Raw genomic sequence first — 143,211 nt, 5'->3', positions numbered from 1 at the left:
TGGTGCATAAACAAAAAACACTAAAAGGAGTCGGACATCGCTGGTGCATAAACAAAAAACACTAAAAGGAGTCGGACATCGCTGGTGCATAAACAATAAATGCTAAAAGTATCGAGACAACGCTTCAGGATTAAAACTAAATCTAAAACAATCTTGCTGAGTAAAAATAAAACATCAAAAGAATTGAGACAACACAGCTCGGGACACTGGAAACAATACAATTGCGACAACACGGCTGCAAATTAAACTATTTAAAATTCAATCGACGTTTCTGTCACCTTCTAATTTTTAAGACATGAAAAAACGGATGGGGACACAATATAACTGGTTGTGCTGTAGTATAAACGGGTCGAAACATCGGTTTTAAATTTTAACACACAGGGCAAAAGGTAAGTATCAGTCCCAGACAGAGCAGCTCGCAGTGAGACTGCTTCTTCCATGATTCTCTTTGTGGTTCTGTTTCTGTTTTGAGGACTTTGAGATCTATCTGTCACTTGAGTTTTCTGTTTCGCTCTTTGTGTTTTCCTCTCTACTCTCCCATGTTCCAGGGTGTCATAGTGGGGCTTCGCCACACGGTGATCTCTAATATTGTAAATTGTTCTCACCTGTTCCTCCACTAATCCAGTCTCCCAGTTTTAATCGTTCAGGTTTTAGCCGCTCATCGCTGGATTCTTTCGTCGCTGTCCACGTGGTTCCCGTCCTCCTGGTTTCCTTCTTGTTTTTCATTCTGCTGGTAAGTTTTCGCATTCTACATTCACATGACACTTGCTTGCCTCTGGCTGGTGTTCGGGACCATCAGCTTTGCTAAATGAAAATATTAATAGAAATTCACAATTGGTAATTTGGAAAGCGAGTCTTTTCATAACAGCCGGGCCCTGATGACAGAAGGACGATCAGGAATAGAGCAGAGGACCTACTGATGTAAAGGTTACATTCAGTTTTATAAATGGTGAGGACATGATTATGACTTGATCAGAAAGTCTGAATCAGTCATCTGTTATTTAGAATTATTTAGAAATTAAGGAATGTGTGTCTGATCATGTGTTGGTTTACTTGCATGACTCAAACAAGACAACAGCCCTGGACCAATCAGGGGAGAGAAGACACAGAGGATAGAGGAGACGAAGAAAATCCTGCTGGAAACCCAGAGAAGTTGTTTCCTGGTGGAACAGGAGGACAGGACACAGAATAAAGAGACACAGATAATGTGAAGTAAGTCCTTCAATAACAAATCAAGCTTTGCCATAGAAGATTATGTTGAAAATTCACCTGTTCACGGGTCAGACGTTGAATTTTAAGGAATTTTAGAAACAGTAAATGGACTGAACTTATATAACGCTTTTCCAATCATTTTGACCACTCAGAACGATTTACACTAGAGTCACATTTACCTATTTACACTCATTAACGCACACACATTTATATACCGATCGGTAGGCACTTTGGTAGGTTAAGTGCCTTGCCTGGGGCACATCAACATGTGGCAGGAGGAAGCTGGAATCAAACCTAAAACCTTTCGAACGCAACACAACTACACTACCCACTGAACCCTCAAAGAAAACCCAGAGCTGATTTCTGATCTCAGATTTAAACTTTGCAGATAAATAATGTCTCTGATCATCCCAGGTTGGATCTCCTGAACCTGTAAACCTCCACCTTCAACACCACCAGTCAAGTGAAGGAAGATAAGAGAACCCAGTTGACAAAAAAAGTAAGAACATTTGTATCTTTCAATATAGTTAAACATTTCAAATATAGCTGCAGAGAGTTGAGCTGAAAGTTAGAAGCTGTTTTTATCTGCTGTCTATGTATATTTTCCTCTTTAACTCTGTTGTCTTTTCTCTTTTTTCTTGGTCAACTCATGTCACATGACTTGAGTTGACCAGCAATTAAGGCAGAAGACCTGCTGTATCTGCTGATTGACTGGTTGTAACAGGTTGTGGAGAAGGTGAGGACATGATGATGACTTGATCAGAAGGTCTGATTCAATCATCTGTTTAGATAGAAATTAAGAAATGTTTATCTGATCACGTGTTGGTTCACTAGCATGACTGAAACAAGACAGCAGCGCTGGACCAATCAGGAGAGAGAAGACAGAAGATCCTGCTGACAATCCAGAGATTTAATGAAGAAGAGTTTCCTGATACAACAGAGGGACATCTGAGGACGGGATGCAGAATAAAGAAACACTGATCATGTGAAGTAGGTCCTTCAATAACAAACCAAGCATTGCCATAGAATCTTATGCTGGTGAATTTACCTGTTCATGGGTCAGATGTTGAATATTAAAGAATTTTAGAAACATCATAGAAAACCCAGAGCTGACTTTTGACCTCTGGTTCAGATTCTGCAGATCAATAATGTGTCTGATCATCCCAGGTTGGATCTCCCGTGCCTGTAAACCTCCACCTTCAACACCATCAGTTAGGTGGAGGAAGATAAGAGAACCCAGTTGACAAAAAAAGTAAGAATATTTATATCTTTCTACGTAACTAAACATTTCAGATATTGCTGCAGAGAGTTGAGCTTTAAAAACGGTTTCTATCTGCTCTCTTTGTCAAAAATTTTTTTAACTCTGTTGTATTTTCTCTTTATTTCAATTCTACATCAACTCATGTCACATGACTTGAGTTGACCAGCAATTAAAGCAGAAGACCTGCTCCACCTGCTAATCTACTGGTTGTAAAAGATTGTGGAAACGGTGAGGACATGATAGAGAGACTCTATAGGCACCCTTCTGTCAAAATTTAATCGGAGTTTGATGGATGAGTAATTAAAGACCCTAATTAATTGATTGCTATTAATACCCCCCCCCCCCCCCCCCCCCCCCCCCCCTTCCCACCCATCCCCCACTCCATCTGTTACGCCATCTGTTATTCCCGCTATGTGTTTTAAAAATAGTACAAGTATGAAAAAACATTGAGTTTTAAGAATAATACAATTAAAGTATGAAAAAACAATAAGTGTTAGATAATCTAGAATAATATACAATATAGTATATTTAAATAGAATGTTGTAGTTACCTCCGGTTTTTCTCACTAAGCCATTTGGTGTTTGTGCGTGTGTGTCCGGCTCTCTCGTGCTGGGGGATTCTCTTGACCTGAGGGTCATCACAGATGGCCTGCAAGGAAACTCTATATCTCCAGAAAACAGATTTTCAAACCGTCATCGATTATCAGCTCGGAATCTGCGCGGGAAAAGGGTTCCTGCCAGCTGTCCGGCTCTCTCGTGCTGACTATGAGTTTGTGACATAATACCGGACAGGCCTCACCTGTCATCTGTGTGAGACGTTGTTGTAGTTACCTCTGGTTTTAAACAGAAGTGTGAGGTGGGTTAAAAGCCCCTCAGGATGATGACCTCTGATCACCATACTGGTTGACTATCAGCTATCAGCTCTCAGGATCTGCAGCACTCCATCTGTGTGCCAGTGGCACATGTGACCACTTGTGAGCAAATTAAAAAACACAGTACAATTAGAGCACAAAAAATAATAAGTGATCATCAGTATCAAGATTAATACATAGATTGTCACCTTTCCTAGATAAGTTTAGATTTATCCATGCCATCTATGTATGTGTGTATGCGTGCGAGGTGTGTGTCGGCGTGTGGGGGTGTGTGCGTCCAGGCGCAATAATAAACACATACCTCTAAAGAAAACCTACAGTTTAACTGTTTTACTATATTATTTAGGGTAGCACGACTAGTCAGTGCTGACTATGAGTTTGTGATTTCCTTCATCGCTTAAATTTTAAACTCTTATAGATTTTCTTTTTCTGTAACACTTGCTAGTGTGAAACATTTCAGTAAATGTTCCTCATTTGTACACGTACTTCTGAAGAATATGTGACAGACAGTAAACAGGCCTACTCAAATTTAACTTATATCTTTCCGCAGTTAAAGAATTTGTCCAGACTTTTCCAGAATTTGGTCCGGCATCATTGTGAATGATTTTGTTCAATCTTTTTCTTGCTGTTGAATCAACACTGATCTTCCTACTGCTTCATGTTTTCTCCAAAATAGTAAATCTTGGTTTAAATACATTTAAACTCATAGATTTTTTTTCTGTAACAGTTGCTAGTGTAATACATGTCAGGAAATGTTCCTCATCTGTAAATTTATTTATGAAGAATATCTGACAGGGACTAAACAGGCCTCGGTGAGGCTGCTCATACGTATCTTTCAGCTTTCCCTCCACCCATTATCTTACACACTTTAGTGTGTTCACTAACAAAATATAGTACACCTCTAATTTTTTTTAAATTTTTCATTATTAAAACTTTTAAATGATCAATGTGAACCATCAGTCTGTATTAAAATAGTTAATATAATTCATATTATTTATTTAGATTTGATGTTTTAATGTGTGCCCTTGGATTTATATTGATTTATTGAATGTGTAAATATTTATCATATAGTTTTTTTCTTTTGGTGTTTGTTGCACAAATTCAAATATATGCTGGCTATCAGCCAAAAATTCAATCAGTGAATTTGTGTTTTTTCTTAAATACTCCCTCTCACCGAGACTTACTTACATCTTCTGACAACTAGCCCCACTTATAATAGCATTGACTAAGTTTGCTATTGGTACACTTTACCTAAAAATTAAAATTAAACATACTCACTACACAACCATGCTCCAAGAGTTGCTCACAAAATGGTGAATTGTTTTGTTACCTTAAAAATGATCTGCAGCTTTTGTTCCTTGATGCTGTCTGTTCACTAACAGACCGTACATCTCTTGTGATCGATAAGCTTATAAATGATCAATGCGAAACATCAGTATGCGCTAAAGAAGATCATATCAGTCAGATTAAGTAGAATATCATTAAACTCAAAGCAATCAAAATTATATTTCTCTGAAAGGTCTTTTTTTTTCAGAGAGTTTAGACTGTATGAAAGGAATCAGTGAAATATACTATGAAATATTTTATCTGCTGCATTCCGATAATAAAACTTCAATTGTGAATTGAATGATTACGTTGCATCTAGATACAAAAGAATCAACCGATAATTAGTAATCATACTGACTAACAAGATCTGATCAAACAAGAAACTTGACGACCTCAAGGGATTTCTCACATTGGAGAACGAACCGTCTGACTTTCTTTAGCCACTAAATTTAACCTTACCACAGTTTTGCCTGGGAGCAAACAGGTACTGAGTTTGAAGCGGATCAGACGCTTTCAGCCATCTGCTAAAGCTAGACTCCGGCCTTCCTCACTGTAAAATAAAACATTAGACTTAAACAAAACGTTCAAGCGAACATCACTTAATTATCATCGACTTGTTGTTTGTACTCATCTTAAACAAGTGGCAGGAACGTTTGGATATAAAAAAAAAGCTTTATAAGTTAATCTATTTAAATTGAGTCCATGCAACAAGTAAAATAAAATAAAAAGGGAACTATTTGAAAGTAATGAGGATTTAGGGTGATAAAAGTTGAACATTTTAACATGCCCAGACACTACACCATTTCTGCTCAAGCAAACCAAAAGGTTTTGAACAGAACAACCATGTCAAATAATGATAACATGTATCTTTAATCTATGTAGCAAATATATTGCTGCTGCTGCTGTAAGCAGAAAATAAAAAGTTTTATGGAGAATAATATTTTGGATGAGTTTAAGAATATTGTCTGCCAAAATCACACGGTGTAACTACACTTGTCTTTTATATGTAGCAGTAATTGAATCTTTTTGAGGCAATTGGTTTGCATAAATTAAAGTAAATACGGCCTATTTTCCTGCTCCACATACTTAGTTAGCAATTTGCCAGTTAGCTTCCCAGTCTGAACTTCTGGGCAATGTCTTGATTCAGTCAAATTTTCTATCTTGTATCTCCTGAACTCTGATATTTTGCTTGCTGGTCTTCATCGTGCTCTGATTGGAGTATCGGGTTTCTCTTACTTTAACCCGCCCAACTTGCACCTGATTGGCATGTTAGCCTTTTGATTCCCTCCCAGTGAGGCGGTGCTTCACAAAGCAAACTGTTTGTCAAACTGTTGATCTGCCTCATGGCTGTTTTAGAAGATATGGTGACTGAGGTTTAGACAGTACTAGCCAGCTCATGCAGCTTGTTTTTACTAGATGGCTGTCCTAAAAGTACATATCTTTAAAATATGAATAAATACGTACAATTCCATAATTATTCGATCCAACGGTTATAGAAGTTTTGTAATAATGCAATTCAGGTATTTTACATTTTCTGGACTAAAGGAGGATTTCAGTTCAACACCTGTGGTTTCTTAATGTAAGTGTTTCTGCTACTGGATAAGAAACAGGGTTAAAAGAGGATTTAGAAAGCAAAATACAAAGATGACAGTTGTTTTTACCGAGAGCAAGGCTGTGACTAGTTATCAGGACAGCATGAGACCTGTAAAACTGTTGGGCATCTGTTCCAACAATTTATTAATCTTTAGGAAATATTTTTTGGACACAGCCATCCGCAGGAGCAAGATGAAGCAAGAACATCGCAACATCAGATGTATTTTTTCATCCTTCTATCTGTGATTTAAAACAATTTTTAATTTTTGTGTCATCTTAAAGATGGAAAGAGTCAATTATTTTTTCACCCATGGAAAAGTGTAATGTGTTTATTATGAGTAGGATTAACCAAGCTGAAGGAAAACGAAGAAAAAGGATAAATAAATATTCATCGATACAGAACCGAATCAGCAAATATGAACTTATGAAACTATTGAAACCTTCAAGAATTTTACGTTGTGTAAGATATTTAAGAAAATAATATTGAATCTGCGTTCATGAATTTCTTTATTTGGTAAAATACGTTTACCTTTTGTTTTGTTGAACACCAGACATCTCATCTCTTTTCCACAGTTTTTTTCCCACTTAGTTCCACTACTGCTGTGGATTTTATAGTCAATGTTTAAAGCCAGCACAGACTCTGAAGCGATGGAGGAAATTTACGTCAATATGGAACCTGTTGGAAAAACTGCATCTAATCACACAGGTAAGAACAAAGTTACAGAGAAATTTAGCGTGTATTGAATTCAATTTTGCTAAGGTTGAGGTTTTTGTTAAGGTTGGAGCAGCTCCAAAGAGAGGCTCTGCCTCCGTGCGGCTGTCTGTTTGGGAATCCTGAATGTCTTACTTTTGGCTGAACTCATAGCCCTCAGTGTTCACAGTGAGTCTTCTTCTCGTCATCTTAAAGATGTAAAAAGACCAGATTTTATGTTTCTGTTATATTAAAAAAAAGTCATTGTTCCCCTTCTAAAATCAAACTGATCAAATAGCAAAGGTTTAAAACAGAATAAAGCTTGGTGACTCAAAGTTTTGCAGAGAGGTGAAACATTACACATGAGTTTGATTCATTTTCAGCAATGGTTGCATTTGTAGCCATTTAGGTTAGCAGGTCTTTAATATCTTTTCTTTTTTCAAACTATTTACCCAACGATTCATTGTTCAGTGTTACCTCAGTTTAAATTCTACAGGCATAACCAAAATCATGAAACTATTTTATAAGTCTTAAGTGAAAACACGGTCTTGCCACTTCTTTTTGCAAACATGTTTGTTAATTTTTTTCTGCAGCTCATCACATGACAGCAGATTTTTCTGACATCAGCAACATTCTGACCGAGCAGAACAGCAGCAGCGAGTTTCCCTCCATGAATGCTAACTTCACTGAAATGGCTCCACGAGCTGAAGACACTTTAAGGTTGGTCAAAAACTTTAAAAAATTTGGATCTCGTTAAAAATTGAATTCTACTCTGAATTCTAGAGTATAACTATTAACTTTCCTTTTTGGTCTAAATGAATATAATGTAAATGAACAACTTTTATTTTAATTTATTAAGCGCTCTATCATTTGCGTGTGCTGAAAAACAACGATGTAAAACAAACTAAACTTTGATTTTTTTCTCCTTAAAGGGAAATTGTGTCCTACAGAACGGACAAACATCAGTTGCTCCTGTTCATCCAGGGGCTGCAGAAGAAGAGAAGAACAGATCCACTAGTGATGGATGATTAGGATCTGTGTTCACTGTGATATTATTCACCAACAATAATGTAGCTTACGGTGTTACATAAAACCCTAAAGATAAAATGTTCACTCCCAACTGTTGTGACCTGCATCTAATAACACAACTATTTTATCGCTTGTACTCTGTGTTTTTCTTTCTTGTTAAAACTCTGACATGATAAACAAATGTTTTTTTTTGTTTGTTTGTTTTTTTTTTGTATTTTTGCGGAGAATCGGTTGATGCGTTCTGATTGTGTATTAATGTGACTTTTACTACGAAACTTTATGGAGTTCCAGTTGTGTCCGGTAATATCGGATTAAGTTCTATCTTGGTAAAATTATATTTCCAATTATTTACTATCATTTGTAATAAAGTGATGCCAACACCATGGATTCAACAGTGAGCAGTTTGTTCTAGTCATCTTAAAGATGGAAAGAGTCAATGTTGTGCTGATTCTGAGTAACTGAATGACTTTTTATTCATTTCAGAGTTCAATCAGCGAGGTTATTCATTTTGTGATGGTCGTAGTCTATGAAAGAAAGAAACAAAGAAAGAAAGCAGCAAATGTACATGTTGGTTCCCCTGAAAATACGGATAAATTCAGTCATTGTAGGGTTAAAGTAATTTGAAGAGGGAGAAGCGTATAAACAAGTCAATGACGAGTCAATGACATGATGCATTCTGCATTTTTTAACTCGGTTAACTTAACGTTTTGTTTTTTTACTGACTTTAATACATTTAAATCGCTACGTTGTTTGATAAGTAGAATGGAAATGACTTTTTTGTAAACGGTCTTGTAAATTAGCGTTTTATAAATCAACTGAATTGAATTAAGAAATTTGACCATCGGATTGGATTGAAGAGAAATGATGAGCAATGTTTTATGGGTTTGGGTTTTATAAAGCAAAGATTGGTATTTTTGTAACATCAAAAGTTCATTTTTGAGGCAAACAGAAAATCCAGCTTATTATAGTTTACTGGGACTAACAACCCCCGGACAAATTTGGAAAAAAAATTCAGCTAATGTGGGTGGTGCTTTAAGGAACAATGAGACACAGCCTAGTGTGGGGATAGATGGTGAGGGGATAAGCAAGGCTGTAGTAAGCGCAGTTACCAACTTGGTACTTTGTGGTTATAGTTTTCTCTAAATTGCGCTTGAAGAAAGTATGAACATGGGCAAAACTGAGAAACTCTATCAATCAACCAACTGGATATTAAAGTATGTCACCGGAGATTTGTTCTCCTGTCCACACGATGAATCCTTGGCCCACTGCATCAGTGAAGACTGTCGCATGGGAGCAGGCATAGCGGTGATGTTCAAGAAGAAGTTTGGTCGAGTCTCAGAGTTAAAGGAGCAGAGTGAGTCAGACTAGTTACTAAAATCTTTGTTTTGGAAAAAATGTTTTATGTTTTTGCAGTTCATTCAAATGTATGATTTCAACAGCAAGTGCTAAATCATATCCTGTTTTGTATTTTTTTTTTGTATGTCCTAATAGAGAAGCTTCCGGGGCAGTGTGCTGTCCTGACATATGATCAACGTTTCATCTACTATCTGGTAAACATACCACAATTATACTGCACAGGACCAAAAGCTTTTTCATTATTTAATCTGGTAACTGTATCTTTCCTATTATGTGTCGAAGATCACAAAGAAAAAAGCCAGCCAGAAACCCACGTATGTCAACCTAAGACAGAGTCTGGAAGACATGAAATCTCACTGCTTAGAAAATGGTGTCAATAGGATATCAATACCTCGGTTTGTAGGAACTACTGTGGATAAATGACTATAATAAATACCCTTAAATCTTCTTCTTTATTGGGAATAATTAATCAATTTGCTTATCTCATATCCCCCCTCAGAATTGGCTGTGGCCTGGACCAGCTGCTGTGGTCAAAGGTGTCAAAGATCCTGGAACAGATCTTTAAAGAGACAAATATCTCCATCACAGTGTACAGCCTGCCCTGTGTTGGGTCAAAGCTTCAAATGCATGCCGTGTAGTACATTTTCATTGGGGGTTTTTTAGCTTTAAATCCTTTATAATCTCTTAAAATTTTCGATGAAATCAACACTCTTTAAACAGTTTTAAGGAAACAATAAATAAGGAAACAATAAAAACCTACCCGTAAGATGTTTAGATACAAGACTTTTAACATCCCACTGATGTAAAAATGATGTGTCTTGCCATTAAAGATACGAAACTTATTCCAAACACTGATGTTGCACTCTGTGAATATCATATTACATGATGCTACTACTAAATCATGCTACATAAAGTGATCCAACAAATCACCTGAGGCAGGTAAAATACAATAGTTATGCCTAAAATTTGTTTTTTTGTTTTTCTAAATCTATATAGTTGTTGAAAACATAGCTTTTCTTGTGAATCTGTAAATCTAAATTGTGAAAGAGTTTGCTTCCCTAGCTTTATTTTCCTGACCCAAATTCAGGAGCAAGATTGCTGTCACAAGATGTTTTTTGTCATGAGTTTTTAGTGATTCTGATGCTTGGCTTTTTTAGTATTTGTAACCTGTGAATGATGTTGTACAGAATATTAAGACTTATATCTTTGAAAATTGCTTTGTAAATAAAATTTAAGATCATGGTTTTTGACAACCTTTACCTGTTAAAACACCAGGCAACGGTATGTAGGAAAATGCCATTTGAAATTTTTATAAATTTCTTAGTTTTGCCTCAAAAATGAACTTTTGATGTTACAAAAATACCAATCTTTGCTTTATAAAACCCAAACCCATAAAACATTGCTCATCATTTCTCTTCAATCCAATCCGATGGTCAAATTTCTTAATTCAATTCAGTTGATTTATAAAACGCTAATTTACAAGACCGTTTACAAAAAAGTCATTTCCATTCTACTTATCAAACAACGTAGCGATTTAAATGTATTAAAGTCAGTAAAAAAACAAAACGTTAAGTTAACCGAGTTAAAAAATGCAGAATGCATCATGTCATTGACTCGTCATTGACTTGTTTATACGCTTCTCCCTCTTCAAATTACTTTAACCCTACAATGACTGAATTTATCCGTATTTTCAGGGGAACCAACATGTACATTTGCTGCTTTCTTTCTTTGTTTCTTTCTTTCATAGACTACGACCATCACAAAATGAATAACCTCGCTGATTGAACTCTGAAATGAATAAAAAGTCATTCAGTTAATCATTCAGTTACTCAGAATCAGCACAACATTGACTCTTTCCATCTTTAAGATGACTAGAACAAACTGCTCACTGTTGAATCCATGGTGTTGGCATCACTTTATTACAAATGATAGTAAATAATTGGAAATATAATTTTACCAAGATAGAACTTAATCCGATATTACCGGACACAACTGGAACTCCATAAAGTTTCGTAGTAAAAGTCACATTAATACACAATCAGAACGCATCAACCGATTCTCCGCAAAAATACAAAAAAAAAACAAACAAACAAAAAAAACATTTGTTTATCATGTCAGAGTTTTAACAAGAAAGAAAAACACAGAGTACAAGCGATAAAATAGTTGTGTTATTAGATGCAGGTCACAACAGTTGGGAGTGAACATTTTATCTTTAGGGTTTTATGTAACACCGTAAGCTACATTATTGTTGGTGAATAATATCACAGTGAACACAGATCCTAATCATCCATCACTAGTGGATCTGTTCTTCTCTTCTTCTGCAGCCCCTGGATGAACAGGAGCAACTGATGTTTGTCCGTTCTGTAGGACACAATTTCCCTTTAAGGAGAAAAAAATCAAAGTTTAGTTTGTTTTACATCGTTGTTTTTCAGCACACGCAAATGATAGAGCGCTTAATAAATTAAAATAAAAGTTGTTCATTTACATTATATTCATTTAGACCAAAAAGGAAAGTTAATAGTTATACTCTAGAATTCAGAGTAGAATTCAATTTTTAACGAGATCCAAATTTTTTAAAGTTTTTGACCAACCTTAAAGTGTCTTCAGCTCGTGGAGCCGTTTCAGTGAATTTAGCGTTCATGGAGGGAAACTCGCTGCTGCTGTTCTGCTCGGTCAGAATGTTGCTGATGTCAGAAAAATCTGCTGTCATGTGATGAGCTGCAGAAAAAAATTAACAAACATGTTTGCAAAAAGAAGTGGCAAGACCGTGTTTTCACTTAAGACTTATAAAATAGTTTCATGATTTTGGTTATGCCTGTAGAATTTAAACTGAGGTAACACTGAACAATGAATCGTTGGGTAAATAGTTTGAAAAAAGAAAAGATATTAAAGACCTGCTAACCTAAATGGCTACAAATGCATCCATTGCTGAAAATGAATCAAACTCATGTGTAATGTTTCACCTCTCTGCAAAACTTTGAGTCACCAAGCTTTATTCTGTTTTAAACCTTTGCTATTTGATCAGTTTGATTTTAGAAGGGGAACAATGACTTTTTTTTAATATAACAGAAACATAAAATCTGGTCTTTTTACATCTTTAAGATGACGAGAAGAAGACTCACTGTGAACACTGAGGGCTATGAGTTCAGCCAAAAGTAAGACATTCAGGATTCCCAAACAGACAGCCGCACGGAGGCAGAGCCTCTCTTTGGAGCTGCTCCAACCTTAACAAAAACCTCAACCTTAGCAAAATTGAATTCAATACACGCTAAATTTCTCTGTAACTTTGTTCTTACCTGTGTGATTAGATGCAGTTTTTCCAACAGGTTCCATATTGACGTAAATTTCCTCCATCGCTTCAGAGTCTGTGCTGGCTTTAAACATTGACTATAAAATCCACAGCAGTAGTGGAACTAAGTGGGAAAAAAACTGTGGAAAAGAGATGAGATGTCTGGTGTTCAACAAAACAAAAGGTAAACGTATTTTACCAAATAAAGAAATTCATGAACGCAGATTCAATATTATTTTCTTAAATATCTTACACAACGTAAAATTCTTGAAGGTTTCAATAGTTTCATAAGTTCATATTTGCTGATTCGGTTCTGTATCGATGAATATTTATTTATCCTTTTTCTTCGTTTTCCTTCAGCTTGGTTAATCCTACTCATAATAAACACATTACACTTTTCCATGGGTGAAAAAATAATTGACTCTTTCCATCTTTAAGATGACACAAAAATTAAAAATTGTTTTAAATCACAGATAGAAGGATGAAAAAATACATCTGATGTTGCGATGTTCTTGCTTCATCTTGCTCCTGCGGATGGCTGTGTCCAAAAAATATTTCCTAAAGATTAATAAATTGTTGGAACAGATGCCCAACAGTTTTACAGGTCTCATGCTGTCCTGATAACTAGTCACAGCCTTGCTCTCGGTAAAAACAACTGTCATCTTTGTATTTTGCTTTCTAAATCCTCTTTTAACCCTGTTTCTTATCCAGTAGCAGAAACACTTACATTAAGAAACCACAGGTGTTGAACTGAAATCCTCCTTTAGTCCAGAAAATGTAAAATACCTGAATTGCATTATTACAAAACTTCTATAACCGTTGGATCGAATAATTATGGAATTGTACGTATTTATTCATATTTTAAAGATATGTACTTTTAGGACAGCCATCTAGTAAAAACAAGCTGCATGAGCTGGCTAGTACTGTCTAAACCTCAGTCACCATATCTTCTAAAACAGCCATGAGGCAGATCAACAGTTTGACAAACAGTTTGCTTTGTGAAGCACCGCCTCACTGGGAGGGAATCAAAAGGCTAACATGCCAATCAGGTGCAAGTTGGGCGGGTTAAAGTAAGAGAAACCCGATACTCCAATCAGAGCACGATGAAGACCAGCAAGCAAAATATCAGAGTTCAGGAGATACAAGATAGAAAATTTGACTGAATCAAGACATTGCCCAGAAGTTCAGACTGGGAAGCTAACTGGCAAATTGCTAACTAAGTATGTGGAGCAGGAAAATAGGCCGTATTTACTTTAATTTATGCAAACCAATTGCCTCAAAAAGATTCAATTACTGCTACATATAAAAGACAAGTGTAGTTACACCGTGTGATTTTGGCAGACAATATTCTTAAACTCATCCAAAATATTATTCTCCATAAAACTTTTTATTTTCTGCTTACAGCAGCAGCAGCAATATATTTGCTACATAGATTAAAGATACATGTTATCATTATTTGACATGGTTGTTCTGTTCAAAACCTTTTGGTTTGCTTGAGCAGAAATGGTGTAGTGTCTGGGCATGTTAAAATGTTCAACTTTTATCACCCTAAATCCTCATTACTTTCAAATAGTTCCCTTTTTATTTTATTTTACTTGTTGCATGGACTCAATTTAAATAGATTAACTTATAAAGCTTTTTTTTTATATCCAAACGTTCCTGCCACTTGTTTAAGATGAGTACAAACAACAAGTCGATGATAATTAAGTGATGTTCGCTTGAACGTTTTGTTTAAGTCTAATGTTTTATTTTACAGTGAGGAAGGCCGGAGTCTAGCTTTAGCAGATGGCTGAAAGCGTCTGATCCGCTTCAAACTCAGTACCTGTTTGCTCCCAGGCAAAACTGTGGTAAGGTTAAATTTAGTGGCTAAAGAAAGTCAGACGGTTCGTTCTCCAATGTGAGAAATCCCTTGAGGTCGTCAAGTTTCTTGTTTGATCAGATCTTGTTAGTCAGTATGATTACTAATTATCGGTTGATTCTTTTGTATCTAGATGCAACGTAATCATTCAATTCACAATTGAAGTTTTATTATCGGAATGCAGCAGATAAAATATTTCATAGTATATTTCACTGATTCCTTTCATACAGTCTAAACTCTCTGAAAAAAAAAGACCTTTCAGAGAAATATAATTTTGATTGCTTTGAGTTTAATGATATTCTACTTAATCTGACTGATATGATCTTCTTTAGCGCATACTGATGTTTCGCATTGATCATTTATAAGCTTATCGATCACAAGAGATGTACGGTCTGTTAGTGAACAGACAGCATCAAGGAACAAAAGCTGCAGATCATTTTTAAGGTAACAAAACAATTCACCATTTTGTGAGCAACTCTTGGAGCATGGTTGTGTAGTGAGTATGTTTAATTTTAATTTTTAGGTAAAGTGTACCAATAGCAAACTTAGTCAATGCTATTATAAGTGGGGCTAGTTGTCAGAAGATGTAAGTAAGTCTCGGTGAGAGGGAGTATTTAAGAAAAAACACAAATTCACTGATTGAATTTTTGGCTGATAGCCAGCATATATTTGAATTTGTGCAACAAACACCAAAAGAAAAAAACTATATGATAAATATTTACACATTCAATAAATCAATATAAATCCAAGGGCACACATTAAAACATCAAATCTAAATAAATAATATGAATTATATTAACTATTTTAATACAGACTGATGGTTCACATTGATCATTTAAAAGTTTTAATAATGAAAAATTTAAAAAAAATTAGAGGTGTACTATATTTTGTTAGTGAACACACTAAAGTGTGTAAGATAATGGGTGGAGGGAAAGCTGAAAGATACGTATGAGCAGCCTCACCGAGGCCTGTTTAGTCCCTGTCAGATATTCTTCATAAATAAATTTACAGATGAGGAACATTTCCTGACATGTATTACACTAGCAACTGTTACAGAAAAAAAATCTATGAGTTTAAATGTATTTAAACCAAGATTTACTATTTTGGAGAAAACATGAAGCAGTAGGAAGATCAGCGCTGATTCAACAGCAAGAAAAAGATTGAACAAAATCATTCACAATGATTCCGGACCAAATTCTGGAAAAGTCTGGACAAATTCTTTAACTGCGGAAAGATATAAGTTAAATTTGAGTAGGCCTGTTTACTGTCTGTCACATATTCTTCAGAAGTACGTGTACAAATGAGGAACATTTACTGAAATGTTTCACACTAGCAAGTGTTACAGAAAAAGAAAATCTATAAGAGTTTAAAATTTAAGCGATGAAGGAAATCACAAACTCATAGTCAGCACCGACTAGTCGTGCTACCCTAAATAATATAGTAAAACAGTTAAACTGTAGGTTTTCTTTAGAGGTATGTGTTTATTATTGCGCCTGGACGCACACACCCCCACACGCCGACACACACCTCGCACGCATACACACATACACAGATGGCATGGATAAATCTAAACTTATCTAGGAAAGGTGAAAATCTATGTATTAATCTTGATACTGATGATCACTTATTGTTTTTTGTGCTCTAATTGTACTGTGTTTTTTAATTTGCTCACAAGTGGTCACATGTGCCACTGGCACACAGATGGAGTGCTGCAGATCCTGAGAGCTGATAGCTGATAGTCAACCAGTATGGTGATCAGAGGTCATCATCCTGAGGGGCTTTTAACCCACCTCACACTTCTGTTTAAAACCAGAGGTAACTACAACAACGTCTCACACAGATGACAGGTGAGGCCTGTCCGGTATTATGTCACAAACTCATAGTCAGCACGAGAGAGCCGGACAGCTGGCAGGAACCCTTTTCCCGCGCAGATTCCGAGCTGATAATCGATGACGGTTTGAAAATCTGTTTTCTGGAGATATAGAGTTTCCTTGCAGGCCATCTGTGATGACCCTCAGGTCAAGAGAATCCCCCAGCACGAGAGAGCCGGACACACACGCACAAACACCAAATGGCTTAGTGAGAAAAACCGGAGGTAACTACAACATTCTATTTAAATATACTATATTGTATATTATTCTAGATTATCTAACACTTATTGTTTTTTCATACTTTAATTGTATTATTCTTAAAACTCAATGTTTTTTCATACTTGTACTATTTTTAAAACACATAGCGGGAATAACAGATGGCGTAACAGATGGAGTGGGGGATGGGTGGGAAGGGGGGGGGGGGGGGGGGGGGGGGGGGGGGTATTAATAGCAATCAATTAATTAGGGTCTTTAATTACTCATCCATCAAACTCCGATTAAATTTTGACAGAAGGGTGCCTATAGAGTCTCTCTCATGATGATGGCTTGATCAGAAAGTCTCCTTCATTCATCTGTTATTTAGACAGAAATGAAGGAATGCGTGTCTGATCATATGATGATTCTCCAACATTACTGAGATAACACAACAGGATTGGACCAATCAGGAGAGAGGACTGAGGAGACACAGGAAATCCTGCCGAAAATCCCGAGAAGAAGTTTCCTGATGGAACAGGAGGACGCCTGAGGACAGAATAAAGAGACACAGATCATGTGAAGTAGGTCCTTCTTGGATCAGACATTGAATATAAAATAATTTTAGGAACATTATAGATAACCTGATCCCAGATTCAGATGCAACAGATCAATAATGTCCCTGATCATCCCAGGTTGGGTCTCCTCAGCCTGTAAACCTCCACCTTCAGCACCACCAGTCAGGAGGAGGAAGATAAGAGAACCCAGTTGAGAAAAAAAGTAAGAAAACTTATTTTTATCCAGCTAACAATTTTAAATATGGATGAAACAGCGGTCAAATTTCAAAACTGTTCTTTCTTCTGTCCATTCTCTCTAACCCTGTTGTCTTTTCTACATCAACTCATGTCACATGACTTGAGTTGAACAACAATTAAGGCAGAAGACTTCCTATCTTCCAATCTGCTGATTGACTGGTTGTAACAGGTTGTGGAGAAGGTGAGGACATGATGATGACTTGATCAGAAGGTTTGATTCAATCATCTGTTTAGATAGAAATTAAGAAATGTGTTTCTGATCACGTGTTGGTTCACTAGCATGACTGAAACAAGACAGCAGCGCTGGACCAATCAGGGGAGAGAAGACAGAAGATCCTGCTGACATTCCAGAGATTTAATGAAGAAGAGTTTCCTGATGCAACAGAGGGACATCTGAGGACGGGATGCAGAATAAAGAGACACTGATCATGTGAAGTAGGTCCTTCAATAACAAACCAAGCATTGCCATAGAATCTTATGCTGGTGAATTTACCTGTTCATGGGTCAGATGTTGAATATTAAAGAATTTTAGAAACATAGAAAACCCAGAGCTGACCTTTGACCCCTGGTTCAGATTCTGCAGATCAATAATGTGTCTGATCATCCCAGGTTGGATCTCCCGAGCCTGTAAACCTCCACCTTCAACACCATCAGTTAGGTGGAGGAAGATAAGAGAACCCAGTTGACAAAAAAAGTAAGAACATTTATATCTTTCTACATAACTAAACATTTCAGATATTGCTGCAGAGTGTTGAGCTGTAAAAACAGTTTCTATCTGCTGTGTTTGTAAATTTTTCTTTTTAACTCTGTTGTATTTTCTCTTTATTTCAATTCTACATCAACTCATGTCACATGACTTGAGTTGACCAGCAATTAAAGCAGAAGACCTGTTCCACCTGCTAATCTACTGGTTGTAAAAGATTGTGGAAACGGTGAGGACATGATGATGACTTGATCAGAAAGTCTCCTTCATTCATCTGTTATTTAGACAGAAATGAAGGAATGCGTGTCTGATCATATGATGATTCTCCAGCATTACTGAGATAAGACAACAGGATTGGACCAATCAGGAGTGAGGACTGAGAAGACACAGAAAATCCTGTTGAAAATCCCGAGATCCCAGGTTGGGTCTCCTCGTATTAGCATCTGACCGGGGCGACCCCAACCATCATTCCGGTGCCAAAGAAACCTCAAGTCACCTCTTTCAACGATTACCGGCCTGTGGCACTGACTCCCATCATGATGAAATGCTTTGAAAGGCTGGTAAAAGAACACATCGTCTCCAGACTCCCCTCCACATTCGACCCGTTCCAGTTTGCCTACCGCCGAAACCGCTCCACTGAGGATGCCATCTCCTCCACCCTACACCTGAGCCTGGTTCACCTGGAGGAGAAGAACACTCATGTGCGGATGTTGTTCCTGGACTTCAGCTCAGCGTTCAACACAATCATCCCACAGCATCTGGCAGGAAAACTGGGACATCTGGGCTTCAGCACCCCCCTGCGCAACTGGCTGCTAGACTTCCTCACCGACAGACCTCAGTCAGTCCGGATCGGACAACACACCTCCGATGTCATCACCCTCAGCACAGGCTCCCCTCAGGGCTGCGTCCTGAGCCCTCTGCTGCTCACTCCGATGACACACGACTGCGTCCCCAGGTTCGCCACCAACCACATCGTGAAGTTCGCGGACGACACAACGGTGGTGGGCCTCATCAGAGACGACAACGACCTGGACTACAGAGAGGAGGTGGAGCAGCTGGTGGACTGGTACAGAGACAACAGCCTGATCCTGAACGTTGACAAGACGAAGGAGATGATCGTCGACTTCAGGAAGAACCGGCCCAGCCACGCTCCACTGCTCATCAACAGCTCGGCTGTGGAGGTGGTCAGCAGCACCAAATTCCTGGGGGTGCACATCACTAACGACCTCATCTGGACTGTGAACACCACGTCTCTGGTCAAGAGGGCACAGAAACGTTTGTATTTCCTGCGGAGGATGAGAAGAGCACACCTGCCCCCGCCCATCCTCAAGACGTTCTACAGAAGCACCATAGAGAGCATTCTGACCAGCCGCCTCTCTGTGTGGTGTGGAGGCTGCAGCGCCTCCGACTGGAAGAACGTGAGAGTGGTGCGGACAGCAGAAAGGATCATCGGGGCCCCCCTTCCCTCCATTCAGGACATTTCATCCCAGCGATGCGTGTCCCGAGGCCGAAACATCGTCAGTGACCCCTCACACCCCCACCATGGACTGTTCTCCCTGCTGCCCTCTGGAAAGAGGTTCCGCAGCGTCCGGTGCAGGTCCACCAGGTTCCGAAACAGCTTTTTCCCACTTGCCATCAGACTGCTGAACTCTTAACTGGACTGCACTTAAAATCTGGTCTCCACTTTATACCTTGCACATGTACAGAGCTAAATAACTTCCTTTTTACTGTCAGTCCTGCACTTTATATTTATATTTATATTCATATTTTATACTGTATTTTATTTTATTCTGGAGTAACCTCACAACATTGAAAGCTCAAAACACTGTCCTGAGCCGTATGCAACGAAATTTCGTTCTGTATACACCCTGTGCATGCAAAATGACAATAAAGTCAGTCTAAGTCTCTAAGTCTAATCTTCATTTCTGCGGTGTCAGTAGGATGTGTGACTATACATAGACCTAACAGTCTGTTAGAGATTGGCTTTATTTACTTTGGTGACTGTTTATAGTTTTTAAATAAAACACTGAACATTTTTTGTCTGGGTCTTTGCTCATTTTTTTCCCGCTTTCTTTTGTCCGTTTAGCAAAGGAGAGACAGTTGATTATAGCATGAAGAGGGTATTTTTACATACAGCCAAGTTTAGCGTAACTTATTTCCTTTTAATAAATGGAGTAGTCTAAAAGCAGCTTTTTATATTAGCTTTACAGTGCCTGACTTAAATATTGTTTTATTTTTAAATAACACCACTGATAGCATGTGTTGAGGAATCTTTCCCTTGTTCAAGGTGTTATTCTTTTAGTACACCTACACTTGTTACAGATTCTCACTGTATACTTAGCGCTAGCACTGATAAAGCTGCGTAAAAAGCTTTAAGGAAACGATCCCACTTGATATTAAGTCTACAAATGTACATTTAAGTGAAGGAGAAAACAGTTTTCAACAAAATCAGACAGCACTTCCATCCATCCGTCCATTTTCTACCCTAGTGGGGTCGGGAGGGTTGCTGGTGTCTATCTCCTAACGTTCCGGGCGAGAGGCAGGAGTACACCCTGGACAGGTCACCACTCACCAGTGTGTCGCAGGGCAACACAGAGACAGGACAAACAACCGTACACAAACATAGAGTTTTTGGACTGTGGGAGGAAGCCGGAGTACCCGGAGAGAACAGGGAGAACATGCGAACTCCGTGCAGAGGTTTGTCAGGAATCGAACCCAGGACCTTCTTGCTGCAAGGCTACCAACTGCACCACTGTGTAGCCCCAGACAGCACCTACCTGATCTTATGTAACATTTCTCATTTGAACGAGGTCTGCACAATAAGCTGATTTACTAAAACTCATTTGGCCGATAACCGATATTTTTTTTCATATACCTACTTACTATGAATTATATGATTTTCTCTACTGTGGAATTAAGATACTGCATTATCTTTGTCCGTTTAGCCAGCTACCAAATGCAAATGCTACAAAGGAGGCTGAAAATGATGTAACACGTTCAACTTGCATTAAGTTTAATGTCAAATTTATTCAAGACATTTGCTTTCTCTAAGACAATGTCAACAGTGCAAAATGGATGTGCTGCAGGCATTATTGCCACTCGTTTGTCATATAAAAATACCTTTTATATCGGTGAGTTATTTTGACGGAATGGCCGATATCCAATATTAAATTTTCCAACTAATATCGGGCCGTGCCGATTTCAAGCAGTTAATGGTCATATTGCTGCTTATTCCTCTGATGTGATAGCTTTACTGTGATTGATCAAAGATTTGAGCTTGATTGCACCTACATTCATCAACTGATGTTCTCTAGTTTCTGTTATTTTCCTTTGAAATACCTGCAGAAAATGTCTCCGTTTTTTCTAGTCAATATTTTTATTGGGATATTTTTGTCCCAACTCAAATACTCCTAGTTGCAACTAAGAAATGTGGGGTTGGAAATGAAAACTAATTTATCATCAGCATAACAGGAAACTGTAGGGTTGTTTTTGTTTGTTTGTTTGTTAGCGATTAGCACCTTCTGTGGTTCTCTCACGCACCAGCGCGTGCGTTCGTCAACACGCGTTCGTCAGTGAGCGTCATGGAAACGACGTTAACGTCGGCAACCCTATAAATGGCCCTGACCTTCTGAATTCTTTCCCTTTGCTACGGGACTTTTGAAGGAGACGCCAGAAGGAGCATTAAACGCCTCGGACGGTTTGAAATTATCGAGAGTCTACTTTGCAAAACTCGCGGAAGAAGCACTTGCTGAAAACGCACTCGCCGAAGAATCGTGTGGTGGAAGAAGAACTGCCAAAGATGGTTCCTGGCCAGGAGCAGCGCCAGCAGGGTGACCAGCGGGAAGGTTAATATTATTCTTCCACTATTTTAAATAAACGAAAGCGAGTTATTCCTGAGATATTAGTGAATTGTTTATTTTTTGTCTCTGTGTGTGTTTTTGAAGAAAGTCTGACTGCTATACAGAAAAAAAGACAATTAGCATTCTTGCTAGCGTAGATCTTTCTTAACTAATGAGTTTTTTTTGGCTGAATTTCGCTGGAGATGTCAGGAATGTTAAACTGTGGTGTAGTGATTTAAGAAATATATGTATTTTAGTGAATGATAGTCAAATTAGTTGAATTGATGTCAAATTAGTGGAAAATTAGCTTGTTCGTGACCGTTATTTTTTGAAAATTGCTCCGATAAACATTCCGTTTCCATGGATACGCTGAATGAAATACATTAGATATATAATATTACTTAAATTGTTTGTTTTTTTTGAAAACACGTATTGCCCCCTATTATAGCTTATAATGAAATTGCTTAGTTTTGATACATTTTTAAGAAATGGACATGTTGACTTGTTTTATTTATTTCAATTTTTTTTTTTTAGCATAGCCAGGAAATCTAACCTGGATGCATGTCTGGAATGTTAACGCTAATGTTTGGGAATAAATGTAATGCTGGTTTAAAATCCCCCAGTGAAATTTCGACCCAGTTCTTGGAAAACGAGCTTTTTTGACCGTTATTTTTTGAAAAATGCCGTGATAAACACTCAGTATCCATGGATACGCTGAATGAAAATAAATACTTAATATTACTTTTTACACTTCTATTTACAAAAACATTTTTGTAAATGTATTTTCCCTATGACAGCCGATTTAATTGTTTAGTTTCATTATTTTTTCAAGATGGTGACCTGTTTTTCTTTTGTTTGTTGGTTTGTTTTTGGATAGCCAGGAACTTTACATGTTGAAATGATTTGAAAAAGCAAAATCAATGCTTTTTAGTCTGAGAGTATCATGTTTGAAGACTTTGGTGTCCAATACTTTGACATTTTGAGGATTTCTTTGAAATCTAACTTGTTCTTGACTGTTTTTTTAAAAAAATGCTGTGATAAACATATTTGGTCTCCATGGCAATGACATCAGACTTAAATAGAGGTTTATTAGGACACTCGACAAACGTTCACGTTGACGATGATAAGATAATGGATTGTAGGTGTTGTATATTAATACTAAATATTTGCATTTGTGGATTGTAACATATTTGTGAGATGAATGAATTTGCTTTGTGAGTTATATGAAAATACGAAATTTTGGAAAATGTCAGTAATGCTGACTGTAGTTGTTTTGGTTTGAAAGAAATTTTGGAACCATCAGCTTTTTGAAAAATGTGGTATATGAAGTCTCCATGGATACGTTGATTAAATAACAACACACAACATTATTCTTATAAAAATTCTTTAAAGAACAACCAATGTGTGCCTATTAATTTCACAAAGTCACAAAATAACTTAGTGTATTACTCAAGACCAGAAAAATAGAGTTTTGGTCCATTGCATTTTAGTGATGTATCATTTTCAGAAGGAATTTGAAATGTTAACAATGAATGTTAAAATTCATTAGAGAAACGATTATCTCAATTTGTTGTCTTTAATGATTGAAATGATTGATTGGTACCAAAGGTGAAGCTGCAAGTTTGTTTCTCTGAGTGATAACTGTCCATACATGTTTGATCATTGAGTTTTAGAGTACGTATGTTGTTCTTTTTTTTATGTAAAAATATGTTTTTTGCTGTTTTGCTGTGACTAAAGATGAGCTTTATTTATTCTATTTCTTAATTCATGTTCTTATTATGTAATCACATCTAGTGTAGCAATACCACTGTTAATTAAATCTGATCAAGAAAATTAAAGACATTCTCAAACCTGGGTTAATGTATTTTTGGCCTTTCAGTGTTCTCTCTAAACATTTCTTGGATTTTTGGGAAGGTCTTGATACTGAACTATAGTTTTTTGTTTTCTTTTCCATTCTGTAGCGCTCCCAACAGATGGATCCCCAATATTGGGGGGACATCCAGACAGTGGTAAGGATCTCAGTAAGGTGGTCAAATGTTTTCTTGCAGATGTCAGACGACATTTCACTCACACTTCATATTTCCCTCCCTCTCAGTCTCTGAAGACCAGGGAAGGTCAAGCTATCGTTCACCTCCAGACTCTGTGGACTGTATTACCAGCTCCAGTGAAGTCCAGGTTGGTAATGACTGCACTAGCAGTTGCAGTGGTAGCTGTACTACCAGCTCCATTCTGAGAGTGAACCCTGCTTTTGCTGCGTCACAGCTGCTTGAGGTTCGTCCTCCAAGTTTTAAATACATATGTGAAATAGGGATGGTTCAGAAGCCTCAAGAGGGCATTTCTCCCTTGACTTCACTTGAATCCACATGTGGACTTGACAAGCAGGAAGAGCCCATTTTGAGTCCAGAGGATTCCAGACCTATTGGTACCTTGCAACATCACCAGGTAGGTTTGGAAGAGGATGCGGCTCATGTGACATCTGTGACTGGCAACAACAGAAAGAGGACAAAGGGCAGGGGTGATGAAGAGGAGCCCCCTGCCAAAAGGACCAGGGAGAATCAGGCTGAAGATGTCCTCCCCTCCAAGAGAACCAGGAACAGCGGTGCTGAAGAGGAGCTCCCTGCCAAGAGGACCAGGGAAAGTGGTGATGGTGAAGAGGAGCCCTCTGCCAAAAGGACCAGGGAGAATCAAGCTGAAGATGACCTCCCCTCCAAGAGAACCAGGAACAGCATTGCTGAAGAGGAGCTCCCCGCCAAGAGGACCAGGGAAAGTGGTGATGCTGAAGAGGAGCCCTTTGCCAAAAGGACCAGGGAGAATCCAGCTGAAGATGACCTCCCCTCGAAGAGGACCAGGGACAGTAGTGCTGAAGAGGAGCTCCCCACCAAGAGGACCAGGGACAGTGGTGATGAAGAGGAGCTCCCTGCCAAGAAACCTAGGGACAGCATTGCTGAAGAGGAGCTCCCTGCCAAGAGGACCCGGGAAAGTGGTGATGGTGAAGAGGAGCCCTCTGCCAAACGGACCAGGGAGAATCAAGTTGAAGATGACCTCCCCTCCAAGAGAACCAGGGACAGGGTTGATGGTGAAGAGGAGATCCCTGCCAAGAGATCCAGAGACAGCAATGATGAAGAGGAGGACGAGCCCATTCAGTCAACCCCTGTGTTCATTGCTTACCAAAACACAGACCATGAAGATCCCATTCTGTCATCCCCTGTTCTCAGTCCCTCAGGAGGGATGGTGCATGATGATTCTTGTCTGCCATCCCCTGTCTTCAGTTCCTCATCATTGTATGGTGACTTGGATGATCCCATTTTGTCACCCTATGACTTCAGTCCTTCACCTAAAATGGAATCTGAGGATCCCAGTCTGTCATCCGTTATATTCGGTCCCACATCAATGACATACTTGGAGGATCCCATTTTGTCACCCTGTGACTTCAGTCCTTCACCTAAAATGGAATCTGAGGATCACAGTCTGACATCCATTATATTCGGTCACAATTCAACGACAAACTCGGAGGATCCCGTTTTGTCACCCTATGACTTCAGTCCTTCACCTAAAATGGAATCTGAGGATCACAGTCTGACATCCATTATATTCGGTCACAATTCAACGACAAACTCGGAGGATCCCGTTTTGTCACCAGTCTTCTGTTCTTCCCCTGTCCTTGGTCTTTGTCTCTCACCATCAACATACTCCAGAGAACCACTTTTTTCACCCTGTAACTTGACTTCCTGGATGTGGTCTAACGAGGACATAGAAGAGGACCCAATACCTTCAACATCTGACGGAATTACAGGAAGAGAGAGATCCAGACATGTTTGGTTTAGACCTCACTACAGCTTGTCTAGTGACTCTGATTAGATTGGGATCTTGAAAAACTGAATGCCTACCTGGTACCTGGTAACTAATGGAAGTCACATTAGGACATCATCACTTCTCTATTGTTTTATTAAAGCCAATGGCTTTCTACCAGGACTGAGGATGCCTTAGGTTGCGTCTTGCACCAGGGCTTTTCTTTATCCCGCTGGTAGATTTTGTATTTTAGATGTTAAGAATTCTGGCAGGACTGAGGATGCCTTAGGTAGCGTCTTGCACCGGGGCTTTTCTTTATCCCGCTGCTAGAGTTTGTATTTTGGATGTTAAGAATTCTGGCAGGACTGAGGATGCCTTAGGTAGCGTCTTGCACCGGGGCTTTTCTTTATCCCGCTGCTAGAGTTTGTATTTTAGATGTTAAGTATTCTGGCAGGACTGAGGATGCCTTAGGTAGCGTCTTGCACCGGGGCTTTTCTTTATCCCGCTGCTGGATTTTGTATTTTAGATGGTAAGGATTTTGGCTGGACAGGCAATGCAGACTTTTTTGCTGTTTAATCAAATAATGACTCAATGCTGGAGGAGACAAATGCAAAATTCTGAGGAATGAGACCATATTTTTGAACAAAAGACACTAAAAGGAGTCGGACATCGCTGGTGCATAAACAAAAAACACTAAAAGGAGTCGGGCATCGCTGGTGCATAAACAAAAAACACTAAAATGAGTCGGACATCGCTGCTGCATAAACAAAAAACACTAAAATGAGTCGGACATCGCTGGTGCATAAACAATAAATGCTAAAAGTATCGAGACAACGCTTCAGGATTAAAACTAAATCTAAAACAATCTTGCTGAGTAAAAATAAAACATCAAAAGAATTGAGACAACACAGCTCGGGACACTGGAAACAATACAATTGCGATAACACGGCTGCAAATTAAATTATTTAAAATTCAATCGACGTTTCTGTCACCTTCTAATTTTTAAGACATGAAAAAACGGATGGGGACACAATATAACTGGTTGTGCTGTAGTATAAACGGGTCGAAACATCGGTTTTAAATTTTAACACACAGGGCAAAAGGTAAGTGTCAGTCCCAGACAGAGCAGCTCGCAGTGAGACTGCTTCTTCCATGATTCTCTTTGTGATTCTGTTTCTGTTTTGAGGACTTTGAGATCTATCTGTCACTTGAGTTTTCTGTTTCGCTCTTTGTGTTTTCCTCTCTACTCTCCCATGTTCCAGGGTGTCATAGTGGGGCTTCGCCACACGGTGATCTCTAATATTGTAAATTGTTCTCACCTGTTCCTCCACTAATCCAGTCTCCCAGTTTTAATCGTTCAGGTTTTAGCCGATCATCGCTGGATTCTTTCGTCGCTGTCCACGTGGTTCCCGTCCTCCTGGTTTCCTTCTTGTTTTTCATACTGCTGGTAAGTTTTCGCATTCTACATTCACATGACACTTGCTTGCCTCTGGCTGGTGTTCGGGACCATCAGCTTTGCTAAATGAAAATATTAATAGAAATTCACAATTGGTAATTTAGAAAGCGAGTCTTTTCATAACAGCCGGGCCCTGATGACAGAAGGACGATCAGGAATAGAGCAGAGGACCTACTGATGTAAAGGTTACATTCAGTTTTATAAATGGTGAGGACATGATTATGACTTGATCAGAAAGTCTGAATCAGTCATCTGTTATTTAGAAATTATTTAGAAATTAAGGAATGTGTGTCTGATCATGTGTTGGTTTACTTGCATGACTCAAACAAGACAACAGCCCTGGACCAATCAGGGGAGAGAAGACACAGAGGACAGAGGAGACGAAGAAAATCCTGCTGGAAACCCAGAGAAGTTGTTTCCTGGTGGAACAGGAGGACAGGACACAGAATAAAGAGACACAGATAATGTGAAGTAGGTCCTTCAATAACAAATCAAGCTTTGCCATAGAAGATTATGTTGAAAATTCACCTGTTCACGGGTCAGACGTTGAATTTTAAGGAATTTTAGAAACAGTAAATGGACTGAACTTATATAACGCTTTTCCAATCATTTTGACCACTCAGAACGATTTACACTAGAGTCACATTTACCTATTTACACTCATTAACGCACACACATTTATATACCGATCGGTAGGCACTTTGGTAGGTTAAGTGCCTTGCCTGGGGCACATCAACATGTGGCAGGAGGAAGCTGGAATCCAACCTAAAACCTTTCGAACGCAACACAACTACACTACCCACGGAACCCTCAAAGAAAACCCAGAGCTGATTTCTGATCTCAGATTTAAACTTTGCAGATAAATAATGTGTCTGATCATCCCAGGTTGGATCTCCTGAGCCTGTAAACCTCCACCTTCAACACCACCAGTCAGGTGAAGGAAGATAAGAGAACCCAGTTGACAAAAAAAAGTAAGAACATTTGTATCTTTCAATATAGCTAAACATTTCAAATATAGCTGCAGAGAGTTGAGCTGAAAGTTAGAAGCTGTTTTTATCTGCTGTCTATGTATATTTTCCTCTTTAACTCTGTTGTCTTTTCTCTTTTTGATACGTCAACTCATGTCACATGACATGAGTTGAGCAGCAATTAAGGCAGAAGACCTGCTGTATCTGCTGATTGACTGGTTGTAACAGGTTGTGGAGAAGGTGAGGACATGATGATGACTTGATCAGAAGGTCTGATTCAATCATCTGTTTAGATAGATATTAAGAAATGTTTATCTGATCACGTGTTGGTTCACTAGCATGACTGAAACAAGACAGCAGCGCTGGACCAATCAGGAGAGAGAAGACAGAAGATCCTGCTGACATTCCAGAGATTTAATGAAGAAGAGTTTCCTGATGGAACAGGAGGACGCCTGAGGACAGAATAAAGAGACACAGATCATGTGAAGTAGGTCCTTCTTGGGTCAGACATTGAATATAAAATAATTTTAGAAACATTATAGAAAACATGATCCCAGATTCAGATGCAACAGATCAATAATGTCCCTGATCATCCCAGGTTGGGTCTCCTCAGCCTGTAAACCTCCACCTTCAGCACCACCAGTCAGGAGGAGGAAGATAAGAGAACCCAGTTGAGAAAAAAAGTAAGAAAACTTATTTTTATCCAGCTAACAATTTTAAATATGGATGAAACAGCGGTCAAATTTCAAAACTGTTCTTTCTTCTGTCCATTCTCTCTAACCCTGTTGTCTTTTCTACATCAACTCATGTCACATGACTTGAGTTGACCAGCAATTAAGGCAGAAGACTTCCTATCTTCCAATCTGCTGATTGACTGGTTGTAACAGGTTGTGGAGAAGGTGAGGACATGATGATGACTTGATCAGAAGGTCCGATTCAATCATCTGTTTAGATAGAAATTAAGAAATGTGTTTCTGATCACGTGTTGGTTCACTAGCATGACTGGAACAAGACAGCAGCGCTGGACCAATCAGGAGAGAGAAGACAGAAGATCCTGCTGACATTCCAGAGATTTAATGAAGAAGAGTTTCCTGATGCAACAGAGGGACATCTGAGGACGGGATGCAGAATAAAGAGACACTGATCATGTGAAGTAGGTCCTTCAATAACAAACCAAGCATTGCGATAGTCTCTTATGCTGGTGAATTTACCTGTTCATGGGTCAGATGTTGAATATTAAAGAATTTTAGAAACATTATAGAAAACCCAGAGCTGACCTTTGACCCCTGGTTCAGATTCTGCAGATCAATAATGTGTCTGATCATCCCAGGTTGGATCTCCCGAGCCTGTAAACCTCCACCTTCAACACCATCAGTTAGGTGGAGGAAGATAAGAGAACCCAGTTGACAAAAAAAGTAAGAATATTTATATCTTTCTACGTAACTAAACATTTCAGATATTGCTGCAGAGAGTTGAGCTTTAAAAACGGTTTCTATCTGCTCTCTTTGTAATAAATTTTTTAACTCTGTTGTATTTTCTCTTTATTTCAATTCTACATCAACTCATGTCACATGACTTGAGTTGACCAGCAATTAAAGCAGAAGACCTGCTCCACCTGCTAATCTACTGGTTGTAAAAGATTGTGGAAACGGTGAGGACATGATGATGACTTGATCAGAAAGTCTCCTTCATTCATCTGTTATTTAGACAGAAATGAAGGAATGCGTGTCTGATCATGTGATGATTCTCCAGCATTACTGAGATAAGACAACAGGATTGGACCAATCAGGAGAGAGGACTGAGGAGACACAGAAAATCCTGTTGAAAATCCCGAGATCCCAGGTTGGGTCTCCTCGTATTAGCATCTGACCGGGGCGACTCCAACCATCATTCCGGTGCCAAAGAAACCTCAAGTCACCTCTTTCAACGATTACCGGCCTGTGGCACTGACTCCCATCATGATGAAGTGCTTTGAAAGGCTGGTAAAAGAACACCGTGTCCAGACTCCCCTCCACTTTCGACCCGTTCCAGTTTGCCTACCGCCGAAACCGCTCCACTGAGGACGCCATCTCCTCCACCCTACACCTGAGCCTGGCTCACCTGGAGGAGAAGAACACTCATGTGCGGATGTTGTTCCTGGACTTCAGCTCAGCGTTCAACACAATCATCCCACAGCATCTGGCAGGAAAACTGGGACATCTGGGCTTCAGCACCCCCCTGCGCAACTGGCTGCTAGACTTCCTCACCGACAGACCTCAGTCAGTCCGGATCGGACAACACACCTCCGATGTCATCACCCTCAGCACAGGCTCCCCTCAGGGCTGCGTCCTGAGCCCTCTGCTGTTCACTCTGATGACACACGACTGCGTCCCCAGGTTCGCCACCAACCACATCGTGAAGTTCGCGGACGACACAACGGTGGTGGGCCTCATCAGAGACGACAACGACCTGGACTACAGAGAGGAGGTGGAGCAGCTGGTGGACTGGTGCAGAGACAACAGCCTGATCCTGAACGTTGACAAGACGAAGGAGATGATCGTCGACTTCAGGAAGAACCGGCCCAGCCACGCTCCACTGCTCATCAACAGCTCGGCTGTGGAGGTGGTCAGCAGCACCAAATTCCTGGGGGTGCACATCGCTAACGACCTCACCTGGACTGTGAACACCACGTCTCTGGTCAAGAGAGCACAGAAACGTTTGTATTTCCTGCGGAGGATGAGAAGAGCACACCTGCCCCCGCCCATCCTCAAGACGTTCTACAGAAGCACCATAGAGAGCATTCTGACCAGCTGCCTCTCTGTGTGGTGTGGAGGCTGCAGCGCCTCCGACTGGAAGAACGTGAGGAGAGTGGTGCGGACAGCAGAAAGGATCATCGGGGCCCCCCTTCCTTCCATTCAGGACATTTCATCCCAGCGATGCGTGTCCCGAGGCCGAAACATCGTCAGTGACCCCTCACACCCCCACCATGGACTGTTCTCCCTGCTGCCCTCTGGAAAGAGGTTCCGCAGCGTCCGGTGCAGGTCCACCAGGTTCCGAAACAGCTTTTTCCCACTTGCCATCAGACTGCTGAACTCTTAACTGGACTGCACTTAAAATCTGGTCTCCACTTTATACCTTGCACATGTACAGAGCTAAATAAATTCCTTTCTACTGTCAGTCCTGCACTTTATATTTGGGGCCTGCCATGCAAAGCAATGGCAGGAACCTATTGCTATTGTCGGAGAAAGTGTTTCTTTATTCTTTATTTTTCTTCCGTAACCGTTAATGCGGCTCATACCGCTGGGTGCACACCTACAAATGAGGTATCAAAACGTGCAGAAAATTCACGCCATTCCAGCTATTACTTCTGGTGGGATTTGGGCTTAACGTGGCGACATAATTCGCAAAAAACTACGAAAAAAACCCCATTATAAGTCAATGGGAAAAATCCTAGAAATACCCTATTTTTGAGGATTTTCTGTGTCGTCACAAATTCACCTAGAAATGCCATTCAAATTTCATTTTGTAGATACGTCTGTGATCTCTTCGAAAGTGAAGACGGCTCGTCGATACCAGTTACGGTTTGTCCACAATTTGCCTCTAAGCGACCCAAAGTTTCTCATTTTTCCTAAAGTTAGAGTGCGTCTCTGGCTGCTTAGAGTGAGAGATGAAGACAACTTTTTCAGCCCAAATCATTTTTGAAATCGCCATCACGCCCACAAATATCGCACGATTAGTATCACAATCGGTCCTGACATTGATACGCCTGTCTGCTCCGGTAAAATGTTTTCGAAATTTATCTAGACCGTACGGTTTTCTGTCACGGTGCTTCAGAGCAAAGTCATGCGACAGGATTTTCTGAGGCTGTCTGAGGCTCTCTCCCATGTATTTGAATAGAATTTCAGATCTGGGCACAACATTTCTTTCTCTCATCACTGTAAATGCTCTGAGTGAGGTACAGATATGAATCTCGGGACTATCGCAGAAGACACATTGCCCTCTCATACGCTCAAAACGCTTTTCGAATATGTATTACGGTTCCCGAACAAGAAGGATTTGTTTCCAATGCTTTTTTTCAGTAAACCGTGTTGGCTCAAACACACAATTGTGTGTTTGAGCATGTATGACTCACAGCTCACACCTGCTGAGACCATTATTTACCATGGCAACGGAACTCAAGAGGCTGTTGGCTGCTGATTTGGACTACAAATACGCATCGCTGTAGTTCTATCTATCCTCAGTTGAAACAGATCAGGACTGAGAACTGGCCTTTAGAACTACCTGCTGCTATGGGCTGTATATAACTGATTTAACTCAGTAACTGTTACACATGGGATTATTTTGGAACTTTAAAATTAAGCATACTGAAAATTTCAAAATAAAAGCCTTGAATATTTTACATGACGTAATTGCTGTTTTTGGCTTTATGTGACTTTTTCATCCAAAGCACTGTTACACATGGGATTAGTTTGGAACTTTAAAATTAAGCATACTGAAAATTTCAAAATAAAAGCCTTGAATATTTTTACATCAGCTACTTGTGTTTTGAGCATTATATAACTATTTTAACCCAAGGACTATTACGCATGGGATTAGTTTGGCCCTTTGAAATGAAGTTTAACAAAACTTCCAAAATAAAAGCCTTGACAACATTTTAAATCGTACTGAATGGTGCACGTCCGCCTCGCTTAACGTTCTTGTGGTTCTCCGCGTGCCACTGATTACGTTGCGGCGTTCTTTAGCGTCGACGCCAATTTGTGGCGTGACGACGCCGGGCCCAAGCCCGACGGGCGCGCCTTGGCAGGCCCCGGCTAAATTTCTTCAGAAATTTTGTTTTTCTAGTTTATATTTATATTCATATTTTATACTGTATTTTATTTTATTCTGGAGTAACCTCACAACATTGAAAGCTCAAAACACTGTCCTGAGCCGTATGCAACGAAATTTCGTTCTGTATACACCCTGTGCATGCAAAATGACAATAAAGTCAGTCTAAGTCTCTAAGTCTAATCTTCATTTCTGCGGTGTCAGTAGGATGTGTGACTATACATAGACCTAACAGTCTGTTAGAGATTGGCTTTATTTACTTTGGTGACTGTTTATAGTTTTTAAATAAAACACTGAACATTTTTTGTCTGGGTCTTTGCTCATTTTTTTCCCGCTTTCTTTTGTCCGTTTAGCAAAGGAGAGACAGTTGATTATAGCATGAAGAGGGTATTTTTACATACAGCCAAGTTTAGCGTAACTTATTTCCTTTTAATAAATGGAGTAGTCTAAAAGCAGCTTTTTATATTAGCTTTACAGTGCCTGACTTAAATATTGTTTTATTTTTAAATAACACCACTGATAGCATGTGTTGAGGAATCTTTCCCTTGTTGGGGCCTGCCATGCAAAGCAATGGCAGGAACCTATTGCTATTCTCCCAATTCTTTATTTTTCATCCGTAACCGTTAATGCGGCTCGTACCGCTGCGTGCACACCTACAAATGAGGTATCAAAACGTGCAGAAAATTCACGCCATTGGAGCTATTACTTTTGGTGGGATTCGGGGTTAACATGGCGACATAATTCGCAAAAAACTACGAAAAAAACCCCATTATAAGTCAATGGGAAAAATCCTAGAAATACCCTATTTTTGAGGATTTTCTGTGTCGTCACAAATTCATGTAGAAATGCCATTCAAATTTCATTTTGTAGATACGTCTGTGATCTCTTCGAAAGTGAAGACGGCTCGTCGATACCAATTACGGTTTGTCCACAATTTGTCTCTAAGCGACCCAAAGTTTCTCATTTTTCCTAAAATTAGAGTGCGTCTCTCACTGATTAGAGTGAGAAATCAAGAGAACTTTTTCACCCCAAAATAATTTTGAAATCACCATCACGCCCACAAATATCGCACGATTGGTATCAAAATCGGTCCTGACATTGATACGCATGTCTGCTCCGGTAAAATGTTTTCGAAATTTATCTAGATCGTACGGTTTTCTGTCACGGTGCTTCAGAGCAAAGTCATGCGACAGGATTTTCTAGGCTGTCTCAGGCTCTGTCACTAACAGTTCACACCTTGGTGAGAAACTTATTTAACATAGCAACGGAACTCAAGAGGCTATTGGCTGCTGATTAGGACTACAAATACGCATCACTGTAGTTCTATCTATAGTGGAACCCTCAGTTGAAACAGATCAGGACTGAACTGGCCTTTAGAACTACTTGCTGCTATGGGCTGTATATAACTGATTTAACTCAGTAACTGTTACACATGGGATTAGTTTGGAACTTTAAAATTAAGCATAATAATAATTTCAAAATAAAAGCCTTGAATATTTTTACATGACGTAATTGCTCTTTTTGGCTTTATTTGACTTTTTCATCCAAAGCACTGTTACACATGGTATTAGTTCGGCCCTTTGAAATGAAGCATACTGAAAATTTCAAAATAAAAGCCTTGAATATTTTTACATGACGTAATTGCTCTTTTTGGCTTTATTTGACTTTTTCATCCAAAGCACTGTTACACATGGTATTAGTTTGGCCCTTTGAAATGAAGCTTAACAAAAATTTCAAAATAAAAGCCTTGAATATTTTTACATGACGTAATTGCTCTTTTTGGCTTTATTTGACTTTTTCATCCAAAGCACTGTTACACATGGTATTAGTTTGGAACTTTGAAATGAAGCATACTGAAAATTTCAAAATAAAAGCCTTGAGAATTTTTACATGAGATTATTGCTGTTTTGAGCATTATATAACTGATTTTATACAATGACTGTTATTCATGGGATTAGTTTGGCCCTTTGAAATGAAGTTTAACAAAAATTCCAAAATAAAAGCCTTTAATATTTTTACATCAACTACTTGCGTTTTCAGCATTATATAACTGATTTAACCCAATGACTATTACACATGGGATTAGTTTGGCCCTTTGAAATGAAGCTTAACAAAACTTCCAAAATAAAAGCCTTGAGAAAATTTTAAATCTTACTGAATGGTGCACGTCCACCTTACTTAACGTTCTTGTGATTCTCCACATGCTATTGATTACGTTGCAGCGTTCTTTAGCATCGATGCTAATTTGTAGCGTGACAACGCCGGGCCCAAACCGACGGGCACGCCTTGGCAGGCCCCGGCTAAATTTCTTCCGAAATTTTCTAGTTCAAGGTGTTATTCTTTTAGTACACCTACACTTGTTACAGATTCTCACTGTATACTTAGCGCTAGCACTGATAAAGCTGCGTAAAAAGCTTTAAGGAAACGATCCCACTTGATATTAAGTCTACAAATGTACATTTAAGTGAAGGAGAAAAAAGTTTTCAACAAAATCCGACAGCACTTCCATCCATCCGTCCATTTTCTACCCTAGTGGGGTCGGGAAGGTTGCTGGTGTCTATCTCCTAACGTTCCGGGCGAGAGGCGGGGATACACCCTGGACAGGTCACCACTCACCAGTGTGTCGCAGGGCAACACAGAGACAGGACACACAACCTTACACAAACAGAGTTTTTGGACTGTGGGAGGAAGCCGGAGTACCCGGAGAGAACTCCGTGCAGAGGTTTGTCAGGAATCGAACCCAGGACCTTCTTGCTGCAAGAGAACGATGCTACCAACTGTACCTACCTGGCCTTATGTAACATTTCTCATTTGAACGAGTTCTGCACGATATGCTGATTTACTAAAACTCATTTGGCCAATAACTGATACCAATACTTTTGTTCATATACCTACTTACTATGAATTATATGACTTTCTCTACTGTGGAATTAAGATACTGCATTATCTTTGTCCGTTTAGCCAGCTACCAAATGCAAATGCTACAAAGGAGGCTGAAAATGATGTAACACGTTCAACTTGCATTAAGTTTAATGTCAAATTTATTCAAGACATTTGCTTTCTCTAAGACAATGTCAACAGTGCAAAATGGATGTGCTGCAGGCATTATTGCCACTCGTTGATCATATAAAAATACCTTTTATATCGGTGAGTTATTTTGACGGAATGGCCGATATCCAATATTAAATTTTCCAGCTAATATCGGCCCGTGCCAATAATATTTTGCATCCTTAATTTGAACATTAGGGGTGCTAAGAAGACTCTTACTATTCATTAACAAAGAATAAAAATGGCACCTTTCCATATGTTCATTCGAATAATATGCCACTACAAAAAAAAAATAGATTTATTGCTACTTATTCCAGTACATTGTCCTCCATGTGTTGGTGATGAAGAGCATGGTGTCACGGAGTGCGGGTGTGAGGTGGTGAGGCAGACGCTGTAGACCCAGATGAGATGAATAATGGAAATTTAATGATGAAAATAGGCTCAAATAAATACCAAAAGTCCAAAAACCTGGCAGCACAGTTGAGCAGAAGGCTAGGGCTCAGCACTGGTAGCAACAGGCTACACGAATGGACAAGATCACATTGACTACGACAAGGAACACAGGTGGAGTTAAATACACATCACAGAACGAGACACACCTGGGAACAATCAAAGGGAAGACAGGACAACGAAGAGACTCAAGGACAAGGAAAACTCTAAATAAACACAGAAAAACACAGATCCTGACACATGGGCACAAAGACATGTCAGTGCTTGTTGGTTGTTGATGCTTTTCGCACCTGGAAATATTTACTACAAGTGTTTATTTTTTCTTCTGCAAGAATAGAAAACATGGAGCAGCTCTCACTTAGAGACATTTAAATCATAGGCCATGTAATAAACCTTATAATTTGATACAACACCTGACTCATGCCTCTGAAGTCTCTTTCCTCTTAGCTAAATCTCTCAACATGGAGTTCTTGCTGATCTGGAAATCTGCTCCCTTGGGCCTGATAATCTTGGCAGAGAATTTTAGCTCTGACTACATAGAGAAGGTAATGATTTCAAGCAGTTAATGGTCATATTGCTGCTTATTCCTCTGATGTGATAGCTTTACTGTGATTGATCAAAGATTTGAGCTTGATTGCACCTACATTCATCAACTGATGTTCTCTAGTTTCTGTTATTTTCCTTTGAAATACCTGAAGAAATTGTCTCCGTTTTTTCTAGTCAATATTTTTATTGGGATATTTTTGTCCCAACTCAAATACTCCTAGTTGCAACTAAGAAATGTGGGGTTGGAAATGAAAACTAATTTATCATCAGCATAACAGGAAACTGTAGGGTTGTTTTTGTTTGTTTGTTTGTTAGCGATTAGCACCTTCTGTGGTTCTCTCACGCACCAGCGCGTGCGTTCGTCAACGTGCGTTCGTCAGTGAGCGTCATGGAAACGACGTTAACGTCGGCAACCCTATAAATGGCCCTGACCTTCTGAATTCTTTCCCTTTGCTACGGGACTTTTGAAGGAGACGCCAGAAGGAGCATTAAACGCCTCGGACGGTTTGAAACTATCGAGAGTCTACTTTGCAAAACTCGCGGAAGAAGCACTTGCTGAAAACGCACTCGCCGAAGAATCGTGTGGTGGAAGAAGAACTGCCAAAGATGGTTCCTGGCCAGGAGCAGCGCCAGCAGGGTGACCAGCGGGAAGGTTAATATTATTCTTCCACTATTTTAAATAAACGAAAGCGAGTTATTCCTGAGATATTAGTGAATTGTTTATTTTGTGTCTCTGTGTGTGTTTTTGAAGAAAGTCTGACTGCTATACAGAAAAAAAGACAATTAGCATTCTTGCTAGCGTAGATCTTTCTTAACTAATGAGTTTTTTTTTGGCTGAATTTCGCTGGAGATGTCAGGAATGTTAAACTGTGGTGTAGTGATTTAAGAAATATATGTATTTTAGTGAATGATAGTCAAATTAGTTGAATTGATGTCAAATTAGTGGAAAATTAGCTTGTTCGTGACCGTTATTTTTTGAAAATTGCTACGATAAACATTCCGTTTCCATGGATACGCTGAATGAAATACATTAGATATATAATATTACTTAAATTGTTTTTTTTGTTGTTTTTTTTAAAAACACGTATTCCCCGCTATTATGGCTTATAATGAAATTGCTTAGTTTTGATATATTTTTAAGAAATGGACATGTTGACTTGTTTTATTTATTTGAAAAAATTTTTTTTAGCATAGCCAGGAAATCTAACATGGATGCATGTCTGGAATGTTAACGCTAATGTTTGGGAATAAATGTAATGCTGGTTTAAAATCCCCCAGTGAAATTTCGACCCAGTTCTTGGAAAACAAGCTTTTTTGACCGTTATTTTTTGAAAAATGCCGTGATAAACACTCAGTATCCATGGATACGCTGAATGAAAATAAATACTTAATATTACTTTTTACACTTCTATTTACAAAAACATTTTTGTAAATGTATTTTCCCTATGACAGCCGATTTAATTGTTTAGTTTCATTATTTTTTCAAGATGGTGACCTGTTTTTCTTTTGTTTGTTGGTTTGTTTTTGGATAGCCAGGAACTTTACATGTTGAAATGATTTGAAAAAGCAAAATCAATGCTTTTTAGTCTGAGAGTATCATGTTTGAAGACTTTGGTGTCCAATACTTTGACATTTTGATGATTTCTTTGAAATCTAACTTGTTCTTGACTGTTTTTAAAAAAAATGCTGTGATAAACATATTTGGTCTCCATGGCAATGACATCAGACTTAAATAGAAGTTTATTAGGACACTCGACAAACGTTCACGTTGACGATGATAAGATAATGGATTGTAGGTGTTGTATATTAATACTAAATATTTGCATTTGTGGATTGTAACATATTTGTGAGATGAATGAATTTGCTTTGTGAGTTATATGAAAATACGAAATTTTGGAAAATGTCAGTAATGCTGACTGTAGTTGTTTTGGTTTGAAAGAAATTTTGGAACCATCAGCTTTTTGAAAAATGTGGTATATGAAATCTCCATGGATACGTTGATTAAATAACAACACACAACATTATTCTTATAAAAATTCTTTAAAGAACAACCAATGTGTGCCTATTAATTTCACAAAGTCACAAAATAACTTAGTGTATTACTCAAGACCAGAAAAATAGAGTTTTGGTCCATTGCATTTTAGTGATGTATCATTTTCAGAAGGAATTTGAAATGTTAACAATGAATGTTAAAATTCATTAGAGAAACGATTATCTCAATTTGTTGTCTTTAATGATTGAAATGATTGATTGGTACCAAAGGTGAAGCTGCAAGTTTGTTTCTCTGAGTGATAACTGTCCATACATGTTTGATCATTGAGTTTTGGAATACGTATGTTGTTCTTTTTTTATCTAAAAATATGTTTTTTGCTGTTTTGCTGTGACTAAAGATGAGCTTTATTTATTCTATTTCTTAATTCATGTTCTTATTATGTAATCACATCTAGTGTAGCAATACCACTGTTAATTAAATCTGATCAAGAAAATTAAAGACATTCTCAAACCTGGGTTAATGTATTTTTGGCCTTTCAGTGTTCTCTCTAAACATTTCTTGGATTTTTGGGAAGGTCTTGATACTGAACTATAGTTTTTTGTTTTCTTTTCCATTCTGTAGCGCTCCCAACAGATGGATCCCCAATATTGGGGGGACATCCAGACAGTGGTAAGGATCTCAGTAAGGTGGTCAAATGTTTTCTTGCAGATGTCAGACGACATTTCACTCACACTTCATATTTCCCTCCCTCTCAGTCTCTGAAGACCAGGGAAGGTCAAGCTATCGTTCACCTCCAGACTCTGTGGACTGTATTACCAGCTCCAGTGAAGTCCAGGTTGGTAATGACTGCACTAGCAGTTGCAGTGGTAGCTGTACTACCAGCTCCATTCTGAGAGTGAACCCTGCTTTTGCTGCGTCACAGCTGCTTGAGGTTCGTCCTCCAAGTTTTAAATACATATGTGAAATAGGGATGGTTCAGAAGCCTCAAGAGGGCATTTCTCCCTTGACTTCACTTGAATCCACATGTGGACTTGACAAGCAGGAAGAGCCCATTTTGAGTCCAGAGGATTCCAGACCTATTGGTACCTTGCAACATCACCAGGTAGGTTTGGAAGAGGATGCGGCTCATGTGACATCTGTGACTGGCAACAACAGAAAGAGGACAAAGGGCAGGGGTGATGAAGAGGAGCCCCCTGCCAAAAGGACCAGGGAGAATCAGGCTGAAGATGTCCTCCCCTCCAAGAGAACCAGGAACAGCGGTGCTGAAGAGGAGCTCCCCGCCAAGAGGACCAGGGAAAGTGGTGATGGTGAAGAGGAGCCCTCTGCCAAAAGGACCAGGGAGAATCAAGCTGAAGATGGCCTCCCCTCCAAGAGAACCAGGGAAAGTGGTGATGGTGAAGAGGAGCCCTCTGCCAAAAGGACCAGGGACAGTAGTGCTGAAGAGGAGCTCCCTGCCAAGAAACCTAGGGACAGCATTGCTGAAGAGGAGCTCCTTGCCAAGAGGACCCGGGAAAGTGGTGATGGTGAAGAGGAGCCCTCTGCCAAACGTACCAGGGAGAATCAAGTTGAAGATGACCTCCCCTCCAAGAGAACCAGGGACAGGGTTGATGGTGAAGAGGAGATCCCTGCCAAGAGATCCAGAGACAGCAATGATGAAGAGGAGGACGAGCCCATTCAGTCAACCCCTGTGTTCATTGCTTACCAAAACACAGACCATGAAGATCCCATTCTGTCATCCCCTGTTCTCAGTTCCTCAGGAGGGATGGTGCATGATGATTCTTGTCTGCCATCCCCTGTCTTCAGTTCCTCATCATTGTATGGTGACTTGGATGATCCCATTTTGTCACCCTATGACTTCAGTCCTTCACCTAAAATGGAATCTGAGGATCCCAGTCTGTCATCCGTTATATTCGGTCCCACATCAATGACATACTTGGAGGATCCCATTTTGTCACCCTGTGACTTCAGTCCTTCACCTAAAATGGAATCTGAGGATCACAGTCTGACATCCATTATATTCGGTCACAATTCAACGACAAACTCGGAGGATCCCGTTTTGTCACCCTATGACTTCAGTCCTTCACCTAAAATGGAATCTGAGGATCACAGTCTGACATCCATTATATTCGGTCACAATTCAACGACAAACTCGGAGGATCCCGTTTTGTCACCAGTCTTCTGTTCTTCCCCTGTCCTTGGTCTTTGTCTCTCACCATCAACATACTCCAGAGAACCACTTTTTTCACCCTGTAACTTGACTTCCTGGATGTGGTCTAACGAGGACATAGAAGAGGACCCAATACCTTCAACATCTGACGGAATTACAGGAAGAGAGAGATCCAGACATGTTTGGTTTAGACCTCACTACAACTTGTCTAGTGACTCTGATTAGATTGGGATCTTGAAAAACTGAATACCTACCTGGTACCTGGTAACTAATGGAAGTCACATTAGGACATCATCACTTCTCTATTGTTTTATTAAAGCCAATGGCTTTCTACCAGGACTGAGGATGTCTTAGGTTGCGTCTTGCACCAGGGCTTTTCTTTATCCCGCTGGTAGATTTTGTATTTTAGATGTTAAGAATTCTGGCAGGACTGAGGATGCCTTAGGTAGCGTCTTGCACCGGGGCTTTTCTTTATCCCGCTGCTAGAGTTTGTATTTTGGATGTTAAGAATTCTGGCAGGACTGAGGATGCCTTAGGTAGCGTCTTGCACCGGGGCTTTTCTTTATCCCGCTGCTGGATTTTGTATTTTAGATGGTAAGGATTTTGGCTGGACAGTCAATGCAGACTTTTTTGCTGTTTAATCAAATAATGACTCAATGCTGGAGGAGACAAATGCAAAATTCTGAGGAATGAGACCATATTTCTGAACAAAAAACACTAAAAGGAGTCGGGCATCGCTGGTGCATAAACAAAAAACACTAAAAGGAGTCGGACATCGCTGCTGCATAAACAAAAAACACTAAAAGGAGTCGGACATCGCTGCTGCATAAACAAAAAACACTAAAAGGAGTCGGACATCGCTGGTGCATAAACAAAAAACACTAAAAGGAGTCGGACATCGCTGGTGCATAAACAATAAATGCTAAAAGTATCGAGACAACGCTTCAGGATTAAAACTAAATCTAAAACAATCTTGCTGAGTAAAAATTAAACATCAAAAGAATTGAGACAACACAGCTCGGGACACTGGAAACAATACAATTGCGACAACACGGCTGCAAATTAAACTATTTAAAATTCAATCGACGTTTCTGTCACCTTCTAATTTTTAAGACATGAAAAAACGGATGGGGACACAATATAACTGGTTGTGCTGTAGTATAAACGGGTCGAAACATCGGTTTTAAATTTTAACACACAGGGCAAAAGGTAAGTGTCAGTCCCAGACAGAGCAGCTCGCAGTGAGACTGCTTCTTCCATGATTCTCTTTGTGGTTCTGTTTCTGTTTTGAGGACTTTGAGATCTATCTGTCACTTGAGTTTTCTGTTTCGCTCTTTGTGTTTTCCTCTCTACTCTCCCATGTTCCAGGGTGTCATAGTGGGGCTTCGCCACACGGTGATCTCTAATATTGTAAATTGTTCTCACCTGTTCCTCCACTAATCCAGTCTCCCAGTTTTAATCGTTCAGGTTTTAGCCGATCATCGCTGGATTCTTTCGTCGCTGTCCACGTGGTTCCCGTCCTCCTGGTTTCCTTCTTGTTTTTCATACTGCTGGTAAGTTTTCGCATTCTACATTCACATGACACTTGCTTGCCTCTGACTGGTGTTCGGGACCATCAGCTTTGCTAAATGAAAATATTAATAGAAATTCACAATTGGTAATTTAGAAAGCGAGTCTTTTCATAACAGCCGGGCCCTGATGACAGAAGGAGGATCAGGAATAGAGCAGAGGACCTACTGATGTAAAGGTTACATTCAGTTTTATAAATGGTGAGGACATGATTATGACTTGATCAGAAAGTCTGAATCAGTCATCTGTTATTTAGAAATTATTTAGAAATTAAGGAATGTGTGTCTGATCATGTGTTGGTTCACTTGCATGACTCAAACAAGACAACAGCCCTGGACCAATCAGGGGAGAGAAGACACAGAGGACAGAGGAGACGAAGAAAATCCTGCTGGAAACCCAGAGAAGTTGTTTCCTGGTGGAACAGGAGGACAGGACACAGAATAAAGAGACACAGATAATGTGAAGTAGGTCCTTTAATAACAAATCAAGCTTTGCCATAGAAGATTATGTTGAAAATTCACCTGTTCACGGGTCAGACGTTGAATTTTAAGGAATTTTAGAAACAGTAAATGGACTGAACTTATATAACGCTTTTCCAATCATTTTGACCACTCAGAACGATTTACACTAGAGTCACATTTACCTATTTACACTCATTAACGCACACACATTTATACACCGATCGGTAGGCACTTTGGTAGGTTAAGTGCCTTGCCTGGGGCACATCAACATGTGGCAGGAGGAAGCTGGAATCAAACCTAAAACCTTTTGAACGCAACACAACTACACTACCCACGGAACCCTCAAAGAAAACCCAGAGCTGATTTCTGATCTCAGATTTAAACTTTGCAGATAAATAATGTCTCTGATCATCCCAGGTTGGATCTCCTGAGCCTGTAAACCTCCACCTTCAACACCACCAGTCAAGTGAAGGAAGATAAGAGAACCCAGTTGACAAAAAAAGTAAGAACATTTGTATCTTTCAATATAGCTAAACATTTCAAATATAGCTGCAGAGAGTTGAGCTGAAAGTTAGAAGCTGTTTTTATCTGCTGTCTATGTATATTTTCCTCTTTAACTCTGTTGTCTTTTCTCTTTTTTCTACATCAACTCATGTCACATGACTTGAGTTGACCAGCAATTAAGGCAGAAGACCTGCTGTATCTGCTGATTGACTGGTTGTAAATGATCGTGGAAACGGTGAGGACATGATGATGACTTGATCAGAAAGTCTCCTTCATTCATCTGTTCTTTAGACAGAAATTAAAGAATGTGTGTCTGATTATGTGATGATTCTCCAACATTACTGAGATAACACAACAGGATTGGACCAATCAGGAGAGAGGACTGAGGAGACACAGGAAATCCTGCCGAAAATCCCGAGAAGAAGTTTCCTGATGGAACAGGAGGACGCCTGAGGACAGAATAAAGAGACACAGATCATGTGAAGTAGGTCCTTCTTGGGTCAGACATTGAATATAAAATAATTTTAGAAACATTATAGAAAACATGATCCCAGATTCAGATGCAACAGATCAATAATGTCCCTGATCATCCCAGGTTGGGTCTCCTCAGCCTGTAAACCTCCACCTTCAGCACCACCAGTCAGGAGGAGGAAGATAAGAGAACCCAGTTGAGAAAAAAAGTAAGAAAACTTATTTTTATCCAGCTAACAATTTTAAATATGGATGAAACAGCGGTCAAATTTCAAAACTGTTCTTTCTTCTGTCCATTCTCTCTAACCCTGTTGTCTTTTCTACATCAACTCATGTCACATGACTTGAGTTGACCAGCAATTAAGGCAGAAGACTTCCTATCTTCCAATCTGCTGATTGACTGGTTGTAACAGGTTGTGGAGAAGGTGAGGACATGATGATGACTTGATCAGAAGGTCCGATTCAATCATCTGTTTAGATAGAAATTAAGAAATGTGTTTCTGATCACGTGTTGGTTCACTAGCATAACTGAAACAAGACAGCAGCGCTGGACCAATCAGGGGAGAGAAGACAGAAAATCCTGCTGACATTCCAGAGATTTAATGAAGAAGAGTTTCCTGATACAACAGAGGGACATCTGAGGACGGGATGCAGAATAAAGAGACACAGATCATGTGAAGTAGGTCCTTCAATAACAAACCAAGCATTGCCATAGAATCTTATGCTGGTGAATTTACCTGTTCATGGGTCAGATGTTGAATATTAAAGAATTTTAGAAACATAGAAAACCCAGAGCTGACCTTTGACCCCTGGTTCAGATTCTGCAGATCAATAATGTGTCTGATCATCCCAGGTTGGATCTCCCGAGCCTGTAAACCTCCACCTTCAACACCATCAGTTAGGTGAAGGAAGATAAGAGAACCCAGTTGACAAAAAAAGTAAGAATATTTATATCTTTCTACATAACTAAACATTTCAGATATTGCTGCAGAGAGTTGAGCTGTAAAAACGGTTTCTATCTGCTGTCTTTGTAAATTTTTCTTTTTAACTCTGTTGTATTTTCTCTTTATTTCATTTCTACATCAACTCATGTCACATGACTTGAGTTGACCAGCAATTAAAGCAGAAGACCTGCTCCACCTGCTAATCTACTGGTTGTAAAAGATTGTGGAAACGGTGAGGACATGATGATGGCTTGATCAGAAAGTCTCCTTCATTCATCTGTTATTTAGACAGAAATTAAAGAATGTGTGTCAGATCATGTGATGATTGTGTCTTACTGAGATAAGACAACAGGATTGGACTGAGGAGACACAGAAAATCCTGCTGAAAATCCTGAGATCCCAGGTTGGGTCTCCTCAGCCCGCAAATATTCAGATTTACAAATTATGAGACAGTTTTACCTCCATATGGAACTGTCCCTTTCGTGCTATATGCAGCCTGAGTTTGCGTAAACGAAACCAAATGCATAAATCCACATTGTGCTGTAATGCTCACCGCTTCCAATAGGGGGTGCCAGAAGGGCAACTTTTGCAGCTAGTCTGCAAGACATGTGGCTGAGACTTTCTGAAATCTATGCCTCGTTTTTCGCTAAAAATACTTCCCGGATATCTTCATTCGGCCGAACAACACAGCAAGGACTTAGACGCTAAAAACACAGCGTAGAATTCAGCCTCAGCTCTGTTCAAAGGTGAGTAACGATAATTCACATTAGCTAACCGAAGCTAGCTGCTCTAGAGCTACAGGCGACGTAAGCAGGTGCTGTTGTTCAAAGCCGCTAGCTTTTAGTTGTCTCCTAGCCAGCTAGCTAGCTGCTGACCTTCATTGCAACCGTTGTGGCTAATAATAAACAGTATTCAGGCGCTCTGGTCGCTGCACTAATAACACGGAGATAGCTCTCAGAAGACTTTGGTTGTAGCTAACTGTGGTTGTCCTGCTATCCAATAACAACCATGTTGTTACCGTCGTGTTGGCACAAGTTGGTGCTAATTTAGTATCTCCAGACTGGAGGCCGTGCTCACCAAAACAGCTTTTAAGAATATAAACTGCAAACCTATTTCACATGCTGGATCCCGTTTAGTACATTTAGGTTTAGTTAAACATTTGAAGTTTGGTCAGAGATTCAGCAGTTAGTCGGTTGTTATAAATGGCCTCTGATTAACTAAGTTGGGTTGACAGTTGAAAAACAAAGCTCAGCAGTGGTGTTGACATGATATCAGCGGAGTGGAGGAGAATGTCTTTAGGCCACAGCATCAAACTGAGTCAGACTGACCTTAAATGGTTCACTTGGACAGATTTTTATGTTAAAATATTACATGAGAAACTAATCTGATTCTGTCCCCAGAAGCACACTGTGCAAGATGAGGGGGTTTACTCGCTCGGTGGCTCATTAACATTGGCTACTGATAGGCTTGTTTACGATGATTCAGACACAGTCAAGTCTGAACTCTCCAAAGAGAACTTGGAGTTGATTTGAGCTTAAATCTAAGCAATTGTTGTCCGTGTTTTAACACAAGGTGAGTGACAGAGTCAAAGCCTAAAATTATTTCACTTTCATTTTGATTCAACAGCACCCTCCGATCTTCAAATGTTGGTCCAACTTAACCTTTGATAATCAACCGTTTTCTCAACCAAGGGGTCCACTGGAACCTGACTATGTCAACCTGATGGATGAATCACAAATAACCAGCGACTACAAAATGGCAGAGTCAGCAATTTATTCCTCAGACACCTCTTTAACACTTTAGATATGATAAAACAGAATAAATGTCATTGTCCTTGACACAAATACAATTTCCACCACACCCTTAAATATTTCTAAATTTTTGCTGTTTATCTCACTTAAATGTTTTAAACTAACAAATGAACTTTAGTAAGAGATAAAAAAAAAAAACCCAGAGTAAATACTAAATATGGTTTTTCAAACGATGTTATGAATCTAGAGGAAGAAAAGCTATAAAGTAATCATTCGCTAAAGCCAACAACTGTTGCGTCAGTCTTCAACTGGCATCAAGCAGTTGATCTTTGTTGTTGAGGATTGTTTTCTAAAGTTGAGCAGCTTTTCTTTTTTTTTTTTTCCCATGCCACAGGATCTCAGCCAGATTTAAGCCAGACTTTGATTAGGCCACTGGTTTTCGAGCTGTCTGGAGGTGGAAATGGCTTTGAGTATTTCCCCCGAGTATTCTGGCAAACTTATTATAAAGACGGTTTTCAACACCACCAGAAAATATTTTTTAAGGCTTGGTGTTCTTTCCGATAAACAGAACATTATAACCAATTACAATTTCAGCATATTTTCATTGAGATAAAACCTGTTGGTAATTCAGTTCCATATTTAATTTTCTTTCTGTGATGATTAGTCATCAAGGTAAGGTCCCACTGGTTCTGACGAGTTTCTGTGCAGATTGTTAGCTTCAGGCTGAGTACGTTTGTTCTCATTATGTTTTATTAGCTACATTAGCTGTGACTTTTCAGATTTCACAACTGATGTAGCGTCTATCCCTGGATGTGTACCTGGGTCTGATCATACCCACAATAGGATGGAACGAAACCCATATTGACACGGGAACTCAACAGGATTAAACTATTGCTAAACTGCAAATGGTTAAAAAGCTAGCGTTAGCTTATCCTGTCCCACTTATTTACTGACATCTTTGGCCTTTCCCTGTTCTTTTGCCTCGTTGGCAAAATACTTTGCAGTAATGCTGGAGTAATGCTTTTGTCTTTTAGTCCAAAGAGGGTTGAACGGCTCTTCTCCAGGTCTACTTGTAATGTTGCTTGTGTTTGAGCCGTGATGGTTCCCGCGAGCCTCTGCAGTAAGATGAAAATGTCTGTTTGTCAAAGATCAATGTCTGTATTGATCTTTGACACAAATGACAATCTTCTGACAACCCTAGTTTGCAACACTTCCCAGACTGACAATATTACTGACTTTGATTCCCTTCTCACCTTAATAAATTTCTTTAGCTACAGGCGGGATGTGTTGCGTTTTGAGATGTGTTGTCGTACTTTGTGTTGTCAGACATATTCAGTAATTTCTTGACTCTGCAGGTCTGGGAGTCAGTGTGCCTCGATGTTGCTGGCAAAACTGATCTCAGTTGCAGAAAAATGGACAGTTAGCTTATAATTGAACAAGTGGTGCATTTATTTTCTCAGTACATGAAATCATCATTTGAAAACTGCTTACTAAAACGGAAGTCTGTGAGTCTATATAGGGGCAAACACGTTTTTTTCAGTACTGTATAAATACAACATGTTCTACATAGGTTAAGGTCATAAATTCACATGATTAAAGAAACTCTTGGTAAATGGTTGTAAAATGCTGGTTAGTGTTATACAAAATGCTAAAAAGTAAAGATGACTTTTATTGCATGTGTTTAAGTGCATATATATCTATTATATTTCACTCATGATGTGCAGTGTTGACAGGCAACAGTTGTTTTCATTTTTATTAATCTTGTAGCTTTTTGATATCCTGCTTTTTAGAGATCAACAAAAATATAACAAGCTGGAATTCTTAAACAGTCAGGCTAGTTTCTCGGGTAGCTAGCCTGCAGCCGCTGCTTTACGCATGGAAGTTTCTGCCATTTTAAAATATTATCTTTTATGAGACTGTGTGTTTTTCAAACTGTGCATTGTTGACTTTTTTTCAGCCAGCTAACTGGCAGTGCTATGCTAAATGTTTTAGTCTATTTCAGCCAGTTCAAGTACTCCCATCTCAGCAGGATTATTGATTATCTGCTTCCGTGAGTTATTAAATAGACATGAAACACACTTTACGTCACCTGGGCCTGACATTATAAGCTTGAGTTGTTGTTTTACTGCTAAAGACAAATCGCACAACTAACTCCTGTTAAACTGAGCTGGAACCATGGAGAGCAGTGGAAGTTGTCAATATTGTTTGATGGATTTCCAGCTGAAAACTTTCTAATCTTTATGTTTCTGTCGTCGTCATGATCAGGACCACCCAGGGCCGGACATGACTGGAGCTGGAAGTGGTGAGATGTTTGGATCTTTAAAAAAAATATATCAATCAAATAAAAAATAAAATTTTTTTAATATATATACAGTACAGACCAAAAGTTTGGACACACTTTCTCATTGAATTCAATGAGAAGGTGTGTCCAAACTTTTGGTCTGTACTGTATATATATATAAAGTCCTTGAAGTGGGTTGTTGTTATTTTTTCCAAGTATTAACATAATCTGCCTTTATATCAATTGAATAATTACATATAAATGTGTTTTGTTTTTCTGTGCTGAGTGATGCTTTGTTTTGTTGTGCGTTCAGGGGGCCAGGGCGCGTCGGACGGGGCCGACGGCGAGGAGCCAGAGAAGTGTCCGGTCTGCCTGGGCGCGCTGGCCGGAGGAGAGCTCGCCATGCCGGACAGCTGCTGCCATGTTTTCTGCCTCAGATGCCTCCTCACATGGGCACAGGTGACGCTTGTGTAAACTAACACACTTTTTGTAATTTTTCTCTGTTTTGAATCAGTTAGAAAAATCCCAAGTGTCTTTGCTCTACCATGCCAGATGTCTTCCTCGTGCCCTGTGGATAGAAGACCATTCACTAATGTTTACAGATGGGACGGCCACCTCGGCCTCGTGCAGGTCAGTGACCTTTTAACTGCAGTACTTTCCGGTAACTTCATAACACTGTTATGAAACTGAGAGCTAGTTTCTGTTTGGCCTGAGCAGATCAAGTGTCTGATGTGATTCAGATAATATTTGTAGAGGTGGAACAAAAAGCCAGATGGATTTAATGCGATGTTGACCTTCTTTGGATCTGAACAGGATTTGTTACTTTTTGAGGTTTTTTGACCTACTTCATGTTAGAAGTTTTATTGAAGAGGCTTCTTAATACGACAGGTCAGGAAGTAATAAGCTAAAGTGAACTAAACAATATGGTTAATCAGTTATACAGTCAGGTTTTATCAATCATTTTGGTTCTGTACATCACCACAATGAATTTTAAATAAGCAACTTCGATACAATTGAAGTGAAAACTTTCAGCTTTAATTCAGTGGGTTGAACTCAGAGATTGAATGAAATGCAAATAATTAAAGCTTCAAGGGCCCGAAACTAATTGAACATATTAAAAACATGAAATAATTATTTAAAATCCTAGCCAGGTAAGAACCAGCCCATTGTTTTACGCTTTGCTTTGTCCAGAGGGTCTGCAGTCTCGGCTGTTGAGAAACAATTGCTTCCCAGAGGCGTGGACTCCATTGAAGTTTAAAATTGTACCCAATTGGTGACATTTGGCAGAGACGTATATTGGATGACATCCCCCAATGCGAAGAGAGAAGTGCTGAGCTGAACGAGGCGGCTGTTAATGGCGTGGCCAACACGGACTGATCAGCTTTGCTCACTTCCTCTGCTACAAACTACATACTACAGTTCAAAAACAGCGCAGAAAATCAACATCAAAATTCTAATTCTCCTACTGTTAGCTGATTGGTTGAAATTCTACTGGAGAAATCCACTTCAATGAGAGAAATCCCAAACAGAGCACTGAAGGGAGATGAGAATTGAGTGGAACTGCATAGAAAGACGACCAGGCTAGTGAATTTCTAATACTTGGTTGAGAAAAACCTTTGCTTTTTGACTTTTTCATGACTGTCTGAACAGCCCAATTGCAATCTTTTCACTCTCCCAAAAATTCAGACTTGTGCCACTTCCACATGTGAATCTAAATCGGATTTGTATTTGATAGATTTCAAGGCGCAGACTGAACGGTCTGAGACATGCATTGTAATCCTGCCAAGCCTTTAATGTAGTGGCTTTAAATTTGTGGGTCTTTCTGTCCCCAGTTTAGTCTTCAACAAGTGAAATGCTCATTTTGGTTCAAATCAGCTGACTTGGCAATTAAAGAATATACCACTTCTTTGTGTTAATAAACGCTATATGTTTTGGGCCACCTGTATTCATTCCTTTGAATAAATATAAACCTAATTTGAAAATGTTTTTACCTTGGTTATCTTTGATATAAAAATGAAAAAAAGAGAACTCGTTGATAAGGTAGCAAATATATTTTTTGATGCATGGAAATGTTTTTGTAAAAATTTTTTTTAGATTCCTGTAAGGAGGCAAACAACTCAAATAGAATCTGACATTTGCTGCTGTCGAAAACCCGAACAGAAAGTCTGTCTCATGTGAGTTCTCCTGACACATTCTGGTATTTGACTAAAGAATGATCAGTTTCTCTTTAAACTCAAATGCTATTTATTTATTTTTGTTCATACAGAAACAAGCCTGCTAGGAGATTACGGCAGCAGAAAACGGAGAGGAAATCTGATGTCAAAACAAGAGGCCTCGTGCGCAAGTGTATGTTTTTTTTCTTCTTTTTTTTTTTTCCAGAAATGTGTCGCTGATCGTCTTTATAACAACTGATTTATCTATATCTCATTTTAGGTAACGACGAGGAGCCATCTTCTCTAAACAGAAAAAAGGTGCACTTCTTCATGCATTTCTACTGGAAACACATTTCTGCTGTTGTGGTTCGAAACTTAAAATGACTCATTTAAATCCAAATAATCTGAAATTTTGATTATTATGAATGGGTGAAAATGCTTACTCCAGTACAGTCGAATAACTGGGAAGGTTGGAAATTCTCCGTCTGTCGCACAAAACTATCTGACGAGCCGTAATATTATTTTTGATCACACCATGACTTTGAGGCACAAAGAAAGGAGGGGTTTTGTGGGTAGCAAGAGCTCGGTGTGACTTAAAGCAAACTGAATCACACCATTAATTGTCAATAATAAAAGACGCAGATGGTGTGAGGTTAAGAATCACACGGAGTCTACACACGGATCTTATCCTGAAAATATTTCAAATTATTAAACTACTAATATGTCGCACAGAAATATTAATCAAAAACAGTTTTTGGTCTGCTTGTCATTTTTTTTTTTTTTTTTAATTATTTTTTTTTATTTAGTCAACTATCCACAACAGTACATTGAACACAGGGACAAAGTAAACATGACATTTTTTTTTTTTTTTTTTTTTTTCCCCTTCTCCCCTCCTTCCCACTCCCCATCCTGTGGTCTCTTCCTTTACCTTCTGTTTATTCTGTCCCCTACCCCTCCCCATCCATCCATACCCGGCCCGGTTGTATCCTTGCTTCTCTTGTCGAAGCCAACTGCTGTCCCATAAACACCTCATAGGTCTTCCGATAGGCCATACACATCCCCAAACTAACTTTGGAAGGTTCCCAATAAACTTGGTATTAAGGAGTTACACTCTTTAAACAATAAGTTAAAACAGCACCAGCAACTATAAACGGTGGATAGTGTAAACTCCACAGGGCAATTGTGCAATAACCAGCTAGATTATGAACGTGGATTTTTGTGCTAAAATGCACTAAATTTACGTAAGAACAGAGAACAACAAAAACAGTGATAGTGGCAGCATAGATTTGTAATAATAGGGGGCATATTCGTGTACGTGCATACATGGTACAAACATACTCACAAATGTATGGAATTATGTCCCTTATGAGAAAAACGATGCGTCCACTTGAAGCAGCATTAATTTTTTTTATCCAGTCATTCAATGCAGAACACGCAGGTGTAACACATAACACAGTAATTTGTTACCAGACCCTGCTGTATCGTGGGTATCCCGTCTCACTCCGACAGATGTTTGTTTATTTTGCAACGCAGCGGTCATAAAACGCCTGGGCCTCCTCCGGCGTTTCAAATAAGTGGCTTTCTCCCTTAAACGTAACTTTAAGACGGGCAGGGAAAAGAAGACGAAATGACACACCCTTCTGGTAAAGAGCACCTTTGACACCGTTGAATGTCGATCTTTTCTTTGCAAGAGCGATGCTGAGATCTGGATATATCCTCAGGGTGGTTCCCTGGTGCTTTACTTCATGCTGCCTGGACCATCTTAAAGCGGCTTCCTTCTCCCGGTATCGGTGAAATGCAAGGATGAAGGGCCGTGGTGGTCGTCCTGCTACGGGCTTAGGTCCAGCTGTGCGGTGTGCTCGCTCCAATTCCGGGGGAGAAGGGAATATGTCGTCCCCCATAGCATCCTTTAGCAACTTGGAGATGAACTTTGTTGGATCCTGTCCGTCTTCACTGCCTTCAGGTATGTTAAGTATGCGTAGATTGGACCTGCGAGATCGATTTTCCAGGCGTTCCAACAAGGCAGCGTTTTGGGACTGAAGAGACTTAACAGCAGCTTCAGCTTCAAATATGCGTTGAAAGTTGTCGCCTGCCAGGCTTTCCGCAGCTACAAGGCGGCTCTGAAAAGAATTCACTTCGTCCCGCAGCCCGTCCACCGATGTTTGCAGAGGCCGAATTGACTCTTGAATTAATGTGGCCACATCCTCTTTAAAGTTGTTCCGCTGCTTGGATAGTTCCGTGACCAATTGGGACATGGAAACGGGATCTCCGCATTTACTATCGCCAGGTGGTTCGCCGTCGGAGGAGGCCGCGGCCATTGAGGCTACCTTGCTAGCAAGGCTAGTCGTTCGCCTGGTTGAAGTAGAAAGCTTTTGTTTAGTATTATCACTGGCCATTATAACGTCGCCAGGTTCAGAGACGGTGCTTCTATCGGTCCGGTGCTTAATAGAAGTGTATAACTCCTGTTCTAAAGTAATTTAAAGAAAATTGGCCGGGAGCTCCTTCACCCTGCTTCCCTCTCCTACATCGCCAAACCGGAAGTCCTGCTTGTCATTTTGAACACAATTGTATCCGAGTCTCAACCTTGTCTGTGACCCACGCCAGCAATCACAGTCCTGGATTATCCAATCAATATTAGCGACTGGCGTTGTGTGGAACACCTGCTGTTTCTGAGCATTGACTGTTTTGCTTTCGGGGCTTATCCCACTGCTGGGTAAAACAAAATCCAATTTCCAGTTGGTCTTCCAGAGCTTCCTTTAACTCTTGTTCCAGTTTTAGCATCTTTGTTTGATGTCGTCGGTGTTCCACATGTCTTATCCAGGTGAGGGGAACAGAGTGCTGCACGTGGTCTCCGCCCCCCTGCGTCTCTGTAACGACACCAACGCAGGACGTGTAAGTCTCACCGCTGGCTGTCAGTTTTTAGCTTTAGCATTGTATACGTATTAGCGTTTTTATTTATTTTTTCTTGTTCTGCAGTGCAGATCCTGTGTGGCTAGCACAGCACCTAGCATACGACACTGGAATCACACAGTGCAAGCTGCAGGCGCAACGATGCCCTTGGCTCTCCTCTGCTGCTCCCATTCCTGCTGACGGACCCCCAAGGTAATGAAACTCCAGGCGACCCCTGCTGTGAGGAAGGTTGACCTACAGTGATTCAGTTGTTCCTTAAACACCCACTGGCTCCTCAGCTGCATTTGAAAGCTTCAGTGAAAGTTGTGTTTTTGTAGCTTAATGAATAAAACCAGCTGATGTCATTATGATGTTTGACACTAAAGCACATCTCTAAAAACATTAACACTAGTCCAGGGTTTCCGCGCGGTAGTAAAAGGTAATAAATTAAATGAGCTTAAATTAAGGCCAGTTAAAGGTAGTAAAAAGTAACTAAAGGTAGTAAAAGGTAGTAAATTTTTTATCATCCCTTCAAAATATTTGTAATTTTCCATTGATTCTCACTTATTGTTTTAAGTTCGTTTTACTAAAATCTGTATAAAAAATTATAACTACCGTTCTGGCAGAACCTGAGCCGTCACTGATAGACTCCAAGCTGCTGTACGCATGCGCTGTGTTGGAACCGGCTAACGTGTCGAGACTAGCTAGCATTTTGCTCTTCGCCATGGGAAAATATACGTTTTCATAACTTTGGCTCGATAATCCGAGATTCAAAGATTAGGAATGAGCGAAAGGCGTTTTGTAAAGTATGCAGGAAAAAATCAAAATTGGATTCGGAACGATGTGACGGTGATCAAATCAGACCGCCTGGAGCATCCACCATTCATTGTGGCTCCACCGTGGAGCGGATCCCCGTTTCGATTTTTGGTGCTAAACGAAGTGATGCAACTTCAAACTAAAGCTCAGCTACGAGCTAAAGTTTTACCAGCGACGCAACAGGATTTTGTGTTGGTAGTAAAAAAGGTAGTAAAAAGTAGTAAATTCAACTAATTTACTAAATTAAATTCCTGTATAAACCCTGTAGTCTTAGAAATCATAACCATTATGAAATATGCGTCTTAATTCAGTGACATGAATTGTGATTCTTATTTAATTGCACAAAATCTTAGTATAATTTCATATTTTCAAGTCTTGATATATATCGGTGTTCTCAGGAAACAGTGGAGAAAATTGTAAAAAAAATAATAATAACCAAGCAATATAACACAGTCTGTTTTCAAGGTTTTCAGATAACTTGATTGGAATGTATTATGATTGATCAAAATTTTTATTATATGATTGGACATTTTTCACAGTATGATAAATGCCCATTTTTAGGATTTACAGTTGTGTTGCATTGTGCAGGCGGCGTTTTCCAGGTTGGAACAGCTCATCTCCATTTGGTCTCATCTCATCTCCCTTCATCCCCAGTGCATCGTTTAGCTCTAGTAATTTTGGTGAGTAACATCTGATGTTTTGGAGATAATGAAGAGCTATTTAGAGTTATGTAGAAATCACAGAAATACTGATTTTTTTTAAAATTTATTTTTGTTTATTGTCAAACTGTCCCAGGAACAAAATTTTTAAAGTCTTAGTTGTTGCTACTATTCCAGTTAGTCTATTCCAGAGCCATGCAATCCTGGTCCTTGGGGGCAAAATGTAGTGTGCCACAGGTGTAATATTCTACTAATTCAAAAAAAAAAAAAAAAGCTCATTATTTACCGTGTCTGTTATGTACTGTCCAATAAGGATCAACTGTTCTGTTCTGTCCTGTAGTATTTCAGGGTGTTGTCTGCGCTGTCACATGTCCTAAAGGAGGAGAGAAGCGGGGCAGCAGATCATCAACATCTAAAGCACCCACCAAAGAGCCAGAGTCTCTCCCCTCCAGAAGATCTAGACGCAACACTAAAAGTCAGGAAGAGAGTCAGTCAGACTCCAAATCCCCAGCACAAGCCAGTTTGTCAGACTCCGATTCATCCGCCGGCCAGTCCTCCAAGCTGAGCAAACCTTCTCCAGCGCCAACAAAAAGGAAAGGGAAACGGGTGACAAACAGAAAAGCCAGTGGCAAACGGAAAGCCACAAGAAAAAACAGCAGTAGTCCAGCAGTAAGTGAGGAAGAGGAGGATGGAGATGACAACATTGAGAAGGAAGAACAAGAGAATGCAACTATAGAAGACATAGATATGAACAACTCTGACCAGCTGCAGACTGCTGAAAAAAGCCTCCAAGAAGAGTCGAATGGATGCAACTCTGCTGATGAGGAAGTAGACACAAGCTCTGCGAATGGTGTTAAGCAAAACAAAGAGGTGACGCAAGAAGAATCTTGTGAAAAGCAACAAGAAGAGGCAGCTGGCGAAGAAAAAAATGACTTATCCTATTTTACGGACTCAACTCAGAACAGTCCAGTTTCGACCTATGAGGAAAGCCACAGCCAGAAAGATGAGCCTGTCAGCCCTGTTTCCAGCGCAGATAGAGAGTTTGATGAAAGGACTTTGCAATCTCCCCCTAACACTCAAATGACCCCAGTGGAAGACCAGGTGTCTCTTCAGAGTGAGGAGAACACAGACCTGGATGATAAGATGGAAGTGTGTGAATCAATAGAGGCATCCATACCAGAAGAGTCTTCTAATGAATTAAAGGAGGAAATGTGCAGGGATTTGAAAGAGTCCGATTGTCCTGCTGACAGAGAATCTGACAAAAACATAGCCGATGAAGATGCAAACACATCTGAGGACAGTGTTGGAATGCCTGAATCACAGGAGTATTCAGAAGTCCAGAGTTCTATAGAACAGGCAAAGGAAGATCCTACACCCAATGAAGACATTGTGGCCAAAGAGGAAGACTCTACCATCCAAGAGAAGGGCATCATGAAGGAGGACTCTGGCACCCTTGAGGAGGCCATAACCAAGGAAAACGCTATGGTCATAGAGAAAACCATAGTGGAGAAAGACTCTACAACTCAAGAGGGGGCTTTAACAAAGGAGGACTTTGTGGCCCAAGAGGAGGGCACAACCAAGGAAAAATCTCCGTTCAAAGAGGAAGCCATAACAAAAGAGAATGATTCACCAAAGAATGATGTCAAGTCCAACAGTGACTCCACGCAGAGTTACTTTTGCACAAATAAGGATGACACAAACGTTGTCCCTATGGACTGCAGCTCACCCACAAGTGAGCCTGGGAGCAGTTCCCTTCAGGAACCTGCGAGTGACAAGGATTACAATACTGACATAGTAACTCCTGCTACTGCTCCTGAAACCCAAGTCAGCAAAAATGCCAGTTCCAAGGCACAAAGGGAGAGAGAAAGGAGCCAAGAGAGGAAGAATGGCAAGCAGCGGCGGTCTCGCTTCCACTCGCCATCCTCCAAATGGTCGCCTCGGAGAGAGTCAAGGAGGGAATCATCAAGACGCTCGCGTTCAAGAGAACGTGATGACATGTCCTCGAGTCGATCGTCCCGTGCTCGCAGCAGAGACAGAGACAGGGAGCGGGACGGAGAGCGAGACTATTTCAGGAGGGACCGCAGCCGTGAAAGGAGGCGAAGACGATCCAGGAGTCGGTCTCGATCAAGGTCTAGATCTCGGTCCAGATCTCGGTCAAGATCTCGATCAAGAACAAGGTCTTACAGGCGAGGGACTAGCCCTGAACGGGCAACATCTAGAGAGCAGTCTCCCCAGAGGAAGGAGCGTAGAGGAGGCTGGAAGACTGGGCATAGTGGTAGCTCTGGTTACGAGAGTCGAAGATATCAAGGAGGGTCTGGCCGCTTTGAAAATGGTGTGTCTCTAGAAAGCTCTCATGACAGACAGACTTGGTCCGAGAATCCTGACTGGGTCACTGAAAAGACTCGGGGTGATGCCGAAGACAAGAGCCGCGACTCAGGGTTCAGCAGTGGTTCAAAGTGGGAAGATCAGCGAAGGGGCGGCGGAAACGAGGGAGAATCACGTGGACGGGGGGCTCGTGGAGGTTTTGATCGTAGTCGAGGCACAGGACGGGGTGGTGGCAACCGCAGCTTCTACAGCCAACAGGATGAAATGCCCGACACGCGCTGGCAGCCCAGAAACAATTTCTCAGGTACAGGCAACAATTCAGGGAACGACTCCTATAGCCGCTTCAACGAAAACCGGGGCGGCAGTCGAAAGAAGGAGCCGGAGCCAGGAGACTCCATGATCGACCGGTCAGGATGGTCCTCAGCATCCAGCTGGGCTGTGAGGAGGACGCTGCCTGCAGATGTGCAGGATTATTACTCCAAGAGGGAGAGAGGAGGAGCAGGCACCTGGAACCGACAAGAGGAGGAGCAGCAGGCACCAGCACCACCAGGTTATTTCTAGACTTTTTGCTCTATACTTGGAAAATCACATCCTTCCACATTGTGTGCACAATTATTAGGCTTATTTTTATTAATGACCCCCTACATTGCTGTCAGTTACTCCAACATTTTAATAAACCCTGAAAATGAATGTTTAAGAAAGTAAAGCTAAGGTTTTGGCTTTCTCAGGAGAATATTTACACGTGCACAGTTGTTGGGCAGCTAAATGAAAAACACAATTTCCCATGTAGCTTTTTTTCCTCCAACAAGTTTCGTGCAACCCTGTTGACTATTATCAACAAATCATTTAATGATTGTGTCATCAAGGCCCAAATTATCTCAGCGATTGTTAGAAGTTCTGCACCCCTCAAAGAGACTTTTGGTCATTTTTAAGTGTCAGGCTAAATCTCTCTTTTTGTTCATTTTGCCTAAAAGAAAAAAAAGTTGCCTAGTAATTACACACACCTTGATATTGAGTGTTGACCTCCTTAGGCCACGCCCCTCCATCATTACAAAGACACACACCACCTGCTACACTTAAATCCATAAAGCATTCAAGTCTGTCCAGCTCGGAGTCGGAAAATATGCCAAAAAAAAAAATTTCACTTTCCTAATAATTGCACACACTGCATATCATATCATATATTTGAAACTTTAGTTACATAAATTCCGAGCTGAGACAATGTTCTACCATGACAAGGAGTAAAGGTAGGAATCATAAAACAGGGATTTACCATGGAGACGGCGAGCAGAAAATGGCTGCAGATTCAGAGCGCAAAAGATTTTAACCAATCAGATTTCTTTCATAATTCATGAACTGAAACTCTTATAGATCTGTTGCACATTGAAATATTTCAAAACTTTATTTCTTGTCATATTTTAGTTTATTGCTAACAGATAATAGAAACCTGAAAGTTTTTGTGTCAGACAATTAGAACTGGCTTGTGTACAGAACTCTGTGAACAAGCAGCTTCTTCACCTCTAGTGTCCATGATTGTCTTCTGGAATCTGTCCAATCAGCAGTTAGTTTTTAACTGCGTTTCCCTCTCTGACCCATTTTGATGCTCAGGAAACCTTAGCAGGTGTTTTGAGTAAATTAACTGATTATGGAGCAACACAAGTTTCTGTTGAACTTTTTTTTTTTTTCACAATATTCAAACTTTCTGAGACACTAGATTTTGGGCTTTTATTAATTATAAGCCAATGTCATCAAAATGACGAGAAATAAAATCTTGGATCTTTTATTTCACTGTGTGTAATAAAATCTGTATATGGGTTTGACTTTGTGACATTAGTGACAAAAATGTTGGAACTTTTTTTACGATACTCAAATGTTTTCAGACGTCCTTTTCATGTTACACTAGTCTTAAACTTCCAACAGCAGCTCAGATGGGCTTGAGTTGCTTGGCAACTAGGGGAGATGAAAAAATAAGTCAGTTCAAAGATTTTAATGCAAACGAGTATGTTTGAAGAATTAATTTCTTTTAATATTAATTGTAGCTGAATATCTGATTATATTGACTAACTTGTGACAGAAAACTACCAGGGTTCCTCTGCAGTCTGGAAGAGATTTCCTTTCTTTTTTTCTCTCAATTACTCTTTCATTTATTATTTCCTTAATTTTGTTTCTTTATTTTTCTTGTTTATTCTCATTTTTTCTTTTATTTGTTCTCTCTTCTCTTTTCTCCTTCGTTGGTTTTCTTTGTCGTATTTATTCTTCCTTCCTTTGCTTTTTTCTCATTCTTTTTTTACAAATTTCTTTCCTTTTTTCTAATTTGTTTCCTCCCTTCCTTGTTTAAGTCCTTACTACCTGCCTTCCTATCCTCACTCCTTCCTTTAATTTGTTCTTTTGCTTCCTCCCTTATCCCAATAAATAATTCATAGGATGAATTCAGAGTGAACACTGGTTTTTCCTGTTTTAAAACAGACATAAGGAAATGTCTTGTAATCTATATAAAATGTGTAGAAACTGTGAAATATTTTTGATTTGCTCATATTCAAATTTGTTTTTTTCCGTTTTGTGTTTTTAGATCCACCAAAGAGCGACCCTACTCCTCCTAACCCCCAGGTTATCCCTAGTAACGCACCGGTGGCCGTTTTGAGCGTCCTTCCTCCCCCTCCTCCTCCTCAGCTCGGCGTCCTCCACCACCCGTACCCACTGCAGCGCCCCCTGTCGGTCAGCCTGCAGCCCGCTGCCCCCTACCCTTTGCCCCCTCAGGTGCCCATACACCTTCACCCTGCAGTGCCGCTGCTCCAGGTGCCCACCGTCGCTGCCCAGGGCCTCCCTCCTCCCCCACCGCCGCCGCCGCCCATGCAGGCCGCCGGCCAGACGGTAGCAGTCGCAGCTCAGTCTGACGGGCACACAGCTCAGGTACGGTAACCATGGAGATGGCAGCTAACTTCAAAATGCATTAGCAAGTTGTGTCTATCTGAGTGATCAAAATTCCGTACGATGCCAGATGGTGAGTACAGTCGTCGGCTACAGCAAACCAGCCCTCCTCCCCACGTCGACCAAAGTGGGCGTGGCCACAGCGTCCCAGGTCCAGCCGGCTCCCAGCCAGGCGCTGCCGTCCTCCACCACACAGACCGGCCAGCACAGCAAGGCCCAGGCCGACAGCTCCAAAAAAGAGAAGGTAGGGTAGGGCACTCTGAGCCAGTATGGACGAGTTCAGCTTCCTGTTTGTTGACCGTGTCACTTCCCGTTTGTGCTGCAGAAACAACAGATCCAAGAGAAGGCTGTAAATGAAGTGAAGACGGCGATCAAACCGTTTTATCAAAGGAAGGAAATCACAAAGGAGGAGTACAAGGAGATCGTCCGCAAAGCAGTAGAGAAGGTACAGATACACACACACACACACACACGTTTGTATTTCTAACCTTTAGGAATGTAACTAGGAACGCTTAACTAATGAAACAGTTACGGGGACATTTTTTGGGCGGGGGACGGTTATGGGGACATGTTGGGGGTCAAATGCAGTCAGATATAAAATGGCATCTAACTTTAATCAAACATGTTTATTCAAACTTTCAACTTCAGCTTTTTTTTATGGGGATTTTTTGTGAGCTCCAGTTGTGCCAGTGGCTTCCTTGGTCCCTAGAGCCCTGTAGGACGTCAGTGGGTTAACCAATATATCAACATGGATAAATACATTGTGAACCCCCCGCCGCTCTAAAAAAACGGCCTAAATATTAAAATTTTTATTAGCCAGAATGGGATAATTGCAGGAAATCAGGATTCCTTTTTTTCCTGCTCAGGTCTGCCACAGCAAGAGTGGAGAGGTGAACTCCAGCAAAGTGGCCAACCTGGTGAAGGCCTATGTGGACAAATACAAACACGCCCGCAAGAAATGAATCTGCAGGGAACACCGGTTTCCCCTCCCAGACCTGTTCTGCTGATCCGATCAAGTGCAATTTCCTCCTGCTGGAATCTGGCCTCCCGAGCTGAGCGACGGCGGAGAGCCAGCGTTTTCCTCCTTTTTTTGATATATCTATCTACCTTTTATTGAATGAAGATTTGTTTTCTATAGATTTTCATATTTTGTTAGAAAATAATGACCTGATCATAAATTGTAATTGCAAGAGCCCTTTATTTTGCTTAGATCATGGGACTTTGGGGGAGCTGCTGTAGAGTGCAGAGATTACTAAAGATGTACTCTGAAGAGTGTGGAGGAGAGCATCCTAATTTCATAGCTTGAGTCAATATCATCAATGTTTCTTTAAAAAAAATCTGTAATATTTCAACTGAAAGATAAACAAAAAAAAAAAAAAACAGTGCTTTTGTCTTTAATAGTCTGTAGCCCAATGAAAGGCCTGCAATCTGAGGACTGATTGTAATCAGAACTCTGATTGGATCCAAAGTCAGATGCCCAATCAGCAGTGAGTGTGTCTGGAGGTGTATGTGTAATATCTCTCTGTGTGTGTGTGTGTGTGTACATGAGCTGTGCAAATTGTCTGGAAAATAAACTAGATGCTTCCTGCTGTGCTATGTCGATCAGAGGGTACCGGTTGTAATTGCAGCTCAGAGCCACAAGGTGGGGGTAGTGCTTCTGGATTTGTGGGAACTCTTAATGCTCATAAATTTTTTTGTTTTGTAGAAAAAAAATGTTTTAAATTGTCTGAATGGAAACCAGATTGTTGGGCAGCGATAATAAAATTAGCAGAGGGGATTCCATATAACATGTTTAATTAGATCCTCATCATTTAAACTTAGATCTTTTCTCCTTAAAGGCTAAAGATCTAAATAAAGTTGATTTCACTTTATTTCTCTGCCTTGTATGTTGGGTTGGCTTCAATAAAAACATTCTTTAATAAATTAGCATAAGTGCAGTAAATGATCAAAAAGGTAATTAATAAGGAAGTTGTGTCATCTGAGACCAAGTCAAGATTGTTCCTATGGGAAAATGTTATTCTAAGCAATAAAAATCCAATACATGTTCAAAGGTTTTGTGACGTGAACGTTGTATGCACGAATGTTTGTCACCTTAGGAAAACTTCAAACTGAACAGTTTGCTCTGTGCTCAGTCTGTGATAAACCGACTTATACTTATAGTTTACAATGATCCAATGACTTCCACAGATCTTTAAAAGTTTTATTTTTAGATGTTTGCATAAATTGACTTGTTGGACCAAGTTCTACGACTGTAGATAATTGAAATGAATTTGAGCCACTTCAGTTCAAAATCAACTGAAGCCGTCTTGTAAAGTTCCTTGGCATGATGATGTCCCCTCATGAAGAAATCCAACTAGGACAGGCTGAGATTGGAACTCCAGCTAAAATATTAAAACTTAGGATATGACTTGGTATTAAAGCATGTCTCTCTCATCTTTAGATCACCAAGCTACACTAATCCTCCTAACATTTGAAAATAGAGGCCAACATTATATACGGTGAACACAGAATAGAGGTTCCAAAGGTAGTACGTCACTTTATTTACAAAAATGGTAACTGTTTTATAAAAGAAAAAAGATGACTATGGCATAAATCTAGAAAATCTAGTCGGGCCAGCTTTTCTGCAGCTGGCACTGCAGTGCTTTATAAAAAACAATTAGATTTAAAGTTGCAGTAATTGTTTATTTACAGTCTTAAAAAATTGTAATTAAAATATATCCAGATGATATTGAGCACAAAGAGTCTGATAAAAGTCTGTGACTTTACATGAGCTTAGGGGAAATATTAAATAGGCGTTTTTTAACTGAAAGCTGCCTTTTAGGACATAATCGATATCTTAGTACAGTATAGCAAAAAATAACTTTAAATTAAATTGAAAGAAAATAAACTTCAGTTCTTCTCTGCCAGCAGAAGAGCTGGAGCTTCAGTGACCTTGATCTTTCATAGAGTTCATGATCCAGTCGTAGATGATAAGAGTCATGCAGAGAAACATGACAGCAAATCCTAATATCAGGAACATCAGAGCCTGGTGGAAGAAATCATTTCACAGTTAATAGTTTCAGTTTGTAAATAACCTCAATGATCCATTCATAAAGCTTTCCTTTTACTGCAACTTAAAATGTTTTTGGCATCAGATGTGTAGAATAAGAGACATAAATGTTTAATAATGTCTACCATAATTTTCTGAGCTGATTTCATTGGCTCCTTCTTAACCAGTTTGAGATAGAAAGCTGAGGGCAGGATGAAGATCAGCATTGCAGCAGCAGAGGCACCTGGAAAAGAGGAAAAATGGCTAAATTAATCCCAAAAAAGTCAATAATGCTCTGGCATAAAGACATTGATACATATAGCATGTGGAGGTACTTTCCAATGAAGCCAAAAATATCTCTGATGCTGGGGACAAAGATGATCAGAATGTTGGTTCCTGCTAGCAGGCTCACTGTGATAATAACGTGACGGATCCAGCTGAAGTCCTTTTTTGGGAACAGCAGGTGGCCGACTGAGGTACGAATCTGTTCAGAACCAGACAAAGATTAGCTCAATGGACTTCATAGTCTTCATGACTGACTGGATAATTAACAGTAGACCCTCAATACTTACAGGGAAGAGCACCACAGGAACCGTGAGTGTGACAGCGGCCAGCACAGCCAGACGAACAACCAGCAGGAGAATATCGTGCTTGTAGAACTTTGAGTAGGTGTGGAGCAGCTCAGGTCCCACGTGGACTGAATAGAAATATGACAGAGATCAATTCAGTTAAAACTGACACATTTACTTACTTCTTATGTCTAAGACAAGTTTAATTTAACTTCAACTTTGTACCATCCAATTATCAAACATTAACATGCTAACACAAAAGATAAAACATACCTAATACAATACCCTTCATCAGAACCAACAACTGCACCTTCTCCAACTATCTTCAATCACAAGGCATCCCCTCGGCTTGGTGCTTGGTCTCTACCATCCATCCTGTACATGATGCCCCTGGGTTCCACTTCCACTGCTATGCCGATGATGGGTTACTCCACACTGACCTGATGTCATTGATGCACTCAAACTTTCTCCAATTCAACTGTGACAAGCCAGACATCATGGTTGTCTGTCCCAAACTCCTCACCGAAACCGCCATCAACTTCAGTTTCACCACTGACAACCCCACTTCGTCTTGCTCCACTGACACCTGCGACCTTGGGAGTCATCTTTGACAGTAATCTCTCCATATTCTACCACATCAACCAAATCCTAAGAATCGCCTCCTGTCATCTAAAAGTTATCGTTTGACGTCGAAAATATCCAAAAAAATGACATACTATACTATGACGTTGAAAATGTCCAAAAAAATGACATACGAAACATGGAAATGTTTCGTATGTCATACTATAGTATGTCATTTTTTGGACATTTTCGACGTCATAGAATACAATGTCATTTTTTGGACATTTTCGACGTTATACTATAGTATGTCATTTTTTGGACATTTTCGACGTCATAGTATGACAATACTATAGTATACTATAGTACTATAGAAAAAATGACATACTATAGTATGTCATTTTTTCGACATTTTTGACGTCATAGTATAGTATGTCATTTTTTCGACATTTTCGACGTCATACTATAGTATGTCATTTTTTGGACATTTTCGACGTCATACTATAGTATGTCATTTTTTGGACATTTTCGACGTCATACTATAGTATGTCATTTTTTGGACATTTTCGACGTCATAGTATGACAATACTATAGTATACTATAGTACTATAGAAAAAATGACATACTATAGTATGTCATTTTTTCGACATTTTCGACGTAATACGTCGAAAATAGTATTAGTATTTTATACTAATAGTATAAAATAATAGTATTACGTCGAAAATGTCGAAAAAATGACATACTATACTATGACGTCGAAAATGTCCAAAAATGACGTATGACGTCGAAAATGTCCAGAAAAATGACATACTACACTATGACGTCGAAAATGTCCAAAAAATGACATAGTGTCCAACACGTCATAGTGTTCGACGTCATAGTATACGTCATAGTATACGTCATAGTATACTATGACGTCGAAAATGTCCAAAAAAATGACATACTATTGTATTACGTCGAAAATGTCCAAAAAATGACATACACCTGCTTCTTGTGATCATTTCCTCTTATCATCTCTCTTCTTTCAACAGTAACAAAGTGAAGGGGAATCCAAGGCACTGCTTGTTATTTAAGTCTATGTGAACAGAACGGAGTTACAGCAAGTCTTCCAGAGATCGGGGAACAACACTTTTAAAGCAACACTTCCCCGAAACCGGCTACACTAAAATGAGGTTTCAGGTCTTAGGTGATGGACAAGTGCTTACACAAACAGGGCGATGCCGGTGTTGGCCATGGCGAGGGACAGACCCAGGACGCCGCTGCCCATGATGGCATTGCCCAGGTTGAAGACGGACATGCTGACGGAGGCACTGTAACAAGGAGAAGAAGACATAGAGTTACCAAAAAAAAGTAGGAAAAAAAAAATCAGCAGTAAAAATTGAATAAACTTCTTCAAATCACATATCTAGTTTCATACTTTTTGCCTGCGTTATGTTTAGGCAGGAAGGTTTGACTCTCTGCGTCTAAATCAGGGTTTTGCCTTTCAAAAGAAAACAGGAAATTGTGTTTTAAATGAGAGAATACTTAAAAAGCTCTTGTATGTGTTGTGGTGAGGACATTTTAATACTAGTCTCACCCGTGGAGAGGACGGTTAGGGGACGGAGAGTCCTCGCTGTTGGACCTGCTGCTGTCGTCTGTTCGAGGAGCGTCTGTCATGTTGGAGCTGAAATGACAAATTGAGGTGGGAAATTCTAACATTTATTTAATTCATTGTGATAAGCATGAATTGGATATATATGTTTTTTGTAAACAGCCTTAACACAGCCATTGTCTCCAATCAAAGCATACTTTAGATCTTTAGAGTTTGTCTCAGTGTACTAAAGAAATCTTCCTGGTACAAATAGGGTCTAAACTTTGGTACTGTTCACATGTAGGTCTTGGTAAAAACAAATATCTCTGCCACATTGTTTAAAAACATATCATACACCTGGAATTGGTTTTTGAAATGAATGGGGTCACCTGAGGTTATATATTTGCAATATTATCATTATATAATTCTTCAGAACATGTCAGTGTTGATTAAAACAGGGGCACAGTTTGGACATGGTGCACATGATCAACAAAAACATGCCGTCGAGCTAAAATAGTCTTCTTACCTTTAAAGAAGTCCTTAAAATGTTTCCTGCTGATGGAAAAACAAGAAGCTGCTCACAGCTTTCCCACGAGAAACAACTTCTTTAAAAATAGGAAGTGAAAGAAGAAGAGGGTTTAAAGTCCTGTGATCTGACTGGGAAAGGATTTGAATTTAACTGTGCAATGAATAACCAACACCTCTCAGATCTCTGTTATTCACTGGCTACTGGGAAAGTTTGACATCAGCTGACATCCAGGGCCGGGGAGAAGAGGGTCAGAGGGCGGGGCTTCATGTGTCGTCACTACTGGAAACAGTCAAAACAACCAAAAAGCATCAATTAATGAGACCACCGACTAAACTGATTTAAAATATGGAACAAAAAAAATACATTCGTACAGTCGTCGTACCCTTTCTGGGTTTTTTTGTGGTCAGCTTTGGCTTCTGTCTTTACTTTCATCAGACTCTGAGTTGTTATTTATTCATAAAGGTTAGGTCTGATAATTCTCTCTCTCTCTCTCTCTTTCTCTCCCTCAGTCTGCCTTCTGCTCTCCCCTCACAGCTGCTCCCATTTTTGAAATTAGTGCCAAGCTTCCATGTTTTATCCTGCTCTCTTTCCTGGCTCCTTGTTTTTCTTCTTTTCCATTTTATAATCAAAATTTTATTTAATCATTTTACCTTCCCGATTCTTGTTTGCATTTTAGTCTAACCCATGCACCTTGGTGATAGTGTTGCTTTTCTGACAAATCAAGAATTTTATGTTGCAAGATTCCTATTTAAGCCTCAGTGTGAACTGAAAATAAAAATTTTGAATCTGGTCCCAGACGACTCGTTAATCCTCTTCCTGTTCCCTTGACTTCATATTATTGCAATAGTATTGTTGTAAGTCAATTAAATTCAAAAATACTGCATTGATTCAAAAGGGAGCTTAAATGTTGTAGAAGTTGATGTAGTTCAGTAAAACCAGTTTTAAATTTGTTAAATCATTTTTTTTATTTAGGTCATGACAAAATGCTGTCAACCTTACAAAAACAAAGAAAAACATTTCACCAAGTATATAATGTAACTATACACTGCAGATGTGCAAATGTACATATTCACATTTCTTGCACTTTCACTTGGAAAACAAAATGACATTCAGAGTCGCTGCTTCAGTTCAGCAGATGCCGTCACTGCATGGGAGGTTCTGGTCCATCCACTCATCGAAATCAACACGCTGACTAAAAGGGACAGTGGTCATGTGTTGACAGTAATGTATAGTTGTGTCAGTTGTCATGGTAACACAAAAGATAATATATAACTTTCTGGAGGTTGTCTGTATTTTTATAGCGAGTGCTTTCAGTGACTTTTCTTAAGGCGATTCAACAGCTCCTAGGTGTTCAGCCATTTAGTTCACTTATGGTTCAGGGTGGATACATTTGGACGACACAGAAGGACGTTAGAAAATACTGCAACGTTTAAAAATGTAAAGACAAAGCAAAGATCACGATGTACACGTTTAGAATCCTTGGGCTGTACTTGTTCTCAGTGATCCTCTGGCTGAGAAACGATCAGTAATCAGAACTTTCTTGTCTCTTTTGCCACTGACAGAAAACCACCAGCACTGAAAGAAAATCAGGTTTTAATTGGAACCATAGAACTTTTGTCTCTGGGATAAAGACAAAAGCATCTTGGTCTTTACCCCACTCTATTTGATTTATGAAATTTACATTGAAAAAAAAACTGTAAATAGAAAAATATATTCTGGTATAGCTATTAGGCTCATTTAGAAAACTTACCAGTAAGAATAGAGCATTTGAGAAGAAAATGTAGAATCAGAAGGCCCACATGTAATGAAGTCAGAGTCTGCATCCACACAGTTGTGTCACCATATTTAATCTGGAGTCAAATTTAAAACAGCATTAGAACATTTTTGTGAGTGATATATTGAGGTAAACTTCAGACAGTAACTATGAAAAGATGAGAATACATGACATATTTGTGTAGTTTACTGTAAGACACATTTGTTTGGTTCAAACCAGTAAGAACATTCTTGCAAGAAAAGAATAAAAAAGTTTTTTTTTCTATTATGTGGTAAAAGTCTGCTTCTAGTATGTTTTGAATTCACTGATTAACTCTCTTGCTTTAACCCTTGTTAAGCTGCACTTTAAAGATTTAGTCAAAATTATATAAAAAAAGAAAAATCTACAGAGATTAATTTCAAAATTTCCCAATTTACAAGTTTATGTATGTGCAAAAGTGGTATTGGATTTTAAAATGGCAGCTATTGATTCCTCGGTGGTTATATTAGCAGATCTGTTGGCTTTATGCACTTAAACATCTGGCTGTTATAGATCTTTTAGGCATTTGTCAAATCAGCTGGGATTTTTCAGAGAGAATGTTTGGGAGTTGCTTGTATCCTCCCCGTCTTTCAGCCTTTGCTCCTCTGTTCAAACCCGGTCAGCCCAGCAGGGTGAGCAACAGAAAATCATAATCCCAAAAAACAACTGAACAAGCATAAAACACACAACCACACCAACAAAGTGCAACTAAACTGTTAAATTACAACCAAATACTAAAAATAACTTACCTTTATAGCCCTGAAGTTAGTATTGTTAACTCCTTGGATGTCACAGATAAAGGAGTCTGTCTTGTTATGGTTTTCTTTGACTTTGACACAGGGATGTTGTTTTTCACCCTCAATGCCCCACACCAACAACTCTGCTGCTGTCATCTCCAGTTTATCTGAACTTTTCTGAAATGAAACAGAAACAAACTGTAACCTTTGAGAAACACAAGTCACTTGTTGGGTCATATTTTTAAAAAAAATACTTACGTGAATAACAACACGGGCATCATTTCTCAGCCTCTCTGTAGTGAAGCCGGTAAACTCCGGATCAGGATAGTACGTTAGTTTGACCAAACAGGCCACTGTTTGATTGGCTACTTTCATAAAAACGGTGCTGCAGCAAATCTGACTGTGTTCTGCTGTAGGCGTATCATAGGTGAGAGTCTGCAAATTATTTTAAAATTGTTTGGTCAAAGAGATTTTATGTCAAAACATTTACAATAGTCAGACAACATGTCATGTAACGTTGTATCTTTTCAGCCACAAACCGTTCATCCTCCCATCCTTCAAGTAAATTTAAAATCTCTTCTGGTGTGCCCCAAGGCTCAGTGTTAAGGCCCCTTATATTCATTATTTAACCGTTCAACATAAACAGATATGTGAATATGTATTTCTTATTCCAGAAAGAAAATACTTTTACTGTTATGCACAGGATACTCAATTCTATAGTCCCAACACATTTTCACCCATTCACCTCTGACCATTTGTAACTAAGTTTTAATCATGCTTCACCTCCACTTTAGTAGTAGCAGCATTCACCTAATTTGCGAATGCTGTTTATTTTCCCTTCTGTGTTTTATTACAGCAGTTGTTTTATATCATTTGTAATTTGATCTTGGATTCAAAATGGTGCCTTTAAAAATATATTCACCACAGACAGTTTGCAGAACTACCTCCAGACTGCTGCTGTTCCTGGGAAGCAACACTTGATGCTGGGCGTGGCTCTGCATCAGCCCATCCACAAACTCCAGGTGTGTCCCAATGAGTTTGACCTTCCTCTTCCCACTGCAGGGCATGTAGTGGCAGTCAGATTAGAGGACGTTTGATATACAGAGAAGGTTTTCTTTACTCATCGTTCTACTAACACTTCCTCATAAAATGTTAAGTCTCACTGTATTCAGGTGCTCACAGGAAATGCTTTGTGCTTACAAACAGCCAACTGAATAAACATAGACGTGCTTCAGAGTGTTCAAAGGCAAATTAAACATGAACAGAGCATTAAGAATCACAAACCATATTCTACTGCTCTGTGGCAAAAATCAAACAAAAAACATACTGTAGCACTGGAGGATTAAAAATCCGTTCCAAACATTGTAAGTACAAACGACTCCAGAGTGAGATTCATTGTTGGGAACATAGACAGATAAGTCACTAAAAATACCTAATTCACTTATATTTATATATTTATAGGAGTCTTTTATGGGCAAGTTGTAGCTTTAGAACAACAGATAATTACTGTACTAGCTCTGTAAAACAACAACAACAAAAAAACCCCAGTAACTTTAATGTTTGAAAATTGGAATGATCATCCTTTTCTAGTTGCTTAGTGGTAAAAATGAGCATAGCAAGGAATATAACTGAATCAAAAAACCTTCATGTCTCTTGAAAGTGCTTTCCAAATATCTTCTGTTCTAAGGAAATGTAATTGTTTAAGTTTCTGTAGCTACATGTACGAGTCTTGTAGTGAGAAATTTCTTTGAGGAAGTGACTCCTTCACACCCTCTACTTGTGACTGACGCAATTTGCAAAGTTGTTGAAAAACTAATCAAGTTAAGCACGTCAATTAGCAAGGTGCTGCCAAAAATTAACTACAAGCTGTGAAATGACTTACTATATCAATTATAATCCTATGTTCAATCTCTGACCACTAATAGTTATATCGTTCTAGTATCTGCTTGGACCCAATTTGCCTTCAAATTGATGCAGGGATGTCTGCCTTGAGTCTTTGTGGCATAAACTCAACAAGGTGTTGGAAACCTCTCAGAGACTCTGGTTCATATCCACATGACAGCACAACTCAGTTACTGTAGAATTGTCAACAACACATCCAAGATAATCAATCATTCCACATCCCAAAAGTGCTTTTGATAAAAAAAAATCTGAAGTCTGGGGACGTACAGTGAACTCATGGTCTTGTTTTTTTAAACCAGTTGGAGATGATCTGAGCTTTGTGATGTGGTGCATCGTCCTGCCAGACGTACATACAGATGTTGGATACTCTGTGGTCATAAATGGACTGACTCTGTAGCATTTTCTAGTAACAGTAACTACTCAAAGCACTTTACACTAGAGTACCCTTAATTAGACAATTAATTAATTAGACAATTAAGGGTTTCCATCTGTAGCTGATGGAAACTTTTGCAGGAATGCTCAAATACCTCCTCCAGCTGCTCCGAGGTACTATGTCAGTGCAGACTGGGGACGACTGATAGGAGATTGTAGTGTTTCCGTGGCAACTACCATCAGGCAGAAGAACACACATTTTGACCACTCTTCTAGTTTCAGTGGTGGGGATGTGAAAGGTCAAACTGACACCAGTGTTGTTCCACACAGGAGATCTGTTCAGAAAAATCAGGAAAACACACAGAAAGCAAGATAGTAAGAGTTAAACTGAAACAAGAAGATATAAGAAAACTGAAAGGCTGACAGAGAAACTTCCTATTTGTTCACATTTTTAAAGAAATTTACGACAGCAGCTGTAGCCTTCAATTTGCTTATATTTTTCTATTCAGAATCTGTAGGAAAGCCTCCCTCTGTAAGAAAATAGGTTTTCTCGTTCCACCTTTTCAGGTCATCCTTTCTGCCCATAATTTATGCATATTTTTTTTACACCTTGCAATTATGTAGCGAGGGTTGAAATCGACCCATTGACGTGAAACGTCTGATCCACCTTGTGAGGTAGTTATAAGAACGATGAGCTGTAAGCTCTGGAAGCAGAACTGGAAGCTCCACATTCCAGTCAGATGTAAAAAAACATCCCATTTACTTGACATGTAGTAAATGTTAGAAGTGCCTACTGCGTAGGATTTTAAACATAGATTGTCTTTTTGGTGGTTGTCAAGGAACAGCATCATAAGGAAATGGGTGCAGTTATTGTGGTGAATGTGAATGAGCCGACTGGAGAGTTTCTCAAACAAAAGCTAAAGCAAGTTGTATTTTTAGTTTGCCACCTCAGCTGTTTTAGTCATTTCTTTCCATTTACATAAATATCTTTCTGTCCATTTGTTAATTGTCAATATATTCCTTTTTTATGTTAGACATTTGAATTTTGACTGAACTTGAGAAACAGAATGTGCCGACAGAAAACTTTGCACATTTCATTTATATAAATGGTAAATGATCAAACTGACTATAAATGGTGTCAAACAGATGATGTTGTAGATTTAGGAGGGTTTAAGAAAAAGAAGGTTGGAACACCAAGCATAGTAAATTTTGGGGGATTCTATCGTTTTGATTGATCTAAATCAATAAAAATTAGAGTTGCTGTCAAAGTTTTCAGCAAAATGTTTTTATTTGTGCATAGAAGGTTGGCAGCAAATTAAAAGTTGCTGCCAATGAAGTGGATCAGAGTGCATCTGTGGTGTATAAGTGTTAATGTGGTGGCCAGACGGTTTCTATAGGGTCACATGCATGACGCTTGCTGATTGAAAACCTTCAAAATGTTCATGCTTGCTGAGTGTCAAAACTTCCTGTTCACTCTTATATGAAGCCTCTCCTCTGTTTAGTGTTGGCTTTTCATTCTTGACACTTAAGCTTCTGTTTCACAGCTTTCAGGCCACTTGCTTCTCAAGTTTCTCTTGTCCTTGAGAAGCAGATGAGTTGTTTTATGATGTTTGGTTTGAAACTCTTTGGGCTCTTGTGCTTGTAGAAAAAGTGCCCTATGTATGTGCAGTATCTGTTTGCAAATGTTTTCAGTATAACAATGTAGGAGGGTCTGAAAAACGTTTATCTAAGCAGTCAATACTAGGCAAAACTTAAATATTTCTGAACTACTGTTTGGTTATGGGTCTGTGACTTGTATACCCCTCATCTCACCAGTTCACTGCTGGATCAGGAGCGCCAACTATGGTAAGGTTAAGGTCACTAGACTGGCTGTGCAAACAAATGTTCTTCTGGCAAATTATTTCCTCCATCAGTTTACATAAGATACATTCCGACTGGCCGTAGTTTTTCGTTGAGTGACTCACTCCTGAGGACTACAGTCCATGTGCGTCGAGATTCTCACTCCGATCACGTCGCTCAGGTGCTGACCCGACAGCAAAGCGTGGTTTTTCCCATACAGAGACACAACACTAGGTGTAACGGAGATGACATCTGGTAACTGACAGGGAAACAAAAGATATTTAGCATTCATCCATTATGCTTATTTGATAACATTACTGAATTAGATTGAGAAACCTGGTTTAGGATGAGTGTTAAGAAAAATGTACATTAATACTGATTCAGACTCACAGAAATTTTCCTCCCAGCTTCCATCTCCAGGCAAACATCCTTCTGGGTTTGCACAGAAGATTTTGAAATAAATAAACAATGTTGTTCTGGTCAGGTTACTACTGATTTGCATAAGACTTAATATGATGGTCATGACAGTAAGCAATAACATTAAGAAGTCCATATTTGAGAAATGCAGGTTGGTTTTTACATTGTGAGTAAGTTCACTGGCCCAGGAACAGCTGTTCTCCATCCATTGGCACCCAGAGCTGATGCACTGTCGGCACCTGAAGAGAAAAACAAATGAAACTGGCTTCCAGCTCAGCTTTTGGAAAACATTAACACCACAAACTTGTTGAAACAGATTATGTTAAATGCAAGAGCAGAGACATTCTCCCTGAGGAAACGCTGGATGAGCTACAGGTGCATCATTCAAAACATGAACATCCCACCCACATCCTAACGGCCTCCAACCAAACACAGACATTCGACCAAACATTCTCTTTCTCAGGCCGAATTTAAAGTCGCCAACAAACCCAACATCCACTGTCCACTGCTGGAGGACAGTGGAAAACTCAGGGAAAACCTGCTGATGCAAGGAGAAGACAAGCAAACGTCTCGTTTGAGATGAGACTTGCACCAACAGCCTTCTTGTCATTATTTAAAAGCAACAACAACAAAACAACCCAAACCCACAAGTTTAGTTTTTTGAGTATATAAATGAACTTACAGAGGAGAACTTGGTTGTCCATGAATACTTGAACAGTTGATTAGTTTTCTTTGCTCTGTCAGCTCAGTTTTCCCAATGCCGATCTTTATGGTGACATCCAGAACTGTGAATTACGACAGTTTTACAAAACTTCCTTTAAGAAAGCAATAATTCACTTTTTTTTATTTTTTAGCAAAGAATATATAAACTTGGGTAACGTAATTGAAATACTGTGTTGAAAATGGCAACCGTTTTGAATCTGTTTTCTTGAGACAAAGGAACCTTTAAAGTTGCAGAGAACACATTAAGATATGATCATTTTAACAGATTTTACTGAAACAGGAAAAAACATAAATCTGAAACTTTCAAATTGTTAAAATGTCCTGTCACAGAACTGAAAAACAGAGGATGACTTTTCAAACTTCAAACCTGTTTTCTGCCATATTACATTTAAAAAGACAGAAACAGTAAATGTTATTTTACATTGTTTCTGTCTTTAGTTTTTACTTTACTAGAAAGAACTGACCTTTATATATTCTAAATGATCAGGTTATTACATTACTTTGATCATTTAACAAAAGCTGATTACCATCAGTAAGCAGAGTGTCGATAAGGATGCATGTGCATTGAGGAAACTGTGCTGAAAGCCCCTGTTTCCTACAAATCTGACTAGAATTTGAGGAGAATTCACAGGTGAAGTTAGACTGAACCTTCTGCTGCACAGTCAGGTGGGTCTGGATCAATACTTTGACCTGAGAAAGACAGGAATACAGAAGAATAACATCATCTAAAAGAAAACTGAAATGTAACTGAATTCAGTCAGAGTGTTAGAAACAAACCATTCCACTGGAAACCTTCACAACTCGGTGGGAAATCACTTCCTGTTGAGCCTCATCAGGGATGGACAACCACTCTGAATCTGTGCAGTGGTCCTCAAATGTACAGCTGGAAAAGTTCAAATGAAGTGTTAGAAAGTTCAGAAGTGTGTGAAGGATTCAGCGGCACGAGAAGCTCCTGACCTGTCTTCAGAGACACACCACACACAGAGGGGATCCTGTGCCGACAGACAAGCCCTCACATTTCTGTGAGTGCTACACCTCGACACTGGAACACGCTCAATCTGGAACAAAAACACACTTAACATCCGAAAACACAGTACGGGCGCGTTTCATGAAAAATAAATGAAAAAAAAATTAATAAATAAAACACTAACCTTGTTTTTGAGCTGCAAATACACATGGTTCTGATCCACTTGATCCAGATGGATTTTGGGAAACACTTTGCGTTTTTCACTCTCTCTGTAGAGAATCTCTGGACAGGTGGGCTTAAAGTTCCTGTCTACAGCAAGCTGACCACAATATAGATCATAGTTACAGTATTTATGGGAAAAATATGCACTGAACTTGTCAAAGTTATATTTCAGCAAAAATAGTTTCCATAGACAATGTTGTACCACATGGATCAATACTTAATAACACCCTTTTCTCCGTTTATATTAATGTAGCAAATTCTACCTGGAGAGACTCACACAGGACTAGTTCCAATTATTTAAGGAATTAAGGTTTAGGCGCTCTGACTCCGGCAGGATACGTGGATGCTGTGAATTTAGATAAGCTTGTGATCAGGATTTGAGATTTGAGTTTGGCTGGTGAGCAGATGGAGCCATGGATGTAGTTCCATATAAATGGAGGCTTGTTAGATGATTGGCTATGACGACGTGTCGTCCATTGCTGATTGGCTGTGGTAGATGTGCGTGATGCTGCGATTGGATGATGCAGGTGAGGCTGAAGAGTCTTTCAGTTTGAATTTCATTTCTGTTGTTGATTCATATTATTCACCTTTATGCCAATGAGACGATTCTCTACTCTGTTGGCCCATCTCTCAAGTTGAGTTTAGCAACAACTTCTGCTTGGTTTGTCCAAACTCCAAAGCCTTTTTAGTCAGGCTGTTGTGTGTAGAGTTAGATTTTTTTTTTTTAGTAGGTGGGGAAAGAGAATCACAACATACTCATTTTAAAGGCAGAAACTCATTTCCACTGAAACAAATCCTCCCGTCTCCAACAGTACGGCAGCATTCAGTATTTTTCTACACACCTTCATAAGCAATCCGTCTGCTGTTCCAATGAAGAACACCATCCAGGCCTTCTGCTTCGTCGCCAACACAGAGGTCATGTCATCGTGTTTCAGAAGAACAACCTTTGGTTTTAGAGTCTTTGACTGAGAAACAGAAACAGTGATTAACTCTAAAGTCTATGAAATCTTCCTACAGAGAAGAGTTGAAAACATTTGGTCTAAAAAAACTGATTTATTGAAGGGTGAATAGCCCATGATCCTGCAGAGTATCAATGATCATACGGTCATGTGTTAGATGATGAAGCGTTTTTAATGGTTCAGGTTGAGGCCACAGGAGTATTTGAGTGAACATACTTTTTTATAAAGACAACAGAAACCATTGTAAAAAAAAACAGTTCAATTATGAAAAACTTTGTTGCCGTAATGAATACTGTCCACAGAAAACTCAAATGCAGTTAGAAAAAAAAAAAGCACTGTTATTGCTCAGAATCGATGTGTAGGGATAAGAAAAGCTAAAATGCCACCAGGAGCTTCTCTGGTGAACAAAGAGAAAAATGTCCTCACTTTATTGATGTCCATTTCATGGAGTAATATAGTAAAATGAACTGCATTCATCTCATGCCTTTTAGACAACATGATCAACAGTGAAACAAAAATTATTATAATGTAATTTTATAGCAGATAAGAGCTTTACCATGTGTCTCTGGCAATGAAATGTCACAAAGGACTCAATTATCTTCGAGCTCAACTGGTGTTTATTCCTATACATTAAATAATAAATGTGAAGTTTCATTACAAGTTACTAACAAAGGAAATGTGTCTTTGCTAATCTGGTAAAAATATTAGAATATTATTAAACATAATTGGACAAAAAGAAACTTTGTGACTAATAAATGCCAACCTTTGAGACATCAGAACCACAGCAAGAAACCTTTGATCTCATGCCTTCTAAGCTAATCAAATGGAAATTTTAATGCAGAATGCTTTTAGATTGGACATCTAACATTCTTGTTACATTTGACCAATTCAATAATTTATTTGTCACAAAGGGAAATTTAATAGAACGTCCAAGATAACATATTCAACTGAACATAAAATGACTAAACTTATTTCCTTTATATTTATATTCACAGTAACTTACCCAGGAATTTGTACTTTTTGATGTGTAAAAAAAGTCTGGATCTCTATTCTTCTCCCTGCTGAGATCAGGACTGACGTCAAACAGCAGCAGCTCAGTGTTGCTTTCTCCTCCGTCCACACTGAACACTCCACTCCACAGGACCTGCTGTCCACCTGGGACAACCGAGGAGGCCAGCAGTCTGCTGCCTCCAGAGGAACTGAGAGTCGCTCCATGAAGAGACTCCAGAGTCTGAGCTTTACTGGTTTCAGCCTGAAGCCAGATCAGACGGACTTTGTTGGTTTTACCTCCTGATGCCACGTTGGAGAACAGATACACTGTTGAGTTGATCTGGAATCCGTCCACAAACTCTACATCAGCTTCTGTTTGGATCCCAGGTTTAACACCTGATCGACCAGACCAGGAAAATATTTCCCCAGGCTGTTTATGATCAGTGTTTTGAAGGTTGATTGTCTTTAAATCAGCACTACACTCTGTCTTGTCTCTCGGGTTCTTTATCGCTGTCAGAATGTAAGTCTCAGTCTGACCTGAATCCTCCTTCACATCCACCAGAAAGCTGACAGACCCACTGCTGCTCCTCTGAGGTCCCACCTGGATGGATTCACTGTAAACCAGCTTAGAGATGTTCTTCAGGTCCAGAATCTCACAATAGCCACAGTAATTGTTGGTCACACCGCAGCTGACTACTGTATCATTTCTAGCAAATGGAATTAAAATATTGACACTAAACCTTGCATTTAACAAATCTGTTTCTGAGATTCGATGAAACTCCACATCACCCATCCCATTGTCGTCCTTTAAGATCCCTCTCTGGGTCAGGCTGTGCAGCAGAGTCAGGTCATGGCTCAGCTGGTACAGCTTCTCCTCTGCAGCGATGTAAACAGAGTTGGTGGCCACTGAGACCTGCTGAATGTTTCCCTCAAAACTGAAACTTCCATCTTCCTTGTGACTCCAAGCAGGTTCCACCCAGACAGCACAAAGCAGACCAAGCAGCAGGATCATGTTGCACCAAAGGATGCAGCTCTGACTGAGAAACCGACACACTGCAGCACACTGATCTGTGGGTCTCCACAGACATGAGAGCTAAAGCTCGAGGTGCTAAATGTGGGAGGAACTGAGCCCACAAAGCGGAACAACAAATTAAAATACATGGTTGTTCTTGTATAGCCGGTAAAGATTGGAGTATAAATACAGATTTACTGTATATCACAATGGGTTGTTTTTATATTTGTGACACATGGCAACTCAATGTGCATTTCTTTTAGCCCAAGGCAGAAATAGAGAATATATCCTTGATGTGTTGTATTTATATTTGCGTTAATTTTGTCTGTCTTAATTTGGGTTCACAACTGTGACAATGTGCGATGTATCTCAGCTTTTGTCAAGAAATGGCAGATATTAAATTACTTTTGATTAAATGCTAATTATATTAGCACACATAGAGCATCACTTTCCAGCTATGGCAACAGTGCCATCTAGTGTTAAACCTCGGAAGCTAATTTTGTTGGCTTAAATAAAAACGTTAAAACGTACAATTTATCTCAACTGGGTTCGGTTCTCTATTGTTTTCTTGTAACAACATGTCTATACACAATGTCTAGTGCAATAAAGAAACCTCTTTTAAATGTTTTTAAATTGTCTTACACGGGATATTAATTAATTATCCTGAGAAAAACAGTAGGGTCTGCTTTCATTTTTTGTATGTAACGTAACCGAACTTCTAAGCTAGGCTACTAGGCTATGTTGTCTCACCAAACTTAAAAAGAAGAAGAAAAAGAGAAAAAACCTTTGGAATAGTAACAATACATACAGTACCAGGTTACCAAATTCAGCAAACCCGTATTAGTTGCGGGTTTATATATTACTCCATTGGCTCCATGCTGGGTTGCCATTGTTCTTCATTGTAAAACACTGCATTGTGCTATGACACTGAACACTGAAGAATTCTGGGTATTTTCTTGATGTTTAGGAGTGCACCTGACTTCGTACGGCTGAAGCTGTTGCGGTTTAACAAGTGTAACAAGTATATTATTACGACCACTGTATGTGCTCAAATTCAAAGTATTCTCCCATAAAGAAAAAAACATTCTAGGTTTTCCTCCGTGGCCCCCGATCAGGAGTCGGGGGACGGTGGATGGAAACGAAAGCCTTGGCGGCCTTCCCGAAGCAGTAGTGTCGCTGCCCGTCAAACAAGATCTAATACAGACCCGCATAAAGTTTTGTTTTTATTGGTAAAAATGAATAAAAATAGAAGGCAAAGGTCGAAGGAAACTAAATTGTCCGTGAAGTTTCAAGTCCCGTGGTCTCGTTTGAGTTTTTGGGAGATTCACGTACTTCGTTAAGCAGGATGTTCTCGCTGAGGTCAGAGTTCACAGCTACACTCTCCCACGAATAACACTGTACCTGAGAGGAAGCTGTGTTTGAAACTACAAATTTTCAGTCTGTGTTGTGAGGCCTTTTTGTTAACAGCTGTAGGCTACCATGATAATGAAACAGAAAAAAAGTAAAAAGCAAAATATAATTTAAAAAGGTATGATAAAAAGTGGGAAACGCCATCTTTGTGATCTAGAACAGCAAAATGTACAGAGTTCAGATACATTCTCTTGGAATGGTACGGTCCATTGCTCAGAAAGCCAGAGCCGAGCATCAAGTGAGTCTTTGTGGTTTGCTTTGTTCGTCACACTGTTTTTGTTGGTTGTGTGTTTGTTGCAGTCCGACTCTGAAAGCTTCCCCCTCCACCAGCAGAAGAGCTGGAGCTTCAGTGACCTTGATCTTTCATAGAGTTCACGATCCAGTCGTAGATGATAAGAGTCATGCAGACAAACATGACAGCAAATCCTAATATCAGGAACATCAGAGCCTGGTGGAAGAAATCATTTCACAGTTAATTTGAAGTTGTTAGTTACACAATATTTTACATTGAGTTTACTAAAAAAAAACAAAATGTGATTGAAATTGTGAAATGTTTAGTAATGTCTTACCCCAATCTTCTGCATGGATTTCATTGGCTCCTTCTTAACCAGTCTGAGATAGAAAGCTGAGGGCAGGATGAAGATCAGCATTGCAGCAGCAGAGGCACCTAGAATGTGGAAAAATTGAGCCGTTAATCATAAAAGGTCAATAATACATTGTTAGGAAGTTGATGATTCATATTAACATGTGCAGTTATTTACCAATGAAGCCAAAAATATCTCTGATGCTGGGGACAAAGGTGACCAGAATGGTGGTTCCTGCTAGCAGGCTCAGGGTGATAATAACGTGACGGATCCAGCTGAAGTCCTTTTTTGGGAACAGCAGGTGGCCGACTGAGGTACGAATCTGTTCAGAACCAGACAAAGATTAGCTCAATGGACTTCATAGTCTTCATGACTGACTGGATAATTAACAGTAGACCCTCAATACTTACAGGGAAGAGCACCACAGGAACCGTGAGTGTGACAGCGGCCAGCACAGCCAGACGAACAACCAGCAGGAGAATATCGTGCTTGTAGAACTTTGAGTAGGTGTGGAGCAGCTCAGGTCCCACGTGGACTGAATAGAAATATGACAGAGATCAATTCAATAACTTGTTTATTATGACTAAGAACAGTTTGATTTAATGCTAACTCAGCTGCAATTATGTATAATTAATAAACATTGACATGCTAACACATAAGACAAGGATGTGTAGTATACCTAACACAATACCCTCAATGTTTTCTACATAGAACATTTTATTTCTGTTTCATCCAGAGAAGGAAACAGTCATAGTGAACACAACTCTGCAACTTTACTACTGTTGACCACCAGTTATATATATATAAAATCACCACCAACTCGATTTTTCTGTATACAATAAATACCATAAACCTGAATGTGTCTGTCGTGAAGTCAACCTACTGGACCTGAGACGAACAAAGGAAGGGTTACATATCTATCTGTTCATCACACTCCTTGCAGGATCCTCTTGTTAAATCCTGTTATTTTCCTTCTGTTTGTGGTTCTTGTCATTTTTTTTGTTCAGCTCGTAAATCTTCAAAATCTACTCAACGTCTCAACCTGCTGCATTTGGGTCCAACACCAACATGCATCTTGACAATATCTCAGTATCTCAATACTGCTAACACTCTACCACAATGTAGTTTTTAAATTTTGCCCAACTTACTGTTGAAGGTGAGGTATCCGAAGAGGGCAGCCAGCAGGTACATGATGAACATGGCCAGGAAGGACACGTTGGCCACATTCTGCATCTTTCGGCGTGACCGGCTGTTCAGGAAGGAGAGTTTTATTTAGACACCAGACCAAACTTTAAAGAAATATAACAATGGTGTAGTTTAAACATTATAGGACTTTGAGTTAAATTCATGCAGCAGCACTTACTCTTTGAGCTCATCATACATGGGTAGGATAGTAGGGTGGCACACGAAGGCAAAAGTGATGATGGGTATAGCATAGACAGTCTGGAGAGATGGAAAATTACAAGGATTAGAAGTTATTCTTTGAGTATTATTGAAAATATTCAAATCTGTTTAATCTGTGAGAGACTGATTTACCTGTGAGTTGTAGACAAAGTATTTAGGCTTGCAAGTGTCATCATCTGTCGTGGCGTTGTCGCTGTTGAACATATGCATGGTTTCATTTCCAGAGTCAGGAATAGGCAGAGGGCATGGAATCTGGAACTTCTTTATGATCACCTGCAGGAACATGTAGAAAAAATATATTTTTGGATGGTGCTATATTATTACATTGTCTAAATAAACTAAACATTACAATGGGTTGTATCTAACTGTCAAAGGAGGAAGAAGGAAACAAGGTGGGATTGTACTCACCACAATCAGAAAAAACACCATGCAGAGTAGAGACAGACCACTGGTGTAACCAAGGTAACCTAAGGGAGACAGAAAAAATGTCACTGCAGTTTCAAAGCTGTCACTTCTGCTTTTATTATTACTTAGGAACAACATTTTATGACACACATGCACACACACATTCCTTACCCAAGTTCCTGAGCAGTGAGAGAGGCAGGATAACAATAATTGAGACCAGAATCACAAGGTAATCTCCATTGATGTACCATTCACTGAAACACACAGAAAAAACATCTTTAAATTGATAGAAAAATATTTGTTACACAATCTGTTGAGAAAATGTAATTAATTAGTTTGAATACTCAAAATGAGAATTTTTGCACTTGTCTTGAATTTTCAGCTTCAGAGGAGGTCAGGTCACTCTCTAGATTCAGACCTGCCCACCAATTTTTCACAAAAGGTCATAAAACTCAACAGTGTGCTCAACCTAACCTCATGATAGAAAAGGAAATGTTGCAAAAGGGGTTTGAATGAGGAAATCAATGAAGAAGAAAAGAAGCAGAAGGTAGAGAGGGAGAAGAGATTGGCAGAAAAGTTAGCCAATGAATTCAATTCTTCTCTAACCAGACAATCTTTAATACATGGCTGACTTAAACCAACACAGTGATGCAATATCATAGGAAAAAAAATGTTAAGCAAGCATAAAACAGAAATGCAATTAACAATAGCCTTATTTTAAACAACCAATTCAACCCAGACAATGAAATTATCTCACTTTGAGTCAATTGTTAGTTGGTCAAAGCAATGTCCAGAAGTCCCAAAATTTATGGAAAAGGAAAAAAAAAAGCTCATGTTCTTCAGGCAGGTGTTAGGTTCAATGGCATCCCAGCAGAGTACTCAGCAGAACCTATTGGTAACGTTTATTGAAAAACCAAAAGATACCTTCTCGTCAACGAATACCTGGTTTCACCAGGGTTCTGGAAATAAATGTCAAAAAGATTTTGTACATCCAGGTGAACTTTAACAGCGCACTAACACCATTTTTCTTGAAGTTCTCCTGTTACATTAGTCATTTGACATTCTCTCCAAGCTAGTTTTTTTATTTTCTTTTCTTATGAGACTGTTGCTTTTTCGTTATTATTACATTGGATATTATTTCAAATTTTTGTGTATTTTTTTGTTCAGGTATTTCTAAGCTACAGAAGATTAATTATTAGGGTCTACCAATATGAAAACTATATATCTGATATATTGCTGTTATTTCAGAATTTACCAATATTATAATTGAAGCAAACGACCAATGTAGCCCCGTAGTCATTTTAACTGTCACATGACCAAGCAGATACCACTTGCTTGGTCATGTAAGTGTTTACCACATATAAATATCTAGGCTGCTGAGATGACACATCACAGTAAAACTCCTGGATGACGCCATCTTTTATCGTCAATGTTTCAGTTAATCCATTTTCTTTATAAAGCTGTGTCGGCTCATAGAGTCAGGAAACCTGGGAGATAAACGTTACAGTCGAATGCTTACGTAGTACTGCGTTCCCAATACTCTGGCTGAGTCCAGTTCATTCAACGTCTTAGACAATTGGATGACATTGGACTCGTCTTGCTCATTATCATTGATGGAGGAGTTTGAATGTTCTTCTCTCTCCTCTTTGCTCCTGCTCTGCATCCAACAACACTTCATTTTCAACTATTGTGCTTAGGTTGGGTTCAAATTTGGTCATAAATAATTAATTTCCTGCCAGAAATAAAGGAATTAAAGTTTTTAAGAAGATAAAATCTGAATATAATTAACAGCAATTCCAACATGCTGCCACGTTGAGCAGCACAATTATAGAATGTCACATAATTTGATTTTGTACTAGAAATTTCAGATCTAAAATAACAAAACCTATAAAAGTATTAAGTGGCAAATGGTGAAATGAACAGCAGCCATGCAATTAATAAGAACCAATTCTGCTATTTCTTTATTAAGTTTTTATAAAGACCAAATATTTAACTACTTACCCATCACTTGCTCCAGTAAAGGACTGAATAACAACGGGGAGTTCGTATTTAATAATGTAGAGGTAGCTTGACATGCCTGCATATAAGATAAAAAAGAAGAAAGAAAACAAAAGAAAATAAAAAATAAACACAGAAGTTAGCAACATCCCCAGCATAAATTTACACATTTAGAAAAAAAAAGTCATTTCTGATATTTTGAGAGATACAAGAAAGTCGCAGGACACTCAGAAATAATAATAATAATAATAATAATAATAATAATATATAAACTATCTAATTCTGTCTGTACTCCCAATTTGGACATAGAAAAGAAATGTTTCAGTTTAAAAAACATGGTAGATGAATATAAGCATCATAACATTGCATTAGAGCTCATAACACCAGTTTTAAAGTCCCTACACTGGCTCCCTGTAGCTCAAAGAATAGACTTTAAAATACTGTTGTTAGTTTATAAATCACTGAACGGCTTCACACCACAATACATTAAAGATCTGCTGTTGTACCAGACCTCTCAGGTCTTCTGGTTCTGGTTCTGCTCTGCATCCCCAGAACCAGAACCAAACGAGGAGAAGCATCTTTCAGCATCTATGCACCACAAATTTGGAACAAACTTCCAGAAAACTGTAAAACAGCTGAAACACTGACTTCCTTTAAATCTAGACTAAAAACCCACCTGTTTAGGATTGTGTTTGAAACGTAATCAATTACACATTTAATGATGGAACCTGACTTAATGTTGTGTTTTGATTGTTGATTCAATGTTGAAATTGCACAAAAATCCGTGAGGGACGGCGGAGTCCCTGAGCGAAATTCTGTGAAAGAGGTATACGGAGCCTGGTGCCAGAAGCCCATTAAAATGCTGTTTACATCGTTTTACACTGTGTGATTGTGAGTGGGAATAAAAATAGCAACAGGTATTTTGTTCCGTATAACACAGTAGGAGTGTAACAGGTAAACCTTCTATGGATGCAAACTCGACTAAAAACCCACCTGTTTAGGATTGTATTTGAAACGTAATTAATTACAAATTTATTGATTCTATGTTGCATTGTGCTTCTGTGTTTGATATGATGTAAAGCACGTTGAAATGCCTTGCTGCTGAAATGTGCTATACAAATAAAATTTGATTGACTGATTGATTGATTGATTAGTTACAATGCATAGCTGTTATACTGAAAGGTCAGTCCTTCACCTCCAATGTTCATCGTGGTGATGGAGCAGGAAGCAGCCAGTTTTCCTGGGATCCCAAAGGCCTTGTGACCCAGTGACTCGTAAACAACATCACCTGGAAAAAGAGGGAAAAAATGCCAAGAGTTTTAGATCTTGACATTTAAATGTGATCAAATATAAAACATTGCTAGAAAGTCAGAGCTGGTGCTCACCGGCTTCTTTTGCTGTCTTTAGCAACAAGTGGACAGAATACAAGGAGAAAATGGCAACGGAAACCAGGAGAATCCTGTAAACACAAAAGAGAGAAAAGGTCTTCAGTTGTAAATGACTTGTGTTTATCGGCAATAAATAAATAAAAACTACATGTTTGATGGGTCTTTGGTGCTCAATGATACAAACTGTGCAATAGGCACAGTAATGACTAATAGGAATTCTGATATTTTTTTTACAAATTCAGGCTTCTGCTGACAGAAACCTTTTTAGTCACTAACAAAACATTTTCTCAAAAACGAAATACATTGAACAGCCACCAGGAGGCGTATTTGCAAAAAAAACGCCAATAACTTTCTTTTAGCGAAAAATGAACTTATGCTGGAGGTGCATGTGTTCTTGGACCAAACACACACACACACACACACACACGCACACACACACACGCACACACACACACACACACACACACACCCACCCCCACACACACACACACACACTTTATTATTGATATTTTTCCCTGATGGTCTTTTACAGAATCTTAGACCAACAGGTTCAGGTTGCCGGTAACATCACATTACTTCAGATGTGAGGTTTTTCTTCTTTGTTTGCAAGTCAATATGAACAGAATAGTTGAAAATCTCTCGCTGAGCTTAGGAATATCATAGCCTGAGACCTGAAAACAACATTTGTCTGAATGCCGCTCAGCCAAATTAGGATGAAAAGACGAGTGCTTACACAAACAGGGTGATGCCGGTGTTGGCCACAGCGAAGGACAGACCCAGGATGCCGCTGCCCATGATGACATTACACAGGTTGAAGACAGACATGCCAAAGGAGGCCCTGCTCTGGTGCTGAAGAGGAGAAAATAGAATTTAAAAAAGATAGCAGAAAAAAGCTACATTGTGGAATAAATAAACCTGAACTTACATATTCAGTTTCAAACTTCTTCGTGCTTGGGTTATGATCAGAGAGGAAGTTTAAACTCTCTGCATCTGCATCTTCGTATTGCCTTTAATAGAAGAAAGATGTGCCAAATGAGCTGACATGTCAAACTTTTTTTTTTTTGGTTTGTTTGTGACGACATGTTAAAGACGAGTCTCACCCATTGAGAGGAATCTTCTTGGGAAAGTCAGAGTACGCAAAGTCGTTGCTGTTGGAGCTGCAGTTGTCGTCGTCTTGAGGAGCGTTCAGATATTTCATCTCAGTTCCAGAACCGACCTGCTTGTTCCTGATAAGACGTGCTGATAATAATAAATTGTTAATGATAGTTAGTGTTTTAGAAGAAATTTGCTTATAGTCATTACCGTGACGGCCAGGGAGAAATACTGACCCTGTGTTCCAGTGTCCTGGTTTTTATTACTCTGGTCTACGGTGGGTTTACAGGTAGAAGCACTGCTGGAGTTCTGATGAGAGAGGAAAGAACATCTGTGAAGTCATGCTAGAGGACGTGTTAAAATAAGCCTCACACCTCCAGGGGGCCATTGTTCTTGACCTCAGGCTGAGAGAAGACGTTGCAGTTGGAGCTGCAGCTGTCGTCGTCTTGAGGAGCGTTCAGGCCTTTCATCTCAGTTCTAGAACCAGCCTGATTGTTCCTGATCGGTGGCGCTGACAATGATAAATTATTATTGATTAGTTTTGTGTTTTCAATGCTGAAACAGACATGTGATGTCCCATTGGCAAGACTAACCAGGGATGTCACTGTCCGTGTTTTTATTGCCCAGGTTGACGTGATTTCTCCCACTAGATGGATCAACCTGGTACTGCAAGAGAAACTACAGGATAGTCAGGAATTCCAGAAGGAAAAGTGTTAACAGGTGAAATCTAAACCTCTTACGTGTTCAGTTTCTTTCTCTTTGCTTGGGTTTTGGTTTCGGAGGGAGTTTTGACTTCCTGCATCTAAATTATAGCCTTGGCTTTAATAGAAGAGAGAATTTTATGTTAAATTGCATTGGCAGGATGTTCAGTTTGTCAGCCCAGGTTAAGCCTCACCCATCCAGAGGAGACTCTATCTTGAAATCAAGAGGCGTTTCTTTGCTGTCATCAGAGTTGAAGCTGTAGTTGCTGTGTCCAATTCCATCTTAAGAAGTGTGAGAATGTTTCATGTCAGTTTCAGCATCAGACTGCTCATCACTGGATAGTGAGGCTAAAACTAGTAAAACTCTGAATCAGACTTATTTTTTGGCAATATTTAGACAGATGTGTGCTAACACATATCGGGTGATACCATTGTTGGCCATATACTGAAATGAAACCTACCACTAGAAGAACTGTCCTGCTGTTCAGGAAGAAAAAACACAAAATGGTCAGGGAACAAGAAAATAAATGACTGCAGAATTATACATAAAGATTTTGCAACTTACAGGTTTTGTGTTATATTTCTCCTGGCTTGATGGAGCAGAGAGCTTTGTGTTAATTGAGTTGACAATATTTAAAAGGTTTCTTTGGTGTGTTTGTGAGGAGGAGTTATAATGAACCTCACCCATCCAGAAGTTCCTCATTGTAAGGGAAGTCATCACTGATGGAGCTGAAGCTGTCATCATCTTCACCAGCATATGGCATTTTGGAGCTGAAAAACCAGCAAGGAAATGGTGGATATTATTATAATTCATTCTAGTAAATGTTTATGTATAAACTTTCTTTAGTAAAAACAGTCCCTTTCAGAGCGTCCTATTAAATCCACGGTCCAGAACAGGACTATTATACTATAATTTGTCGTATAATATGAGGTCTGCAGCACCACATAGTTAAGTGGATTGCCTCGACGCTGGGTAAATCCTCAAGATTATATGACGAGTCTTTTTTTACCAAGACAATATGGATCATATCCTAAATATATGCATATATTTTTCGAGATACCTTGTCTGGGCCAGACCATTAGCGCATTGATGTACTTACTGTGATTCATTTTGCTCTGTTTTGAACCAGAGAAATCCACGTCCTGACCATTATCTGCATGTCGCGCATCATCCAGGTCACATATCTACTACTATTTTTAAAAAGCGTATCAGTCTATAAAGGTATTGAATCACAAAAGGATTTCAGTTGGGAATCATATCAAAGAAGGTATGTGGATATATTGGAGCATTTGTTTGTTGCAGACTTTAACGCAAAAGACCTTAGACAAGCGGTCACGATTGTGGGAGATGTAAATCATCCTGCCCACAAACTGTTCAGTGTCCTGCCCTCCGGGAAAAGATATAGAAGCCTCTGCTCCCACACCACCAGACTCTCCAACAGTTTCATCCATCAGGCTGTGAGGATGCTGAATTCCCTCCCCTTAGCATCAAAGCGGCCAAGAAGATGAAGAAGAAGAAACCCAGAACCTTGCACAACTGCAACCACTTTTTTATCTGTACATTTCTATATACTTATATATATAAATTGTCAAGAAAATCCGAGCTCATCCCACTTCCCCATGCTGGAGATTTTAGTTTAACAGTAATAATAAATAAAGTTATCTTTAAAATGAATCACTCAAATGGACTGGTAAATGGACTGAACTTATATAGCGCTTTTCCAGTCATTTTTGACCACTCAAAGCGCTTTACACTAGAGTCACATTCACCCAGTCGCACTCACAAACACGCACACATTTATACACCGATACGCAGATCGGTAGGCAATTTGGGGTTAAGTGCCTTGCCCAGAGGCACATCGACATGTGGCAGGAGGAAGCTGGAATCGAACCTACAACCTTCCGATCGCAAGACGACTACTCTACCAAAGAGCCACAGTCGCCCACGCCCTTGATGTCAAGTGACATCAAGGCCCAACAGTAGACTTAAGTGTCAATAAAATAAATCTGGTTGTGTGTGTTGTTTTTGTCTCATGCAAACTTTGCTTTAATTCTACTTTTTTCTATCTAATCATCAGAAATCATAGTCAGTCAGAGAGATTCATGAAACAGGAAAAGCAGGTTTCCTGGAAAAAGAGGAAGTAAGTTTCCAGCCTGCAGATTTATAAAAATAGCTGAGACTATTACTTATTTTAAAGCATGAAAGTTTTAAAGAATGAAATCTAAACATTTTGAGTAATTTGATAAGATTCAAAGTAAAATACTTATATTAATATTGGTTTACTTGTAATAATACTTACACTTACATTTGTGGGAACACTTACAAGAAAAACAAGTAACTGTAACTTTAGTATTAAATAATTAGAATCATGTATTATTCTTGGTTTCATTTTAGAAAACAAGTAATATCTCACATTAGGATTATAATAAGAGTAATTAATAAGTTATGGTTATAAAATCATAAATGAATGCTAAATCAGAGAAGTTAAAGAAAATAAATGTGATATAAATGTGATTTTGACATTGAACTTGAAATGGTGTAAAAGGTGTAACTGCAATTAAACATCACTGATATGTTGGAGGTAGATGGTAGGTGAACGGTTAAGGGAAAAAGGGGAACTAACAGGAGAGCAGAGATGACCAACGCCTTATTTAGAAACAGATTGAACAACGTAAACGTTTCAGAGAAAAGGTCGTGCAGGCAAGGGACATAGGAGGTTGATCAACCCTGAGACATGAGCACAGACATCAGGAAATGTCTGTAAGACAGTGATGGATATGAGATCATCTGTCCAAGCAGACAGCCAATGAAACAAGCACAGCAACAGTGCTAGCCAATGCAAACGCACCAAAAGGGTGGATAAACCCTATAAAAGGTGGGTGCAAAAGAGGAACCTTTGGTTGGATCCTCCAGGCAGCTTCGAGCCAAGAGATGGACAAAGAACTCTGCAGCTGAAGAAGAGCCGGGGCCACAGAGCCGAAGACTGTCCTGCTCATGGGGACCAACCCGTCAGGCCCACAACCTGTGGCTTCAAATCGCACTTCTCTCATCAGCTGGGTTCAGACCCCAAAGACAAAGATGAAGACAAAGGCAAAGACAAAGAACTGATGCCTTCCTTCCTGCAAGTCCTGTGTGACCTCACCATCCATGCGGAGAAGAAGCTCATCAGACCTACAGAGATCCCGGCCTTAATCGATCAACTTCCTCCTCCTGCTGCAACACCTTCTTCATCATCAGGCCAGGTCTGGGGTTCGAAACGCCAAACTCCGTCCGTCTCTCTCAAAGGTTCTCTTTTTTAGTTCTCAGTGTCAGCAGTAGGGAAAGATAGACTAGATGATTGATTTTACTTATTTGATTATTTCTGCTACTGAATTAAGCTGTACTGACCCTTGCAAAAATGCCTTACTAATAAAATATTTAGCATAAAGAAAATCTAAAAGATGTTGTGGACATTCAGTTAATGAGTCACCTTAAAGTTCTTTGATGGTTGTAAAATAGCTGTGATGTTTGATTCTGGAGAGGAAAAAGTTTAAAATGTTTTTAGGTTGCTGGTAGCCCAAATGTAAAACATCATCCTTGGGACTCGCCCGAGTCACTAAAACCTACCTGGTTCAATAACAAATGCAAGTTGTAAAATAGAGAACGAGCGACCGTTAACAGGTGTGCTCTGTGAAACTAGTTGGCTGTAGGCTGCTCAGTCTGGCTAATTCACAGGGGGAAGAAGGGTGGGACACCTGGATGTAGGCCGTCAGATAACCAGGCGAATCGTTTCTCGAAACCAGCTTAAACAGAGTTTACTTCAGTTCTGGGCAGGGTAAATCCCAGCAGATTTAGGAAACTCAATTAACCCGTTAGAAGGAGAGCTGGTAGCACATCTCCCCTCTCAGAAGAGGAAGCAGAGAGTGAGAGAGTAGAGAAAGGAGGGGGGAGGGGTGTTGCGCAACAACATATACATTCTCAGTTGTAAAACTTTTTACGCTATATGTCTAGTTATTGTACATCTATTTATTAATTGTTTAGGATAATTTTAGTTAGACTGTGTCTTTTATTGTTACTCAATGTTAGTAACGCCCTGTCTTGTATCACTGTGGGATAGTGAGAAACGTCATTTCGATTCCCTTGTATGTCTGGACATGTAAGAGGAATTGACAATAAAGCTGATTGATTGATTGATTGATTGATTGATTGATTGATTGATTGATTGATCTCCGTTTTCCCATGTACACACACAGAAACACATAGTTTTCTCAAATCTCAACTTCGGTCTGAGTTTTTATAAATAGTAGGTCTTAGTGATTTAGTATTAATCAGAGTTTTATGTGGATGAAATGCCAAAACGCATAAAATTGTATTTGTTTACAACCCTAACATGTTCCGATCATGTTAGCCATTTCCCTTTAGCCACTTATACAGTAGCTTCCTACAATCGGAAACCACCTTCAGCTCCGTGCCTACAACACATGTTACAGTTTGCAGATAATCAGATATAAAATAATACTTCTTTCCAAGAGGAGATAACAAATTACCAGTCGAAACAAACTCGTTTTCGTACCTTTAAAAGATGACTTTGAGATGACAAAATGAAAGTGAAAGGAGGATTTAAAGTCCGACTGTAAAAGGTATTACAGCATTTCACCTACATTTGTGCAAAAAGTAACTTACACTTCAGTATGACTCTGGTTTTGATAATAGTTAAAGATTTTTTTCTAGTAGCAAAAGAAGTTAAGACAGCGAACACGTTCGAAAAGACTGTTTAACAACATCAGCTGACACATTGGGGAGGGACCTTTATTGTTTTTGTTCTCTCTCTCTCTCTCTCTCTCTCTCTCTCTCTCTCTCTTGTGTGTTATTTTTGGATTTCTTTATTAAAGCCTTTTTTTTAAAAAACCCCCCAAAAAAACAAAATCATTTTACCTAACAGACTTTTGCTTACATTTTTTTTTGGGGATGCTGCATTTAACAGTTTTTCTCAGTCACTTTGACGCATTTCTCAAATCATCCTCGACATTTCCAATACAGTAGGCGCATTTCTTAGAACAATTCGTACAAACAGCAAAACACCATGGCTGGTCTCTCTCAAAATCAGTAGTTCATCTCTCCAAATTAAATGTCTGTGTCAATGAACATGTCAGTGCCTCAGAGCAGGGGCGCCGTCAGGAATCTTGGGCCCCATGACAAAAAATTAGATTGGGCCCCCCTGCTGTTAAAATGTTTTTAGTCTATTTGACCCATAACAATTTTAAAGGCTTACAACTGCTTTGCTTTCTTTGGTCCAAGACTAATACTAGCACAATATTTACTGCTAGTGAATTTTACATGCAACAGTCTGCATACAGTATGCAAGTAGGTTGCTTAAATATTTTCTATTAGTTTTAGATTAATGAAATATCTCTCTCCTCGAACAACCATCATAGGCAACATGCAAAATATGCATAAAGCAATCCAGACTTCTCAAAAATGCTGTGTAGTTGCATTTTATTCCTGAATCGGAACCCACTTCCTGCACGTTCCAACGCGAGGGGTTCCGGAAAGCGATCCCTTCCAAGACCGTGCGCCGCTTCTTGGAGGTCTTCATGGAGACCCAGATGTTTGGCTGGTTTTTCCAGGAGAGAGAGCTCCATCGGCAAGCTCTGAAAGGTACCACAAAGGAGAAAGAGGGGCTTCGAGGAGGGGAGATTGAGTGAATGTTGATGATTTTTATTCAACCTGCAGTATATAACTTTAATAAAAAATGTTTTCTCCATATTTGTTAAAGTTGTCCCCATGTTGTGACGGTTTGCTATGAGACAGATAATCTGTGAAAACAATCAATCTCCTTGATTGTTTTCAAGGAGATAATAGCAAACTCTACATCAGCTTCAGTTTGGATTACAGGTTTATCACCTGATCGACCAGACCAGGAAAATATTTCCCCAGGCTGTTTATGATCGGTGTTTTGAAGGTTGATTGTCTTTAAATCATCGCTACACTCTGTCTTGTCTCTCGGGTTCTTTATCGCTGTCAGAATGTGAGTCTCAGTCTGACCTGAATCCTCCTTCACATCCACCAGAAAACTGACAGACCCACTGCTGCTCATCTGAGGTCCCACCTGGATGGATTCACTGTAAACCAGCTTAGAGATGTTCTTCAGGTCCAGAACTTCACAGAAACCACAGAGTTTGTTTCCAGACACCGCAGCTGATCAATGTGTCATTTTTCTCAAATGGTAATAAAACATTAACTTTGAAAGTTGCGTTTAAGACAGCCTTCATGGGGTCTCTGTAAAACTCCTCTTTATCCTGTTGGTCGGTGCTCTTTAAGATCCCTCTCTGGGTCAGGTTGTAGATCAGAGTCAGGTCAAGGCTCAGCTGGTAAAGATTCTCCTCTGTAGCGATGTAAACAGAGTTGTTGCCCACAGCGAGCTGACGGAGGTCCTCTGTAAAGTTGAACTCTCTGTTCTCCTCCAGGCATTGAGCAGGTTCTCCCCAGATGGAGCAAAGCAGACCGAGCAGAAGAAAGATCATCTTGTACCAAAGACTGACTGAGACAGTTTGACACTGATGGACTGCAGTACACTGTGGTCTCTGTGTCCATAGAGATGTGCGTAAATGCGCTGCGGCTTTGCCGAAAGAAGAAGTGCTGAAATTGGAAGGAAATGAGCGAAACCGGAAATAAAAATAACACATAATTTATAAAGGTTTTAGTACCTATGTTGCGTGTTTACACAAATTAATTTGCCCGGTTCAAACTCTTAAAGCGCATAAAGCTCCGAGAAAAAAAACCCCGCACACCTGTTGAGTGAGCGCGCGCTCCCCAGGTAAAAATACTGCGTTAAACCTGGCTGAAATTAACGTTTTTTGAATGACATTTTTACATGGTCGTGCACCTCCGAAAGCTAATAGAACACGAGCCATCATCAAATAGGCCGAACCGACTTATTCTAAAAGTCTAAGAGTATTTCTGAAATCAAGGCGAAACGTTGTCCTCGCATAAAGAGATCAGCTTTGATACAACTGCCCTCTAGTGTCGGGAAGTTGTCATTACTGCCACCTCAACGATTCCGACCGTTAAGCTGATGAAGCCTTACCGGTTACGATGCATCTGTAGCTGACCATTTAGGAAAATCTGAGAAAATATCGCTTGCATAATGATTTGGAACACGGTGTAAATCTGTGTACATATTTAAAGTAATATACAATGAAACATTATTTATCAAGTCTTGTGTTAAATTTAAACCGTTGATAAGTTGACAAAGTTGTTCATGAGATACATACAATAATATGAGTTTTCTTCTGCCCACCACATTTCTGTAAACGTTTGACGTTTTTACCTATTTGTTTGACTGCTATCTTTCTTCATGTGAATGATCAGTTTTCCCTGTTTGTGTCACATAAATTAAGAATAGATTGTAAGTTTCAACACCAATCATATCTAATTATCAAACAATAGCATGCTAATACTTTGAACTAAGATGTAAGCTCTGTCTTTTGTAGCCAGTGTTGCTAGTGTAACAGAGTTAATATTGTATATAATTCCATTTGTAGTTTGAGTTCAAGAGTAATGGGTGAAACAGCTCCCCCTGCTGGTGATTGGCAGTTATCACTATAGTGAACACAGACGTCTCGTTGCCAGTTCATCAGACTCGTGCGCGAGGCAGATTCACTGAGTTTAACACTCTGATAAAATGTCCCGTTAGCTTGATGTTAACATGAAATGCTATTCTTCATAAGGTGCTGTGGCTGCTATGATGAACCTGAGTCCTTACCAGTACATATTATGTTCCGTACAGGTACGTATTGTTTTATTTCTTTGTATTTCTGATACAAATTTATTAAATACTGTTGCTAGGCCAGTTCATGAGAGACGTGCGCGAGGTGCTGTACCCGCTGTGATGAACCTGAGTCATGACCAGTATATATATTATGTTCCGTAGCTGAGCTAGTACCCGACTATTATTATTAAGGTTACATTAAGCTACTAATAATTATGCTAGTCTTTTAGGGTTTTTGTGTGCAATTTGTTAAAAATATTTACAGGTTAAGAAAATGAAGACGAAATTCGTCGTGATCTCGAGCAAAATTGCTCAAGAGAAGGTTTTCAACCAAGTCGCTGTGCTTGTTAGCATGTGGAAGCTAACATTTAGCCACAGGACCAAATAGTACCAACAAAGTTTTCAAAAAAACAAGATTGAATGTTGTTTTAATATTTATAAATTCTAAAATTTCAACCATTTGTTGTTTTGCTAACCAACTAATAAAACATGAATGCTTCATGTGTCGTCACTACTGGAAACAGTCAAACAACCAAAAAGGAACAATTAATGAGACCACCGACTAAACTGATTTAAAATATGGAACAAAAACAATACAGTCATCATACCCTGTTATTGTTTTATATCTGATTCCTTTCTGGGGTTTTTTGTGGTCAGCTTTAGCCTCTGTCTTTACTTTCATCAGACTCTGAGTTGTTGTTTATAAACCGGAGGGAATATTACGGCTCATTTATTTTGTGTTCTCTCCTTGCATTTAGACAACCAAGCTACAGAATCTGTTGACCAAATTTTATTCAGATTCTTATGGAAAATATATATATATTACTTAAGAAAATCAATGGCAATGAATTCTTATGAAAGAATTAAAAATATAAAATTAATATTAAAAAGTCCCTCTTAAATGTAACTGACACCACCGTTGGTAAAGCTTGTTTTTCTTCTTCTTGTAAGAATAAGAACTATTCGTGCCTGGTTCTTTTAGATAAACTTGATCATTTTACATGAAAAGATCAAATGAACATAAATAACTGTGTTGGACAAAGAAACTCAATCATTTTCATTTGCTTGATTTATCGTTTTTCTTTTTTTTACCAAAAACTGAATGATAAAAGTCGTCAATCTAGTTCTTTGGTCTCAACTATCCATTTTTTAAAGATAATTTTGTTTACAGAGACTTCATAATTCATTTATTTGTTGTTTCCTTTGATTTTCTTTATTTATTTAGTTTTTTTCAAATGTCTTCCAGTTCCAATGTTTAAATATTCAGTAGAATTTAAAATTTATTGATTTGTAAGAATGCGTTCTTGCCATTATTATGCCATTTCCGTTACATTACTTGAAAATGGTTTCAGAACAACAATATTATCATTTATCGCAATAAGTTCTGGGACAATTTATTGTCCAACAAAATTTGTTATTGTGACACATATGGCTATGTATTTGATTCCTCTGCTCAGGAGTGAATTGTATGTGGACCAAAGTTCTAAATGACAGGAAATAAACTGAAAGTGTTTTATAAAGTTCCTTGAGATGACAAAAATAAAAAGTAAAACTTGGAAAGGTCGAGATTGGAACTCCTGCTAAAATATTCACATTTAGAACATTACTTGGTATTCAGGCATGTCTTGCCTCAAATACAGACATTTGAAAACAGAGACCAACATCAGACATGATGAACACAGAGAATCGAGGTTCAATACAACATTTTATTAAAAATTTTTAAAAATTGAATATAACACACTGAATCAAATGCTTCATAAGAAAATTATTGATGTGACGTTCCAAAATATTTCTTTTACGGTCTTTTGAAAAAAGTTTAAATTAAACAGATATGTATATTTTTAATATACAAGTAGTATTACTTAAGCTGGAGTACATAGTGTTAGCATGTCAATGCTAACACAGCTTAGCACCTCTGTGCAAAGTCATAGGACTTTAGGAGGAATATTGAATAGGTTTGGCTTACCTGAAAAAAGACAAATAATATGTCCTTTTTAGGATATATTTTATACAGTAAAAAAATAGCAACTTTAAAATAAAAGTTAAAAACAGAAAATAAATTCAGTTCCTGAATTTATTTTGCTGAAGCTCCAGCATCAAAAGAGCTGGAGCTTCAGTGACCTTGGTCTTTCATAGAGTTCACGATCCAGTCGTAGATGATAAGAGTCATGCAGAGAAACATGACAGCAAATCCTAATATCAGGAACATCAGAGCCTGGTGGAAGAAATCATTTCACAGTTAATACTGCATAGTTTCAGTTTGTAAATAACCTCAAAGATGCATTCATAAAGCTTTCCTTTTAATACAACTCAAAATGTTTTTGGCACCAGATGTGTAGAATAAGAGACATAAATGTTTAGTAATGTCTTACCCCAATCTTCTGCATGGATTTCATTGGCTCCTTCTTAACCAGTCTGAGATAGAAAGCTGAGGGCAGGATGAAGATAAGAATTGCAGCAAAAGAGACACCTGGAATGAGGAAAAATTGAGCCGTTAATCATAAAAGATCGATAATACATTGTTAGAAAGTTGATGATACATATTAACATGTGCAGTTACTCACCAATGAAGCCAAAAATATCTTTGATGCTGGGGACAAAGATGACCAGAATGTTGGTTCCTGCTAGCAGGCTCAGGGTGATAATAACGTGACGGATCCAGCTGAAGTCCTTTTTTGGGAACAGCAGGTGGCCGACTGAGGTACGAATCTGTTCAGAACCAGACAAAGATTAGCTCAATGGACTTCATAGTCTTCATGACTGACTGGATAATTAACAGTAGACCCTCAATACTTACAGGGAAGAGCACCACAGGAACCGTGAGTGTGACAGCGGCCAGCACAGCCAGACGAACAACCAGCAGGAGAATATCGTGCTTGTAGAACTTTGAGTAGGTGTGGAGCAGCTCAGGTTCCACGTGGACTGAATAGAAATATGACAGAGATCACTTTAGTTAAAACTGACACATTTACTTACTTCTTATAATTAAGAACAGTTTGATTTAATGCCAACTCAGCTGCAATTATATGTACCGTAATTAATAAACATTGACATGCTAACACATAAGACATGGATGTGTAGTATACTTAAAACAATACCCTTGATGTTTTCTACATAGAAGATTTAATTTCTGTTTCATCCAGAAAAGGAAATAGTCATAATGAACACAACTCACTGCAGTTTTTGTGCTGTTGCCTACCTAATATCTCTCTGAGACAGTGTCTTGCCCACAACCAGATTTAAAGCCAACCTAAAATAAGCAAATCTAGTCTAAATGATTTGACACCTCCTAAATATTTACATTTTCACGTTCCTTAAAGTACTAATTGATGAGGAGAAGAAGGAATTATCATTAGCCTCTTCTGGACACAAACCGGCCCGGCTTCAAACCCGGATCCAGTGTTGTTGCATTAGCACTTCATCTCACCTCCCTCCCTGGAACCTCAAGAGTTGTGGTTCCAAACCAGCCAGCCAAACAGGGCTGGATTGAGGTCAGCCATCATAAAATAATTCCCATCATAATCCATTCTTACCTTCAAGTTATTAAAGACTGATAATGGCATATTCAATTGCATTTTATTTTCTTTCAGTTTACATTATATTCAACAAGCTGAATGAAGAATTCATTCAGCTTGAAGCCCCGTAGTCCTGTACTGAATCACTACCGGTCATCACACATTAAACAAATAAATATGGTAACACTTTATTTGACGGGTTGTGAATAACAGTCATGACACCGACATAAACACGACATAACACCTGTCATGAACATGAGTAAGTCTTTATGAATATTTATGACTGTTGTCATAAAGCGTCATTCGGTAAATCATGACACTTTTAATACAAAGTTGACATTATTCAAAATGTCTTTGTTATGACAACTTTACATTAACCAAGAAATCATGATTTGACATAAATTTGTTATAAAAGCATTACTGATTAAACTTTAAAAATTATGTAGCTTCATGTTATTTAAGCTAAAGTCCAGGCGACGGAACACTAAATCCAAGGCTATTTCTCATCATAAGGGGTCTTCAGGCTGCGCTTTGTCTGTCTACCTTGGGTGATCCTACCAAGGGCATAAAGCCTCAGACAGTGTAGCTCCTAGGATCACTGGGACACTCAAACCCCTCCACCATGATAAGGTGGCAGTTCATGGAGAGGTGTATAACCACCAACTTGATTCCCTGCTTGTAAGAAAAATGCAATGAACACTGAATGTGTCTGTCGTGACGTCAACCTACTGGACCTGAGACGAACAGCTGGTATCACTCCTTGCTGGATCCTCCTGTTAAATCCTGTTATTATATGGGATTTAAATAATCCCGTGATTCCTGTGATTTTTTTGTTCAGCTCGTCTTCTTTAAATCTTTAAAATCTACTCGACGTCTCAACCTGCTGCATTTGGGTCCATCACCAACACTCATCTTGACAATATCTCAATACTGCTAACAATCTAAAGCTAACACGTTGTTGTTAAATCTTATTGTATATCTTACTGTTGAAGGTGAGGTATCCGAAGAGGGCAGCCAGCAGGTACATGATGAACATGGTCAGGAAGGACACGTTAGCCACATTCTGCATCTTTCGGCGTGACCGGCTGTTCAGGGAAGGAGAGTTTTATTTAGACACCAGACCAAACTTTAAAGAAATATAACATTGGTGTTGTTTTAACACCAAACTACACCACGTTTGGTGTTAAAACTACACCTGCAGCAGCACTTACTCTTTGAGCTCATCATACATGGGTAGGATAATAGGATGGCACACGAAGGCACAATTGAGGATGGGTATAGCATAGACAGTCTGGAGAGATGGAAATATACAAAGATTAGAAGTGATACTATGACTGTTATTGAAAATATTCATAAGGTAAGGTCATTTTATTTATATAGCACATTTTCAGCAACAAGCCAATACAAAGTGCTTTACAGGAATTAAAAGGAAATACAAACAAAATAACAAACCAAAGGAAAGAGCAAAAGAAGAAAAAGAAACTAATAATGTTGATCCAAAGTATATAAAACTAGATTCTCCTATTCAGGATTGCTAGATAAGCATAAGTTAGTATCCTCTGGTCTAATTCCTTTTCTGGGTTGGAGGAATAAAACATAGTTGCCAAGGTAGTTTTTCTGGATTCTAAGTTTGTTTTAATTGCTGTTCTTGGCTGCTAAATAAGTGTAAGTAAGTACGGTAAGTATCCTTTGGACTTCTGGGTCTAAATAGTATAGTATTGGTCTAAATAGTGAGCACTCTGTCAGGATCTGTGTTTTCTGTGTTCATTTAGAGTTTTTTGTGTCCTTGCGTCTCTTCGTTGTCCTGTCCTCCCCTTGATTGTTCCCAGGTGTGTCTCGTCTCTGTGATTACCCTCCCGTGTATTTAACTCCACCTGTGTTCTTTGTTCCTCGTCGGGTCCTCGTCTGATGTGCGTTCGTGTTGTTCCGTTGCCCATTCCTTTTTACGGTTGCTACCGGTGTCGAGCCCTGGTTTCCGCTCGGCCGTGCTGCCCGTTATTTTGGACTGTGTTTTGCTGGACATTTATCATTAAAACCATTAATTTACCACATCCTGGGTCTACAGCGTCTGCCTCACCAACCCTCACCACACCACATGATGACACACTCTACAGTTTCTAAAAAATAAGTTAAAGAGTAACTAATAAACTAGACTCTCTGGATTCCAAGTTTGTTCTAATTCCTTTTCTGGATTAAAAGTGAGTACTCCACAGTTTCTAACAAGTAATAATCTAAAAAGTAATTGATAAGTAGGATAAAAAGACGACATTGGGTAAGATTTGGCACATATAGCAAGACAAAAACAAAAACAGGCTGGCAAAGGCTCTCGCAGCCTCTTCTCCCATATAAAGTCTCTGATAAAGGCAGAATAATCAAGAGCGAGTCCTTGAGAGTTCAGCCATAAGATTCCAGGGTGACTTCATGAGGGTGAGGAGATGGGAAGGAGCAGGTTGTTTACATGAACTCCAGGAGATTCGAGATAGCCAGAAGGCCACAGGGAGCCATATTCAGAATAACAAATTCTCTTTAGATTGGGCAGACTTAAAATTTCTGTCTGTCCTAGAGTCTTTAACCGGTATGTCTCTTATAGTTCATCCCAATCATCCAAATTGATGTGGCCGTTCCACTGAACCAAAGCTAGTAACTTCTCCAAGATCGATTCCATCCCACTTGTGAGTTTTGAGTCCTCAGCTGGGCTGCGAGTCTCAGCAAGACTCGCATCTTACTTGCGACTCTGTCCCACACCAACAGTCTGAGTTTTCACTAGTTAGGCCAAATCCGTCACAAATTTGTCAATAATTCAGGTATTCACAAGATCCAAACAGCAGAAATCCTGTTATAAATAAATCCAGGGTGAATCCCGCCGGGTGTGTCCCTGCACGACAAGAGGGCTCTCCTGTGCCCAGTATTCTAGTTGAGAAAATTTGATCGATTGCATTGAGAGACTGGTTAACCAGAACCATAATTTGTAGATTCAGAGGATGTGCAAAGAAAGGCTCCAAAAAAGCAACACAAAAACAGAGCAAGCAGGATGAGAATGGGTAAGGAGAGGAACAGAGGAAAAAAAGCGTCCGCCTTCACCGAGACGCTTGTCTCATGCCTATTTAACCTGCATTTATTTACCTGTGAGTTGTAGACAAAGTATTTAGGCTTGCAAGTGTCATTATCTGTAGTGGCGTTGTCGCTGTTGAACATATGCATGGTTTCATTTCCAGCGTCAGGAACAGGCAGAGGGCATGGAATCTGGAACTTCTTTATGATCACCTGCATAAAGGGAAATAAGTGTTTGGACTACACTATATTTTTACAATATTCAAAAAATTAAATAACTATTGATTTGAAAGCTTTAATGAAACAATTTACAAAATCTAAGTCACAGGAGAAATAAAAGAGGGAGGGGTCATACTCACCACAATCAGAAAGAACACAATGCAGAGCAGAGAGAGACCACTGGTGTAACCATGGTAACCTATTGAGGTAAGATAAAAAAAAATAATTTTGTTTTAAAGCTGGTGCTTCAACTTTTATTAGTACTTAGGAAATATATCCTTACCCAAGTTCCTGAACAGCGAGAGAGGCAGGATAACAATAATTGAGACCAGAATCACAAGGTAATCTCCATTGATGTACCATTCACTGAAACACACAAATACATCTTTAAATTGATAGAATCATATTTGTTACACAATCTGTTGAGAAAATGTAATTAATTAGTTTGAACACTCAGAATGAGAATTTTTGCACTTGTCTTGACTTTTCAGAGTCAGAGGAGGTCAGGTCACTCTCTAGACTGGAGACACAAAGCACACATTCCTTGTGTCTCCAACACAAGGAATGCAGTTTGTGAATAAAAATGAATTCCGACAGTGATCAAATGTCCTCCTTACACTGGACATGTTCACTTTTCACATTCTGTCTGTTAAACTTTCTATGACTGAAAAAAAATATCTGGATTTTGATAGTTTTTCAGGGAACCAATAGACATAGCCTACCTAAACTGACTGGTGCTATGCATGGAATAAGACAGCCTTCATTATTCATTTGACATTCTCTCCAAGCTGCACTGTTTTTTTCTTTATGAAACTGTTGCTTTATTATTATTATTACATTGGATATAATTACAAATTTTGTGTATTTTTCATCCAGGTATTTCTAAGCTACAGAAGATTAATTATTAGGCACCCATCAATATGAAAACTTGAGATGATGTTGATATCTGATATATTGCTGTTATTTCAGATTTTACCAATATTATAGTTGAAGCAGACGACCAATGTAGCCCCGTAGTCACTTTAACTGTCACATGACCAAGCAGATACCACTTGCTTGGTCATGTAAGTGTTTACCACATATAAATATCTAGGCTGCTGAGATGACACATCACAGTAAAACTCCTGGATGACGCCATCTTTTATCGTCATTGTTTCAGTTAATCCATTTCCTTTATAAAGCTGTGTCGGCTCGTAGAGTCAGAAAGCCTGGGAGATAAACGTTGCAGTCGAATGATTACGTAGTACTGCGTTCCCAATACTCTGGCTGAGTCCAGTTCATTCAACGTTTTAGACAATTGGATGACATTGGACTCGTCTTGTTCATTATCATTGATGGAGGAGTTTGAATGTTCTTCTCTCTCCTCTTTGCTCCTGCTCTGCATCCAACAACACTTCATTTTCAACTTTTGTGCTTTAGTTGGGTTCAAATTTGGTCATAAATAATGAATTTCCTGCCAGAAATAAAGGAATAAAAGTTTTTAAGAAGATAAAATCTGAATATAATTAACACCAATTCCAACATGCTGCCACGTTGAGCAGCACAACTATAGAATGTCACATAATTTGATTTTGTACTAGAAATTTCAGCTCTAAAATAACAAAACCTATAAAGGTATTAAGTGGCAAATGGTGAAATGAACAGCAGCCATGCAATTAATAAGAAGCAATTCTGCTATTTCTTTATTAAGTTGTTATAAAGACCAAATATTTAACTACTTACCCATCACTTGCTCCAGTAAAGGACTGAATAACAACGGGGAGTTCATATTTAATAATGTAGAGGTAGCTTGACATGGCTGCATAAAAGATAAAAAGAAGCAAGAAATCAAAAGAAAATAAACACAGAAGTTAGCAACAGCTCTAGCATAAATTTATACATTTAGAGAAAAAAGAGTCATTTCTCATATTTGGAGAGATACAAAAAGGTCACTCATAGAAATAATAATAATAATAATGTAAAAACTATCTAATTCTGCCTGTGCTCCCAATTTGGACACAGAGAAGCAATGTCTCCGTTCATAAAACATGGTAGATGAATATAAGCATCATAACATTGCATTAGTTACAATGAAGCTGTTATACTGAAAGGTCAGTCCTTCACCTCCAATGTTCAGCATGGTGATGGAGCAGGAAGCAGCCAGTTTGCCTGGGATCCCAAAGGCCTTGTGACCCAGTGTCTCGTAAACAAGAGCACCTGGAAAAAGAGGGAAAAAATGCCAAGAGTTTTAAATCTTGACATTTAAATGTGATACAAACATAAAAAGTTGCTAGAAAGTCAGAGCTGGTGCTCACCTGCTTCATTTGCTGTCTTTAGCAACAAGTGGACAGAATACAAGGAGAAAATGGCAACGGAAACCAGGAGAATCCTGTAAACACAAAAGAGAGAAAAGGTCTTCAGTTGTAAATGACTTGTGTTTATCAGCAATAAATAAATACAAACTATATGCTTGATGGGTCTTTGGTGCTCAATGATACAAGTTGTGCAATAGGCACAGTAATGACTAATAGGAATTCTGATTTTTTTAAAAGTCCAGGCTTCTGCTGACAGAAACGTTTTTAGTCACTAACAAAACATTTTCCCCAAAACATGATACATTGAACAGCCACCAGGGGGCGTATTTGCAAAACAACCTCCAATAACTTTCTTTTAACGAAAAATGAACTTATGCTGGAGGTGCATGTGTTCTTGGAACAAACACACACACCCACACACACACACACACACACACACACACACACACACACACACACACACACACACACTTTATTATTGTTATTTTTCCCAGATGGTCTTTTACAGAATCTTAGACCAACAGGTTCAGGTTGCCGGTAGCATCACATTACTTCAGATGTGAGGTTTTTCTTCTTTGTTTGCAAGTCAATATGAACAGAATAGTTCAAAATTTCTTGCTGAGCTTAGGAATATCATAGCCTGAGACCTGAAAACAACATTTGTCTGAATGCCACTCAGCCAAATTAGGATGAAAAGACGAGTGCTTACACAAACAGGGCGATGCCGGTGTTGGCCATAGCGAAGGACAGACCCAGGATACCGCTGCCCATGATGGCATTGCCCAGGTTGAAGACGGACATGCCAAAGGAGGCACTGCCCTGGTGCTGAAGAGGAGAAAGCAGAATTTTTACAAAACTATCAGGAAAAAAAACTACATTGTGGAATAAATAAACCTGAACTTACATATTCAGTTTCATATTTCTTCTTGCTTGGGTTATGATCAGAGAGGAAGTTTTGACTCTCTGCATCTGCATCTGGGTATTGCCTTTAATAGAAGAAAGAGATGTGTTAAATGAGCTGAAATATCAAACTTTTTTTTTTTGGTCTGTTTGTGAAGACTTGTTAAAGACGAGTCTCACCCATTGAGAGGAATCTTCTTGGGAAAGTCAGAGTACGCAAAGTCGTTGCTGTTGGAGCTGCAGCTGTCGTCGTCTTGAGGAGCATTCAGACATTTCATCTCAGTTCTAGAACCGGCCAGCTTGTCATTGGGCATTTTAGAGCTGAAAATATAGAAATCATAACAAAAAGGTTTTAAGTAATTGTGTTTTTGCGTTTCATCTCAGTTCTAGAACCCATCCCATTGAAAAGGACTGACCCTTGGCAATGGGATCAACAAAAACCTACTGCCCAGGTTTTTGTTGGTCAGGTTGAAAGGAATCCCATTTTGGTTATGGAGGGAGTTTGGACTCTCTGCAACTAAATTAGAGTCTTGGCTTTCATAGAAAAGACAATTTTATGTTTAATGTGTTGACAGGATGTACAGTTTAGTTTTGTCAGCACAGGTTCAAACGAGCCTCACACTTCCAGCAGTTTCTCCCACTTAAAATAAGGCGACTGCTCTTTACTGTCATCCTAATTGGGACTTTTGTTGTCTTTTTGAGTAGTCTGAAAATTTCATCTCAGTTTTAACATCAGACTGCTCTTCACTGGACAGTGAGACTTAATAATCTTAAATATTTAAAAATGATCAAAAATGTTTGTTGCGACAGACTGGCGACCTGTCTAGTGTGACCCTGCCGCTTGCCCGGAACGTTAGCTGGAGATAGGCACCAGCACCTCGCGACCCCACTAGGGACAAGAGTGTAAGAAAATGGATGGATGGATGGAAAAGGTGTTTGTACACAAATAGTGTGATGCCGCTTCTGTAACAATAAGATGGCACTTCAATGAGCTTTGCTAGAAAACTCCTTCCCACTTGACGAAACATACTGTTGCTGAGTAAAAAATACAGAATGAGACGTGAGAAACAGAAACCTAAAGTTTACGATGTTGCCGCTTACATATTCTGTGCCATGTTTCTCCTTGCTTGGTAGAAAAGAGAGTTAGTATCATGAATTGGTGGTGAGAGGTGGTGAGGCAGACGCTGTAGACCCAGGTAAGATGAATAGTAGATTTTAATAATGCAACACACAGTCCAAGCAACGGGCAGCACGGCCGAGCGGAAGCCAGGTCTCGACGCCGGTAGCAACCGTTAACACGACTGGAACACGAAAGACAGAACGCACATTAGACGAGGACCCGACAGAGAAGCAGAGACACAGGTGACACTAAATAGACACGGGGTAATTGGGGAACGGGAAACACCTGGGAGTAATCGAGGGGAGAACAGGACAACATGGAGACACAGAAAACTCGAAATTAACACACAGAAAACACAGAACATGACAGTTAGTGTTTAAATGCTGCTATTATTGTCTCAATCAGTGTCTGGATATCACAATTTTAGTACCAGGCTTCTAGTTGATGGATATTTTACAGATAAAAAGCAAAAAAAGAAGGAAGTGGATCAATATTTTTATATTTTCAGTTTGATTATGTCCACTTGTCTGTTCACTCTGCCAAATATGTATGTATAAACTCAGAATGGTTGAGATAGTTTTTTTCAGATTAAACTTTCAATATATGACCTACAATCATCCATTATGTCAACTTATTAGCTGACAAATCCGTACAGAAGAATAACTATTTCCACTTTGGGAAGTTTTTTTTATGCTGTCAGTCAACATGAGGGACAACAAAAAAAGTCTAGTGTGACGTCTGACTAGAGGACAGTCAAACATTAGATGTTGTAGACAAGACTTTTTCTGTTGTTCATACTTTGATACGGACCACTGACTTGTTTGACCAGTTTTAAAAACTTGTTTCAAGTGAGTCAGAAAAGAACAATAGAAAGTCAAACCTTTAGAACTGACCCAAACACCTTTTTTATTTTCAAACTATACAGAACTATAAACATATTCAGTTTGATATTGCAGCAATAAACTGATTTATTTGTTGAAACAGGTGTCATAGTTTTGCTTATACAAGATCCGAAAACGCAGAGAAACATCCTAGTAGTAATCATGACACTGTTCACTTCAGTAACAGATGAAAGTCATTATGATTTAAGCCTCGTAGCTTGTTCTTACTCCAGAAAGAGACCAGAGTTCAGGTTGTTTTCTAAAAATGAACACTTTCAGATGTTCGGCATGAACTTTAATTACCAACAGAACTTCTCACTGACATAGTAGCTGCCCTTCAGTAACATGACGATGACGCTTTTTTCAACAAGAAAGTCTAGTGTGACATCTGATTGAAAGACAGTCAAACATTAGATGTTGTAGACAAGACTTTTTCTGTTGTTCATACTTTGATACGGACCACTGACTTGTTTGACCTGCTTTAAAAACCTGTTTCAAGCGAGTCAGTAAGAAACAGCTGAAAGTCAAACCTTTAGAACTGACCCAAACATCTTTTTTATTTTCAAACTATACAAAACTATACATATATTCAGTTTGATATTGCAGCAATAAACTGATTTATTTGTTGAAACAGGTGACATAGTTTATATAAGATGTGAAAATGAAGAGAAATCATGACTTTGTTCACTTCAGTAACAGCGGATGAAAGAAATGCGTCATTATGATTTGAGCCTCGTAGTTTCATCTTACTCCAGAAAGTGACCAGAGTTCAGGTTGTTTTCTAAAAATGAACACTTTCAGATGTTCGGCATGAACTTTAATTACCAACAGAACTTCTCACTGACATAGTAGCTGCCCTTCAGTAACATGACGATGACGCTCAACCAACAGAATGTTTGATGCAGATTAGAAATGGATTATGTGAAACTGTAAAAAGTTCTCAATTTATTCATTATCACAATAAAAACTAATATCATTTGCATAAAGTCATATTATTTTTGATATGACTTATCACATTTTATTGCCCTTTTTTTTTTTACTGCATCTCAGAATTGCCAAAAACAGATTTACAATAAACTTGTAAAAGCTAATCCACTGGGTAGAATGGCAAAAAACCCCCCCCCAAAAAACGTATATTGATATAAGAGCCTCTTACTATTAACAATAATGTTTAATGTTTAAGTAAAAATTAAAAGTATGGTACAGTAAAAGTGTTCTAACAAGTATATATTTATCAAAAAGTTACTAAACTAGCAGAGTAAATGTAGACTACTCACCTTTAGAGACGTGAACAAAGTGAAACTATTTAAAAGGGAGGAGACTTTACTCCTGGAGCAGGTGTTGGGACTTACCTTTTGTTGCATCAGCTCTGATACTTATAGGACAGAGTCACAGGAAGGGTGAGAAGCAGAAACTGGCACACAGCGATGTGCTATTGGATAAAAAAACAATCAAAAGGGGAAAAAACAAAGCTTTAGAAGAGAATCACAGTAGCTAATCTCCACTTAACATATTACCTTCAAATATATTAGGTTACACAGTCCTACTTCCTATTGTTGTGCTGATAATGATCAGTTATATTTATTCATACAGACTTGATGAATCCAATCAGTTGATACAGTTTTCAGCTCTGTTTAAGAGATAAAAGACCAGAATAGAGCAAATGTCACGTTAAGATGCGAACATCAAATCTAGACCAATACCAGGGTATTTGTCTCCAACTTTATAAAGCGGACAACATAGAAGACAGAGAGTGAAGGTTTCAGGTCATAGTTCATTTTATTGGGACATAATTTACACCATGTACATATTGTTTCATTGAAACAAGAGTGTAGCACTGACAGGCAGCATCCTTTCTGTGTTTGACCAAAGAGAACGGTTTGCTGATTTGTGTCTGTCTTCAGGGGCTTAAAATATTGTCAAAGTGGCTCCAGCCATGACCTTTCACCACTGAATCCATCCAGGACGAATATTCAGTGTTTCTAAAGAAATGAACAGATAACATTCTGATGTTCTGAGCAAACTCTTCACAATATGACCTCATTTGGATTTTGAGCTCCATGAAATTGTTCAAACAAAAATCTTTAAAAACAAACAGATATATATATACATTCACATACATATGTACATGTAACATTGTATAAATATATTAAAATAGTTTAAATTACATTTCTTTAACGGCCTTCCATAAATAGATGACACAGTTTTTCTCGATGTGTTAGTGTTGGAAACACAGTGCACTCTCTGATGAGCGGTTCTTGACTCAGTTGGGAATTGGATCCATGCTGAGTTGCCATTGTTCTTCATTGTAAAACACTGCATTGTGCTATGACACTGAACACTGAAGAATTCTGGGTATTTTCTTGATGTTTAGGAGTGCACCTGACTTCGTACGGCTGAAGCTGTTGCGGTTTAACAAGTGTAACAAGTATATTATTACAACCACTGTATGTGGTCAAATTCAAAGTATTCTCCCATAAAGAAAAAAACATTCTAGGTTTCCTCCGTGGCCCCCGATCAGGAGTCGGGGGACGGTGGATGGAAACGAAAGCCTTGGCGGCCTTCCTGAAGCAGTAGTGTCGCTGCCGCACACGCCCGTCAAACAAGATCTAATACAGACCTCCCAGTGTCTGGTTCTGTTCACAGATTCGCTAGCTGACACTTTGAGCGAAATCAAAGGACCTTAGAAATACTGAACAAGGTGCCGTTTTGGTGAAAACTGACAAATGGCCTCAACTATAAGTGCTTTTCAATATACAAAGATGCTTCACAGACACGTTTTTGGTAAAGTTGAACAAAAATAGAAGGCAAAAGTCAAAGGAAACTAAAGTGACCGTGAAGCTTTATGTCCCGTGGTCTCGTTTGAGTTTTTGGGAGATTCACGTACTTCGTTAAGCAGGATGTTCTCGCTGAGGTCAGAGTTCACAGCTACACTCTCCCACGAATAACACTGTACCTGAGAGGAAGCTGTGTTTGAAACTACAAATTTTCAGTCTGTGTTGTGAGGCCTTTTTGTTTACAGCTGTACCACAATAATGAAACAGAAAAAAAAGTAAAAAGCGAAATATTATTTAAAAAGTTACGATAAAAAGAGGGAAATACCATCCTTGTGGCCTAGAACAGCAAAATGTACAGAGTTCAGATACATTCTCTTGGAATGGTACGGTCCATTGCTCAGAAAGCCAGAGCCGAGCATCAAGTGAGTCTTTGTGGTTTGCTTTGTTCGTCACACTGTTTTTGTTGATTGTGTGTTTGTTGCAGTCCGACTCTGAAATCTTCCCCCTCCACCAGCAAAAGAGCTGGAGCTTCAGTGACCTTGATCTTTCATAGAGTTCACGATCCAGTCGTAGATGATAAGAGTCATGCAGAGAAACATGACAGCAAATCCTAATATCAGGAACATCAGAGCCTGGTGGAAGAAATCATTTCACAGTTAATTTGAATTTGTTAATTACAAAATATTTCACATTGAGTTTACTAAAAAACAAAATGTGATTGAAATTGTGAAATGTTTAATAATGTCTTACCCCAATCTTCTGCCTGGATTTCATTGACTCCTTCTTAACCAGTCTGAGATAGAAAGCTGAGGGCAGGATGAAGATCAGCATTACAGCAGCAGAGGCACCTGGAATGAGGAACAATTGAGCCGTTAATCATAAAAGGTCAATAATACATCGTTAGAAAGTTGATGAAAACCCACCTGTTTGGAATTGTATTTGAAACGTAATCAATTACAAATTTATTGATGGAACCTGACTTAATGTTGTGTTTTGATTGTTGGCTCTATGTTGCATTGTGTTTCTGTGTTTCATATGATGTAAAGCACTTTGAAATGCCTTGCTGCTGAAATGTGCTATACAAATAAAATTTGATTGATTGATTGATGATACATATTAACATGTGCAGTTACTTACCAATGAAGCCAAAAATATTTCTGATGCTGGGGACAAAGATGACCAGAATGTTGGTTCCTGCTAGCAGGCTCAGGGTGATAATAACGTGACGGATCCAGCTGAAGTCCTTTCCTGGGAACAGCAGGTGGCCGACTGAGGTACGAATCTGTTCAGAACCAGACAAAGATTAGCTCAATGGACTTCATAGTCTTCATGACTGACTGGATAATTAACAGTAGACCCTCAATACTTACAGGGAAGAGCATCACAGGAACCGTGAGTGTGACAGCGGCCAGCACAGCCAGACGAACAACCAGCAGGAGAATATCGTGCTTGTAGAACTTTGAGTAGGTGTGGAGCAGCTCAGGTCCCACGTGGACTGAATAGAAATATGACAGAGATCAATTCAGTTAAATTCAGCTTTCCGCAAATTCAGTTTCAACACCAATCATATCTAATTATCAAATAATAGCATGCTAACACTTTGGACTAAGATGTAAGCTCTGCCTTTTGTAGCCAGTGTTGCTATTGTAACAGAGTTAATATTCCATATAATTCCATTTGTAGTTTGAGTTCAAGAGTAATGGGTGAAACAGCACCCCCTGCTGGTGATTGGCAGTTATCACTATAGTGAACACAGACGTCTCGTTGCCAGTTCATCAGACTCGTGCGCGAGGCAGATTCACTGAGTTCAACACTCTGATAAAATGTTCCGTTAGCTTGATGTTAACATGAAATGCTATTCTTCATAAGGTGCTGTGGCTGCTGTGATGAACCTGAGTCCTTACCAGTACATATTATGTTCCGTACAGGTACGTATTGTTTCATTTCTTTGTATTTCTGATACAAATTTATTAAATACTGTTGCTAGGCCAGTTCATGAGAGACGTGCGCGAGGTGCTGTACCCGCTGTGATGAAGCCGAGTCATGACCAATATTATGTTCCGAGCTGAGCTAGTACCCGACTATAATTATTGAGGTTATTAAGCTACTAATAATTATGCTAGTCTTTTGGGGGTTTTGTGTACAATTTATTAAAATATTTACAGGTTATTAAAATCAAGGCAAAACCGGTCATGATGTCGAGCAAAATTGCTCAAGAGAAGCTTTTCAGCTAAGACGCTGTGCTGGTTAGCATGTGGAAGCTAACATTTAGCCACAGGACCAAAAAGATGTTCCCTTTATTCAACTTTCCAAATAGTAGCAACAGAATTTTCAAAAAAACAAGATTGAATGTTGTTTTGATATTTCTAAATTCTAAAACTTCAACCATTTGTTGTTTTGCTAACCAGCTAATAAAACACGAATGCTTGTTTTTCCATCACAACACCCATACTTTAATCCTCAAGATCAAACACAGAAAATTAGTAGGTTTATAGATAAAGACACATTTACAACTAATGTCAAACATAACTGCTAATTGTTAAGAAGGCCTTGTGAGATCAGAGGCTAAGTTAGCTATAGCAAAGCTATGCTACTAGCTGCAAAAATATGCTGACTTTGAATTACATCCAATGTAGTGATATATTATCAATGTAATATGTTTTTTTCTTAAGAAATACATCAAAATGTCTCCTTTCATTACCGGTGCCTGCTTTGACTACTGTGTATAATGTTAAAGAGCGATTTTCATGTCCTTATGTAACTGCTGCGATGTTCCAGCAAACATTTCTGGCTGTATATTTTTTTTTGTATATTTGTGAAGTCAAACAGGAACATGCTGGCACCAGCTGCATCAGATGGTGTTTTCACGCTGTTGTGTAACCAGCCTTGAATCAACATATTAAGATTTTTAATTGAAGTCCTCCTTACACTGCAAATTACTAAAACATTTCAAATTCAAGGTAAATGACCAGTGAACCCATAAAGTGAGAGTTTCACTCAAGACCAGAATGTTTGAAAGAAAACATGTATTGTTTTATTTATTTCTCAATGGACAGTGTATATTAATAAACATTAATACGCAGCTCAAGTAAGCTAATTTTTACTTGTAGTCCGTTTGGCAGTTGTCAAAGCTAGCCTAAAAATCTATTATCTAGCTGCCTATTAATTATGAAATAGATTTTTCAAAAATACATATATCTAAAGCTACCACAATGTAGTTTTTAAATCTTATTGTATATCTTACTGTTGAAGGTGAGGTATCCGAAGAGGGCAGCCAGCAGGTACATGATGAACATGGCCAGGAAGGACACGTTGGCCACATTCTGCATCTTTCGGCGTGACCGGCTTTTCAGGGAAGGAGAGTTTTATTTAGACACCAGACCAAACTTTAAAGAAATATAACATTGGTGTTTTTTAAACATTATAGGACTTTGAGTTAAATCCATGCAGCAGCACTTACTCTTTGAGCTCATCATACATGGGTAGGATAGTAGGGTGGCACACGAAGGCAAAAGTGATGATGGGTATAGCATAGACAGTCTGGAGAGATGGAAAATTACAAAGGTTAGAAGTTATTCTTCGAGTATTATTGAAAATATTCAAATCTGTTTAATCTGTGAGAGATTGATTTACCTGTGAGTTGTAGACAAAGTATTTAGGCTTGCAAGTGTCATCATCTGTAGTGACGTTGTCGCTGTTGAACATATGCATGGTTTTATTTCCAGTGTCAGGAATAGGCAGAGGGCATGGAATCTGGAACTTCTTTATGATCACCTGCAGGAACATGTAGAAAAAATATATTTTTGGATGGTGCTATATTATTACATTGCCTAAATAAACTAAACATTACAATTGATTGTATCTAACTGTCAAAGGAGGAAGAAGGAAACAAGGTGGGATTGTACTCACCACAATCAGAAAAAACACCATGCAGAGTAGAGACAGACCACTGGTGTAACTAAGGTAACCTAAGGGAGACAGAAAAAATGTCACTGCCATTTTAAAGCTACCACTTCTACTTTTATTATTACTTAGGAACGACATTTTATGACACACATGCACACACACACTCCTTACCCAAGTTCCTGAGCAGCGAGAGAGGCAGGATAACAATAATTGAGACCAGAATCACAAGGTAATCTCCATTGATGTACCATTCACTGAAACACACAAATACATCTTTAAATTGATAGAACAATATATGTTACACAATCTGTTGAGAAAATGTAATTAATTAATTTGAACACTCAAAATGAGAATTTTTGCACTTGTCTTGACTTTTCAGCTTCAGAGGAGGTCGAGTCACTCTCTAGATTCAGACCTGCTCACCAATTTTTCACAAAAGGTCGTAAAACTCAACCATGTGCTCAACCTAACCTCATGCTAGAAAAGGAAGCCTAACCTACCTAAATTGACTGGCGCTCTGTATGGAATAAGAAAGCCATCCTTATTCATTAGTCATTTGACATTTTCTCCAAGATACACTGTTTTTAAATTTTTTAAATTTTTTTTCTTATGAGATTGTTGCTTTTTTGTTATTACATTGGATATAATTTCAAATCTTTGTGTATTTTTTTTCTCCAGGTATTTCTAAGCTACAGAAGATTAATTATTAGGCACCCACCAATATGAAAACTTGAGATGATGTTGATATTTGATATATTGCTGTTATTTCAGAATTTACCAATATTATAATTGAAGCAGACGACCAATGTAGCCCCGTAGTCATTTTAACTGTCACATGACCAAGCAGATACCACTTGCTTGGTCATGTAAGTGTTTACCACATATAAATATCTAGGCTGCTGAGATGACACATCAGAGTAAAACTCCTGGATGACACCATCTTTTATCGTCAATGTTTCAGTTAATCCATTTTCTTTATAAAGCTGTGTCGGCTCGTAGAGTCAGGAAACCTGGGAGATAAACGTTACAGTCGAATGCTTACGTAGTACTGCGTTCCCAATACTCTGGCTGAGTCCAGTTCATTCAACGTCTCAGACAATTGGATGAAATTGGACTCGTCTTGCTCATTATCATTGATGGAGGAGTTTGAATGTTCTTCTCTCTCCTCTTTGCTCCTGCTCTGCATCCAACGACACTTCATTTTCAACTATTGTGCTTAGGTTGGGTTCAAATTTGGTTATAAATAATGAATTTTCTGCCAGAAATAATGTAATTAAAATTTTTAAGAACATAAAATCTGAATATAATTAATAGAGCAATTCCAACATGCTGCCACGTTGAGCAGCACAATTATAGAATGTCACATAATTTGATTTTGTACTAGAAATTTCAGATCTAAAATAACAAAACTTATAAAAGTATTAAGTGGCAAATTGTGAAATGAACAGCAGCCATGCAATTAATAAGAACCAATTCTGCTATTTCTCAGTTTAGTTGTTATAATAACCAAATATTTAACTACTTACCCATCACTTGCTCCAGTAAAGGACTGAATAACAACAGAGAGTTCGTATTTAATAATGTAGAGGTAGCTTGACATGCCTGCATATAAGATAAAAAGGAAGAAAGAAAACAAAAGAAAATAAACACAGAAGTTAGCAACAGCCCTAGCATAAATTTATACATTTAGAGAAAAAAGAGTCATTTCTGATATTTTGAGAGATACAAAAAAGTCACAGGACACTCAGAGAAATTCTGCCTGTACTCCCAATTTGGACATAGAAAAGAAATGTTTCAGTTTATAAAATATGGTAGATGAATATAAGCATCATAAATACAATGCATAGCTGTTATACTGAAAGGTCAGTCCCTCACATCCAATGTTCTGCGTGGTGATGGAGCAGGAAGCAGCCAGTTTGCCTGGGATCCCAAAGGCCTTGTGACCCAGTGACTCGTAAACAAGAGCACCTGGGAAAAGAGGAATAAAACGCAAAGAGTTTTAAATCTTGACATTTAAATGTGATACAAACATAAAACATTGCTAGAAAGTCAGAGCTGGTGCTTACCTGCTTCATTTGCTGTCTTTAGCAACAAGTGGACAGAATACAAGGAGAAAATGCCAACGGAAACCAGGAGAATCCTGTAAACACAAAAGAGAGAAAAAGTCTTCAGTTGTAGATGACTTGTGTTTATCGGCAATAAATAAATAAAAACTATATGCTTGGTGATACAAGCTGTGCAATAGGCACAGCAATAACTAATAGGAATTCTGATATTTTTTTTCAAAATCCAGGCTTCTGCTGACAGAAACCTTTTTAGTCACTAACAAAACATTTTCCCAAAAACATGATACATTGAACAGCCACCAGGGGGTGTATTGGCAAAACAACCTCCAATAACTTCTAGCAAAAAATTAACTTATGCTGGAGGTGCATGTGTTCTTGGAACACACACACCCACATTTTATTATAGATATTTTTCCCAGATGGTCTTTTACAGAAGCTTAGACCAACAGGTTCAGGTTGCCGGTAGCATCACATTAATTCAGATGTGAGGTTTTTCTTCTTTGTTTGCAAGTCAATATGAACAGAATAGTTCAAAATTTCTTGCTGATCTTAGGATTATCATAGCCTGAGACCTGAAAACAACATTTGTCTGAATGCCGCTCAGCCAAATTAGGATGAAAAGACGAGTTCTTACACAAACAGGGCGATGCCGGTGTTGGCCATAGCGAAGGACAGACCTAGGATGCCGCTGCCCATGATGGCATTACACAGGTTCAAGACGGACATGCCAAAAGAGGCACTGCTGTGGTGCTGGAGAGGAGAAAACAGAATTTAAAAAAAAATAGCAGGAAAAAAAACTACATTTTGGAATAAATAAACCTGAACTTACATGTTCAGTTTCATATTTCTTCTTGCTTGGGTTATGATCAGAGAGGACATTTTGATTCTCTGAATGAGCATCTGAGTATTGCCTTTAATAGAAGGAGATGTGTTAAATGAGCTGACATGTCAAACTTTTTCTTTTGGTTAGTTTGTGAAGACGTGTAAAAACGAGCCTCACCCATTGAGAGAATTCTTCTCAGAAAAGTCAGAGTACGCAAAGTCGTTGTTGTTGGAGCTGCAGTTGTCGTCGTCTTGAGGATCGTTCAGACATTTCATCTCAGTTCCAGAACCCATTCCATTGAAAAGGACTGACCCTTGGCAATGGAATCAAGAGAAACCTACTGTTCAGGTTTTTGTTGGTCAGGCAGAAGGGAATCCCACCGCTAGAAGAATCACCCTGGTATTGTGAAGAAACTGTCAAGGATATCAGAAAGAAAAATGACATAAAAACAGGAACTAACCTGTTCAGTTTCTTTCCCTTAGCTTGAGTTTTAGTTATGGAGGGAGTTTGGACAATTTTATGTTTAATGTGTTGACAGGATGTACAGTTTAGTTTTGTCAGCACAGGTTGAAACGAGCCTCACACTTCCAGCAGTTTCTCACACTTAAAATAAGGCGACTGCTCTTTACTGTCATCGTTTGTTGTCTGCATCTTTTTGAGTAGATGAAAATTTCATCTCAGTTTTAACATCAGACTGCTCTTCACTGGACAGTGAGACTCAATATTCTTAAATATTTAAAAATGATAAAAGGTGTTTGTACACAAACAGTGTGATGCTGATCTGTAACAATAAGATGGCACTCCAAGGATCTTTGCTAGAAAACTCCGTCCCACTTGACGAAACATACTGTTGCTGAGTAAAACATACAGAATGAGACGTGAGAAATGAAAACCTAAAGGTAACTGAAGTTTATGATGTTGCCGCTTACATATTCTGTGCCATGTTTCTCCTTGCTGGGTGGAGCAGAGAGTTAGTGTTTAAATGCTGCTATTATTGTCTCAATCAGTGTCTGGATATCACAATTTTAGTACCAGGCTTCTAGTTGATGGATATTTTACAGATAAAAAGCAACAAAAGAAGGCAGTGGATCAATATTTTTATATTTTCAGTTTGATTATGTCCACTTGTCTGTTCACTCTGCCAAATGTGTATGTATAAACTCAGAATGGTTGAGATAGTTTTTTTCAGATTAAAACTTTCAATATATGACCTACAATCATCCATTATGTCAACTTATTAGCTGACAAACCCGTACAGAAGAATAACTATTTCCACCTTGGGAAGTTTTTTTTATGCTGTCAGTCAACATGAGGGACAACAAAAAAAGTCTAGCGTGACATCTCACTAGAGGACAGTCAAACATTAGATGTTGTAGACAAGACTTTTTCTGTTGTTCATACTTTGATACAGACCACTGACTTGTCTGACCTGTTTTAAAAACCTGTTTCAAGCGCGTCAGAAAAGAACAATAGAAAGTCAATACCTTTATAACTGATCCAAACACCTTTTTTATTTTCAAACTATACAGAACTATAAACATATTCAGTTTGATATTGCAGCAATAACATGATTTATTTGTTGAAACAGGTGTCATAGTTTTGCTTATACAAGATCCGAAAACGCAGAGAAACAGCCTAGTAGTAATCATGACACTGTTCACTTCAGTAACAGATGAAAGTCATTATGATTTAAGCCTCGTAGCTTGTTCTTACTCCAGAAAGTGACCAGAGTTCAGGTTGTTTTCTAAAAATGAACACTTTCAGATGTTCGGCATGAACTTTAATTACCAACAGAACTTCTCACTGACATAGTAGCTTCCCTTCAGTAACATGACGATGACGCTCAACCAACAGAATGTTTGACGCAGATTAGAAATGGATCATGTGAAACTGTAAAAATTTCTCAATTTATTCATTATCACAATAAAAACTAATATCAGTTGCATAAAGTCATATTATTTTTGATATGACTTATCACATTTTATTGGCTTTTTTTTTTTACGGCATCTCAGAATTGCCAAAAACAGATTTACAATAAACTTGTAAAAGCTAATCCACTGGGTAGAATGGCAAAAAAAACGGTATATTCATATAAGAGCCTCATACTATTAATAATAATATTTACTTTATCTGTTCTAACAAGTATATATTTATCAAAAAGTTACTAAACTAACAGAGTAAATGTAGGCTACTCACCTTTAGAGACGTGAACAAAGTGAAACTATTTAAAAGGGAGGAGACTTTACTCCTGGAGCAGGTATTAGGACTTACCGGTTTTGTTGCATCAGCTCTGATACTTATAGGACAGAGTCACAGGAAGAGTGAGAGGCGGAGACTGGCACACAGCGATGTGCTATTGGATAAAAAACAAAGGGGGAAAAAACAACCTAATAACAAAAAAACAGCAACAAGTTTACATTTCTTACACTCATTGTAAGAAATATAAACTTCTTCATTTTTCAGGTCAAGCAAAATTATTTTAAATCTGGAGCAAAACAAATATAGCTGGCATAATTGTGACATATTTGGTTTCCAAATATGTCACCAGAACCATATGCAAGCCTAAGAGAATACTCAAAATCTGCAGTCAGTAAGTGGACAAACGTTTTGAAGCTGATTTTAGAAAACTTCATTCACGTCCCCAGACTATATACACAGGACACTGAAAACAAAACAAATAGACAACTTTTTTTTAGATGGACAGCAGGTGTTAAGATTTGGTAGATTTGATAGATATTTGTTCTAAAAGTGGATGTGTTTTGAAGTCTACAGTTGGTGTTGATATATTTGAAGTATAAATGTATATTTGTCATGACATATTATTGAATTGACTGGAGAGTTGGGTTGGACTCTCTGTTCCAGTGCTCAACTGGTTTGAATCTTAATTAAAGAACAGCGATTTCTTTGTTTCAATTGGAAACTTTAAATCAAAGAGGTCAGAGGTCACATGTGGAACAAGGTTCAAGGTTCAATCCTAGCACCCCTTTTATTCAATATTTATATGCTCCCAATAGCTCAGGTTATAACAGGAAATAATATTATATAATAATATTAATGATAATAATAATCTCCATAACTATGCAGATGACACACAGCTCTACATTACGATGTCACCAGGTGACTCAGAGCCCATCCAATCACTGAACAGATGCTTAGAACAGATAAATATGTGGATGTGCTAAAACGTTCTCCAGCTGAACAGAAACAAAACTGAAGTTATTATTTTTGGACCTAAAGGGGAACAATCTAGAGTTATAGATCTAGAGTCAATGCACAGCTTCAGTTATTACAACTAAAAACCAGCGATCAGGCCTGAAACCTGGGAGTAGTGATGGACTCTGACCTGAACCTCCAGAGTCACAAAGTCGGCCTTCTATCACCTGAAGAACATTTCCGGGATTAGAGGATTTATATCTCAGCGAGATCTAGAGAAACTAATTAATGCGTTTATCTTCAGTCGTATTGATTATTGCAACAGAGTCTTCACAGGTCTGTCCAACAAATCAATCAAACAGCTGCAGCTGATCTAGAATGCTGCTGCTGGCGTTCTCACTAAAACCAGGAAGATAGAGCACATAACACCAGTTTTAAAGTCTCTCCACTGGCTCCCTGTAGCTCAAAGAATAGACTTTAAAATACTGTTGTTAGTTTATAAATCACTGAACGGTTAGCACCACAATACATTAAAGATCTGCTGTTGTTGTACCAGACCTCTCAGGTCTTCTGGTTCTGGTTCTGCTCTGCATTCCCAGAACCAGAACCAAACGAGGAGAAGCAGCATTCAGCTTCTATGCACCACAAATCTGGAACAAACTTCCAGAAAACTGCAAAACAGCTGAAACACTGACTTCCTTTAAAGCTTGACTAAAAACCCACCTGTTTAGAGTTGTATTTGAAACGTAATCAATTACAAATTTAATGATGGCATTTGACTTAATGTAATGTTTTGATTGTTGATTCAATGTTGAATGACTGTTTTTGTGCTTGTTATGATGTAAAGCACTTTGAAATGCCTTGCTGCTGACATGTGCTATACAAATAAAATTTGATTGATCGATTGATAGTTATTTGGAAGAAAAATACAAATCTGTGGCTCCAGCCTCAGCATCCTTCTAAATAAATAATCATCTTCTCTCCTCTAAACATGTTCAGACCATCTCAGTCTGACCTCTCTCACTTTATCTCCAAACATCTAACATCAGCTGTGAAGCTCTCATTCCATGATTCTATCCATCCCCAACATTTTGAGCTTTGAAACCTCCAATTTTGCAATTGCCTTTTTCTCATCAATACTGTCTGTAAACCACACATCACTGATCTAACTACTGTCTTGCACACCTTTCCTTTCATTCGTGACCCTGAGAACTTTGAGCCCTCTACGTTCTCTGCTTCTACTCTCCCTGTAACATCACCTATCCACCTTTTTTTAGACACATGTATCCTGTCTTGTGGTGCCTCTCTTGTCCAGTATATACCTTCACATCTCTAGCCTTTCCTTTGCCTATACCCTAGTTTCACTGTAGGTCACAATATCATCTGCAAACATCACAGTCCATGGACACTCCTACATAACCTCATCTTTAAGGCTGTTAATCACAAGAACAAACAAGAAGCGGATTAGGGTAGATCCTTGATGCAGCTCCATCTTTTCCTCTACAGACCTCCTCATGTTACACCACAGTTCATCTCTTGGCATCCATATGTCCAAGAACACTTTATCTCCATAAAACTCTGCCATCATACCTTCACAAGTATGTTATCAGGACCAAGTGCAATTTCCCTCTTTTCCTCTTCAAAGACTTTTTTTTTACAGTTTCCAACTACTGGTGTTGATTCTAAGATTAGAGCATGTAATTAAGCTAATAGGTCATTTATAACCTTTTTGCTGTTGTTTTTCCACTGAAACATTTAAGTATGACAAAACAGCAAAAGCAGGAGAAAACTACAAGGGGGAAAAAAACATTTTTCACACCACTGAAAGCTTACTGTAATGTCTACAATTTTGTGGGTTACCTGGGTCAACATTTCTAATTTAGGTCCTTTTTTAGGGTAACATTATTGCCTTCTAGAACTTTTTATTTTGCTTATTTGTGCATGCTTATTGCTTTTAAAATCATTGTTTGATGTCATTGGAGTTTCTTTTTTTTGCTTTTGTGCAGGTCAGGACACATTTTATTTTATTTTATTCAGGTGAGACCGATCCATTATCTTCTTGCTGTGCTGTGTTTATCTGAGGGAGCTTAGCAGTCATTGCAACTGAACATGCTTTGAGTCCTGTCATACATTTAAAACGTAATGCCTCCAAAAGAGCAAAGTACAGACTAAGATCGTTTAACTTTAAGTTCTAGGAATAAAAAAAACCCCATCACTTTTCAGAGAGAGAAAGTCAACCACTGACCACTAGAGGTCATCATTGGGAAGAGAATAGTTTACTGTGTAACAATGCTACTGTCTTAATAATAATTAATTTTATTTATAATGACCTTTGTATCTCAAATTGAACTCTCAGTGCGCAAGATGATGAAGGCAAACTACTGAATTGTAGCTACAGAAGCAAGGTTGCAATCAATGCAACACCAGCAGGCGAGGCGGTTGACGTGTCTTGCCTAAGGACATATACAATAAGGGCAGGCAGACCAGGAATCGAGCTGGCGATCCACCTTAGGAAAGTAAACTCTTCTCCATTTCCCATAAGAAGGCTTTCACTGATTAAGCTCCTCCTGAGCTGTATACTAAGCTAAACACTTGATACTTTATATATATATTACCAAGAACAATAAAGGTAAGAAGTAATAAATTCAGATTACAACAAACAAATTTTGCTCTTAATATCAAGAAAATCAAGGTGATGACTTCATGGGTAATTTTCTGAAAACAAACAAAAAATGATAATAAATAACGTTCATGGCATACTTCCAACACGGTAACTCTGTCATATCAAGTGCAGCTTCCTTTTGGGGTAAATGAAGATCTATATTTAGACTTTTGGTGATCTGAAAATATTAGCTTTTATCCAAACCTTTTTCAACCTTAGACCCCATGCCAGCCAAACTATTACTTTAGTTGTCACCACAGTTTTAGAAAGGATTAATCCATCCTTAGTGAACAGATGTAAATCAAGGCATTTTGGGGCACGTTGACACGTGGCATGAGGAAAGTGGAATTGAACCCACAACTTTTGGCTTGCAAGACAAGAACTCTCTCCACAGTCATCCATCTGCTTCTAACCCAGACAATCTGGATTATGGACAATTGTGTTGATGTTAATGATAATGAAGGCAATGATAAATCTTCCACTAACACTACAGCTGTTTATGGAGTACCACGGGGTCTGGTACTTGGGCCCATTTGGTAAATATACTTCCACTGTAGGAAACCAATTTGTTTGGTCCTGGTATTGAACAACTGAACAGCAGCAAGATTTATGAAGTTTATTCTCAAAGGATTTAGGGGCGGATCAGATTAAGAGGCCGTCTTCTTCTTTGAGACAGAGCTTTAGAAGAGAATCACAGTAGCTAATCTCCACTTAACATATTACCTTCAAATATATTAGGTTACACAGTCCTACTTCCTATTGTTGTGCTGATAATGCTCAGTTATATTTATTCATACAGACGTGATGAATCCAATCAGTTGATACAGTTTTCAGCTCTGTTTAAGAGATAAAAGACCAGAATAGAGCAAATGTCACGTTAAGATGCGAACATCAAATCTAGACCAATACCAGGGTATTTGTCTCCAACTTTGTAAAGCGGACAACATAGAAGACAGAGAGTGAAGGTTTCAGGTCATAGTTCATTTTATTGGGACATTATTTACACCATGTACATATTGTTTCATTGAAACAAGAGTGTAGCACTGACAGGCAGCATCCTTTCTGTGTTTGACCAAAGAGAACGGTTTGCTGATTTGTGTCTGTCTTCAGGGGCTTAAAATATTGTCAAAGTGGCTCCAGCCATGACCTTTCACCACTGAATCCATCCAGGACGAATATTCAGTGTTTCTAAAGAAATGAACAGATAACATTCTGATGTTCTGAGCAAACTCTTCACAATATGACCTCATTTGGATTTTGAGCTCCATGAAATTGTTCAAACAAAAATCTTTAAAAACAGATATATACTGTATATACATTCACATACATATGTACATATAACATGGTATAAATATATTAAAATAGTTTAAATTACATTTCTTTAACGGCCTTCCATAAATAGATGACACAGTTTTTCTCGATGTGTTAGTGTTGGAAACACAGTGCACTCTCTGATGAGCGGTTCTTGACTCAGTTGGGAATTGGATCCATGCTGAGTTGCCATTGTTCTTCATTGTAAAACACTGCATTGTGCTATGACACTGAACACTGAAGAATTCTGGGTATTTTCTTGATGTTTAGGAGTGCACCTGACTTCGTACGGCTGAAGCTGTTGCGGTTTAACAAATGTAACAAGTATATTATTACGACCACTGTATGTGGTCAAATTCAAAGTATTCTCCCATAAAGAAAAAAACATTCTAGGTTTCCCTCCGTGGCCCCCGATCAGGAGTCGGGGGACGGTGGATGGAAACGAAAGCCTTGGCGGCCTTCCCGAAGCAGTAGTGTCGCTGCCGCACACGCCCGTCAAACAAGATCTAATACAGACCTCCCAGTGTCTGGTTCTGTTCACAGATTCGCTAGCTGACACTTTGAGCGAAATCAAAGGACCTTAGAAATACTGAACAAGGTGCCGTTTTGGTGAAAACTGACAAATGGCCTCAACTATAAGTGCTTTTCAATATACAAAGATGCTTCACAGACACGGTTTTGGTAAAGTTGAACAAAAATAGAAGGCAAAAGTCGAAGCAAACTAAAGTGACCGTGAAGTTTCAAGTCCCGTGGTCTCATTTGAGTCTTTGGGAGATTCACGTACTTCGTTAAGCAGGATGTTCTCGCTGAGGTCAGAGTTCACAGCTACATTCTCCCACGAATAACACTGTACCTGAGAGGAAGCTGTGTTTGAAACTACAAATTTTCAGTCTGTGTTGTGAAGCCTTTTTGTTTACAGCTGTACCATAATAATGAAACAGAAAAAAAGGAAAAAGCAAAAGACTATTTAAAAAGTTATGATAAAAAGTGGGAAACGCCATCTTTGTGATCTAGAACAGCAAAATGTACAGAGTTCAGATACATTCTCTTGGAATGGTACGGTCCATTGCTCAGAAAGCCAGAGTCGAGCATCAAGTGAGTCTTTGTGGTTTGCTTTGTTCGTCACACTGTTTTTGTTGGTTGTGTGTTTGTTGCAGTCCGACTCTGAAAGCTTCCCCCTCCACCAGCAAAAGAGCTGGAGCTTCAGTGACCTTGATCTTCCATAGAGTTCACGATCCAGTCGTAGATGATAAGAGTCATGCAGACAAACATGACAGCAAATCCTAATATCAGGAACATCAGAGCCTGGTGGAAGAAATCATTTCACAGTTAATTTGAAGTTGCTAGTTACACAATATTTTACATTGAGTTTACTAAAAAAAACAAAATATGATTGAAATTGTGAAATGTTTAGTAATGTCTTACCCCAATCTTCTGCATGGATTTCATTGACTCCTTCTTAACCAGTCTGAGATAGAAAGCTGAGGGCAGGATGAAGATCAGCATTGCAGCAGCAGAGGCACCTGGAATGAGGAAAAATTGAGCCGTTAATCATAAAAGGTCAATAACACATTGTTAGAAAGTTGATGATACATATTAACATGTGCAGTTATTTACCAATGAAGCCAAAAATATCTCTGATGCTGGGGACAAAGATGACCAGAATGTTGGTTCCTGCTAGCAGGCTCACTGTGATAATAACGTGACGGATCCAGCTGAAGTCCTTTTTTGGGAACAGCAGGTGGCCGACTGAGGTACGAATCTGTTCAGAACCAGACAAAGATTAGCTCAATGGACTTTATAGTCTTCATGACTGACTGGATAATTAACAGTAGACCCTCAATACTTACAGGGAAGAGCACCACAGGAACCGTGAGTGTGACAGCGGTCAGCACAGCCAGACGAACAACCAGCAGGAGAATATCGTGCTTGTAGAACTTTGAGTAGGTGTGGAGCAGCTCAGGTCCCACGTGGACTGAATAGAAATATGACAGAGATCACTTTAGTTAAATACAGCTTTCCGTAAATTCAGTTTCAACACCAATCACATCTAATTATCAAACAATAGCATGTTAACACTTTGGACTAAGATGTAAGCTCTGTCTTTTGTAGCCAGTGTTGCTAGTGTAACAGAGTTAATATTGTATATAATTCCATTTCTAGTTTGAGTTCAAGAGTAATGGGTGAAACAGCTCCCCCTGCTGGTGATTGGCAGTTATCACTATAGTGAACACAGACGTCTCGTTGCCAGTTCATCAGACTCGTGCGCGAGGCAGATTCACTCTGATAAAATGTTCCGTTAGCTTGATGTTAACATGAAATGCTATTCTTCATAAGGTGCTGTGGCTGCTATGATGAACCTGAGTCCTTACCAGTACATATTATGTTCCGTACAGGTACGTATTGTTTTATTTCTTTGTATTTCTGGTACAAATTTATTAAATACTGTTGCTAGGCCAGTTCATTAGAGACGTGCGCGAGGTGCTGCACCCGCTGTGATGAACCTGAGTCGTGACCAATATTATGTTCCGAGCTGAGCTAGTACCCGACTATAATTATTGAGGTTACATTAAGCTACTAACAATTATGCTAGTCTTTTGGGGGTTTTGTGTACAATTTGTTAAAAATATTTACAGGTTAATAAAATTAAGGCAAAATCGGTCAAGAGAAGGTTTTCAACCAAGTCTCTGTTTGCACAAAAAAGAGAAATTTACATCTAATGTCAAACATAACTGCTAATTGTTAAGAGGTGTTTGTGAGATCAGAGGCTAAGTTAGCTATAGCAAAGCTATGCTGCTAGCTGCAAAAATATGCTGACTTTGAATTACATCCAATGTAGTGATATATTATCAATGTAATTTGTGTTTTTCTTAATAAATACATCAAAATGTCTCCTTTTATTACCGGTGCCTGCTTTGACTGCTTTGTATAATGTCAAAGAGCGATTTTCAAAGCCTTATGTAACTTCTGCAATGTTCCAGGAAACATTTCTGGCTGTTTTTTTTTTTTTTTTTTTTTGTATATTTGAAGTCAAACAGGAACATACTGGCACCAGCTGCATCAGATGGTGTTTTCACACTGTTGTGTTACCAGCCTTGAATCAACAAATTAGGATTTTTAATTGAAGTCCTCTTTACATTGCAAATTACTAAAACATTTCAAATTCAAGGTAAATGACCTGTGAACCCATAAAGTGAGAGTTTCATTCAAGACCAGACGGTTTGAAAGAAAACACGTATTGTTTTATTTATTTCTCAATGGACAGTGTATATTAATAAACATTAATACGCAGCTCAAGTAAGCTAATTTTTACTTGTAGTCCGTTTGGCAGTTGTCAAAGCTAGCCTAAAAATCTATTATCTAGCTGACTATTAATTATGAAATAAATTTTTTAAAATTACGTAGATCTAGAGCTACCACAATGTAGTTTTTAAATCTTGCCCAACTTACTGTTGAAGGTGAGGTATCCGAAGAGGGCAGCCAGCAGGTACATGATGAACATGGCCAGGAAGGACACGTTGGCCACATTCTGCATCTTTCGGCGTGACCGGCTGTTCAGGGAAGGAGAGTTTTATTTAGACACCAGACCAAACTTTAAAGAAATATAACAATGGTGTAATTTAAACATTATAGAACTTTGAGTTAAATCCATGCAGCAGCACTTACTCTTTGAGCTCATCATACATGGGTAGGATAGTAGGGTGGCACACGAAGGCAAAAGTGAGGATGGGTATAGCATAGACAGTCTGGAGAGATGGAAAAATATAAAGGTTAGAAGTTATTCTTCGAGTATTATTGAAAATATTCAAATCTGTTTAATCTGTGAGAGATTTATTTACCTGTGAGTTGTAGACAAAGTATTTAGGCTTGCAAGTGTCATCATCTGTAGTGGTGTTGTCGCTGTGGGGGGTGCTGTTGAACATATGCATGGTTTCATTTCCAGCGTCAGGAATAGGCAGAGGGCATGGAATCTGGAACTTCTTTATGATCACCTGCAGGAACATGTAGAAAAAATATATTTTTGGATGGTGCTATATTATTACATTGTCTAAATAAACTAAACATTACAATGGGTTTTATCTAACTGTCAAAGGAGGAAGAAGGAAACAAGGTGGGATTGTACTCACCACAATCAGAAAAAACACCATGCAGAGTAGAGACAGACCACTGGTGTAACCAAGGTAACCTAAGGGAGACAGAAAAAATGTCATTGCCGTTTTAAAGCTACCACTTCTACTTTTATTATTACTTAGGAACGACATTTTATGACACACATGCACACACACACTCCTTACCCAAGTTCCTGAGCAGTGAGAGAGGCAGGATAACAATAATTGAGACCAGAATCACAAGGTAATCTCCATTGATGTACCATTCACTGAAACACACAGAAAAAACATCTTGTCAGATTCTTCAGCTTACAACTTCACTGTTGCAGTGACAACAAGTAAACATCAGAAATAGCTGAGACGAACTGGTCTGCGCAGGATGAGAGCATCGCTCCCAGAAATAGGCACAACAAAGCAGCACAGAGAAGCTGAAGCCACATCAATTTTTAAAAGTTGGAGCGAGGTCGCAGTGAGCTCATACTGCGCACCATCTCGATGCGGCACTAGCCGTGACTTCTAAAAGGGGTTCTTTGAAGGGTCCGCTCTGAGTAACAAGGTGCTGGCATCCGTTCAAGATGTCCAGACGTCCCGCCTACATGGACACAGCTGCTCACCATGGACAGACAAAGATTCTGCTTCACCTACTCTTGAGAGTTGGCCCCGGATAAACAACAGGCAGCCATTTTGGGCGGTGTTCCACTTTACTTTGAGTGCTTGCTGACATAACCCTACTGCTCATTTGCAAATATGTGACCTAATCTTTTGCTGATTATTGTTTTGACAGATTTTTTAAGTTGGCCTCACCTAAGCAGATTGATTTACATTTTTAAAACGAGTTTGGAACATTAAAAATTCATTACAAATATAGATAAGAGTAGGGCAAGAACAAGCACATAATCCTGGAAAGATTATCCATCATGTTTTCTTACAGTACTATCCGTAAACTCTGTTTTTATTTCCGACCTCTAGAGGGTGGTATAGAGCACTGTCCTCCTTTACTGTGAAACATGCGAGGCATTTCATTTTGTACCTTTGCAGTTTTTGTCATTTTGTGAAAAACTGTATGAAATGACAAACAGTATAAAGGTCATTTCGTCAAACTTTTTAATGAAACAACAAAATAACTTTTCTGGTACAAAATGAAGCCATCTGATGCAGAACATTTTGTACTGACCAGGCATAAATTAATACCCACCTTGGGGACATTTCCATAACTGCTTCGACAACCAATGATTTAAAGCAATTTTCTGTATTTGACTTACACTCAACAGCAATAATGTGTCTCTAATAGAGAATAGCTACCAGCAGGAGGTTGCTTAGTGTTATTTCTATTTCGTTAAGGGTGAAAGTAGTCATATTTCATAAGAGTCAGCTGGTCCAAGCAGTGATCAGAAAGAAAATAATTTAAAACAGACCACTCACCCATCATTTGCTCCAGTAAAGGACTGAATGACAATGGGGAGTTCATATTTGATGATGAAGAGGTAACTCGACATAGCTGCAAAAAATTAAAAAGAAACAAGACCAGTTAATACGTTTTATTCAAACATAAGCTGAGTCATGCTCCTGTAAGGCATCCAGGAACAAAGATGTTCCTAAGGAAAAAGAAGTGACTTCAGTCACTACTCCATTTCTACAATCTATTATTTTCCAAGATGCACCACATGACGGTGAGTGTAGGAAGCAGTTCAACCACAGTCGCATAACACAAAAAGAGCCATTTTGCTACTTAAAGGTCAGTCCCTCACCTCCAATGTTCTGCATGGTGATGGAGCAGGAAGCAGCCAGTTTTCCTGGGATCCCAAAGGCCTTGTGACCCAGTGACTCGTAAACAAGAGCACCTGGAAAAAGTGGAAAAAAACGCAAAGAGTTTTAAATATTGACATTTAAATGTGATCAAACATAAAAAGTTGCTAGAAAGTCAGAGCTGGTGCTCACCTGCTTCATTGGCTGTCTTTAGCAACAAGTGGACAGAATACAAGGAGAAAATGGCAACGGAAACCAGGAGAATCCTGTAAACACAAAAGAGAGAAAAGATCTTCAGCTGTAGACTCATGACTAAGATGTAATTACAAGGAAAAAAAACGTGACTGCAATGAGTAGCAGGCCCCGATCAATGCTAAAATGCTGAACCTGAGACTTTAAAGCTCAACTGAAAGACAACTGTTCTTTCCTGATGCTAAACAATCACACCCACAAAGTGAAGGTCAGGTGTTATTCCGTGACTGCTGAGCATGTGCTACGTTCATTGACTTTCTGAAAGGCTCAGACCTTGCATTGTTTTTTGTTTTTTTTGCTTGTTTCGGAGTCTTGACACATCACTGCTCCCCAACCTGAGCCATCAGCTTTTTAAGGAATTATCTTTGACAGCTAGGAGTCTGCACAGAATCACTTTGATGTAAAAGCTATAAATCTAGAGTGAAATCTGGGTGAAATCCGGAACAACCCCCTTCAAATGATAGACTGCACCAGCAGAGTAGGATAGGATGAGAGGTTTCCCTGCACAGGATCATCTTAATGCCACTCAGATACTGTAGGGTCAGTACAGTTTGTCCCAATGTATTAATAGACCAGGTAGAAATTAATCTCTCAACCATTTGAGACTCGCAATGCAAAAGTAAGATCACTGTCTGCCCACTTGCTCTCATTGGACGTCCTTAGTATGTCTCTTGACAAAATTAGCTTCAACCCAGCAAATATGCCTCTGTTGACGTCTGGTTGGGAGCCACTTTCTCCTACCAATAATCAGCTTCCACCCAACAATGTACACAAGAAGTAGCTACTTTGGTTTTTTTAAGCTCCAACTTCCTACAGACCCTGACCTAGATTAGTCGATCGCCGTCAGACCGAGATCCTCAGTGGACCATTCATGATCCCCAGCATGTGAATGGCATCTATTTGGTTTACGTAACGCCTGGCCACCAGGATTATCAGTAAGCTTCTTCTCTGGAAAGTGGCCTACAGCTTTCGACTGATGATATGCACACTACCACAAGGCTAACAGAGAGAATACATCCGCATTCTGCTTTATTCAGGAAATCACTTCTATTTTTTCATTGCTTAGACGAAAAGTTAGTAGAGATCTCTTCCTCATACCAAATACCATCTATACATCATGCACTAGAGTAAACAAAGCCTCTGTAACACCTTTCTTTGTTCTGTTTAAAAAACTATCAAGAGTCTGATGAAACCCAGGGTGCGAATGTCACAAGAAGTCTGGAAGTTGTTCACATGAACAGCCAACAGGGGTCACCATTACCAAAACCCTCCAACCACCTGCTTTTCCTTGAAGATGTATTTTTCTCTTCAACATTTCTAATCTACAGCAAACATAGGTGAAGCGCGCACAAATCAGAACAACTGCAAATGTTTAACCTGGTATGTTGCCTCTCTGTTAGGGTCACACACCTGTTGGCAGAGTGGGGGGGGGGAAAAACCCTATCTTGCACAATTTGGGAATACCAGGACCTGAGACCTTGAAGAGACACCTGCCTGAATTGGAGTTGAGAAATGTTGGAGCTAAAAATGAGGTTTCAGGTTTTAGTGATGGAAAAGTGCTTACACAAACAGGGCGATGCCGGTGTTGGCCATAGCGAAGGACAGACCCAGGATGCCGCTGCCCATGATGGCATTGCCCAGGTTGAAGACGGACATGCCAAAGGAGGCACTGCCCTGGTGCTGAAGAGGAGAAAACAGAATTGAAAAAAAATAGTAGAAAAAAACTACATTGTGGAATAAATAAACCTGAACTTACATATTCAGTTTCATATTTCTTCTTGCTTGGGTTATGATCAGAGAGGAAGTTTTGACTCTCTGCATCTGCATCAGGGTATTGCCTTTAATAGAAGAAAGAGATGTGTCAAATGAGCTGACATGTCAAACTTTTTTTTTTGGTTTGTTTGTGAAGACATGTTAAAGACGAGTCTCACCCATTGAGAGGAATCTTCTTGGGAAAGTCAGAGTATGCAAAGTCGTTGCTGTTGGAGCTGCAGCTGTCGTCGTCTTGAGGAGCGTTCAGACATTTCATCTCAGTTCTAGAACCGGCCAGCTTGTCATTGGGCATTTTAAAGCTGAAAATATAGAAATCATAACAAAAAGGTTTTCAGTAATTGTGTTTTAGCATATGTTTATTTTCCTTGATTCCATATCTGCCACACCTCTGGCTCTTGTTAAGGTGTGTTAATAATAAAAGATAAGGCAAGCAGGTATTTCTTGTCTAAGAATGCATATCGTCAGAACAGATCAAAATCATATCACAAAATCATAGACTGTTTATTGAAGCGTCAAGGTTTACTTTTAACAATGTCTGATATTACAAGTAGGTGCATAAGATGTGCTGGCTAAGTATTTCATAAAGCTTATTCTGATGAGGCTTTTAGGTCATCAAAATGTACTACCTATGTTTTTTTTAAGGTAGGAGATTGTCATCTGTTTTATTTAATCAAGATGTTCTATTTTTAATGTATGCAAAGGAGGCATATCAGATTCCATTTTGAAATCTCGTTTCAATACGTTTTAAGCAGGTTTTTTTTTGGGGGGGGGGGGTGTTGGTAACAGTTTTCGATTAGGTAGCACCGACCGACAGATGAGGCATCGATGAGATCGGTATCAATATTAGGCCGCGTGAGTGAGATCTTTTCAGCGACGGGAGGGGCTGAGTGACGAGGCAGCGAGTGGAAAAATACCGGAGCGCGAGTCTTCACAGCATCACCCAGACTAGAGTGAAGAGGAAGTGATGCTGAAGGACAAAAAGACCCGCAGAGGCTCATCTTTACAACGCCCCTCAGAAAATCATTTATTATTTACATTTCTTCATAAAAAAGTTTTAAAACAGCTTTAAAGACAACCAGCCTTTAAGAGCATAAAACAACAGAATCGGATCAAATCTTGAGCCAAACGTGCTCCAGTTGTTTTGACTTAGTAAAATTATCCCTCCTGTTTCTTCCTGTTATTCATTTCTCCTGAGACTGGCCAACCAGATCCTTTTAATAACATTATTTCCACAGCCGGCTCCAGCAGAAACACAGACACGTGTGTTCCTTTTATGGGCATAGCGGGCCATTTTTTTTTTCCGCAACGGCTCGCGCTCTGACTCACGCCCAAGTTATGTTTCTACATCTTTCAAAATAAATTGATTCTTTAAGCTCTATATTTTAATGTCAGGTTTTTTTTTTTGCCTAGAAATGCAACATTCAGACATCAATATGACACAACATCATTAAATTAGATTGACCATAATGGCTTCATTTGTTCACATATGACGCATCTGCTTTTTTTTTTTTTAAGAAAAAAAAAAAAAAATCCAAGATTTAAATATTTAAAGTGTCAAATTTTTAATTCTTCGCCACAGGGGAATTAAAATAAATATATATATTATTTAATGAATACATAGTCAAGTTACGGATTACAAGTCATAATAAAATAAGAGTTAGATTTTCTAAGCTTCCTGCAATTTGAAAGTCTGCACTTCCGCCGTCTGGTAATTTTCCAGTCCTTCATTCAACACCGGCATTCTTACCTTCAACGGGGGAAAGAAACCTAAAAGAAAAAAATCCTTCCTCTTGTGGACAAAACAAAGAGATCTCCGATCGATTTCTTCACAAAAATCAGCCGATCCTTAAGATTATTTACGTTATTTGTAAATGAATAGGAAATGAATGAAAAATTCTAAGCAGAAAGACGATCTGATCTTTGAAAAGACAACCAAAGCAATTCAAGTAATCAAAGTAAAAAATACTTGAAATGTCAAGAACCGACACGCGTAAGAAGGATAAATTTGGTTTATAGAGAAAGACGGACAGAAAGCAAGAGTCCCCGGTGATGCGATGTGTTCCCAAAGAAGAGCCAGCACTGCTGGAGGAGTGGTTGGGACTCACCCTTTATTGCATCAGCTCTGATCCCCGGCAATAGAGGGGGGCGGAGCAAAGGCTGGACTAGATTTACGCACGCTGTGACGTGCTATTATTTACAAACAGAGAGCTGACCAAGAGCCCTAGCTACTGGGAAACCACAGGCATCCACCAAAGGAGGAGCTCTCAAGTAAAATCACCCTGCCTTGAATTCGACTTTACAAAATATAGAAGAACTATTTCTGCAAAAGGACTATTGTAAATGGGGGAAAATGCTTTTGAGTTCCAGCAGTATACTTGTTGAATATCCACAATGCAACATTTATTCTTATGTAATTTTATCACCAGTAATATAACTCTCTGCCTGTAAAACTCACTCATCTGTCAAGTTCGTTCTGGTCATCATTGCTGTGATGATGCCCAGTGAAAACATAAATGTCATGATGTCAAAAGGCTTGTGTGTGTGCGTGCATACAAGACAAACATAGGAGGTCAGAGGTCGTTACCCCTGAGGCAAACAGGGGCAATAAAATGCCATCAACCTTAAAAAGTTGTGACCTTTTCTTTTGGGACATCATCAGTGAACAAACTGGGCCAGAATCAATGCTGATGCTTTCTGAACTTTCCGCTGAAATGTTAATAGAGTTCAGTTCAATTCAGTAAAACTTTCTTCATCCCAAAGGGAAATTAAAAGTTGCAGTAATTGAGTGGTGATGGCTGTGGGCAGGAAGGATCTTCTGTAGCATTGTCATAGCCAAACTGGCATTCTGGGTACAATGTCATGCAGTAATGAGCCGTAATTTTAGCTTTATGCTTCAGAATTCTTTATAAACATGCAGGTTTTCCAAGTTGGCAACAAATTAAAATGCTGACAACCTAAAATTTTAGACTCGAAGGTAATATGCTCTCAGTTAGTGTTAATCTTTAATCTACCTATTCATTTGTTGCAATTGATTACAGCTGAAGAACTATCAAAAATACTAACGTAATAAGAAAGAAAAGCCAGAGAATTTTAAGAACAGCGTCACATCATCAGCATATAAGGATAACTTTTGTTCCAGCTCTGCCAGCTGCATGTACAACAAGTCTGAATACGTTCTTATTGCCACAACATCTGAACATCAAAAATCATTTCAAGATTATTGATTAGGATAGTGACAGACAGAGTTGTGCACAAAATCTGAATCCCTCTGGGCCAGCTAAAAGCAAGCTGACAGCTACTGACTAGTAATTATATGTAAATTATTTTAGGTTCCCTTTTTAACAGCCACACTTGATAAAAAGAGGAACATATTTGGATTTTGCTGTTTACACAGATATGTTGCCGTATCTGTATTGTTGAAGGTGGCAATGAAAGGTGATGTACAAACACACAGTGTTAAGCTGGATAATATTTTTAGCCCTGCTTTGGTGTTGATGTCTTTAGCTTGAGTTAATATTTATGTTGTTTATGTAATCCATGCCATTACTAATACATTACACAATGTCTTTTTATAAACTTAGTTAGCTTCACTGTATTATTTATGTTTTTGAGAATTTTTACAACCAATATTCAGAGCTTATAGCTAATTCGGTAGTTTAGATAGTTGATTATAATCGAGACTAGTTAGCTTGACTTTCATTACACATACCATATAGCTAATTCGTTAGACAAGATAGCAAGTGTACATCGCATTTGTAACTTCAAAATTCAAATTCATTCTTCTTTGATGAATCCCACTCCCTGCTCTGATCTCCACAGATCCACGGCAAGGTTTTTGAAATGACAGTGGACCCAGGTGACGGGTGTCAGTCCGGATCAGGGCGTGAGCGCGGCTTCAAAGCCAGAACTCCCCGCCTGAATGAGATTACACCCGAACACCCTCATGTGAGCAGCGGTCATCCTAATCCTCACTCATCCTGCTGGCTCCTCTGGTTGTGTCATGTGTATGCACGTGGAGTGTCCTATTTCCTAATGTATTAGTAATGGCAAGGCTTACAAAAGGAACAGTACACCTGCTGGCAGGGAATTCATGAACCGCTTGATGCCTCTCAGTTGATGCTGCTACTATTAAAAGCGATTTCTCTGTTGCACAGATGTTGTCTATTAATAACTGTGTCATTGCTTATGTTTTTCCATCTATGACGGATTGATCAACTTCTAACATGTTTCACTCCTCTCCCTGCACTGCAGGCTTCGTCACATCGTAGAGATAAAGCTAACAATAGTTAGTTACTGTTACTACTACTGATAAAAGTTTATTTCTGTACCTGCAGCAACAGTAGTAGGGCTGAATGAATGATTAATCCAAGCCAATAATCCACCCTGCAGATCTGAGTCATACAGGACGCAGATTTCATCAGACAGGCAAGTACAGACAGGAGTTGCACACAATGCAGCGAAGAGTAAGTACGATATGAAGCCACGGTCATGGAGCCTCTCCTTAAAACGGACCAAATCTAAATAAAGAGATCTTTGTTGACATGTTATGAAACATGATGATGTCTTTAAAGCCTGAACTGCTCTACAAAAATGTTCACAGCCTCACATTCGTTTTTGTTGGTCATGTGACTAGAGCTAAAAATTGAACACATTCCTGCTTTCCTTCATGACGTGGCAAATTTAGGAAGGTTGGGCTGAAGGGCAGGCAAACTAATTTATTCCATCGTACATGTAAAAATATAAGGCAAAGGTTGAATTTGATCTGAGTGATAGTGACATAAAAGCTTATGCCGATGAAAGCATGACACTGAATCATGATCTTCTATGAATGAATGTATCAATTCAAAGAAAATGTCTCATATTCTACTGGACAGGTGAAAGAGGGCGGAGCCAGTCAGTTAAACCGACTGCTTTGTGTATTAATCTATTTAAGATGAATTCAGTACTTCCATTGTTGATGTATATCAGACCGTCTCTCGCTGCTGCTACGAACCCAACAGCTGCGGTCTCTTCGAATAACGCTGACTTTGTCGCCGACTGCCTCATAAGTACCAACAAGAGCCAGTTCTGAGACGTTTAGGGAAACAATGCTTTCACTGTTATGGTTGCTTGGATCTAAATGACTGGGAGTAAACAGTAGAAGAAGTGAATCTGCTAGCAAAGCGATTAATCAGAAACCACATAGGTGCGCATAGGCGCCAGAGAAATCTTCGAGAAAGTTTCGGTATGCTTACAAAGAAGATTTAATTACATTTGGTGAGAATAGCAGGAGCGTAGCAAGAATTTTTAGGTCCTTTAACTCGGTGGGCCCCCCTTTCTCACTTGATCAGTTTTTCCCACAAGAGAAAAATAGACTTACCAGTATATTAAAATATTGTGTAATTTTCAGCATAATAAAAATCAAATGTTATGATTTCACACAACCTTTTTTTGACTGAAAATAAAATAAATAACATCAGTGTTGCCATCTGGACATGATGAGAGACCTGATGCTGCTGATGTCTGTTACTGTTCTTTGCTTCTTGTGGTTCTGAAAGGTTAAATATATGTAACTCATGACATAAACACATTTCCAAAGAAGCTTATCAGACATATTTCATACTGTACCTCTCGTTTACTGTAAACTCTGCAGGCTGGGCGCCTTTCTCATTCGAGACACTCCTTCAGAATTTATTTTTATATTTAATACATTGAATTAATTAAGTCATTCAGTAATACTTAGAAAACCACCCTTTTTCAAGGTCAGAGGCATGAAATCTGACTCAAGCACATTGACTTTTTGTAATATGATGTGTGTCATATAAAAAGTGGACTTAAATCGTGTTTGTCACTAATTATGATCTTTTACTCTGTTTGGTTTGAGCAATTCTAATCCTCTGTAAATTGACGGTTAATCACCTGGGATTAGCTATGAATTGTTTTTAATTTTCTTTCATTCAGTGTTTCCGGCAGCATGATTACGGTGCTATTTTATAAAACTGTGGGATTACAAAGAATTCATTAATGCTAAATGCGTCATGATTAATAATTAACAGAGTTGTTTTACTGCAGGATGACATCAACTGATAGGTGGTGACAACTTTGGTCCTGAATGGATTTATGATAGCAATTAGCCCATCTAAAGCAATAAGATGTCCTGTTCACTTCCAAGACTGACTATCCTATAGTATTACTCTATTTATACAATACAAGCACCGTGCAGTTAAAATTGGGGTTTTTCTATTAGGTTACAACAAGGAAATCAATATTTTTATCATCCTCTAATATGTTTGAGACATGAGTGCAAAAACAACCCAGCAAACGTTTGTTAAGCTGAGCCTTTTGTTATAGCAAGCCTGAAAAATGGCTCAGTTCCCATTTTATCATGACAATAAACTGGTGAAAACCTGCCCTGCCTTTAAAGGAATGCAGCAGACCTGCGTCAGACCAAGTACCAGGACTGTTCAGAATGCATGTTCTTCCTTCCTCAACCTGTAAAGTAAGTCTATCATTGAAGTATTCAGTCTATTTAATGGGAAGGAGCGTCTATAACAATTCCCTTAACAATACCAGCCCTTCAATTCTGATACGTCACCACCACAAGCTCTGCACAAGCAGAGCATTTGGTGGACATCTCCTGCAGCCTGGAGATGTCCACCAACATCGGTCTCAGTGGACACCAGACAACCTTATTGGACATCCGCAGTACGCAAGGACACGGGGCTGTGAGTCTGGCAGACTGGTCTGTGGTCCCACAGGGAACTCTACGGACACCCTGCAGACTTCTCATTGTTCTCCTGGTGTTACCATCTGCAAAGTTTTCAGATAACTCTGACACAGTCTACCTCATCACAGGTGACAATGACTCAAGAGTACAGACAAAACTTTGTGAACTAGAACAAACTTCGAGAAAACTGCAAAACACCTGAAACACTGAGTTCCTTCAAAGCAAGAATGAAACCCCTCTGTCTGTTACTGGTTTTCGCAATTGTTGACTGTACTATGTGTTTATGATGTTATATGTTTTCACAATGCAAATCACTTTGAACTGCCTTGTTGCTGAAATGTATTCTAATAAAACTGACTGACTGGTTGACTGACTGGTGCCAGAACCACCTCAAGACCAATGTAAGGGAAAACTAAGAAGCTGGTGGATCAAATCTACTATTCTCAGCTGCCAACAAAGTGTTTCTTTACCTGTTCCATCAATGTGATAAATTTATGTGATTTCTAAGAAGTGAATCGCTGATTCTATGCAACAGATTAAATATCCTGTAGTATTTAAGGAGTGTCTAATTTGTACTTTCAAGGAGGAGTTGCTGAATCCTCTACTGAAAGGTTTTAATCTCGCCGAGGCACAGTGAGGCAAATGTATCACATCACGTGACCCACTATAGTCGTCATATCAGCTGTCTACATTGTTCTGTGTTGGTTGAAGCCGACGTACTCAGTCTATCTTCCCCTGGTAACGCTGCTAGCTGTGGCCTTGTGGGGTTTTGTAGATTGTCAAAGTGAAAACATGATTTAGGTTTTTGCAATTCTTTGCTTCTCTTTTCTAAAATGAGTCAAAATCAACAATTTGGAAGGTGTGTGACCTTTTCCTACACAGTTTGAAGCACATATAATGCAGGATCTAATTAGCCCTTCAGCCTAAGAGTGTACCCGATTACCCCGGGGCTAATCACCTCCCCGGCAGCCCTCCATGTTCTTATGCAAGTTCGTCACCCACTGACTGAATGAATAGCACATCACATTTAACTCTGCCAGTCTCCCGCCAAGTCGCCCCCTTCTGGGTCCAGGTTGGATCCCTAACAGCGCTCTTGTCCTCTCGGGGGGGTTTATTTATTAACTTTTCATATTAACTCCCTTTAGTGTGGAGGTTTCCTTGCTCTCTCACCTGACCCCAGCTGAGTGTTCTTGGAACAAATCAACCACGGAGGAGGATATTCATTACAATGTAGACAGACATCTTTTTCTTGCCTTTTTTGTTTCCAAGAAAGAGATATCACGATGAGCCAAGTCTTATCTGGAAAACAGGTCAATGGGTTTTTGTTCTCTTGTTGGTGTGAGCCAAGCATAAAATGTGAAGATTTGGCTCAGTCCATCATATGGGAGGTAACTGGGTTATTTCCATTAGAAAGAGTGCAGAAGGGGATAAGTGGAGCTTTGGATGCTGGCAAAAATATGAATTTTACATTTTGTTTGTGAAGCCAGAACCACAGCTTTACAATGTCTGGGATTTTTGCTGGACATGCCTCTGCATATATAAGTACATTCCTTTTTCATGGGGCCAACTGGTGCGTCCAAACAATCCCTGTTCGACGCTGCCAACACAAAGGAACATTGTGGTCATCAGACTGTAAAGAAAACAATTGGCCGAAGAGGAAATGAGTTATCATTTGGGAACCTTGTAATGTCATTCAAACTCATACACAAACGATCACACAATGGCAAAGTTGATCCTGATCGGACACAAGGACCCCAGAGGATCAGGGTCACTACGTCAACAAGAGTTAGCTAAACATGACCTGCTAACACAATAGGAAATCCTACAGAGTCCATACAGCCTTATTGTGTACAGATTGCTTTTTGTGACTTTTCCTGTCCAGGTTGGATTTCTATGTTAGAACCAGTTTTTGAATAGAATTTGACCGATTTATTTTCAGAAACATAATGCGATTACAAAAAATGGGGTGGAAACACGATTAAAATGTGATTTTTAAAGTTAACCTCAATTTTTGATGTTTGGTCTTGTTCACTTCAGACTTTTATTCTTGCACTTTATTTATAAAAATCAGGACAGATTATGAAGTACTTGGATAATTTATGTCCCAGGAAACACAAGAGTTGGAAAAACTGCACAAATATGTTGGTTAGAAATCATGTTTTTTTTTTCCTTTCAGTTACTTTTTTCCTTCTGTTGGGGGTAAACAAATCTCATCATCAAAAAACAATACAATAATTTGTGTATCACTGGTGTAATAACAGTTGGATAAACAAATACCTTAAACCGCATTTATGCATTGCAGTCATGGTGGATGTTGAACTCAAGAGTTTTCAGGATGACTTTTTGTTGTAATTCAGACTCAGGATTCTGAAACTGGAACCCAGTAGGATGTCAAAGAGCATCATGAGCTGAGAGAATTCTGAAAACGCTGATAGTTAGCTAGATTGTTATTAGCTTGATAATCACTGTTAGCTATTATCTTACTTGTCACTATTAGCCTGCTAACCGAAAGACTGCTATTAATCTTGTTTTTGAAGAACTACAATAATTTCACTTAAAGACAATAGTCAAACACGTAATTTGTACATAGTTCCTGAGATATTTCCTTTGTCTACAGGCAAGGGTGCCATCTTAGCTGAACATCTAGGTAAGCAACCAGGTTGATCCACTGGACAAAATCTCAGTGCAACTTTATATAAGTTATTAAATTCAGCTTTATAAAGTCTAGAGGTACCAGAGCATCCCTTGATTTGGGAGCATTACCTTCGTAATCCTCTTAGTGGTGGGAAAGTGGTTTAATGTGCGCAGTCTTTATGACAGCCACACAAATGGGGGGATCACGTTAGTCTTAGGGGCCCCACAGGGGGCTGGGGGGGCCGCCAGTCTCGCGCTCTGAAAACTTTCCACCCAGGATGGCTCGCTGGTCAGCCATGTGAACCCGTTGACTCTCTGATCGGAGAGAGAGCGAGTCCATGAGGCAGACAGAGGAAGAAGAAATGAGTCAGAGGTCAACCATCAGTTAACCTAACGATAGGTTAATTGACTGCTAGCTGACTATCACTGTTAAAAAACCCACATTGAATGGAATAGGCTTATAAATGACATTTACAATTTAGCATGTACTCTTTGGCTACTAAAGCTAAGCTACTGTTAGCCACAGGAGTCTAATTATTTTTGGTTTAGAGCTATGATTCACATCATCATTTATAGGTGCTCAACATTATAATCAACTGTAGTTAATAGTTGGCGAACAAATGTCAGTAAATGTCAAAAAGTTCACATAACATGTTTTCAGTTCCAGGTTAGCCAGAAGTAGTGTTTTTCTTACATGTAACATAATAAGACACACAGATGTGCTTTCAGGTTGGAGAGACGTATAAAGTGCGAAATCACTTATTGCAGCTTCACTGCTCACACGGCTCCTGCTGCTTGGCTTTGTGCTGCTATACGTGTGTGTTTGTGTGTCTGTCCATGATCGTGTAGTTCTGAAAACATAAAGCCAGTCTCAACATTTCACTCTTCACCAGCGGGGAAAGGACAAAGGAACAAAAGGAGATCAAAGGTGACTTGGTTCGGTCTGCACCATAACGTCAGGGCACTGTGTCAGTTTAAGGCAATCTGTGGCGTTACACTCATTGGTGGGACAGTAGTTCCCATTCTCACATCCATACACTAACCTTTATTTAGACAGGTTGATGAGCTTTTTTGCTCATCAACTATTTTATTAGGTGTACTTGTGTAATTTCTTGTTAAGATACACGATGAATTAGCCAACCATATGACAACAACTCAATGCCTTTCGTGACCTACAGGATGGCAGTTGTGTGGATGAAAAGCCACGTTGATGTCTGAGCTCAGAGGAGGAACTTGTTCCAGTGGAATATTATCTCTCACTGCAAAACATGTTGAACCCTAAAACAGACGGACTTCATTACCGCTCCATGTTCTGTTAGCGTAGAACCAGAAACCGAGGCAGTGCCTCGCCAAACAACTAAAGAACACAAGCCTCCATTTTAGGACTGGGTCAATCAGATGGTAGGAAAGCAAATTCCTTTTCGTGGCGGCATCTTGTTGCATCTTGGAAATATTTTTGTAAAAAAAGTAAACACATCCTCGAAGCCAATAAGCCGGTTAAGATATGCGCCCTG

General features: G+C 39.0%; 6 protein-coding genes and 5 long non-coding RNA genes across 20 annotated transcripts; 3 read left to right on the top strand and 8 right to left on the bottom strand.

The window, feature by feature from the left end:
- Nucleotides 1-7,621: 7,621 nt before the first annotated feature.
- LOC116736830 (uncharacterized) lies at nucleotides 7,622-8,368 on the top strand. Its single transcript, XR_004342674.1, has 2 exons — nucleotides 7,622-7,674; nucleotides 7,887-8,368. It is a non-coding gene; the product is annotated as an uncharacterized LOC116736830 (long non-coding RNA).
- A 419-nt stretch (nucleotides 8,369-8,787) lies between these two features.
- LOC116736834 (uncharacterized) lies at nucleotides 8,788-10,330 on the top strand. Its single transcript, XR_004342678.1, has 3 exons — nucleotides 8,788-9,533; nucleotides 9,622-9,734; nucleotides 9,839-10,330. It is a non-coding gene; the product is annotated as an uncharacterized LOC116736834 (long non-coding RNA).
- Nucleotides 10,331-11,237: 907 nt separating this feature from the next.
- On the bottom strand, nucleotides 11,238-12,502 carry LOC116736832 (uncharacterized). The gene is made up of 3 exons (XR_004342676.1): nucleotides 12,462-12,502; nucleotides 11,931-12,057; nucleotides 11,238-11,718 (listed from the first exon to the last, which is right to left on the bottom strand). It is a non-coding gene; the product is annotated as an uncharacterized LOC116736832 (long non-coding RNA).
- Nucleotides 12,503-45,639: 33,137 nt separating this feature from the next.
- Nucleotides 45,640-62,930, top strand: scaf11 (SR-related CTD-associated factor 11). Its single transcript, XM_032589533.1, has 15 exons — nucleotides 45,640-45,824; nucleotides 49,095-49,131; nucleotides 49,424-49,569; nucleotides 49,663-49,740; nucleotides 51,205-51,284; nucleotides 51,377-51,456; nucleotides 51,544-51,581; nucleotides 54,085-54,155; nucleotides 54,240-54,365; nucleotides 55,557-55,648; nucleotides 55,968-58,502; nucleotides 60,522-60,862; nucleotides 60,951-61,124; nucleotides 61,206-61,325; nucleotides 61,747-62,930. Exons 2-15 carry the CDS (start codon nucleotides 49,113-49,115, stop codon nucleotides 61,840-61,842), a joined length of 3,996 nt encoding a protein of 1,331 aa, XP_032445424.1. The 5' UTR covers nucleotides 45,640-45,824; nucleotides 49,095-49,112; the 3' UTR covers nucleotides 61,843-62,930.
- A 460-nt stretch (nucleotides 62,931-63,390) lies between these two features.
- Nucleotides 63,391-64,158, bottom strand: LOC116736833 (uncharacterized). The gene is made up of 2 exons (XR_004342677.1): nucleotides 64,055-64,158; nucleotides 63,391-63,905 (listed from the first exon to the last, which is right to left on the bottom strand). It is a non-coding gene; the product is annotated as an uncharacterized LOC116736833 (long non-coding RNA).
- A 203-nt stretch (nucleotides 64,159-64,361) lies between these two features.
- On the bottom strand, nucleotides 64,362-65,282 carry LOC116736828 (uncharacterized). The gene is made up of 2 exons (XR_004342672.1): nucleotides 64,481-65,282; nucleotides 64,362-64,392 (listed from the first exon to the last, which is right to left on the bottom strand). It is a non-coding gene; the product is annotated as an uncharacterized LOC116736828 (long non-coding RNA).
- A 672-nt stretch (nucleotides 65,283-65,954) lies between these two features.
- On the bottom strand, nucleotides 65,955-67,666 carry LOC116736825 (sodium-coupled neutral amino acid transporter 2-like). Its single transcript, XM_032589621.1, has 4 exons — nucleotides 67,132-67,666; nucleotides 66,612-66,698; nucleotides 66,453-66,515; nucleotides 65,955-66,345 (listed from the first exon to the last, which is right to left on the bottom strand). The coding sequence occupies exons 2-4, from the start codon at nucleotides 66,689-66,691 to the stop codon at nucleotides 66,237-66,239; spliced, it is 252 nt and encodes an 83-aa protein (XP_032445512.1). The 5' UTR covers nucleotides 66,692-66,698; nucleotides 67,132-67,666; the 3' UTR covers nucleotides 65,955-66,236.
- Nucleotides 67,667-68,084: 418 nt separating this feature from the next.
- Nucleotides 68,085-79,220, bottom strand: LOC116736788 (plexin-C1-like). The gene is made up of 15 exons (XM_032589551.1): nucleotides 78,068-79,220; nucleotides 76,948-77,070; nucleotides 76,068-76,202; nucleotides 75,874-75,974; nucleotides 75,694-75,799; nucleotides 75,444-75,606; nucleotides 74,876-74,978; nucleotides 74,357-74,432; nucleotides 74,167-74,214; nucleotides 73,902-74,035; nucleotides 72,093-72,272; nucleotides 69,922-70,719; nucleotides 69,676-69,840; nucleotides 68,885-68,984; nucleotides 68,085-68,709 (listed from the first exon to the last, which is right to left on the bottom strand). Exons 1-12 carry the CDS (start codon nucleotides 79,064-79,066, stop codon nucleotides 70,533-70,535), a joined length of 2,355 nt encoding a protein of 784 aa, XP_032445442.1. The 5' UTR covers nucleotides 79,067-79,220; the 3' UTR covers nucleotides 68,085-68,709; nucleotides 68,885-68,984; nucleotides 69,676-69,840; nucleotides 69,922-70,532.
- Nucleotides 79,221-80,401: 1,181 nt separating this feature from the next.
- LOC116736789 (sodium-coupled neutral amino acid transporter 2-like) lies at nucleotides 80,402-119,613 on the bottom strand. 10 transcript variants are annotated; one of them, XM_032589559.1, is made up of 25 exons: nucleotides 92,712-92,826; nucleotides 92,602-92,614; nucleotides 88,733-88,819; nucleotides 88,614-88,638; nucleotides 88,510-88,528; nucleotides 88,243-88,330; nucleotides 88,088-88,166; nucleotides 87,941-88,025; nucleotides 87,722-87,858; nucleotides 87,584-87,656; nucleotides 87,356-87,494; nucleotides 87,181-87,262; nucleotides 86,989-87,104; nucleotides 86,253-86,326; nucleotides 86,063-86,155; nucleotides 84,871-84,946; nucleotides 83,041-83,123; nucleotides 82,873-82,931; nucleotides 82,597-82,737; nucleotides 82,424-82,503; nucleotides 82,209-82,309; nucleotides 81,471-81,595; nucleotides 81,238-81,382; nucleotides 81,046-81,143; nucleotides 80,402-80,924 (listed from the first exon to the last, which is right to left on the bottom strand). In XM_032589559.1, the coding sequence occupies exons 3-25, from the start codon at nucleotides 88,810-88,812 to the stop codon at nucleotides 80,823-80,825; spliced, it is 2,100 nt and encodes a 699-aa protein (XP_032445450.1). In that variant the 5' UTR covers nucleotides 88,813-88,819; nucleotides 92,602-92,614; nucleotides 92,712-92,826; the 3' UTR covers nucleotides 80,402-80,822. The 10 variants fall into 10 exon arrangements, with proteins under 10 accessions (XP_032445450.1, XP_032445448.1, XP_032445451.1 ...); XM_032589557.1 differs by having other exon boundaries at nucleotides 92,602-92,826; XM_032589560.1 differs by lacking the exon at nucleotides 92,602-92,614 and having other exon boundaries at nucleotides 92,712-92,746.
- LOC116736827 (sodium-coupled neutral amino acid transporter 2-like) lies at nucleotides 97,486-134,260 on the bottom strand. Its single transcript, XM_032589623.1, has 16 exons — nucleotides 134,105-134,260; nucleotides 105,959-106,099; nucleotides 105,783-105,864; nucleotides 105,588-105,703; nucleotides 104,879-104,952; nucleotides 104,688-104,780; nucleotides 104,307-104,382; nucleotides 102,868-102,950; nucleotides 102,725-102,783; nucleotides 102,438-102,578; nucleotides 100,526-100,605; nucleotides 100,299-100,399; nucleotides 98,597-98,721; nucleotides 98,364-98,508; nucleotides 98,172-98,269; nucleotides 97,486-98,014 (listed from the first exon to the last, which is right to left on the bottom strand). The coding sequence occupies exons 2-16, from the start codon at nucleotides 106,090-106,092 to the stop codon at nucleotides 97,913-97,915; spliced, it is 1,509 nt and encodes a 502-aa protein (XP_032445514.1). The 5' UTR covers nucleotides 106,093-106,099; nucleotides 134,105-134,260; the 3' UTR covers nucleotides 97,486-97,912.
- slc38a2 (solute carrier family 38 member 2) lies at nucleotides 124,133-134,222 on the bottom strand. The gene is made up of 16 exons (XM_032589584.1): nucleotides 134,105-134,222; nucleotides 132,516-132,656; nucleotides 132,341-132,422; nucleotides 132,149-132,264; nucleotides 130,525-130,598; nucleotides 130,335-130,427; nucleotides 130,009-130,084; nucleotides 128,773-128,855; nucleotides 128,605-128,663; nucleotides 128,317-128,469; nucleotides 128,144-128,223; nucleotides 127,928-128,028; nucleotides 126,328-126,452; nucleotides 126,095-126,239; nucleotides 125,903-126,000; nucleotides 124,133-125,782 (listed from the first exon to the last, which is right to left on the bottom strand). The coding sequence occupies exons 2-16, from the start codon at nucleotides 132,647-132,649 to the stop codon at nucleotides 125,681-125,683; spliced, it is 1,521 nt and encodes a 506-aa protein (XP_032445475.1). The 5' UTR covers nucleotides 132,650-132,656; nucleotides 134,105-134,222; the 3' UTR covers nucleotides 124,133-125,680.
- Nucleotides 134,261-143,211: the final 8,951 nt, after the last annotated feature.

This window comes from Xiphophorus hellerii, chromosome 17, assembly GCF_003331165.1.
Source record: "Xiphophorus hellerii strain 12219 chromosome 17, Xiphophorus_hellerii-4.1, whole genome shotgun sequence".
Classification (NCBI taxonomy): Eukaryota; Metazoa; Chordata; class Actinopteri; order Cyprinodontiformes; family Poeciliidae; genus Xiphophorus; species Xiphophorus hellerii.
The sequence above is the reverse complement of the archived record's forward strand: the minus strand, read 5'-3'. Positions and strand labels throughout refer to the sequence as shown.

Excerpts from the sequence above, each read along its gene's own strand:
- scaf11 (XM_032589533.1), top strand. Across the intron at positions 55,649-55,967 it reads GTTTAGCTCTAGTAATTTTG|TATTTCAGGGTGTTGTCTGC; the intron begins GTGAGTAACATC and ends TCTGTCCTGTAG. Across the intron at positions 61,125-61,205 it reads ACAGCTCCAAAAAAGAGAAG|AAACAACAGATCCAAGAGAA; the intron begins GTAGGGTAGGGC and ends TTTGTGCTGCAG.
- LOC116736825 (XM_032589621.1), bottom strand. The coding sequence starts at position 66,691 with ATGACAGACGCTCCTCGAACAGACGACAGCAGCAGGTCCAACAGCGAG. Across the intron at positions 66,516-66,611 it reads CCTAACCGTCCTCTCCACGG|GCAAAACCCTGATTTAGACG; the intron begins GTGAGACTAGTA and ends TTCTTTTGAAAG. Across the intron at positions 66,346-66,452 it reads AAACATAACGCAGGCAAAAA|TGCCTCCGTCAGCATGTCCG; the intron begins GTATGAAACTAG and ends TCCTTGTTACAG.
- LOC116736788 (XM_032589551.1), bottom strand. The coding sequence starts at position 79,066 with ATGATCCTGCTGCTTGGTCTGCTTTGTGCTGTCTGGGTGGAACCTGCT. Across the intron at positions 75,607-75,693 it reads TGAAGGTTTCCAGTGGAATG|GTCAAAGTATTGATCCAGAC; the intron begins GTTTGTTTCTAA and ends TGTCTTTCTCAG. Across the intron at positions 72,273-73,901 it reads ATGGACTGTAGTCCTCAGGA|ATCTCCTGTGTGGAACAACA; the intron begins GTGAGTCACTCA and ends TTTTCTGAACAG.
- LOC116736789 (XM_032589552.1), bottom strand. The coding sequence starts at position 88,862 with ATGAATTATAATAATATCCACCATTTCCTTGCTGGTTTTTCAGCTCCA. Across the intron at positions 88,167-88,242 it reads ATAGAGTCTCCTCTGGATGG|CCAAGGCTATAATTTAGATG; the intron begins GTGAGGCTTAAC and ends CTTCTATTAAAG. Across the intron at positions 87,657-87,721 it reads AGAACAATGGCCCCCTGGAG|AACTCCAGCAGTGCTTCTAC; the intron begins GTGTGAGGCTTA and ends CTCTCTCATCAG.
- LOC116736827 (XM_032589623.1), bottom strand. The coding sequence starts at position 106,092 with ATGCCCAATGACAAGCTGGCCGGTTCTAGAACTGAGATGAAATGTCTG. Across the intron at positions 104,953-105,587 it reads ACCGGCATCGCCCTGTTTGT|GATTCTCCTGGTTTCCGTTG; the intron begins GTAAGCACTCGT and ends TTGTGTTTACAG. Across the intron at positions 100,400-100,525 it reads ATGTATGATGAGCTCAAAGA|CCGGTCACGCCGAAAGATGC; the intron begins GTAAGTGCTGCT and ends TTCCCTGAACAG.
- slc38a2 (XM_032589584.1), bottom strand. The coding sequence starts at position 132,649 with ATGCCCAATGACAAGCTGGCCGGTTCTAGAACTGAGATGAAATGTCTG. Across the intron at positions 132,265-132,340 it reads AGAAATATGAAACTGAATAT|CACCAGGGCAGTGCCTCCTT; the intron begins GTAAGTTCAGGT and ends TCTCCTCTTCAG. Across the intron at positions 128,029-128,143 it reads ATGTATGATGAGCTCAAAGA|CCGGTCACGCCGAAAGATGC; the intron begins GTAAGTGCTGCT and ends TTCCCTGAACAG.